Source organism: Amblyomma mixtum, chromosome 8, assembly GCF_055824585.1.
Source record: "Amblyomma mixtum isolate Tamu chromosome 8, ASM5582458v1, whole genome shotgun sequence".
In the NCBI taxonomy this organism is placed as follows: Eukaryota; Metazoa; Arthropoda; class Arachnida; order Ixodida; family Ixodidae; genus Amblyomma; species Amblyomma mixtum.
In genome coordinates, this window is record NC_143019.1 from 48,001,122 (window position 1) to 48,129,883 (window position 128,762).

A 128,762-nucleotide genomic window follows, 5' to 3' on the forward strand; every position below is an offset into this window, starting at 1 on the left:
ACATTGGAGACCACAGTCGGCAGCATATGCTTCGACTATGGAGGCGGCCTGCTGAAGGCGGTCCTCCATCTCCCCAAGGCTCCCCTCGGTGGTCCAGATTGTAATGTCGTCTGCGTAGAGTGCGTGTTTTATGCCATCCACCTGAGCCAGTCGGCCGGGCAGGTGCATCATGGCGATGTTGAAAAGGAGCGGTGATAACACCGCCCCCTGTGGTGTACCTCGTGTACCCATAGAGTACGGGCCGTATTCCTCGTCCTCGATCCGTAGGAGTGCCTGACGCGCAGAGAGGAAGTCTCTGACATAGGCGAAGACCTTCGCCCCGCAGTTAGTGGTGTTCAAGTTAGAGAGTATGGTGCCATGTTTAACATTGTCAAACGCCCCCTTAAGATCGAGGGCGAGAATGGCCTTGTCGTTTTGTTGCATGGCTGTGGGTCGTATTATGTCCCTGTGTAGTTGGAGTAGGACATCCTGTGCAGACATGTGTGGGCGGAACCCGAACATGCAAGTGTCTGCAAAGAGGCCCTTACCCTCCATGTATGGAGAGAGGCGATCCCGAACCATTGTCTCCATGAGCTTTCCCACACACGAGGTTAATGAGATGGGCCTCAAGTCCATAGGTTAAACGTTCTGTACAGAGCAAACCGGTCCCTTTTCCTATTTGCAACCTCACTGCATTTCCTTCTCATCTCTCTTTTTGTCTATTTTCTCCGAGGTAAACGGTGCCATTGTCGTATATTGTGCCCGTGGGCTGTGCGATGTCAGGGCACGTTAAAGATCCTCAGGAGGTCGAAATTAAATTTCCGGAGACCTCCACTACGGCACCTCTTTCTCTCTTTCTTCTGTCAATCCCTCCTTTATTCATTCCCTCGGCGCGGTTCAGGTGTCCACGGAGATGCGAGACAGATACTGCGCCGTTTCCTTTCCTGAAAAATCAATTTTTCACTTTTTTTCAGTCTCAATTTCCGTATTTTCTCTTGCCATTTCAAATTTTCGTCGTTCTTGTCTTTTTCCGCGACAATGCCTGCCTGTTGCACCGTCATCTGCACGAGGAGATCAGCAAAGTCTTCGGGAAAGACGTTTCATAAATTAGGGTTCATTGCATTGCAATGGGACGACACTAGCAGACGACAGGATATCGCTACGCATGCACGGCACGTACGGAGCCTCGTCTGCTCAGCTCTGTTTCGTCCTGCTGCGCTAGCATCACCAATGTTGCGCTTTATTGTGATGAATGTTCACGCGCTCTAAGGCCAAGTTATACTATCGATGGAGGTGATTTAAGAATTGATCGATGGAAACCTTCACCTTGGCAGCAGGCAGCCGTCTTTGCTGTGGCCACTTTACCTCAGTTGACTTCTAGCAGCGCTTGATGATGATGATGATGACGATGTCTTCAGGCTGCGTTCCTCTTTCTCGTCCGCCATTTCTCTCGTGCTGTGCACATCAAAAAGGACACACGCTGCAGCATTCGTCCTTATGATCAGTCGTTTCTATTGAGCTGTGAATCTCTAAATACGATGATGACTAGCCCGACAATTGTTTTGCGTTCTTCTTTTAGGTGCAGCTACAAACGCGATGGTGCTATGTAGTTAAGTTAAAAGGAGGTGAATAATGAGTGGCTCTTCGAGAGATGAGTATCAGGATTTCCGCCATCTGTTTGCTACTCGAACTTCGGTTTTAAGATGACCATAGCCTCATCGTCATTTCAGCTCCTTTACGCTCGGAATGCAAAAAACTAGTCAGAACAGTATTATATGCCCATACCACTTTACCGCTGCAAAGTGAAACCTGCATGTCCATTTTCCTCGGTTTTTCTCCGAAATTACAGGGTTCTCGAAGTTATGCTCACATTTCTTGTGTATAGCTTGCTCATTCCTTTGATGTAACAGCAGAAATCACACGAAAACGAAGCGAAATACTGAAGAAGTAAAAAACAGCGCTTCGACGACAGACACAGAAGAAAGAAGAAAGACAAGCGCCAACTAACAACTGAGGTTTATTGAAAAAAAACACAGGTATTAATATTCTCCAAAAAACAACCAGGACGCATGCTTCTCCGCAAACACTTCTAATCGTGGAAATCAAGATACATAATCTCACAGCCATGAAGAAGCACCGAGGCAGTGCTTACACACGCGTCACCATTTACGTGGATGTGATATGAGAAAAGTTGTCTGTAGGCATATGGATAAATTAACGAGGGAACTGTGTGATGCAACATCCACGTGAATGGTGACACGTGTGTAAGCACTGTCTCGGTGCTTCTTCATGGCTGTGAGATTATGTATCTTGATTTCCACGATTAGAAGTGTTTGCGGTGAAGCATACGTCCCGTTTTTTTTTTTTTTGGAGAGTATTAATACCTGTGTTTTTTTCCAATAAACGTCAGTTGTTAGTCAGCGCTTGTCCGGCTTCTTTCTTCTGTCTTGTCCGTCGCCGCTGCGCTGTTTTTGACTTCATCAGTACGCACCAACTCGCTCAATTTTCGGTTCTTCTGCAGCAAAATCCTGCGAACTAAAGTGCGGAAAACGCGACATCTTGCATTGAAGTACACAGCAGACAGCCGACTTCCGGGAAAGTCAGTCTAATTTCTGGTGGCTTCGCTCGTGCTCACCTCGGATAGCGAGACTGCGTCATCCAGCCACCTAATGGAGATCAGTGATGGCAAATGATGTCAAACGAATGCTTGAAAATTATTCCCACCATGAAAATCATTTTCCCTGGACTGCCGTCGCCATCTGCCGGGAAAAAGGAGCAAGGCTGGAGTTACAAAGTGAGCGAGCTGCGTGGTCCATACGCGGTCCATATGTGTTTTTCGTCGCATTATTTCCATGCGTTTTGCACTAAATCATGCTATGTATCCGTGCGGCTTTGGCTGAAAAAGCAGGGGTACCGAAACTGCACAACGCCTAGGCTTTCCTACAGCTAGTCCACTTACCTCACGACACCGAACTGCGGCCAAAGACATCAAGCCGCTGAAAACTGTGCTTTATAAAGTGGCCAGCCCCAGGGAACACTTCTCGTGGCTTACGGATGGTGGTGCTATCTGGAAGCCACCAATAAAAGCTATTGCCCATCGTTGCCATTATCATCTGAAAGGCGTTTCTTTTTTTTATACTTCTTTTACCACTTAATTTGTCTCTCGGGCCATTATGTGCATGAATTTTTGATACTGCCAAGTGAGCATGCGTATCCAAAAACGCATAGTTTGTAACTAAGACGCAGTTTACGTTAATGACCACAGGCGTCGCCACCATCCGTAAACCCCCCGAATCCCGAATTTTGGGCTATAAAGTTATCAGACCACTGTTTATTAATGCATAGATTTACATCGCCTACACAATGTCCATGGTGCGGTGGCTGTATTAACTCTATGGCGGTGACACCTCAACCCTAACACGTATCACATGGACATTTCTCTTTATTGTAAAACCCTCAAGAAGTACAAAAAAAAACTAAGAAAAATGTGAGAGGAAGCCCGCACCAAACCAGAGGTTATCGTAGGCGAAACCAATTGAAAACAAAAGGGGCTAATGCCAAGAGAAAGTTTAAAAAACAATTTAAAAAAAAGACACAGATGACAGCCTGGCGAAGGGCATGCATGTGCATAAATTTGTTATGTCTTGCAAGAATGCATGTAATACAACGTAAATGTAATAATACATAAGGCATGTAATACAACACCGCCATATGAAGCCGCGTAATCTGCGGGAGGTAAAGATGACCATCGCACGCCTGGACGGCCTGGCAACGCTCCTTGAGGTCGGCGGAAACCTCCCAAGGCTTGGACTGATGACCCATATACAAGTGTTCCATCTACCATCATAAACGTTTACTCAATCAATCAGTGGACCGTCTTTGGTCATTCATCATTCAATGTTTGTAACTGGTAAGATCGAACCCCATGTTCTAATCACAGTCTCCATCGTCTCCAAGGCGCAGCCACCATTATGTCTCGTCAGTTTCAGTCTTTATCATGATTTATGCTGAGACGTGCTGGACTTAGACCGGTGACTCCGGTGACTATAACGTACTACATTCATACCCCCTAGTCATAGATGGAGTTACAGAGCATCTTTTTCGTCACTTGGCTTGGCGTTCAAATAAAATGCGTATAAACGAATACGTTATTTTCGACGGTGATCTGAACTATTGTCCCTCTGCCTTTTATGACTTTAACAAACACTGAGAGAAAACCCTCTTTTAGCGCATGCCTCAATAGCAGCCAAGGCATAGTCAGTTTTCAGAAAGTATATTGAGGCAAAAAAATCTGAAATTGGAGAGGGTTTATGGGGGTTTAACGTCCCAAAGCGACTCAGGCTATATGAGGGACGCCTTAGTGGAGGGCTCCGGAAATTTCGACCGCCTGGGGATCTTTAACGTGCACGGACATCGCACAATACGCTAGCGTCTAGAATTTCGCCTCCATCGAGATTCGACCGCCACGGCCGGGATCAAACCCGGGTCTTGGATCAGCAGTCGAGCGAGCGCCATATATAGTTAACCGCTCAGCCACCGCGGCGGGCTTAATGAAAACGAAAATTGGAGGATAACGAGATAATATTTAACTCCGGCTGAAGAAAAAAATGCCATAGAATGGTTTGAGGAAAAAGTCACCGACCTACCGATTTCAATGGGAAAGATTGTCTGTCTGTCTGTCTGTCTGTTTGTCTGTCTGTCTGTCTGGTTTGGTTTGGTTTGGTTTGTGGGGTTTAACGTCCCAAAGCGACTAAGGCTATGAGAGACGCCGTAGTGGAGGGCTCCGGAAATTTCGACCACCTGGGGTTCTTTAACGTGCACTGACATCGCACAGTACACGGGCCTCTGTCTGTCTGTCTGTCTGTCTGTCTGTCTGTCTGTCTGTCTGTCTGTCTGTCTGTCTGTCTGTCTGTCTGTCTGTCTGTCTGTCTGTCTGTCTGTCTGTCTGTCTGTCTGTCTGTCTGTCTGTCTGTCAGTCAGTCTGTCTGTCTGTGTCTGTCTGTCTGTGGGACTTGTTACTTTAACTGGCTGTACCGATTTTTTAAAGCTGTGTCAAGCCTACACGAACCTAGTATTTCAGCAGACGACAGATAATAAAAAGTAGTTGTTTCAAACAGAGCCATTTATTGATCTTAACAGGCGGTGGTGGGGTGGGGGGTGAATAAGTTTTTAGGAAGGATGTCTGTAGAAGCGATATCCTCGTGTGCGGAGTGTCCAATTAAGGAAGTGGCAGTGGTCAACGCGGGTGCAGTGCCAGGGCTCCGATAGCTGCTGATATACAGCGGGCCCAGCTGATCGCTCAGGCTAGAGTCTAACAGAACAGCCATCAGGAGGTAGTAGGGTGGTTTGGGAAACTGAACCTCAAAAAGTGACTAATACCAAGAGTCATTTTTTCAGGGCTTACGGATGGCGACGTCATCTAGAAGCTTGCGATAAAAGCTGTTTCTCTAAGTCAGCATTGCCTTCTGAAAAGCTTTTATTTTTTGCTTCTTTTGCCTGTTAATGCACATTTCGGACTTCAATACCTATGGAATTTTGGTTATGCATCTGTTTCAATCATTTATTGCCAGGTGGTTGTGCGTTTATAAATTATCTCGACGTTTGCTACAATACAGTTTGCATTTTTGACCACAGGAGTCGCAACAGTCGGTAAACACCCGAATATTGGCTCGGTCAGAGAGCCGTTTTTGATACATCGACCCCATGGGCAGTTCTGCCATTGGTTTCCAACGCAAGGTGCCGGTTTTCTGGGGCCAGCGAGGTATTATTGCGGTCTTGTGCCGACCTTGCGTATTATAGTGGTCTTGTACCATGTCAAGGCTGTGACGCTGCCTAAATTGCCGAAAGTGGAAATTTCAGATGAAGGCTCAAAAAGCATAAGAATGTTTTCTAATGTTTTGGCGGAACACAACGCATCAGCAGGACACCCCATTGATTGGGACAAAGCATCTATCATTGCCACAGAGAACAACTTATCATCGCGCCTCCTTTTGGAATCGTTCCATATATATAGCACAAAGCTTAACAGAACACGTGGTAATCTGCCAGAAATCTGCAATCGCTCGCTATATATTGTTGTGTTGTTGTTGTGACTGAGCGAAGGATGAAAAGGAAATTGCACGGGCCTGCCTACTGGCTCAAGCCAAGCCACCACCGCTGCCACGTGCAAATAGAGGAGAGTTAAAAGATCAGAGGAAAGAGAAAAAGGAAAGAAAAGACGCGCGTCGCAGCAACAACTGCGTCCGCCGGGGCGGACGCTGCTGAACAAACAGATAAGCGGCCGAAGCCGCGCTCGCCGAAGCGGGCACAGATACTCCACCAAATTTTAGTCACTGTCGTTCCATGCAGCGCTCTCTATGATCAAGGGACCCGTACGGGCCCCGAATCGTGTTTCCTTTTGAAGAATTTGTTGGCGAGTGTATGTTTGTTATTCCCACCCAGTCATGCATTTAATTATAATTTCTAATTACCCGACAAGAAGTTAAGCTCCTGTGGGCAATTTTTTTTCCCCCTCTTTAGATGAAAAAAACTCCGAAATTCAGCGCTCTTCGTCTGCTCGAGCAGACGACGACACGCGGGCTGATCCGATTGGCTGCATGACAGTCAGGTGATAAATTTACGTCATCGCATAAACTTTATTTAAACTTCACCCAACAAACTCTACACTTATTCATAATTTTAAACACTTAAAAGACAAAAATTTAACTTCAGTATGTTATTTTGTTAACTTAACATAGATTTTGCAAAAAAAAATTGCCAAAAATATCAACGTTGTCTAAATTTAGAGTCGGATTGCATTTACGCAAGCACCATGTGCAGAGCCGGATTTGTCTCGGCTGCGCTACGGCTTCGTCTTCATTGCGTCCTCGCTTGACTTGTGAAGTCACGATGACGAACGCTGGAAAGAGACGCTGCGGCCACTGCAGCGAGCAGCTGTGTTCCGGCAGTCACTAGACGCCAGCTGACTATGGACGACGGACCGGTGGAGGGCCCGGGCCGCGGTCTTCAGAGGCCGCTCATCTACAACCGCCTGCTGCCGTACAGCGACCAGATCGACGATGAGGCGGCCAAGCTTCTCGCCGAGATCAAGACCACCTTAGCGCGTTCGGTGATGCTGCGCGAGGTGAAACCCGTCACCGTATCCTGGACTTGCCACCTAAACAAGTGCGTAGCTTTCATATTTCATCACTTATTCCTCATCCAGTCTGCATCTACCGCTCAAGTGGGGGTCGTCTGGCGGCGAAGCACCATTGAGAGCGGGATTTCAAATGGTTATACGACGCGCTAGGTCGCGTCGATTTTCGAAAGGTTAAGCTTGTAGCGCGCGCCCCTTGCACGGGCATCGAAAAAGACGAAGAGCCACTGCTTTTCAGGCACCTCCGAACACATTGTGAGGTCATGGAGTTCAGCCGCAACTTGTCAGCGCGCTACTTTGCCGTACGGGCGCTCGATTGTTCTCCGACAAATAATCGTGTTCGCGGTCATCTCGCCTTTGACCGACTCAAGCTCTAGGAGCTCAGACCAAGGTCCCACTCGTTTCTGAGGCTTTCAAAGTTTGCATTTCCGATCTCTGGACTCTTTTTGAAATGAATTAATACCGCCAGCTGTTAATGAGAACGCGCCCAGCTGTTTCTTCCTCGGTGATTTCCGCTTTACCTGGAAAGGTGCGGCCGGTGTGCCTTGAGGCGATCTAGTTATTTTTTTCGGTGCATTTTCTGGCTCTGCGTACAGCCCGCTCGAGGTATGCGTAGTGTTAAAATAACCTGCCGGCCTCATACTACGCAGCCCACGGCCAAAAACCCCGTGGACCTGCCACGCAGCGCTTTTTTTAGCTGTTAGCTGACCTTAGCTGCGTGTGTACTTTCGAAACCTCAGGTCGCCGCTCACGACCACGTGAGGCAAGCCGCTGGTGCTTCGCGCGCTGGACGAAACTACGAAAAGCGTGCTCCCCGCGGAACGCAATGCGGGGATTTTGACGCTTCCGCGGTGGCCGTGCGCCAACTAGCTGACGGCGGCGTTGCCTCGATCGCATTTGGCGCTTTGACGTTTGTGCACATGCTTCCTTTCAACCCGACTGCAGCACTATGTCCGGAGTTCTTAATCTCCTTCCACGCACGTCCTGGCAATCTCTCCGCTTTTCACCTTATCACAGGGGTGATGTGGCGAAGCCAACCTTTAGTGATGTCCTTTAGTGTGCATGCACTCACATTGCATCATACACCACAGATTCTTGGTATGACATGGCACTCACTGAGTATCACTAAGGATGTGCAAATATATTTGAACGCTCCTAATGCTCAATCTGATCTAGATGTGATCCTGTTTATTCGGTGGACTCTTTGCATTTGCTGTTTGGCTGTGAGACAAAGAATTCAAGGCATCAAATGATGCTAGTAATGGTGGAATCTTAGGCTTCTGAGATGAAAATGTAATGAGGATTGGTTTTACGGGGTTTGACATCCCAAAGCGTTTCTGGCTATGAGGCACGCCATAATGGATTGCTCCGCATAATTTCAACCACCTGGGGTTCTTTAACATGCACTCACATCAGACGCAACACATGCCTCTAGCATTTTGCCTCCATCAAAATGTGGCTGCCGTGGCCAGGATTGAACCTGCGTCTTTCGGGTCAACAGCCATGCTCTATAACCGCCGAGCCACCGTGGTGGCTGAAATAATACACAATATGGTGTGACCAAAACTGGAGAAATGAAGCTTCAAAAATGTGAGCGAACCTAGCACTAACACTGGCGCTGAGGAAATTGTAGGTGTAGGTTGTTAACTTGACAGTACAGACACTCTGAAACACGGAAAGCATTCGCAGCATATTTTAGGCATGCAGTTTAATGCCTTTCTTCTGGTTTAGGTTGCCTTCCATCAGGTTTAGGTTTAGTGCGGACGTGCTTTGCATGTAGTGTGAGGTGGCTCAAAGAGTAAGTGCAAACTTCCCCTGGCCATGACTGGCTGTTCCATGTTGCTACTGTCATCCTCACCTTAGTCAAGCTGGTTGGCAGCTATACCTGTATATACGGAAGTGTATCTTGGGCTTGTGGCATTTTCATTGTTTGTCATAGATGAAAACTCTTGCATTTACTTCCTGGCCACTAATAACGCTCTCCAGGTGGCTGGCAATGGGCACTGTGAAATATGTGCCATCTGCAGTCTTGTGATTGAAGTGCAATTAAACACTTAAGTGGAAGGCATGAAACAGTTATTACTGCAATTTCTGGCTTGTCAAAGGGACACTAAAGGGAAAATTAGTGGAAACCAGAAGCTATGCTATACTGAAAGATTACCCTTTGGGAATATCATCACTGTTTTCTCCATGCAAAAAGGGGTTCGAATCACTGAGAAAATTGCCGACCTCCCACATTTGCACCTCCACGCGAAACAGGTGGTGTCATGTCATATTTATGCCATGTAAACCTCCCACCTCTTTCTGAACCAGAGAAATGAACGAAATTAAAACTATTTGACTTACCAAATGAACAGCCGTTTTTTACGATATCTGCCAACAGATTGCCCCAGTGAAATGTTTGCAACTTGCACACTGAAGCTGTTTCTCTCAAGAGACATCTGGAGGCATTAATCTCTCAAGCTAACCGCTCTTAGTATCCCCCTTTTGTGCTGCTTTAAAAGAAGGTTGTCTGTTGCCTTGGGCAGCAATGCAGGAAAGCTATGCTTCTGTTCTTTGTCCTAGTCTTTGTTGTAAGCCTTATGTATAGCACTTGCACGCTTGATGATGATGCGGACTAAACATAGCTTGTCTCAGAAAGACACGGTGAATAGAGCAGTGTACTCAGGACGACAGTCGATTTAGAAGGGGTTGTTTATTGAAGAACCTATAATGCCATATAAGTGCCATGCATATGATATATTGTGCACATATTCTGAAAAAAAAAAAAAAAATTAAAAATGTCAGTTCACAGCTCTGCAGTAGGGTTGTAGAGTACAAAAAAATTTACTGTCAGGGTTTCAACTGTGAGATGGGGATGGCTCAACAGATAACATTTTCTCGAAACGACCAGGTGACAAAATAGCTGCACACTGTGCATGCCTCCTGCATTGCTCTTTTTGTTCTCTGCTGGTGCCCTGTACACCACTCTATGGTTTCGACTAAAGTATCCTTCAGTCCCAGGGGAGACTTCACATAGCAACTGAGGTTGGGGTTATTATTGGACGCTGAGTGAAATGTACTCTGGCAAAGTTCACTCCATGTACAAATCACTCAGTCCACGTGTAACACCTTCTGAAATAGCTTTTGAAACATCCTGGGCCTTGGCCCGGGGTGTACATTTCACGTGAGGCATTGCAAGGCACCTACTAATATAGTTTTGGAGCCTCAGACTACTCTGCTTGCTGGCGGAAACCTGTGCTGAGGGGGCTACACAGGGCTTTCTTTAGCTGTTAGCTGTCCTCAGCTGGGGGCTGTTGAAACGGAGGTATTCTGTGTAGCAACTGAGGCTGTAATTTTTTTTTTTAGTACTTTCAACTGAGCCCGCGTACATTTCACTTGAGCCACACGTTGCACCCACCGAAATAGCCCCTGAGGCTCCTGGCTGGCCGGGTACGCATTGCGTCTGAGGCGTTGGGTAGTGCCTCCTAATTATAGCTCTTGAGGCTCCCACTACGCAGGTTGCCAGGAACCCCCAGCTGAGGTGCACTACACAGTGCTTTCTTTAGCCGTCAGATGTCGTTAGTGACAGAGGGCTGTTGAAATGCTAGCGGGAGGCAGGCACGCAACCTCCGGACGAACCTCACTTCCTCCTCATGGGCTGGAGAAAGCGTCAAGAACGCGTTTCCACATGCTAGCGGCAGACGCTTCCCTGTCTGCGGTTTCCCTTGGCAGAGTGCCACCTGCCCCGCACATCCTTTACCTCTCTGCTGAGGCTGGCTTGTTTGAACATTACTTTGCAGCCTAGCTGCATTTCACAGCAGCACTTTGCTCGCACTACTATATGTACTTGTGTTCAGTTTGTTGAACTTCAGAACTCTTGTCTAATTCTTTTCCAGTTGAGTACAAAAAAGCCTTTGTCTACTGCGTGCAATTTTTTTTTATATAGCCATTTTATAATATCTGTATAATGTATATTGAAACTCTTTCTCAAATTTTTTTTTTAGCATTTTGGCCTCTTCTCGTGCGGCGTTCATTCATAGAATAAAATATTATCACCATTGGCTAGGAAATGCTTCTGTGGGGGGTCTAGCTCGAATTTACTGCAGTGTAGGTGGAATTGTAATGATCTATTGAGGGTTCCACTTTAGACTTTGTATTCATGGATGCTTTCCTGTGTTTAATTACAGATGTTATGTGTGTCTGAATTATTTTTCTTCAAACTAGGTTATGCAAATTATACCAAATCATTCAAATGTTGTTCTGCTTATTAGAAGCGTTCAGCTGTACATGCACTTTTGCCCATGTCCAACCTAAGTTTTAAAAAAACTTCTTCTTCTTCTTCAAAAAAAAAGTTAAGGAAGGGGTGCTTTGTGCGAAAGTAAAAGCAACTTTTTCTAAGAGACAATTTTTATTAGTAGTGGTTTATATTGTAGTGTTATTGGGCAGCTTATGTAGAAGCAACATTAATGACAATTTTAACTGTTAACAGTAATTGTCTAGTTAGTTGTAGAAGATTAAACAAAACACCAGTTGATGGATTATGTGAGGTGTGCTCATCTGCATGTGCAGATGGTATGACTTTGTCACACCAAAATTCCAGAAAAGTCATGTGTTCTAATATAGCAAATTTGGTATCACGTTGTTGGTGGTCCTGTGCAATGAGGCATAATTTTCATGTTATCATTGCCTTACCAGGTAAAATAATAAGTATACTTGTAAACACTGTGGGATACATAAAATTGCTCAATTCATTGTTTAGCATCAAATGAAATAGCATTTCATGCAGATATTGTTTGCAGTATGCAGTTTTCCCTCTGCCTATTGGAAAGATGGCTGGTATCAGCATACTGATGGTTGTTACCTACCGCAGTGGCTCAGGGTGCTTGGCTACTGAGCCATAGGACCTAGGTTCAATTCAAACGCTACCCATGATAATCTGGTGGCATGGTACTAGACTGGTGCGGGTAGCGTTCTTGCGATTATGCTTAACTTTGAACAATGAAAACTGCTAAGTGCAACTCAAAGAAATTTCACACGTTTAATGAAATTTTCATCTGCCACAAATGTGATGAATATGCATGTGTTTTATCAATTAAATGGGAAATTATTGAGCCACTAAAATACTCCATTTTGCCATTTTCTGGTCTATTTTAGAGCACCAGTTCTATAAAACTATCCACTGGAGCCAAAAACTACTTGGCACATACCGAGATCAGCATTTCATTAAAACGTTATAGAAGCTTTTTTTTATTGGTGTAGTAGTTTTTTCTAAGAAAACTTGATGCAAGCTGGCAAGTTGAATAATAGTATTGTTTTGAGCATTACATTTTTTGTTCACTGCAATCGTACCAGCAATTAACAATTACTATTAACAATGCATACCATTGTAATGTAAATACATTTATCTTTCTAACGAGAAAAAACTTGTTTTTCTATCTTGAGCGGGAGGACTACGGTGATCGTGGAAACGTTGTAAAAAATGGTCAGTGGTCGCGAAAGCGTGAGACGCTTCCTTGGGTAGCTGTGCTGTTTTTTTTTGTTTTTTTTTTATGGTGGACGTTGCCGTTGTTGTGTGGCTGCAAATGTAACTGATCTGCAGTCGGCACTTGTGTGCCCTATCTTTGCACAGAGAAATGAATGCCTTAGCCTTTCTTACTTTTCCGCTGCCATAAACTTAAGGTGGAATGTTTTGCGAACTTTTGAAATAGTATTGGTACTTTCCACACTACATTAGCTACGTCAAACAGGAAGCAGATTTTCTGAGAATAATTTCTTGACCCGTGTGAACCTGTTGTTCGTCTTTTATTCTGCCCCGTTTTCATACGCGCATGATTGTCTGTGTCTAATATTGTTTTGTTGCTTATCGTTTTCTTTACGTCCTCCTCACTTTCACCCTGGCAGTTACCTGAAGCTGTATGGGTACCACTTCAGCAAGGAAGACCATGTGCGACTCGTACACCTCCTCTTGGAACTCATTGTCATCCCAGACCTGGAGCTGGGCATTGTGCAGAAACTGGCGCATACTCTCAACCTGCTACTCAAGTGAGTTGCTCTCATGCCTTGTGCCAGGCCTGTGACATGGCTTCCTGATCTCAACCGCTCCCTTATCTCGCAGTATGCTGGGAAGACTAGGGTTTAGTGTGTGGTGGGGTGAAGTATCCCACGTGGGTGAAGTACAGTCTTTGTCAAAAGTAACCAGGCTGCATGGTTTGCTTCTAGCTCGTACAGTGGAGTCCTTGCAGCTTCCCTGAATCTGAAATGGTCATTAAAGGTAAGGACTGGGGGTCTTCTTACCTTCCAACTCGTTTTGATCTTTAGGAAAGCCACAAGGGCTCCACTATACAAGCTATAAGCAAACCATGCAGCCTGGTTACTTTTGACAAAGACTGTACCTCTGTGTAGCTTTGTTGCATCAGAATTGGGGGTGAACAATTTTTTTTTTGTTTTTTCACGTGTTGGGTGTGAAACGCTTGGAGGCACAGATTTGTAGCTTTTGTTGAGCAGAGTAGGTGAAACTGGGTGTACGTCAGACAGTTCAACCTTCCTGTCCACGGGTAATATTTCGCCTCACATAATGAAGGCTTCTGTTGGCAATGTCTAAGTGGTCACTTGGGGTGTAAAAACTTGATTCATTATATGCTTGAGCTGCACAGTATCTGGGCTGGGGTCCCTCGAACAAAAGCGTAGTTGTTACACCAGACTGTTATTTGCCAGTTTTCTCCATATAAGGCAAGGTGATTGTTTAGTTACCCACTCTAAGTTTTTTGTGCAGTGCCAGATGGTGCTGTGGTATTCGATGTGGACGTTTCATTTTCACACCTACTCTTTGCAGCAGTGTACACTGGCACTTTTTTTAATGTTGGTGAGAGTGTGTTTCTTTCACGGAGACCTCTGCATTGATGCGTTAGAGCCTGTTTTACAAAGCGTGTGGCAACCGGTGATGAATGTGACTGTATCACAGGAAGCGGGAGCTGCTTTCACGGGAGGACCTTTCCATCGACTGGAGGCCTCTGTACGAGCTCTATGAGCGCCTGCTCTACTCCCCTTATGAGCATCTCGGCATGCTTCTGCTGCCCGCGTGAGTCTTGTTTGTTGCTTGTTCTTTTCCTTTCTTACATGGAGCAGATCTTGACATTGTTTGCCTCTTAGAGCATGGAATCATAACTGAATGTGATATATTTTATGCTTACTTTACTGTAAGTTAGAGGAGTTAGGGGAAACAAAATGCAGCATGCCTTAATACAGCTGGGCATGCCCATATATGTGGCTGCTTCATTTACTTGGGGCCACGAAACTCTAGAACAATATGCTGCTTATCTTATCTTGTTCTGTGCAAACTTGCCTCGTTTCTCAGTTTTGTGCTGTGAGTAATGAGCTGAGCAGATAAGGAGCGATTAGTAGTTGCAGTCATAATGGGTCAACGTAACCTCACGTTGCTTGATTCGTTAGGTTAGTCCTTGTATATTCCTTTATTCCTTATCAGTGACATACTTTCCTGCATTGAGTCAAGGTATGAAAGCACCTAGTGGGTGTGGGTTTTGCACATGAAGGTGCTACTGTCTTAGAAGGGGACACTAGTTGTTGTGGCTTTGCTCACATTAGAGGTTCTGTCAGGTTATGCTTAGTTTGATTAAAGGAAAAGGGGGGCCTGGTTTGTGCGCAGGAACCTGGAGACGAACCTGAAGCAGCTGGTCCGCTGCTGCCGCACATACTTCACGGTTGAGTCGACCCAGGAGATGATGGATGAGTGGGAGCCCCTGATGTGCCCCTTTGACGTGACCATGCACAAGGCAATGGCTTACTTCGAGCTCTTTCTGCCTACCATGCTCCCACCGGAGCAGCACGATCGGGGATTCAGGTGCGTGCGCTAGATCAGGTTGTTTCTATTTCTTCACGTACACGCAAAGTGCAGACATTGAGGCATATAGTTGCCTCGTTAGATTTCAAACTCCTTCTAGGCTGTCCAAATAATATGTACAGTGAGATAGAGCTTGGATTTTTTATGCAAATGGGTATGCACACTAAACATATGTTTAGTTCCCCCCCCCCCCCCCCCCCCCCCAGCTCGGAGCTTACTTTCCCCCCGTACATTAGTACTGGTCTGCATCACAAATACCATACTTCAGTGCCACAGTACTCTTCTTCACATCTGATGTTGTCTTTTCTGTGGTAGGCTGCCGTAAACTGTCATTTCTTCGTTGAAACTGACTGTTGGAGGTTGCGAAAAGAAACGAGGGAGTCGGAATGCTCGTGTGTGCTTTGTGAATAATAAGTGCACTTGGGATTTGCTTGTTGAAGTGCCTGAATATCATATTTGGCGGTAGTAATGGCCTGCATTGTTTGCCATTGGATGTTTCACTGTTGGCTATAGTGTAAGCTAAATGCAGTACAGCTGAGTTGTGAGCCAGCTTGTATGTGATTAGAACCGCATAAATCAGAAACCTGGGCATGGGATGGAGGTGAGGTTGAGTTGTGTGTGTGCTTTCATCATTAAGATCAGGTGAAAGGAATGCACTTGAAGTGTGGCTGTTAGTGATGTACTATGCTAGCTCTTGGGTGTTGCTAAACCAGTGTCAGGACAGTGTACTTAGTATCAGAAAAAGTATATCACAATCTGAAAGCAGTGGCATTGTGTAATATTGCCCTTATCTTTTTATTTTGCTTTGCTTGCTTTGAGAAAAAAAAAAAAATGGAAATTCAGTGGCCGTTTTTCATGTGGCTTGCTTGGCATGTTTCTTGCAAAGTCTAATCACATTTGTTTCGTTACGTTTTGCAGGCTATGGTTTGACAAGTTTATTGGACTTTGGGAGAACAGCCACAACTCACCTGTTTGGGAAAATGTAAGCGGCACATTTTTCAGACAATCAGAATTTGATTTTTGCTCTCACTCAGCAACTCCTCAAGTTTTTTTATTTTGCCTTTTTACTTTGCAGAACCTAGTGTGGCTGTTTGCTAGACTCGCTCAAAACAATGTTGGTTACATTAACTGGGACCCTTACATTCCAACGGTGAGTTGTTTTCAATGTTGTTGCCTCTGCAAAACATTGTTTCCATAGATTGCAAACTGGTCACAATATATAAAGCAACGATTAATCACCATTTTTGCTGCAGAATTCCTTCTTTCATACGTGCTTTGGATTAAGTTGCATCTAGACAAAGCTTGCAACAAATCATGGCGTTAAAAGTCTGCACTCTGTGGCATGCTGATCTGCTTTGCTTGGCTGCAAGGTACCACTGGGGCCAAATACTCTCATTTGACAAGCAGCACTGCAGTTATTATAAGAATGACTAGAAATTAAAGGTCCTTATGGTTTGGTCCGCTCCGGTGCAGTTTTTTTTGTTGTGGTTTTGGTAATTCCTAGTTACTACAAGCTAGGTGTCAACCCTGTACTTGCAATAAGAGACTTTGAGGTGGTGTTAAGTTGATGGGAACTAGAATTAGAGGAGAGGCTGTTAGTGTTGCAGTCCCTGACTGTGGTGCGTCTCGGCTGCACAAGTGAACGTCTTGCACTCTCACCAGATGTTCACACGCCTGCTGCGGAGCTTCAACCTTCCAGCTGCTTCGGGCAAGGTCCAAGTGAACAGGCACAGCAACTCCTATGACAGCACGCCTGTGGTCTCCTGGATCAGCGCACTGCTGGTGAGGAGGGTGTCTTTGCCTGAGCACATGCTATCTGTGCAGAGTTATGCGCAAAGCATTTGGGGAGTGGTTCGCACTCTCCACTTTTAAGAGCTGTTTGTTCTGTGATGGTTGACAACTAGCAGAGTAGAGTAGAAATAGCAGAGTAGAAATCAGTGGAAAGATGGGTAAACTGGATTGTGCCTTCTGTCAAACACTGCAACTCTGGGAAGGTTATGAGTGGAGTAGGTGGTGGTCATATTGAACAGGACGATAGACTTGGCTGCATGCGAGACGTCAGTGCTTTTGTTGCATGCCTGCTCCATATTTGCTCAGTTTACTGCGAGTGAGGAAAAAAAGCAGCTTGATTGGGTCTCGAAAGACATTGGATTTGAATATGCAAATGAAATGAGTTGAAGCTATTTAAGCGAAGCAGGTTTTCTCAAGAAACTAAATTTTTGCCCACTGTGTTGCTTTATTTCTTGATACACCTCAGCCACCTTCTTATTTCTGAGAAGGTGGAGGTTTTGATCTGATTTTTTTTGGGAGGCTCAAAATCGTTGCCCAGCCAAGGATAGCTGCTGAGGCTACCCGACCTTCTTTAAAGATTCTACTAGTAGCCACTTATAAAATTCCTTTCCTATGTTATCGCTAGGTAATACAAACCAATGTTTTAGTCCCTCTACACCACCAATGATTGTAATACTTCTATAATTCAGCAAAAAGCAGTTCCCCTATACCTTGAGCTTGGTGAATGATGGCCTTAGTTTCCTGTGTGCTATAAAACCCATCACAGCACACAACACAACACAAATGCCGGCGCTTTATAGCATCGCCGGGCGCTATAAGAATACTATGTTTAGGCTGCAAAGAGAAAAATCCCACACCAGATTTTTCCTTTTACTTTAAACACAACAGCAAGGCTACTCAACAAATGTGTGTTCTGAGAATTGGGAAATGCATATTTGCTATGCTACTGTTTCTTAGCGAACTTGTGTAAGACAAGCTGTTAACAGTAGCTTATTACGTACATGTTCAAACTCTTAATACTGGGTGTATCAAGTGGTACGGCTCATTACAAACCTGTTTCATTGCACTTTGCTTTCCTAAGTGGAGAAGTTTAGGTGGTTGCTGTGAGGGCCACTTATAATTTGCCTGACTTTGTGATGTCGCGGCATTTTTCTGTGGCTCTCGCATTGTAGTGGCTAGCAGTTATGCATGAGGAGCCTGAGCATCTCTTAATAGTTCGATTATAGTAACGTCTTCGAATTAAGACTAATCGTGCCAGAAACGACTGAACTGAATTGCAGGAAATCAACTTTGCTTTTGTAGTATTCTAGTCTTGTGCAGGAATATTTGGCAAAAATGTGAGTGCTGGAACATCTTTGAAAAGCAGGGTGTGATCGCTGCACAGCTTCCAGGCAGGAATGTTGTCTCTACTCAGTTTAATTTTGCTGCAGCGTATGTTTGTTGATGCTTGGTGAGGTAAAGCTAGTGCACTTTTTTTGTTGTTGGATGCAGGGTGGAGGCAGCTGCTGCCAGACATACGTCAGCCACTTGTTCAAGGCCATCGAGTCCTTCTACCATCCCTCCAACAATGGCCGTTGGGTGGTGCGTTTCTTCATTTCATGCCGTGTCAAAGCGTGCAACTTGATAAACATGTGGCCTACCCACGTAGTCATGTATTGAGCCGCCGCGGTGGCTCAGTGGCTATGGTGCTCGGCTGCTGACCCAAAAGACGCGGGTTCGATCCCGGCCGCGGCGGCTAGAATTTTCTTTGGAGGAGAAATTCTAGAGGCCCGTGTACTGTGCGATGTCAGTGCACGTTAAAGAACCCCAGGTGGTCGAAATTTCCGGAGCCCTCCACTACGGCGTCTCTCATAGCCTTAGTCGCTTTGGGACGTTAAACCCCATAAACCAAACCAAACCAGTCATGTATTGTGGTTTTTGCAAAATATCGGTACAGCTCAACTGTCGAGATTCCCTGAAAGGGCTTCTCGTTACGGAAAGAAAATAACGGAGACGTGTCTTACTAATGAGGCATTGAAGTCAAAGTTTTGCCTGTACATTTTTAGCTGCGAAAGGACTATTCTGATTGGTAAACTTTGAGCAAGATCTTGCAATGTTTGTATGCTTGTTTATGAGTTTGTGCCAAGTGAAGTAAATAAACAGAAATAAATCAAATAAATATCTGTGACTGGGATTCGAACCCGCGGCGGCACAAATATATAAGCTTCGCTGGCCACTGCGCAAGAGCATTAAGCTATCGCTGCAGCTGAACACGTCACACCTCGTGTTAAACTGCAACACACTCTCAAGCAGTGCATTGCACAACATCGTCTTCCTCAACTAATGCTGCTATCGAAATAATATTTGTGCTTTGAGCTGTGTGGTGGTAGTGACAGAGATGTGCGCTGCATGCATTGGCGGGGACAGTGTTGTGGCAGAAACACTGCAGTAGAGCAGTATGCATTGGCATTGACAACATTGCTGCAGAAACGCGCCACTGGAACATAGGCCACTGGTGTGCAATGGGTAAATTGGCGTTGACGATAAAAAAAGCTTAAGGCATGCATAACTGGCTCCCTGGGTTAGTGAACACCTCAGTTGCACTGTCAGGTATGTGGTGGTGGTGTCCAGCAGTAAAAAGCTATGCTTTCGCACAATATTTCGTGCTTAGCCGTGCTAAACGACCAGCCATTTTTCTAGTTTTCTCATACTTTGTAATGCTGTACAGAATTTGCTTTTCTCCGGTAGTGCTTGTTAAAATGTAGAACATAGAAGTTGTATTTTGTGGCCCTTTGCATTCAGAGAAGTTTCATTGTGTCATTCTCTGTGCATGGCTCGGAACATTGGGAGTTGTTTGAACGACACCAGTCACTTTACTTTCTGGTGATTCCAAGTGTGCATCAAGGGCGTGCCCGCATGTTAGGGATCTACGGGGTTGCACCCTTATGCTGTGTGGTGTTTGTGCAGTGTTTTCTTTGGGTGTGATGTCAGGTTTGTTCGTAACTGTCCAGTGTTTCTGTTGCAGATGAAACTGCAGAGGATTCTGTACAAGTTGCCCGCCGAGGTGGTGCGAAGGATTCACAGGTACGCCTTTTGTAATGGCAAGTTTTCGCACTTGGCTGAGATGTGGGACAGTGGCTGGCACAAAACTGAGGTAACTTGAGACCTCTGGGAAGGATATTTGTTCAGAAATAGATTTGACTTAATTTGTGCTGCTGCTGATGATAAATTGGGAAGCCACACAAGCGGGGGTTGTGACGATGTTGCGTGAACCGTGCAGGGAGCGCCACAAGCCGCCCTCGTGGGAGCCAATCCCGCCAGAGTCGCACCGGCTGACGGACGCGGAGGTGACAACGTTTGTGGAGAGTGTGCAGCCCGTGGTCCTGCTCTCCATGTTTAGCAAGGGAGGCAGCTCGGGGGCTGCCGTCGCCCTGCAGGATCTTGCCCTCCTGCGGCCTGAGCTGGTCATCCCGCCCGTCATTGAAAGGTGCGTCTTGGGGTCATGCACCAAGCAGGCACATTTTGGTGATTGCTTTGTGTTTTCTTTTTTAAATGTGTGGTACGTATTTTTACAGCAACAACCTCTATCTCCCCCTCCCTTCAAGTAACACTTCATAGGCATGTAATCTGACTGTCTGTTGAGTTTGTTGTCAGCTGGTTGCCATTTATGATGTTCCTCCACCTGTGGCCCTAATGCTGATTTGCGACTTGGAATCGACAGGTTGACATGGAACTTTAGTGAGGCTGTCAGAGGCATTTGAGTGCCAGCAGGACACATTGCCAGGTGCAGCATCATTGTATTGGGGCTAAACTGTGTGTTCATGGGATGTTTACTTAATGTTGCTTATTACGCAGAAATGTATTGGCACCAACAAGTTGAAGGTTTTTTAAGGTATTTGTCAAAGTGTAAAACTTGCCTGTGTAAGCTCATGTTATGAATGGAAAAGACACATCACATTACACAGACACATTACGCGTGTACAAATTGTCATTCAAATGGAAGAAATGTACATGATCAAGGTGCCACCCTGACAAATGTGGTTAGGTAGAAGGTCAGCTATGCATGTAAACTTTGACATATACATAAGCTATGAAAATTCCATGTTGAGATGTCATGGGGGTCCTTTTGAGAACCTACATGATTTTCTTGCGTTGCAGGTCATCATTGTACACAGCACTGACATTTGTGCCACTGCAACTGCTTTCGTGTATTAAAAAATTTGTGTGTGCCTTATCTTCCACCTGAGGGACGGTTCTAAGTGTCGTGTCTTTTTCTTGTGTGTCCCATACTTCTAGTGTCAATCTGCACTCTTGAGCTTGTCCTCTATTAAAGGTGCACTGAAGAGCAATCTGAACTCTTCTTTTTGCCGCGGGAACTCGATCTACACGTTCCGAGCATTCTTAGAAACTTCGATTTATTGCCCTGTGTGGCCGATTTCCGCAATTATATCAAATTAACGTCCGGCTCCCGCCTTTTTTTTTTAATTCTCCCTCGTACGGCGGGCGGAGTCGACCAACGCGGGGAGTGCCTTTCACCCAGTCCCGTGGCGGCTTGCCGCTCTGCAATCGGCGGAGTAATACGTAGTAATCCGTAGAAGCAAGTAGTCCGCGCTTATTTTTATTTCTGCGGGCTTATTTTGCGGTTATATTATCTGCAAATGAAACTATTTATTCACGGAAACCTAAAAAACAAAATGAAGCGAAAGCAAAGCCTCCACGGAGCTAGCTGAAAGGCACTCCCCGCGTTGGTCGACTCCGCCCACCGTACGAGGCAGAATTAAAAAAAAAAGGCGGGAGCCGGGCGTTAATTCGATTTAATTAGGGAAATCGGCCACACAGGACTATAAGTCGCAGTTTCTAAGAATGCTCGGAACGTGTAGATTGAGTTCCCGCGGCAAAAAGACAAGTTCAGATTCCTCTTCAGTGCACCTTTAAGCGCCAACTAGCTGAACAACAATTTTGCAGTACTTCGAGAAAAGAGGGCACCATTTGATTCACTGGCCTGGTTGGGTGAGTTGGAAGTATAGGGCGTTATGCTTAGTGTCACGTGTGTCCCTTCTTTGCAGGTCCCCTTACAGTGCTCTCCAGCACATCCCTGCAGCATCCCTATTTTGTTGTCGCGCAGGTTGTACTCGTCGCTGGAGACGTTGACGGAGCCACACCGTCTGACGGCAGCCATGCACTGTGTGGTGGCTGTGGCACGCAGCCTGGTGAGGGGCGGCCGCTTCTTCGCTGAGGGCCCCTCCCACGTGATCCCCCTGCTCAACAGTTGCCTGCCCGGCATCGACCCCAACGACATTCGCAAGTGCATCGTGAGTGCCGCCCACTCGTCCATTCCCGCTCCACGCTTTTGTATCCATCGCGGTGGCTCAGTAGAGAGCTTTAGCTGAGCGGGGTTACTGTCCGCTCCGCTCGCAGTTCCCAGCGGAGCCACAGCGGAGCGTCACGCAAGAGTAGAGATTTAGCACAGCGCCTTCCCCGTCCGCTCCTAGTGGTGGTAACTGGACTTGCCAGAAAATGGTTATAAGTAAGCCTCTCTGATATATGCGTGAATAAATAAATGATAGCTGTTTACGTTTGCTGTATGCTTCCTGGTAACAACAGTGATTTGGTTTTAGCAGTGAAGCTTTCGTATTACAAAAAAAAATTAAATGTCTGCCACTGCGAGAGCCAAGCCAAGACCACGCAAGTCACCCCTCGCAACGTGCGCGTGTACGTACTTGTAGCGTTGTCTAGCGTGTGCATTCATCCTCTACGCGTGCGAGCGTCGATCGTGATCGAGTTACGTTCGCAAGTTATCCGACACCGCCTGCAATCTGTTCGCCATGCCAAAAAGTATCCGGCAAGACCCGCGCTGGCGGCCGCCATGTTGAATGTTTACGTTTGGTTCGGCTAGCGCGAGCCCAGAAGGCTTTGCGCGAGGCCCGCTCGTCGGCCCGCTCCGGACTCCGCTTGGCTCGCGCGCTCCCGCCTGAGCGCTTCGCGCATGCGCAGTAGCGCTCCCGCTAGCTCGCTGAGCGGAGCGAGCGCACAAACCCGCTCAGCTAAAACTCTCTAGTAGCTTTGGTGTTCAGCCGCTGACCCCAGGGTGGCAGCGGCTGCATTTCGATGGAGGCAAAATACAAAAGCGCTCATGTGCTGTGCATTGTCAGTGCACAGTGAAGAACCCCAGGGGTTCGAATTTAACGCAGAGCCGCCCTCCACTGCAGCATCTCTCATAGCCCATGTGTTGCTTCGGGACTTCAAAACTCCACATACCACCATAGTATCACCACACTTTTGTGTTGATGTAGTTAGCTTCTTTCAGTTTAAGTGTAAAATAAGCATTGAATGTCTGTTTAGCTAATTTAAGGATTCACAGAATAGCTGCGTATATTTTTTATCGCCATCTTTTTGACTGTGCTTATAATGCTGTTTGCAGTACTTGTGAGTCAATGTCTTAAAGCTTTCTGCACGTGCTGGCAATCCCAAAGTCCCTTCATTAAGCTGACCTATGTTTCTCTCTGGGTCAGCGCAAAATTCTTTGACACTCCTCAAAGGAACTTTTGCACATTTCATGGAGGTAAAAATAAAGGGTCAGCTCTAAGAAGTTTTTAAATTTGGTGAGGCTTGATTACTGTTGAAGATTGCTGCTATGCGTGGCCCTGTTAGGCTGAACTTATTTCTGCAGCAGCCGTACTTCTGTCCTTCTATGTCGCAAGATTGTCCTTTGGCGTTCTTCCCACTTTATCAGCGAGCTGATTCTGGGCTGCAGGCAACAAGCAGAGTGCAGTGGTCAGACACACCTTGTCGTCTTTCCTCATGCAGGTGACATTCCAGTTCATCTCCACATTTGCCACGCTCGTTCCACTAGTAGACTGCTCAAAAGCTGTGGGCCTCCGTACAGATCTCAGTGAAGTGGAGCAGGATGTCTGTCTAGCCACGGCGGGCTTTGAGGACTTCGTGCTTCAGCTGATGGGACGGTACGTGTACTAGCTCACCAATGCTGGGAAAATTGGTGAGCACTCATTCTTTTGTGAGCACATGTGCGCCAGTTCTCATAATAGCATTGTTGACAGAAGGTTGTCAGCTGAGGTGTCACGCTTTTCGGTTGGTCGAAATGGTCATGACGTCAGAGTGCGCGGATTCGAAGTAATGAGGTCACCCACGGATGCCTGACGCCCCCTTTTGGAGCAGACAACAACTAATAAAATAGTTGTTGTCTGCTCCGACAGGGGGCGCAAGGCGTCTGTGCGTGACCACATTACATACCTCATTACTGCGAACAGAGCCATGGATACAACCGAACTCATCGAAGCAGATGGAGAGTCGTTCTAAAGAAGCAGTCAAAGTCGGCAGTCAAAGTGTGTAGCTGTAATGTGTAGTCAAAGTGTGTAGTCAAATAAAGCACTAGTACAGCACAAACAGTCTTGCAGTCAGTGCCAAACAGTGCACCAGGAAAGGCTTTCACCTTGCAGCACTTTAGAGAGCCAAAGTGCCCTCTGAATTTTTTCTTTTTCTATTTTTTCATACCTTTTAAGCTTTTGTGTCCCAATTTTTGTTCTTCACAACTAACTTTTATGCAGTGGCATCTTTCTCTTTAATACCGTATTTACTCGCATAATGATCGCACTCGCGTAATGATCGCACCCCCGAATTTTGTTGGCAAAATTCAGTTTTTTTTTAATCCCCGCGTAATGATCGCACCCCGAACTTGCCGCGGCAATTTGTCGACGATGTCGAGTCTAGCCGACGATGATCGTACTTGCTTATCTGTCTGACAGATGGCACGTGCAGATTACCATCTTGCTCTATCAGCATCGCAGCGGCAGCCGCTTGCTGGTTGACCTGCGGTCACACGGGCAGTCTAAATGCGGTTATGCTTAACCGCGGATACCAAACTTAACTGCGATTATCTCGAATCACGGTTCACCATTGTCGCAAGTCTCGTCACCGTTCTGGGTTGCGGCGCAATGAACGAAGTGACGCGGTGATCCGGCTAAACTTTATTGTTCTCGTAAATAATAAGCGCTGGGATACGGGAACGTCAAAAATGAATCCTCCTTGAGGATCGTGGGCCTGTACCGAGTTGCTGGTAGGAGAAATAACTGCGATATAAGCTAGTTTTACGTTCGCAGCCGCGTAGCAGCTGCCGCCGTTGCCGCGCGAGTAACCGGATCTGCTTGACCAGCTCCGCTGCGAAGGCGTCGCTGAAATCGATCGTATATATTTCTTTTAATACAAAACAATGAGGTTATGAGTAAGGCAGCACCATAAGTAGAACATTCATTATAGCGTTGGTCAATTCAAAAGTGCCGTCCACTGTGGCTTCGATACGAAACAAGTTAGGCTTAGCGACGACTAGGGAGTACAGAGCGCCATCGTCCGCCGCGCTCGCGGACGGCACCATTGCGGTAAGCGCGCGGGATCCAGTGCTCCGAGCGTTACGAACATGTCACCTAAGTACATCAACGATGCGGCGAGGACCGCACATTTTTCGGCGTATCGGCAGTAAAATGCGTAGCTTGAGCGCCGCGGGACGTTGCTGTTGTGCGCTGTTGCCGCGCTATCGGACGAGATCGAAGGCCGCATAAAAGCGCCGTCGCGCAGCACTACACACACTGCCTATTTTGATGCGTTGCTCTTGGAACGTGATTTAGTGCGAAGGAAGTACGTTCTTGAAGTGGGCCAGCTCTTGCGCTTTTCGCACTCTACCTTCTCGGTTAACGACATAAGCCGAGATCGGTTCGCGATAACCGCTTTTAGCGGCGTAATCGCGGGTAGTGCGCCCGTGCGATAAGGGTTGTCTGCCTGCGACTTGTTTGCGTTTTCGGAGGTAAAAAATTTTTTGTAAAAATTTACCCCGCGTAATGATCGCACCCCTAAATTTGCGTCAATTTTAAAAAAAAAAAAAGTGCGATCATTATGCGAGTAAATACGGTATGTATTTATCGACAGTTACTTGAGGCTACCTTTTTTACCCGCTTCTAGCTGTTTATTAGTGAGTGGCAGTAGTCCGTAGGTGATGGTTGCATGCACGGATGAGTTTGATGTGAAACTTATCCCACCGGCTTCATCCTCTCTCTGTGTTTCTTTTGGCAGGTGCTTTTCGCTGATAGAGAATAGCAGCCTGGAGAGCCCAACCCGTCTTGACCGGGACACGGAGAAGATGAACACCGAGGAGAACATCCTGGAAGTGGGGCTTGCTTCCACCTTCAGCAGCATCCTCACCCAGAGCTCGCCCGAGATATACAAGGTGAGGCCGCAGGGGTGACCCAGCGCTGGAACCAGATTTCTCGGGAAGTGTCAAGCCAGCAGAGGTTAAGGATTTGAAGGATCAAACATCAAAGGATAAAACCACACACTTTCTCATTTTGATTGTTCGAAGCAAGTGCTTGGCCAACTTGTTCTTACGTGTGATATGCAAGAAAGCCCACTTGCAGAACTTCATGTGAGATCCAAGCTTAGAAGCGTCCGAACGTGAGGAAGCAAAGAAGACGCCTTTTGTGGTGTTGAACTGACACCTCATACTCTATCTTTGGATAATTCGCCCAGATATTTTCGTTTTCCCGCAATTAAGAGTTATGGAAGTCTGTGCAGTATTCAGTTGCTGCCGTATATTCAGAAATGTTAGATATAAACTTCTAGAAATCTAATACATATATAATATATAAAAAAAGTTCCGAATATCCGCAAAGTCCTAGTTTGTGGTCATTTTTTTTTTTTACTACTCTTTGTCTAGCCAACTCACAGGCTGAATCAAAAACCAAGTTATAATATTGCGTTTCTAAGTTAACTTCTGTTTCACGGGGTGCTTGTTTCTGTAGGCAGTGTTGAGGGCTGCCGTTCGTGACTCTGCATCAATGTTACAAAGTATGCCCACAACCTCTCTTTGCAGGCGGCTTTGAAGAAACTGCATTCCTTTGTATCTAGCCGAATCCTGGAGACACGAGTGTCTGGCCGCTACGTCGCTAACTTGTGCCGTTGCATGGCGCGGGTGAGTCTGTCTTGTCACTTCTGTTTAAGTGCACCACTGGGTATTAGAAGTGGTATCCAAACATAGCCTTCATAAGTTTCTTAATATCCTAAACATAACTTCCAGACGAGTGCGCCAATAATCAGTAGAAAGTAGTGATCAGAACTTAGCCTTCTCAAGTGCCTGACTATATTAGGCATTCCAAGGGGACAGAGTTTTGCTTTTGAAGTGAAAAAGATTATGTATTAGCATGCGTGAGAGCATTCATGATGTAAACTCATAATTGCTTTTGCTTGTAAAGTTGTTGTGTACATCTGTACTTCTTACCACTTTTCCCCACCACTTCTCGTCTTGAAATGCTTGTTTGTAAAATATGCTTCTTTGGTTGATCTGCATCACTGTGTGCCAGTGCACTTTGAAGCGTTCTGACAACGTAGTTGGCATTACTGACGGCAGAATTCTTCACGATCAATTTTGTGCTCATTTCTTGTCTTGCTCGTGTTGTCATTGTTCGAGAAAAAATTTTAAATATGAGGGTCTCTTTTCTTTGCCTTTGAAGCCGGCTGTGGATACAGGTGTTGTGTCTTTTCGCTTGCAATGCAGGTGAACCCGAGACTGGCCTTGGGCACGTTTGTGCCACACTTCACCAAGCTGGTCCTGGCACTGACTGTGTCCGAAGAGGTGGCCACAGAGGAGCTGCTGGACGATGAGCTTCTCTTTGCCCTTCTGCTACTTTCCGAGGTAGGTGGTAAAGCCTCTCTGTATGCATTTCGAAACTTTGTGGGACCCTCCCTCTCTTGGTCTGTAGCTTCTTAAGGAGCGACTGTTAAGCCTGAATTTCGCATCTGAATTCCAGTACCGTGGAACGCACATTCTTGCATGTTTCGTTTGCTCACACTCATGGGACTCAACATTTGGTGTGGTGCTGTGCAGTACTTTACTTTCACTAGAAAACGTCGCATTGGATTTGATGTTTCAGGTGATTGCACATGCAAATTTCTGGTTACTTAGTGGTTTGGGGATTCGCCTTGCATGCAGGAGGTGCTGGGTTCAGTTGCTCGCATGTCCCCAGTGCCGCCAGGTATCCACTGGTGACACAGTCCGTACAAGCTTTCCCTAACCTGGTGCTCAGCTTCTATGCTCTGAAATGCTTGAAAATGGGTCTTCGACCACACCTTGCATGACGATAATAGATTGTGTCATGATGATCATTGGGCAAAGCTGCCCTTACGTCATTACAATTCATCGTCACCATTATTGACATGCGTATTCTGTATTTGATCTTGAATGTGGCTTCGGGAGACCTTTACAACAATGCCAGGCTCTCGGAAAGAGCAAGGAGAGCACGCGGTGGCTCATAAAAGCACTGTTTCTGACTCTCACTGCTGGGGCAACATTTCTTAGCTTGTACCAGCTGCAATGTGGACTATGCTGCATGATGCGGCCCCTCTTCTTTGCTCTGTGCACCCTTTTTATGTGACAATGTTTGCCTCAACGGCAGCATTCAACACAGGAGCAGAAGTTTGAAGCCAGCTTATGGCCGTACAAGTTATTTTTTCACATAGTGCTCACAGCTGGGCTGGTTGGTTACACTGAACACAGTGATACATGGTACGCACACTAAGAAGTGGATTGAGGACAAGCTAGACACTGCTGATGCTGGAACACAGGACAATCGCCGCCGCGGTGGCTCAGTGGTTATGGTGCTCGGCTGCTGACCCGAAAGACGCGGGTTCGATCCCGGCCGCGGCGGCTAGAATTTCTTTGGAGGAGAAATTCTAGAGGCCCGTGTACTGTGCGATGTCAGTGCACGTTAAAGAACCCCAGGTGGTCGAAATTTCCGGAGCCCTCCACTACGGCGTCTCTCATAGCCTTAGTTGCTTTGGGACGTTACAAATGCCATAAACGAACGAACGAAACGAAATGGAACACAGGACAGTCTCCATGCCAGCATTCGTGGTGCTTTACTTGTCTTTAGACCTTGCCTCTTAGCAGTGCTACCATGCCTCACTGTGTTCATAAGATTCTTTTCTTGTTCAACTTTGGTGGACACACTCGAGTGAATCATCACGAATTCATGAGCAGGTAAGGTTTGCTGAACGAGTGTTGTAAATGCTGTTGTGTTCGGAAACATGAAGGAGTGTCTGCCTGAGTGTGAGTGCTGTCGCCAAAGGTGTTCTTGTTTCCCCTGTGCAGATGGTGCGCTGCAATGGGCAGGAGCTTCTGCCGCACCTGCCGTCCCTACAGGAGGTGCTGAAGCGCACCCTGCACCTGTCGTCGCGCCGAGGCTACCTGCTGGCGAGCAGCTTGCTGCGGAACATCCTGCGCGCGTGCAGCATGGTCTTCCCCCTCGACTACCGCATGACTGCACGGTCGTGGGAGGAGTGCGTGGACTTTGCCAACTACCTGCCCACCAGGGTACGTGCCCATGGGAGGGCGCTGCCAACTGGCCGGCAGCTGTGGGACTTCACTTTTTTAGGGTGCACAGCTTAAGGGTGGCTATTATCGGAGCTCGGGTGAATCCTTTACGCATAACAGAATTACAGGCATCATGCATGCCTGTAATTCTTTAGGATTCCTTATCAGAAAATTCCTTATCAGAATTACTTATCATGAAAAGGTAAGTAAGAGAAGGATGGCATTGCAATGCTAACTTTACATTTGACTTTGAACTGAATTTTTTTCATTTTTGTCAGGTGCTTGTTTAAAATTATGATGATTAAAGTACAGGGAGACATTTTTGTTGTTAAATGAAAAAAACATTGGTGTAGTTACCTCTATGCTGAAGAGTTTTTCTATTCCTTGACACTTCGATTATTTCTTAATTGGAGCTTTTGGTTGTTTGTGCACTTCTCAAACTTAGCTGGAGTTTTAGCTGGAGCTTAGCTGGAGTTTCAGCAGTGAAGAATAAGGTAACCAGTTAGAGCTTTATGTGCCTCACAGACATACCTAGGAGCCAGCATAACAGCGTTCACAAAGCTGCCAGTGCCATTGCAGGCCTGACGTTGCTTTCAACACACAGCACTAGGCGTTCTGACTCTTCAGAGTGGAAAGCCGCCGCGGTGGCTCAGCGGTTATGGTGCTCGGCTGCTGACCCAAAAGACGCGGGTTCGATCCCGGCCGCGGCGGCTAGAATTTCTTTGGAGGAGAAATTCTAGAGGCCCGTGTACTGTGCGATGTTGGTGCACATTAAAGAACCCCAGGTGGTCGAAATTTCCGGAGCCCTCCACTACGGCATCTCTCAGAGCCTGAGTCGCTTTGGGATGTTAAACCCCATAAACCAAACCATCTTCAGAGTTGAAAAAATCTGCGATGGTGTTCATTTGCAGGAGTGGGGTCAAGCGGGTGATCTGGACCACCTGAACATCAAGTGGCACGTGCCATCCAAGGAGGAGCTGGCGTGCGTGCAAGAGCTCCTCGAAACCTTCTTGTACCCAGAGCTGCAGGCACTCCTTCTCTGGAGTCGGGGAGAACGCAGCCTCTCCAGGTGTGTTGTGTCATGCTTCTGTAAAAGATAACTTATGGTCAGTTGAAAGTAATTATTGCACCATTGGCTTTTTAAAGCGTGGTTGTTCTGTAAAGGATAACTTATGGTCAGTTGAAAGTAATCATTGTGCCATTGGCTTTTTAAAGCCTGGTTGTTCGGGGACAAATAAATGAATCTGTAGCGGTTCTCATTTTGAAGCAACAGTTTTCGAGGGTATTAGTATTCCCAGTGTGCACACCTTTCGGTTGGAACAGTAGAATTGGGCATAGTAAAAGATTTGTGATCAGACATCCTTGCTGTGGACATCATGTTAATGTCATGTAGTCTTAACATATGTGCGCAATGTCTGTATTACGGAATAGAGTAAACTTTCTTAGAGTGAACTTTCTTAGAGTGAACTTTCTTAGAGTGAACTTAGAGTGAACTTTCTTAGAGTGAACTTAGAGTGAACTTTCTCAAAGATTGAGCGGGGTTAAACAGTTGCCTTCCTGCGGACTGAGAACACTTCTAGGTTGGTTCCATTGACAAGAGCAGGGCTGTTTTTATTCCCTGCCCGCTTGACATGGCTAGTAAAGAGTATCGATGCCAATTTTGAGTCTTAATGTAGAATTTGTGTGTGCAAACAAGCATGCAGAGTGCACCGGTTTTGACAGAGCACACCAGTGGGGACATTAGGTTTCACTTTTGCTAGCCAATGGATGCCATGCCACCAGGAAAAAGAACTAGTGCCGAAAGAGATTGCTTGAGAGTGTAATTCCAGATCCATCATGGAATGTTGCCCTGTTGTGGTGTTGGCTGGTTTCTTTACAGCTCTGTTGTTACTGACAGAGTGGCTGCGGTTTTTCCACTTCATTCTTCATTCACTTCTCTGCATGAGTTGGACTTTGGGTGATTCTAAAGCAAGCCTGGGTTGTCCATAAGTGCCCGAGGTTGGTTGTGTAATCAAACAGCCTGTGTGTTTCAGGGAGGAGGTTCAGCGGAGCCTCAACCTGGTCCTCGACTGCATCCTGGGAGCAGGGCTGGCACTCCCAATGTGGCCTGGGGAGTCCATCAACCTGTAAGCACTGCATTTCCCAATAATGGGTTTTTGACCTTCTCCGAAAAGGGATTTCTTGCGCCATAGTTTTTTTTGCGATGTCCTAACCACCTAACGTGTGCTGTCTTTGCTCTTGTGCAGACTGGGCTCAAAAGTGGATGTTCATCTCGAGTACAAGGTCCATTTGGGTGTGCCATGTGAGTTTTAAATCAGTGTCTAGGTTTTCGGAGGTTTTATGTTATTGTTATATAAACTAAAGAACAACGGTGTCTACAGAGCATATTAAATGTGCTACAAAGGAATAATTAACATGAGTGGCTTAGAGAAAATAACAGATGTCGCAAGGGCACTACGATCACGTGTTTTACTGCGGTCTATCTGTTTGCAAACTTACCTTGGGGATTTGAAGTGTCTTTGTCCAAGTAAATTGATTTAAGAGCACTTATTGAAAGCATGTGTAATGGTTTTTGGGCATCCCTAAAAAAAACCTACCTAGTACTTAAAACCAACTGCATAGCAGTACTGTATGACTTGGTAACATAACATGCCGCCCTGCTTTTCTTGGTACATACATCCTCATATGGGTCAGTGGTGGTCTGCAACTACAACTGATTGTTTCTTTTTCTTTTTGCTTTTACATTCCTAATAGTGTGTAAGTTATATGGTGATGCTGGTCTAAACTTGCATGCATATGCTAATGCCCACCATTTTTTTTACTGTGCAGCTGTGGACTTCAAGTCTGGTGAAAATGTGCGGCAAGTTGTGGCCACCATTATGCGCCAGGTGCTAGGTATGTGAACCCCCACACTGGTTCCCTGCACTGACAGTTGTCGTATTGAATTGAACCAAATTTTATGGAGCACGGTCATGATCCCCCTCTTTTTAATCTTTGCAGACCACACTCTGGAGACTCATGAGGACGACATCAAATCCCTCTGCTTGATCATAAAGGTATGGGTTAGCTAAGCACTGTATAGTGTACAGCTGGGCTATAGGCAATGTTGTATTGCAGATCTACCACGAACTCATCTTCTTCTGGGGGACCCCCAAAGATGACTTTGATACTCGATGGAAAGGGTTCAACATTATCAAGAAAGGCCTGGAGAACAGGGTACGTGTGTCATATGCATTGAACATTACGGAGCGATCAGTGAAGTGAGTGGCTTTTTTTTATAAGGTTCAGAATGATATTAATAGCTGCAGGCTTTTTTTTTTGTTTTCTGAACAGCAAAAGGCCAAACAGTGCATGCCTGTTGTCATGAACGATGCTTCTATGCTTGTCTCATTCAACAGCTCCTTGGTAAATATCAGTGGGCGAACGTTGGTCATGTGCATCACATTGGCGATCGCTTCCTGCTAGGGTGGCAATACTAATGCATAGTGTGAGGGTGTGTGGTGAAGTGTGAAGAAATGTGATCAGATTATGAGTTCTTGTTAATCCATTCTGCAGACCATTCACCCTGCATTTCCTTAGTATTTTCAGAATGTGTGCTGCAGCGAAGCGTGGGTTGTAGTCTTCCAAGTGCCAGGACTCAAATTTTTTTGTGATATAGAAGGTACATATCATATGCAGAGTGCATTATTGAGAGGTGGCACTATTGCTGTGAGGAGTCTTACCAGTACCGCACATAATGCAATGCCTTTCTTTGCACAGCTTGCCAGACACAAGCAACACATTCGAGCACTGCTGGTCGACAGGGCTCAGCTGCAACATGAGGTGAGTTGACAGATGCACATTAACAAGTTTGAACACACTGAATGAGAACTAGGTTCTCACTCAGGGTGTACAAACTCGGGTGTACAAACCTGAGTGAGAACTAGGTTCTCGCTCAGGTTGTCCTTGGAACCTTGAAGGGTTCTTGGAGCCTATCTGATTGCATGTTGCTTTTGGTAATGCATTTTAATAGCTGGCACTTGCAAAATGTGAAGAAAGACTAAAATGACTATAAACACGATTGCCTTTGCGGTGGAGACATCTGATCAATATACTCGCCTTATATAAGCTGGTGTTTATGGTTGCGTGATCAAAACATGTTTGCACTCTTTGTGTTTTATTCGTACAACATGTAATACATTGCTCTTTGCCTGTTCGCTCAAGCATTTATGCTTGTAGGCAGGCCGGGCAATCCATCTTATCCTTGTTACAGGAGTAAAGTGCTGAACTATATCGGCTGCTGTTCATTTAATACATTTCAAGCCTAGTTTGCGAAGCGGCAGAGTTGTTGCATGGATTCTCGGTACGCAATTTTTGCTGCAGAAAGTTCTCGCAGGGCGTCAAACACCTTTCTGTGGGGCACAAATGCAACCTATTAGGCGTTTGATGTTAGCAGAGCGCAGCTGCTAAGATGCTTCCAAGCTTCTATGCTTCTCTCTGTGTGGTTTTTTAAATGTGATGCCAGGTGGTGCAGTAGGAAGACCATCAACTTTTTAAATTTTCTTTCAGATGCGTGTTCTGAGCCATTACAAGAGCCTGTTCACGGATATGCACCGGAACCTGATGTTTGACCTGTCGCGCCTATCCACCAGCCACTATAGTGAGGCAAGTTATCGTGTTCAAGGCATATCGCCAAGCACATCAGGAAGGAAGTGTTTTGACTCTACAGTTCTATGGTGTTAAGGTTGTGCTGGTCTGCAGTTGTTTAGGACCTTTCCTTCCGAACCATTATGATAGTATGTCTTGTTAAATATCTGTGCTGTTCTCCGGTTGCTTTAGTTTCGCCTTAGATCAGGGGTCCTCAAACTAGATGCCCCAGAATCCTTGAGTTTCTTGGAGTGCTTTTTGAGTTCTCTAAGCACCTGAATCTGTGAACTTCAACCCCACCTACACCTTTTTTTTTTTTAATTTAATTTTGGACTTAACATACTGGGATTGCATACCAGTGACTGCTTTCATCCAGAGCCAGTCATTATTAATCAAATTTAGGCATTTTTTTGATGAGCTGCATGTCTGCGTGCTCATTTTTGTGTGCTTAATAGGCCGGAAGGGATGGTAACCAAGACAGGTTCCGCCGTACCTTTTGAAAGCTGTTGACATTCCCTAAGGCTTAAAAAATTGAGGACCCCTTGTGTTAGCCAAAATGGCCTTCTTTTAGTTTATACGTTTTAAATTCATGTTTTAGACCTTAATGCTACTAACAACCATTACTAATGAGATGCACTATGGTCAGAGTTGCCGCTGCACTATTAATAAACCCCAAACTGCTACTACTGCTGTTGCCTGTGCAGGTGCGGATACAGGCGCAGGAAGTGCTGGGAAACTGTGTGAACAGTTATTCAGGCTCACACGGTCTCCTGCTTGAGGGCCTGACGCAGCTGCTGACCCCAGAGCGCACCGATGTGACCCACGAACAGTTCAAGGGCGCCCTCTACACTCTGCTGGGCAAGAAACAGCGCACCATGCTCGTGCTGTGCGACTGGCCCTTCCTGGGGCAGCTGTGGCCCGCTCTGGTCGGGGCGCGGCACTCCGAGAAGCCCTCCATCATCTGGCTCCTGGAGCACATCCTCGAGACCCTGCAGAAGCACCTCGAGACCATGCAGATTGCACTGAAGGTACGCTGCGTCAGCTTTGTGTCTTCGAGGAGCACTGCTGGTCTTGGTCCAGTGAACAAATCACGAAAACGATGAAACTTTATTTCTTCATAGTTTTAATAAAGGTGAGGTATTACTGCATTCGATGTAGGGTAAGAGTGCGGGCTAGTTGGTGATCCATAGCATATAAATAACAGCGCAAACCACTTCATTGTTTGTCCTCCGTCGTTCTTCATCGTGTGTCCTGGTGGTTTGCGACAGCGCTTGTGTGTCCCTGTTCTTCGTCGTGTGTCCTGCTGGTTTGCGCTGTTATTTATGTGCATTCGGTGAACTTCATATCTGATAGCTTACAGAGGAGGAGAAAAACTTGTTAGGAACTTGAGGTTGACCCTAGGGGATAAGAAGACGTTGTTTCGGGATGAACTTGGTGGCTCGCGCGAGGTCCTGACATTAGACAGCCAAGTCCGAGATGAGCAGCGTGGCCTCCCACTGCTGAAAAGCACAGAGTTGCAGCTCTGGTTTAGGGAAATCAGCAGAGCAAGCCCATAGGAGGTGGGCTCTTATTGGCACGCTGACCGCAGAGGGCGCAGTCAAGGCTATAGCTGCCAGGAAACTTGGTGACACACTGGGCCGGCATAGGGAGAGAGAGCGTTTGAAGCCTTTAAAGGGCTGTTTCAGATTTTTAATGAGAGTTTCGATGTGGCGGAAACTGGAGTCGTTGTAGTCGGTAATGCATAATGATGGCATGGTACCTGACCAACTGGTCCTTCGCAGAAAATACCGCGTGGGAGTCAGCCAATAACACTGCTTGATGGGTGAGACCTCGAACAGCGTCGTGTGCGGCCCTGTTTCCCGGTGCGTTTACAGTGTGAGTGAGGATCCATATGATGGAGATGGCGCAGCTCTTGGTAGGGACTGTTTGAAGGATGGTAAAGACGAAAGCGAAGATGGCTTAGTGGTCTGATGCACTGGCTGCTTACAGAAAACTCTGAACATTTATCGCACGATGGGGCAAATTAGCTTGACACCAGCACTTCATGTGACTACTTGCTCTGCTTTTTTTTTTTATTATCAAAAAATTTTAACGGTGTTTAAATCACTCAGATGACGTCACGTCAAGCGTTGTTGCTGTAGTTTGAGGTGGGGGAAATTTTGCATTTTGCTTTCATGCATCCATTCCTGTGGGTCTTGGTAATTTAATTTACCTTGTTTGTGGGGCTTCAAGGAATTCTTTTATGCAAACTAGCTATGCAAAATACCTTGGTGTCCTCATACACTTTTCGTTAATTGTATATTCTGTGGTTCACATAGAATGCCAAATCCTACTGGTAGCTGTGAAAAAAAACTTTGTCTGGAGAATTTCGGAAGAGAAGACCGTAATGTGGAGAATCTGAGAGATTGAGAGTTTCTTTTTGAGAAATTTGAGAGTGGGAAACCGCGCTTGATTGAGTGTTCCTGTCGCTTTCTTCTTGCAGGTGCCGGAATCTTGCTTGAAGAGCGCTGAACAACTCTCGCCCTCTGCTACCCTCGACGAGATGGCCGCAGCTGTTGAAGCTGAGGAGCGGTGCAACAACGCTGCCCTGAAGTAATAACCACAGGCCATTTGTGTGATAACTCTGATTGGCACATCACTTTTAATGCTTTGCAATGTAGCGTGCTTTTGCACCAAATGAACAGTATATCGTAACTGAGGAGAATCCGTCTTCCAGACTAGAATGAATTATTAGTTTTCTAAGCTTGCGTTTAAAAAAATCTAACACTTTAACCATCTTTTTGAGGGCTGTTTACTCATGGTTCACTAAGTTTCTCCATTTAGCTCTGATTGTCGCGAGTGATTTGCGGATATTGTTTTTCTCTGGCATTGGTACAGAAATTAGTAATTTATTTGGCAGTTTCATTATTGAGGCCGATAATCGGTTTGAGACCACAGGTTTAGAAACCTTGTCAGTTTACTAAACTTCAAGTAATGGTTCTGAATCTTTCTTTCTGCATAGTCCCTAACAAAACTTAAAAATTGTGGGAACTTAGAGCCTAGGCATGCAATCTGTAATTGAAATACACAGGCCAGAACCCTGACTCTTCATGCATGTCATGCTTTTTTGCAGGGAGTATGAAAACCTTGTGTGCAAGCTGGTATCTCAGGTGGAAAGTGGCAGCCTGTAAGTATTCACCCATGTGTTGGCAATTGCCGTGCTTTCCATATTGAAAGGAGACAACTCCGCTCAGATTATCTTAGCGAAAATGAATTGTGTGGCTTTTTCCGGGTATGTCTGTTGTTTGTCTAGCAGTGAAAGACATAATTATTGCCAAGAAAATTTTATCAAAAAATTTTCCTGCCGCTCGACTGAGACTTGTTACGTCTACACCGAAACGGACCCCGTGATCACCGTTACGAAGCAGATGGAGGCATAGCATAACCTCTGAGATCCTCGCAAAAAGAAACTGTGTTGATACACTGCGGTTTTTCTGGGAAATTTGGGGGTGATGGCAGCTCATTTGTTTAATTTATGGGGAGGCTTTTTCTAGTTTATAAAAGCACCATTTTCAGTGCAAGTAGCATCTTTACTGTTAGAATGCAGTAGTTTACTGGGGTAGCCATCGATGATGTCCACCTTAAAAAAAAATGAACTTTGCCTTGGATACTTTACAGTTAAGTAAAACCTGGAATTGCATGTCTGCACAGATCAAAATTTTCAGTTTCTAAACATGTATGGCTGAGCAGTTTGGGTTATTATAACGTTATAGTTATAAATAAAGCTGCAAAGTAGAACACTGCTTGTCCTTTTGGCTATCCAACAATTCAGAATATTATAGCATTTATTCCATTGTTTTAGACAACTAATGGTGAAACCAGTTATTCAATGCATGGTTCAGTTTTATATTTCAGTGTTGCTGCAATGTGCAGTGAATGGATCTGCGAAGAAAATTATCATATCGTTTGGTATGTGAGGAATTCAAGTGATGGCATTGAGAGCTATTTGTGGTACGAAGCAAGAACTGTTAGCTCTTGAATCAGTCGCCAACAAAAAGTAAAGCACAAGGCTTACAAAACAAGGGCCTGTGTTAGGATTGCTTGCATCATTAGAAAGCTTGTTATTTGTGGTTGGGAAATGTATGCGTTGTTTACACTTGTGGGGCCAATGATGTTTAATGTTTTGAAGAAAATAGCGCCAGAGCAAGCAAACCACGAAAAGACAAGGACGAGACACAAAGCGCTTTGTGTCTCGTCCTTGTCTTTTCGTGGTTTGCTTGCTCTGGCGCTATTTTCTTCGAATCAAGTATGCACCAACTCGCCCAAGAAGAAGTGCTGATGTTTAATGTGTTCTTTCTCTTCCTTCCATAGCTGGTACGTAAGGAGCACACAGCTGAGACTGTTGTTGTTTTGTTTTTTTGTACGATAACGTGATATGCGAGCAGTAATTTTCGTACTTAATATATCGTCAGTTTGGTTTGACTTTATTGCTGCATAGTTTTTTTAAGCACTGACTGTGTTGCATGTATTATGACGTAGAAAACTGCAGAAAGTGGACTTTTTTACCCTTGATTGATTTGCTGCAACAAAGCGACAGTGTAATATACTGAGACGTAATGTTGACTGACTGTTAGCTCCATTATAGAACTTGGTTTCTGTTGTTTCTATCTGTTTTTGGAATTTTGCTTTTTGTTGGGACAAAGTGTGACAAGTTTTCTACCCCTCACCTTGTAACGGCTTTTACCTGCCAGCAGTTTTGTTTTGGAAAGTAAGTAAATGTGGGGACCCTGAATAAACGTCCGATAGTCAGTCCGTGCTGAAGGTGAAACCTTGCTTTACTGTCTCTTTCCCACAACCTAAATAAATTTTGCCTTTTTTTTCTTACGCAGGCTACTCCTCTTAATGTGAACGCTCAGTTATAGTGAATGTGATCACCGTGTCAGTTGAGTCAATTATTAGGGATCTCACCGACATTGATGTAAAGCTGCCTGAGCTTATTGCCATTGTTCCAAGTGGAAGTGTATTGCTGGTTTGTTGCCATGTAATGGAAAATTTTGTTGCTGATTCAAGTGAATGTCTTGCATGGCAGAAAGTGAAGCAGGAGTGGTGATGTGTGTTCGTGTGTTGCAGTCACTGGCGTCACTACCACATGGCCCTGGTGATGGTGAAGTTACTCATCCGCACCGACGTGCCCCTGCCCACACCTGCAGTGCGCATGCTGGTCCATCACCTGGTGCACGACACGCTCAACGTGCGCAAGGTGAGTATCAATCATGTCTGGTTAAGGTCTTAGGTTTCGGGTGTTTAACGTCCCCAAAGCGACTCGGTCCATGAGGGACGCCATAGTTAGTGAAGGGCTCCAGAAATTTCGACCACCTGGGGTTCTTTAACGTGCAGATGGCCTTGCACAGTACACGGGCCTCTAGAATTTCGCCTCCATTGAAATTCGGCCGCCGCGGCTGGCATCGAACCCGCGTCTTTCGGGTCAGCAGCTGAGTGCCATAACCACTGAGCCACAGCAGTGGCTTCGTGCTTCTTTGTCCTGTTCTTTGTGCTCTTGGGGTATGTGGTGTGGCAGACCCAGTGTGGGGCAGGCATGAGCTGCCCCTCACATTGTTATTCATTACTATAGCTGGCGTGGTAAGATAAAGAGCAACACAGAAAAACGAACAAAACAAAAAAACATTATCATAGGTCGCAAGGTGCAGTGTTATTATGCTAACCAATTATAGCCGCGAAGAAAATAAACATTCTTGTGCTAATATTGTCGACTTGTGTTAGCTTCTCATTTAGGCAACAAAAAAAAAGAAGCTGTAATGTAAACTTTCTCCTTGTCGTTGAGGAATAGTGTCTGCGGGTCACGAATGTTGGTGGAGCTTCGCAGCAGGTACAGGCTGCATCTGACTGTAGCTGCTGGAATTCGTGTCACTGTACTGTTGCAGCAAAACGTGATGCAATAACAGGTGCTAGAACACTGCCTCTGCGGTTGTGTGCTTTCTCATCCGCTCTGTGTACTGTTGCGGCTGCTGTGGAGGAATGGATTGGCTTGCTTACTTCTGACTTTTCCCCCCACCTGAAAATGCAGGTGGCCATTCTGGGAGTGGGCACGGTGCTCAAGCAGCTCAAGCGGGAACACATCAAGCAGGAGTTGTCCGAGATTGACCAGGAGTCCCTCGAGCTGAGCCCAACGCTGGCCGCCCTGGTCGAGCGAGCGGGAGGGAAGCGTCCGGCCAACCTCTGGCTCCAATACAACAGTGCACGGCGGCCCGACACCCGGGAGCAGTGGCAGAAGCAGCACTTTGTGCACAAGACCCACATCGGCTTCTACCGGCTGCCCAAGCCATTCCTGATCTATGCCCCCGACGAACAGCAACCCTCGCTTGACCGCACCATCGAGGAGATGTCCCCGGTGAGTGCGGTGGTTTTCCTGCTTGCTTTCCTGTTTTTCTTTTAAAGTGGCAGAGACACCAACTTTTTCTTTTGTGTGTTTGCTTTGTAGTAATGCGGCAGGCATTAGTAAGCTTTGACCACCGGGCGAAATTCGCCAATACCATAATTTTTTTCCCTCATGCAGTTTCAGTTCCGTGGTTTGTCGTCACAAGTAGGTATCTGGTCACACGAGGCATACAAAAACTTGCTGCAATTGCTGTTTTTCCATTTTAATTTCGCTTTTAATGTTCACATTAGCCAGTTGCAGAAGACTGAATGACAGTGAGTGAACAAGCAGCTATTATATTGCAGTTTTGGTATGCCTCACTTGATCACATGCTTATTTGTGACACCACAGCCACCCTTCAACTGCTGAAAGGAAAAAAAAAGAGGAAAAAAAATGCAGTTGTGAATTATTTACTGAATGTAGGGGAACTTTTCTTGGTGATCCACATTTACTAATGTCTTGTGCACCGTGCTAAAGCAGAAACTTTGCTATGAAAAATTTGGTCTCTTCGCCTTTAATTTCTGCCATACTTTAGTTACTGTCATGATGAATTCACATTTTCCCCATAAAAATTTATGAAGATTTAGAGGGTGCAGTCATTATGCAGGGTAATAAACATTCTGGCACATAATCACGGGGTATTTCATTTGTACTAGTGTGTTCCTTATGCAAGCACCATATTTACTTCAATGTAGCGTTAATGTTTTTTTTTCTCATAATAAAAGTGAAAGTTATCCCTCACGTTACTACTGAACCACTATGCACTGTAACAATATTATTGAGAAACAGCCATTTTTTCTATTTCGCACTGATAAAACATTCCTCTAATTGCAAACGGAGTCATGCTACAAAAGGGTAAATGTGGTATTTGCTCTGCAGCAAAACAGTTTTTGTAAGGTCTCCTACCTTTAAATGATGCTGCTTGTGCCAGGCTTCGTTCAGTACCACACTTTACATGCAGCTTTGTGTTCTGTTCCTATCGTAACTGCAATATGCCATACGGGAGTATACATGAGCTTTGAGCTTTTTGAACATCGCATGACTCTAGCTTTTTGAACTTCATTTTAGATCTGAGTCACCCTTGCACTATTGTAATTCATCATCATCGATTTTAGATCTTACAGGTGTGTGCTCAGCAGGCTATTTCTTTTGTGCACTTCCATCGGTTTCAAGAGAAGTAACGTGTGTGGGTTTATGTGATCAGCTGCGTTTACATAAACATGATTTTCATTTCTGTTTTGTCCTGTGTTTTTTTTAATGGTGATAAAATGGATCAGTACCTACTTGTCTTTACTCACAAGTAGGTACTGATCCATGGAGTGCAGAATGGTTTATTTTTTCTTGAGGCATTGTCATGATTTTGTCAAAGGAAGCAAGCCGAGGCTCCAGTCAGCCTACACAACAAGGGCATTTGTGACTCTCTTCACTGTTTCTCTTTCAGTCTGAAGCGGCCATCTTTGAGGCCTTCAGTTCAGAAACATTTGTGGAGCAGCTTGCAAAGTACCTTTCGCTGGAAGAACGCAAAGGTCACGACCGCTTTGACGCCAAGAGGTTCTACATGTTCAAGGTTTGTTCGCTTGATCCATCTTCAGTCATTTTCCTTGGCAAAGCTTTCAATGTAAGAAAGGTAGTAGTGGCTAACACTGAGGCTTTCTTAATAGTACTCTCTTGTTTCAATGCCTACTGAATGGTGCCCTGCTCCATTTGACCCCTATGCTACCTAAGAACACCACTTCTGTGTCCTTGCACCTTCTAATTTCTTCACTCTCTGTTACAATTGGGGCATCTGTACGAGATGAGTGAGACTGACATAAGTGCATTTTTCTGACAGCTTGAATGTCTGATAAAAGGAAGAAGCTTGGTTTGAAGAATGTGGATAATTTTGTGCAACTGTTTTAAATGGTTGACTTATAAAAAATTCAGTATTCAAGTGATGATCTGTATTTAATGGCTTTGAGGCCCCACGGTCTGGATCGAACCCTCACCCTTCAGTGTCAGCACTGGAATGTTCACAAGAGGCAATACAGTTTGCATTGAATGAAATCATTAACGCAGAACTCTTATCACGGCACGGGGGGAAGCAGCCTGAACTTTGCCTGGTGGCTCTAGCGAGTGATCAGCCTGACTTCTTACATTGCAGGGTTTGTTCCGCAACTACGGCACCGCGTTTCTGCCGCTCTTCGAGAAGCTGTTCCTCTCCAAGATTTCCAGCAATCAGGAGAGCAACCAACGCTGTGCTCTAGAAGTACTCGCAGGCATAATGCGGGGCAGCAAGCACTGGGTCTTCGACAAGGTATGCATACGTTTACTGGCAAGCACGTTTTAGAGGCTGAGAGCGAGTGGATGAGAGGGAGGGAGCATTTATTTTTCAGTATACTTGGCAGTGTGAGTGAGTTGGTGAGAAGTACTGAGGATCGGGTGGAGTGATGAGGTGGAACAATTGACATGGATAAATATGGCTGCAGTTGGGGCTAGCAGGGCTTACGAGGTGGTCACTGATTGGAGGTCTTTGTCCCGTAGTGGACTTGAACTAGATGATGATGACAAATAGAGGAGAAAGGTGAAAAAAAATTCAGGGGTCACTTTGGCTCTCTAAAGTGCTGCAAGGCCTTTCACAGTGCTCCTTCCCTGGCGACTGTTTTGGCATTGACTGCGAGACTACTAGTGCTACTAGTTTGTGCTCTACTAGTGCTTTATTTGACTACACATTACAACTACACACTCTGACTGCCGACTTTGACCGCTTCTTTAGCACGACTCTCTATCTGCTTCGATGAGTTCGGTTGTATGCATGGCTCTGTTTGCAGTAACGAGGTATGTAATGTGGTCACCCACAGATGCCTTACGCCCCCTGTCGGAGCGGACAACAACTATTTTATTAGTTGTCGTGTGCTCCAAAAGGGGGCATCAGGCATCCGTGGGTGACCTCATTACTTCGAATCCGCGCACTCTGATGTCATAACAATTTCGAACAATCGAAAAGCGTGACACCTCTGCTGACAACCTTTTGTCGACAACGATGAGGCACTAAAGGCTTTCGCCTTAATAGAGGAATGGGAATTTCACTGGTTGTGCAGAGTGAAAGGCTGTCTGTTACGTGAGCAGTACAAGTGTCCTGATTCCTTATGCACTTCCTTTTTTTTAACTTACCTGAGGATATTGCATAAGGACAGTGAGCGTTAAGGTGGAATTTTCCTGCGGAAAGAATTGAAGGAAGGGTTCTTTTTTTAACTGCAAGGTATTCAGAGGGCAGCAGTCTCACAAGCTGTTCTCTATTTGTCTTTTTACATCAGATGGAGGTAGTGTTTTATGATTTCCTCTTTGTATTAGCTGTTAGGGCTTCCCTTTGCATTTGGAGGCAGAGTATCACAAAACATATAGGAAAAATCTCAATTGCATTCTGAACTGCTGTGACTCAACCATAGAGAGGAAACTTCTTGAAAAGGGCTGAGATGAGCTGGTCTGTTCGTCTTGAGTAAAATTACAGCGCACTCATCTGTCGTCTCCTTACTTTTCCTGTTTGTTAGGGCTGTTGCCCACTCTTTACTCAAAAACGTTTTCTAGCTATAAATACATGTCGCCCAAGGCTACAGTGTTAGCAATAGGTGATATAAAGAATGTCTGTGCTCAACACCGGGTACTTGTAAACAAGCACTGCCTTTTCCTAAAATGCTGAACATAATGCAGAAAATAATGATTTTTTTTGCCTTTATTACTGTGGCCCATGTTATGGAAGTTTTTTACACTATGGCTTACCTCTGCTTAGTAGGGAAAATCTGAAATAAGACGGTATAGAGAAGTGATAAGAAAAAAAGGAAAATGCGAGCTTAGTTTCCATGTTGTGATGAAACAAAAATTTTTTGCATGGGTTTGGGTGTGTATCACTCCAGGATGTCAAACCCGCACATATTGTTACTATTAGTTCCACTTCCAAAGTCTTCTTTTAAGTGTGCAGAAATCAACTAGCTCAACAACAAGTTCTCAGGTTTATTTTTAGTAGTAAACCTGTAATGGTGAATAGGATCTAGACGCTTCATCTATTGCTCTGTTTCACAGCATGGAATGACGGCAGCTTTTGTGGTGTTCTCCAGATGCAGGCATTGCGGGCTGTGGCCGAACCTGCAATACGACAGGGCATGACCACCATCATGCCGGAAACTTTGCCGGACTGGGGAACCTGCATGGCCACTATCTCGGTAAGAGCAAATGTATTTGCACGTTGTTTCTTTTTTCCCCCATTTGGTAGCATGCCGAAAAGTCTATGGCAGCATTTGCGGAAACTTTTCCAGCTTGGTAGACACACAGGCACACAGTTATAGGGACAGTTTAGAACTAACTTTGCTCATGACTAAATGTCTTCTCTTACTGAGAGAGGTTTTACTGAAGACCCTTTTTTGGTATCTGAACGCATCAGTTTCCAAAATGAAAAAAAAAAAAAAAAGCCTCATTGTTTTTTTACAGCTTATCAGTCAGTCAGGTGGGACCATGCATCTGTGATGAATGATCATTAGGGAACTTTTATAGAGGCTTAATTTGTGGATTTATTCATGAAACACACCTGCGTTCTTTATAACTTGCTTCCTACATTCTCATCCCCCTTTCTAAATGTACATTGTGGTACACTTTTAAAAAAATAATAGAAAAATAATCCCACAACAGTGCTACTGAAATGCAGTGTGAAAAAGAATACTGAAAGAAGTCAGCTTTAAGCAGCGGAGCTCTTCCTAGTTCAGTTGCTCAATTATGAATTGCTTGGAATGCGAGGATGCCGACCTTGTTGTGTCTGAACACCGCAGGAGAGCCGGGATCCCAACAAGTACCACTGGTTCTTTGAACTGCTGGCTGAACCTCCGAAGATCGAAGAGGGCTCGTTCCTGCAGTCGAGTCGCCTGTACGTGCTGCTGGGGGGCCTCGCTCAGCAGGAGTGGCGAGTCTGCGAACTGCTGGAGCAGATGCTCGAGGGCCTCAAGCCACGCCTCCCCCACAGCTACCAGAACGTGCGTGACAAGATTGGCGGGTGAGCCTCAGTTCTTCTGGCATGTTATGTCATGCTATTTTCGGGCGAAGAACAGTTGCCACGCATGTGTAACTCGACAGTCAGAGAAAGCTAGCTCTGGTGATGAATGCACCATTTGCCGCGTAGCACAGTATTGCCCTATGTGCTGAGAGGTGCGTACGGTGCAAGCACTAGTCTCCACCACTGTGCACAGAGGGCGCCACAGGTCCGTTATACGGAAAATGGTGCCACTGCTCTTTGCTCCTCATTGCTTCTCTACGTTACGCCAATGACTTCGCAGGACTGGGAAACGCTCCCTTAACAGCTATCGCTGTGAATTATCAAAGTGGATGTGAAACGATCTCTAAGAGGGTTTTTTTGCACTATACTTACTGAAAACATTTGTAGCTGGGCTCGTCCAAATGAGAATAGATCCCATTTCTCTTTGAACTGGCTCATTGATAACAATGAGTTTCACTTATTGTCCCAGCACTTAAGCTTTATTTTGTTGGACTGTTTAAGAAGAAGCTTGAAGCTCATGACACTTTCAGCTGAATATTAATAAAATGGAAATGAAAAGGTTTTTGAATTTATGTGGTTCGTTGCACTATAGCTACAGATGAGTTCATTCGAGTCGTGGCTGATCTTAATTTGTAGCAGTTCTCTCGGAAGGTTCTGCTTTAGCTGATTCCGGCTATGACTGTCGGTAAGCTTCATTCCAGCATGTTGCCCTGTACTTTGCCAGATCCTGTAGCAGAAGCTCAGAGCTAACTGAGCTACCAGAGTTCACGAGAACTTTCTGGTAGCAGTGATGAAAAGGTCCACTTGTTGTCTAATGATAAAATTAACTTGCTAAGCCTGCATGTCCTGAGAACACTTTAAGGAAACTAAAAGTTAAACTGAAATTCTGCTTCACATTAAGTTCACTTTAAGTGTGAAGGAGGATTATTAATTCTGACTTCAAGAGGATGCTGGAATCAAACATAATAGTAGCGACTAAATTTTTTGTGTGTACAACCTTTAAGGGGGGACCCTAGTCTTAGAAAAAAAATTTTTATTAATGAAGTCAGTTATGAAATTTTCAGGCCACACGTATTTTTGTGTGCTGATTTTAGATATGTCATTTAATTTCGTGTAAAACAATTCCTTGAGCACTTGTGCAATTTTTATGCAAGTATTTTGGGAAAAGTTTTGCAGAAAATTTGCTGCAGGAAACTCGCTGAAATGCATGCCATTGGGTTCTCTTGACACCAAGGAATGCAATAAGGGTAAGGTTATCATCCTGGCTATCATAGAACTTGAGTTATAGAGTTTTGAAGTTGTCGCTTCAGAAATGAGAAGAAAAGTGTGTATTCTTGTTTGTGAAGTGGCAGCTTCAGTACCCTATAACTCAAGTTCTATGATAGCCAGGTTGATAATTTTACCCTTATTGCATTCCTTGGTGTCAAGAGAGCCCAATGGCATGCATTTCAGCGAGTTCCCTGCAGCAAATTTTCTTCAAAACTCTCCGCAAAATACTTGCATAAAATGTGCATAAGTGCTCAAAGAATTGTTTTACATGAAATCAAATGACATATCTAGAATCAGCGCACAAAAATACATGTGCCCTGAAAATTTCATAGCTATGACTAAATTAATAAAATTTTCTTTTCAAGACCAGTGTCCCCCCTTAAGTGCGAAGAAGGATTATTAATTCTGACTTCAAGAGGATGCTGGAATCAAACATAATAGTAGCGACTAAATTTTTTGTGTGTACAACCTTTAAGGAAGTGTAAGGGCCACCTTTCCCTCTTGTTTGAATTGACTTTACGCTTCTGACAGCACTGTACATTTTGCTTGATTTTGAAAATTCTAAGGTAGCTAATTATGCTGTGGAGACCAGCGTTAACATTGTGTTGTTAATTAGGGGTAAAAATATAGCTTGCAGTGGGACTAGAGAGAGAGAGGAGGAACAGTAGGAACACTTTTATTTAACCATTGATATATTGAGCGTTCACTGCGTACGCTTGATGTCTCACTTGACAGCTGCCATTGTGCTTTGTGAGTGGCTGGGGTGCCACTGCCAGCCACTCGCTTCATTCGCGCTTTCTTGTTGCAGGTTGCTGTGCAACATCTTCCTGTACGACGTGCAGCTGCCCATGTTCCAAGATTCGCTCACCTTGGTGCCGCGGAGGCCGCGCTTCATCGACTATCTGATGTCTCACCTGACCCCCCTTCTTGAAGCAGCCAATGACCAGCAGTCCGATGCAGCGCCAGCCAACAACGCGACCAACAACCACAGGAACAGCGACGAGGCTCCACAGAATGGCTCTGTGACCCCTGAACGCAAGGCCGCCTCTCGCCTACTTCAGACAGGTGTGTAACATGTTCCAACTGCATGGAGCTAAGGTGTAAATGAGAACCTCCAGCACTGTTATTTTGTTTGTTATGGCAGTCGTTGGTGGGCAGCTATTCTTAGTTGAATTCAATGGTATCAGCTTTTAAGTGTTGCGTTGTAAAGGTTAGGCTGCTCTAAAGATACCTGTGGCTCATTATTTTACCTTGGCACAGCTGACAATGTTTCAATGATTTTGTTGTCAGGAATGGTTAAAAAAATGACACATAGTTTCCTTGTGTTATATATGAATTGTCTGCAGTGTATTTGCAGATATGAATGGTCTGCTGTGTTTATGCAGCTAAACCTTAACACTGAATTTCATTGTCCAGATTTTTATGCTTCAGCACTGCAGATGATCATGCAAGTTCTTGAAAAGTTCTTTTTGGATAGTTAACTCAGCGTTAAGGTTTCGCGAACAAAATCCTGCAAGAAACTGGTCGTAATTGCGTGATCGAGACTGCCAGTCGTCTTATGCATCACGACAAGTGTAAGGCCTGGTAGTGCACATCACCATGTGGTCAAATGCGAACCATCAGTGTGGGCTGAACCAAAGTGCTTTTAGTTGTTGTCAGATGATGCCACACATTGTAATAATTCATCAGCGTTATGCTGTCATTTTATTCTGAGTGTTCAAGGAAGCAACTCCGTCACACTGACGACTCCAAAACTGCCTTCGTTAGTAGAGGTCGTGTCCATTTTCACATCTGTGGGTGCCTCCATTGCCTCTACGAGTAACGCGTTACAAGAAATATAAATTGCCCAAACATTAGTCACAGCACTGGAAAAATTGGAATGCATCTTTTCTTTTTACACATTGCATATCCATGTATCTGTGTCCATATCCATGGACAGTGTGGATGAGATTGAGGACTTTCCGCAATGGACCACCACCCGTCCCAGCTTCTGGTCTTTTTTTTTCTTTTTTCCTGGTCGGCAACTTTGGGCTTTCTCTGAGGCTGCATTATTGCTGGTTCAGTGACCACTGATGGAAAACTGCCACTCTTCATTTTCGTGAAGCTAGGTTACCAGAAAATGCATTACTAACACTTCTAATGCTGTTGTAGTTGTATAATTTGGGTAGTTGCTAGTTCCTTTCATGCTACGCTCATTGAGACACCATGAATGATTCGTAATAAGCCTACTGGCTTTGTGACAACATATTGGTTCCAACACTGCGGTTCCTGTTCTTGTACAGTATGCGAGCCTTGCTTGTGCGTTTTAGACAGGAATAGCTAACAGCAGCTAGCAAGTTCATTTGTCTCTTGTCTTTGAGGTTTGTGTTGATTTTTTGGGGGAGCTGTTGGTGTAGCTTTGATGACCGCTCACCAATTCCGCTGTTCACCAGCTATGGAGGATTGCAGGATTGGAGGGCAGTCTGTGTGGCCGTGTTTGAGGGCGGGTGTTTTGTGCGTCTTGTGGCAGTCTGCAAGTGGATCCTGGCCAGTGTGTCCCAGTCCCCGAGTGCAGCGCCCCCGGAAATCTTCAGGGTGGTCCCCGTGGTGAGCACCTTGGCATCGTGCCTTTTCTGCTGTGCTGCCGACATTAGTGTGCTCCTGTCCTCCTGTCTTATAAGCATATACTTGAACTTTCCTCGTGTTAATAAGAGACACACTGTGGGTGGAAGAAATTCCTATTCCTCGGGCACTGTGTTCTTTTGTGTGACATTTTTAACTCCAAGTCACTCCAAGGAAATAAGTAAGTCACCTGCTGCTTAACAAACTCCAGTCAAACCAAAAGAAATAGAGAGAGAAAGCTGTAAAATCAAATTGTACTCAGAACTAAAGTTAGATGGAGTTGCCCTCAGTGGCTCTCAAAGTGCAAACTATGTGTTGCCTGCGTGACTTTTGTAAGCAGTTCCATCAAAAGGAGCACGCGAATTTCCGCTTGCCCGTTGAAAGCGAGAACAATCAACCGCTTGACTTCGTTAGAGCATGTCAGCATTTTTGAACCAAAGATGAGCCCGTAAGAGCTGCGCACTGGGAACCAGGAGGTCAAGATGAAGTGTGCAGAGTGTTTGTTTCAACTTTTACAGCTGTGCCAGATGCAGAGTGACCAGACGGACGAGGAGCTGCAGAAGGACTGCGCAGTGGCACTCGCCTTGCTGGGCAACGCATTGCTGCCTCCAGAGAGCATCCGGGCAGCTCTGGCTACCATAGGCGAGGTATGACCGCAGTGGCTCTTCAGCGTACCAGAGCCGAGTTTCTTTAGTAAGACAGCTGCGCCACGGTGGTGGTGATAGTTCAGCAATGAAGTTTGCTTTGCATTACTTTGCTGCAAGAAGTGCCGCCGTCTTGTTTCTGTGCGATGCAGGTGGTGCAGAGCCCGCACTGGCACTCGCGGGCTGCCAGCTGCAACCTGCTGCAGTTCCTGGTGTTCACCAACCTGTTCACCATGCAGAGCTGCCAGGAGTGGCGAGACACCGTTGTAGGCCACACCCTGGCCCTGCTCAAAGACGAGCGCCTCGAGGTGCGTATGTCGGGAACGCGGATCATGGCAGGAGAAGGATTGTTAGCTTGCGTAGTGTAGGGGACCCCCAGCAATATTGAAAACACTTCCTTTGGAAACGTACGTCATTGTAAAATCGAGGGGAGTTTTGTAAAGGAAATCTTTGCTCACTCCTTCGCCCTGTAGAGGAAATCACTGTCCAGTCCTTTCCTTCCCTCACTTAGTGCAAGAAGTTTCAAGAAGTTTTTGAGTTTTTTTTTTCATGCGATCTTGCTGGGAGGTTTCATCGTTCGTATAGATGCTTGTCTAGACTGATGCCGCCACTTTCTGCATTAGTTTTCCTTTCTGGAGGAGTGCCAGTGCTAAGTGCCCTGTGAACAAAATAAGCTGCAAATCGCAATCTCTTGCTGAGTTTTCTTTGAAAATGAGTCGGGGAGAAGTTTGCTTATGAGGAGGACCTTGTTGATGTTGCCGCCGAAGGGTCCCACATCTTTGTATCGGGAAGCATCAAGAAGGAAACTAAGCTCAGTGAAAATAACCTGCGCTCTTACCTCACAACATAAATGTTAGAAATAAAATGACAAAGACTTTGACAGTTAAGATTCAGTAGACAAAGTAGTTGTCTCTTTTTGTATTGCTCGATTGGTGCCGAACAGACAGGATATGGTAGAAGAGTGCTGCTGGAATGAAATGAATGCTCACTCACTCCCCATCTTTTCATGCTTGTTTTTTTATGTTATGCTCGCTGTTTTTATGATATGAAGATGCCTGTAACATGTGCAGGTGTTACAGGGCTTTTTTTATTTTATTATTTTTATGGGTGGGCAGATCTGTGAATGTGAGGTTGGGTGTGGAATGATTGTTTTTCCAGGTTCGTGAGACGGCAGGTGAGACCCTTGGCGGCCTGCTCCACTGCGAGTTCCTCAAGGTCACGGATGAGCTTCTGGTTAGTGATTGCAGTGGTTTCCTCTGTCTGGCTTGCTACGATTTCTGACTGCATACTATTTGGTTTTTGCTAAAGTTACAGTTAGGAGCTGCATGCTACAGTTTTCGTTCATGGCACCTGTTATGGCAACAAGCTTGTTATACACAGTGGTGTAGGCTGAGACAATATTATCGTTGCTTTTTTTAAAGGGTCATAGTTTTTTACTAAAGACATCGCGGTGTTGAGTTTTGCTGTGGAATGTGTGAAATTGTTGTTTTTTTTTTACTCATTAGTTACTTGTGGATAAGCCACCATGAGATTGCTGCTGTTTTAAGACTTTTTATGTAGATGGGAGACCTTACAGTGTTGACCAGGTACCATATTTGAGTAAGAAAAGTATGAAATGTTCAGAAAAGGTTTGTCTTTGTTTGTCATTGTTATCTAGCATACAGCACTTGCTATGTTATGACAGTTATCTCAGTGCACCTCACTATGTAGCTTAATGTGCTCTACAATTTTGAGGAGAAAAAAAATGAAATGGCCATGTAAGATTGGAATATTTTTTCATACTTGAAGCAAGGTTGATGCAAGATTGAAGTAAAGAAATGCACTGATCGGCTGGAGTAGTGCTATAAGGTACCTAGGAAAATGTTCAGGGCAGATTTTTTTCTTTATCTGAATGATAGTTTTCTTTCATGAGTAAGCTGCACTAAGTGAACTGCAGATTTTCACACACTTGACATTTTTCTTTTTACTTTTTTTTTTTTTTTCACCGATTGTGCTGACTGATAACATTGAGTTCCACTTTGTGCCGTGAAGTTCTCTCTAAGGCAGGTGTTTTGTGCGAAGGAATATAGCATGTACTATACTCAGGCATCGTGTTTTCAAGCTGCACTTGTGGGCTAGCCCGCAGTTGTGTGCAGTGCAGTCTGCATTTGCACATTGTACGTGTAGTTTGTACACATTGTACATTGTATGTGTAGTTTGTACACATTGTACATGTAGCGTGCTGTGGTATGTGTGCTCATGCAGGCAGTGTTCAAGGCCCAGTGCATGCACAAGAAGCGGAAGAAGCGTGCTGGTGGCGGTGCCCGAACACCATTGGAGCCCTGCGACATCATCGTACGGCATGCGGGCATCCTGGGCTTGTGCGCGTGCATCAACGCCTACCCCTACGACGTGCCACCCTTCATGCCTGAGGTCCTTGTCCTCCTCGGAGATCACCTGAATGAGCCACAGCCGATCCCGGTAACTCTCTCTCTCTTCTTCGCTCTTTCCTCTTCACTGTGCTTTGAGGTTTTGCACCGCACGCTGATGACATGAGAAACGAATGGATGAATGAAGTCGTTTGTTAACTTTCTCAACGTTCCCAGCATTTTCTTTCTTATAGGTAGTACGTAGTTCATCTGCCTCAATTGCTACTAATTGTCATTCTCTCAGATTGGAAGTTTGATACCAAATATGCGGGTTATCTTGGATGTGAGTGCATAAACCATTACATTGCTGCTGTTTTAAGGCTTTTTATGTTGGTGAGAGACCTTACAGTGTTGTCTGGGTACCATGTTTGAGTAAGAAAAGTATGTAATGTTCAGAAAAGGTTTGTCTCTGTTTGTCATTGTTATCTAGCATGCAACACTTGCTATGTTATGACGGTTATCTCACTGCACCTCACTATGTAGCTTAATGTGCTCTGCAAATTCAGGAGAAAAAAATTGAAATGGTCATGTAAGATTGGAATGTTTTTTCATACTTGAAGCAAAATTGATACAAGATTGAAGTAAAGAAATGCACTGATGGGCTGGAATAGCACTATAAAGTGCATAGGAAAATGTTCAGGACATATTTTTTTCTTTATCTGAATACTAGTTATACCATTGTTTTCGTTTTCTTTCATTAGTAAGCTATCTTATCTTATCTTGTCTTGGATGTGAGTGCCATTTAGTCAACAGTACTTAGCATTAGTTGCAAAGGATTGGAAATGCCAGGATCCCGTAAGATACCAGGGACGTACAGTTTGGTACCAAAGTTCCTAGTTTTGAATTTAGAATAAAGATTACAGTAGGTTTGGTTGGTTGGTTTGGTTTATGGGGTTTAACATCCCAAAGCGACTGAGGCTATGAGAGACGCTGTAGTGGAGGGCTCCGGAAATTTCGACCACCTGGGGTTCTTTAGCGTGCACTGACATCGCACAGTACACAGTAGGACACAACTTTATAAACCTGCAGTTGTCAACACTGAGTTACGGTCCGCGGCATCCCGTATTATTCCGCTAGCCAATCACAACAGCAAATGAAATCGGCTTTTTAACAAGCCAGGTACCAAAGTTCTACAGTGGAACCTCGATTATACGTCCCCCGGTCATGCGATGACCCGCATTTTACGACGAATTTGTGCGGTCCCGGCAAAACCCCCATAGAGACAATGCATTAAAAACCTCGGTTATACGACGCAAATTTTAGAAGAACCCCGCTTCGTACGACGGCTGGCTCGTACCGTCCGTCGAAAAAGGCTGTCAGCAAACGCAGGCCGGGATGTACCGTATTTTCGCGATTCTAAGCACCCCCCCCCCCCCCTATTTTCGGAAAAAAATTTCTGAAAAAAAAAAAACTGCATGCGAATCTAAGCACCCCCGTTTTTGCGCGGAAGAGAGCGTTGCCGAGGCCGCCAAGTGCACTTGCTCTCTTTTTCGTCGAGCCTGTGCAGTCGGAGTCCCAAGGAGGCGCGGCCTGCGTGTTGTCGTTGCGACTGAGAGAAGGATGAAAAGGAAAGCGCACGGGCCCGCCTACTGGCGTGAGCCAAGCCACCACCGCTGCCGAGGAGAGTTAAAAGATCAGAGGAAAGATAAAGAGAAAAGATAAGACGCGCGTCCCAGCAACAGATGCGTCTGCAGGAGCCGACGCTGATGAAAAAACAGATAAGCGGGCGAGGCCGCGCTCGCCCAAGCGAGGACAGCGGCGTCCACGGCGCTTTTTGTAATGGAAGTAATGGATGCTTGTGCCCCACGATAAAACTTCCGAAGTGGACAACGATGCAGAGGTTTGCGCTCCCATTCCTAGTTACGCGGACGTGTTGCAGAGCGTCGACAACATCCGGCGCTTTGCTTGCGCGCGCAACGATGTTGGCGGCCTACTGCCAGACGTGGCAGCCCTTGAAAGAAAGTTGATGCGCCGAGGTTGGGCAAAGGTGCAAAAAAAAAAAAAATTACCGATTTTTTAAACGGTAATAAAGATTTTTTTGCAAATCTGTTTCAAACAAATGCTGGGTTTTGTCTTTTTTAATCTGATTGGCGTACTTGCCGCGGGCTTGAAGCCGGTCAACAGTTTTCGGCGCAAGGCCGAGCGCCACTGGCCGCATTCTTTGATTTTCGATTATACGACACCCGGATTATACGACGGTTTCGCGCGGTCCCCTGAACGTCGTATAATCGAGGTTCCACTGTAGTTAATTTTTTTTCTCATGATTAGCTTTTGGTTTAGGTAACAAGGGAAGTTTTAACAACGGAATAATTATTTGTCATGGAGGAATTTTGCGTGGCGGCACTGATTGAGGCCGGAGCTTCACTGCTGGCTTAAAGGTGCACTGAAGAGGAGCCTGAACTCGTCGTTTTGCCGCGGGAATGCGATTTACACGTTCCCAGCATTCTTGGAAACTTCGACTTATTGCCCTGTGCGGCCGATTTCCCTAGTTAAATCGGATTAACGTCTGGCTCCCGCCTTTTTTTTTTTTTAATTCCCGCATACGGTGGGAGGAGTCAACCAACAACGCATGGAGTGCCTTTCAGGCAGTCACGTGGCGACTTTGCTTTCGCTTTTATTTAGTTTATTTTAGGTTTCCGCGAATAAATAGGTCTAGTCAGAGACTACATAGCTGCAAATTAGGCCCGCGGAAATAAAAACACGCATGGACTCTTTGCTTTCACCGATCACTACGTATCACTCTGCCGATGGCAGAGTGTCCCACCATTTGCAGGGAATTAAAAAAAAAAAAAGGCGGGAGCCTGACAGTAGGGAAATCGGCCACACAGGGCAATAATTCGAGGTTTCCAAGAACGCTCGGAACGTGTAGATTAAGCTGGAACGTGTAGATTAAGTTCAGCGGTAAAAATACGAGCTCAGATTTCTCTTCAGTGCACATTTACGTTGTATCCGACTATAGTAGTGATAGCCTTGAGCTGTGAAAGAATGTGAACGTTAGAATCGGAAACATAGCGCTGGAGAGCCGGGGATGTGCACTTATCACTGCCTCTTTCTTTCTTCTCGCAAAAGGCCACCATCAAAAAGACGCTGTCGAACTTCCGCCGAACTCACCACGATAACTGGCGCGACCACAAGGTCAAATTCACGGACGACCAGCTGGCGGTGATCACAGACTTGCTGGTCTCTCCCAGCTACTACGCCTAGATGCCCGGCTACTCAGTGCCTCTCAAAGCCGGCCGCATCTCGGCGCTGTATTAATTTGTGTATATGCCAAGCGACTCTTTTTTTTATTGCCAGGCCCGGGAACAAGCGGTGGGTGATTGTGTGACGAGCTGTGAGGAAGAAGAGTGTGTTCTATACTGTGCCTCATATAGCAATTTTTTTCACGGGTGCATTATTTTGTGGGCACCTACAGTACGCAAATAAGTAAATAAATTACCTGTCAAGAGACTCTACAAGGGGTGTGGAAACGAATCAGTGTGAGTAGCATTTTGGTTTTCCCCTTGGGGAAATGTGTATTGTGGTACTGTTATACAAACGTGAATAAAGAGTTGTTTTTATAAAAGCCACATTTGTGCATGGATCAGAGTTGTGCAACTTTTGTGACATCGGTATAGACTACAAAAAAAAAACAGGTTGTGCCATTGTGTGTGTGGTAAGATAAGTGCATCTAAAGAGGACTTTTAGGGCATGAGACTGAATAAATATGAAGGGACTGGCAAAGATAGTGTGCTGTATGTTTTTCACAAAAGAAGGAATTTTGACGGTGATGCTCAAATTTATGGTACAAAATACGTTGTGAAATGTGTTGCCGCAAGGCTAACAGTCATGTGCAGTTTGCATGACAAATTCTGGGTGGATGCGTTGTGCACTTAGCATTATCCCACAATTATCCCCGCGTAATTGTGCTGTGTAGAGCCTTTTTGATGCGTTTTTCTTAGGACCAGTGAAAAACGATGCAAGAGCTTGGAAACCACCCGAATGATTAAAGGCAGCATACATTTAATTGTGGAACTGCTTCTTTTAGTATGACTGTATTAATGTTAATATGACTCTAATAAAGGCTTCCACAAACACTCTCGTAATCTGGCTTTTGCCCATAGCCAAGTGCATGGCAGCTGTGATCTCTTTGGTTGATCTTGAAGTGGCTAGTCGTGAAGCTTTATATGTTGTTCTCGAAATCACAGAGCCAGTCACTGACACACTGCCCAGTTTGACCAATTCTTTACATGTGAACTTTCACAAGATAGTGGACTTAAGTAAACTACCCCCTTGACAAAAAGCATAAAATCATTTTTTTGTGGTTTTGAATAAAAATTTCACCAGGTTGCTTTTCCTGTGTTATTAGGCTGGCATTTCATGATTTGTAGTATGGTACTGGACGGCTAGCTTGTGTCACATGTCAGTTTGCTGAACTGCACAGGTTGTAAAAAGGCCCATATTCTAATACCAGTCTCTCGAGGGGAAACTTGAATATTGGCCTGGAGGTCCGTGCTGCAGACAATATTTCCTTCGAACAGCTAGATTGAGCCCATTAGACCACATGTTGGGCAATATGGGCTCCGACGCTGACTTGAGATAGCAACCTGGACCAGGGTTGGAAAATAAATTTTTTTCTCTCTCTCTCTTTCACATGTTATGAAATTTTTGAACGATGACTTGTGAAGTGGTAGGGCTGAAAAGTAAGTTCCAGAGTTTGGTTTTCTGTTCTGTAACTGCACATTTGCTGCTGTGTATCATGATGAGTTTCGTTGTTGGAAAGCACAAACCACACAACACTAAGAAGTATCAGTAATGAAAGTTCTTCTCCACTGCCATGAACCACATTATAAATGGGCACCACTTATACGTTTCTGATCATGTAAAGCAATGAGTGCACTTTTCTGTGCTTGTAATCAACTACTGTTTCAGCGCATGCAACGCAGTAGTGTGATGTGGAGGTCTGTTCAGTATGGAGTACTTTCTGTCTAATACGTACATGAAGTTCCATTGGTGGACCAATTGCACATGTTGCAGCAGCAAGCCTCTCAGCTTCACAACTTAATCCAGCTACCCAGACCTGTGAATAATGAAATTTTTTCTCCCACTTCTGTCTCTCCCCCCCGTGATGTCTTCAAAATTCATGTCTTGATGTCATATCAATAACCAAAATTATGATGTCACTTAAATTGGCACGGAAGTTGCTGCTAGTGACAAAAGATGACTGATGGTCGAATATAACTGACACACAGTGCTGACAGTCTTGCCAGTGTGTTCACAATGGATCACACCAATGGATTACATAACAGCTGTGGATTGCCATATCGACTTCCAAACCTGCACTGCATTAGGTGAAAGGAACAAGCAGCCGCTCCCAGCATTGCGAGGTTGCTGCCCCTAAGCCGAAAAAAAAATATACCAATTAAGTGGTTTCAACTGGTTCCAGCTGTGCTTTTAGAAATTCGCCTTTTTTGACTGACATGTAACGGACGTCGACACCCCTGAAACTCCGAAGCTCTGAAACGGTGAGGAGGAAAGATATTTTCACCCTACGCTGGTCATGCTACGCTAAAGCTGCACTGCAGTGCCCAGAAGCTAACGCGTAGGTTGGGATCTTAGGAAAGACCCTTTTCGAAGCCTCGAAGTCGGCTTTTCTGCTCAGCAAAGCCTTCATGGCGGCGTGGCCATATACTCAGCATTGCATTTAATTTTGCTGAGCTTTCTTTGTTTTATTTTTATAGCATTCGGTGGGTACTTGTTACAGTCACGCGGAATTTGAGCGCTACGCTGCGTGGAAGAGCGCGGTCACAGCTATAATATAGAAGTTCGCAATATGCAGGGAAGTTTACTTCGCCCGTTTTGGCCGAGACTACATTGGTTGAGCGACTGAGTTTCGGACTTTTTCCGGTCTTTGAGAGCCCCCAACAAAGCACTAAATGCATGAATGCTACCTTGAAATGTTTTGCCTTCTGTTTTCTTTTTTAAGAGCGCGCTAACCGCTACATGACTCGTAACTCGTATCATGAGTATGTTAAAAAAACTTCTGGTTTGTGAGTCATCAAGGCAGAATAATAGTTATGCGAATATAATGACAACACACAATCGGTAGTGGTGAGAAACACGCTAGAGTTATCGCTTGAAAACTTTTCGATTGCCGCTGTTAACGCCGACATCCGCAGGGAGTCGCAGCAATCGAATCAAAATGGCCACGTGCGACCGGTAGGTGACATTAGCTTCCTTCGCAACCGTAATTTTTGTATAAATATCGACCAGGTACTGCATTGTTCGTGCTACGGCTCTTGCTAAGAACACTCTGAGTCTCGCAGGCACTCCCCAGCTTGTCTAGATCATCGTGAGCAAGCCTGCTCACGCGAGAGCTGCGGTTTAATACCGGCTTATTTTACACGTTATCATAACGCCACCTGACATCAGCTCCCCCTGCTCCCAGGTCCGGCAGCGGTGATTGTACTACGCTGCCGTGGCGTGCCGGCAAGCTAGAGCTTGATAAAGCACCCGGGCTCTTACATGTGCATGAAGTCCGACCCCAAAGCCAATAACGAGACGAATTTCACAGTGGTTTTGCAGTGCCTGCCCTGGCTTGTCGCTTTTGGTTTAGCGTCATCAATGCTATGGTTTTCCTTGTTTCCAGGAGAAGAGCCATGCTAAGGCTCGCTGTACTTTTCGTCGTGCTGGGACACGTCTCGCTGGTCGACAGGGGGAATTTCAAGACTTGCAACGACAGTGGTTTCTGCAAGTAAGTACGACGTTTCTTTTATTTTTGTTATTTTGCTTCGTCGCAAACACCACCCCCGTCGACGCAACTCGCCGGAGATCTCCAGCTCGGTGCGCACCTCGTGGATACATGTCATTATTCTGTGGTTTAGAGCTGAGTAATGAAGAATATTGCTTGCGAACTCGAGAAGTGGCGCTTGCGCATTTTACAGCCGAGGTTTACGTGTCGCGTCGGGAACGGGTTTACAACACATGGCTGTTAGCTCCTAGTTGATAAGCGCTGTGAGGCGCGCTCTCTGTTGAGCTTTCGGGCGTGTTCCAGACATCACATTCCAAGTTGCCCCTGAAGAAAATTGCATTGTTGTAACTGGCATGATTTTAGTAGTTATGACTAAGGGTAGGGGGAAAAAAAAGCGCTTGTTTCTTAATAAGTTCTATTTTAACGAGAAAAAAGTTGGTTATTGAATATTCCGCGAAAACTTAGTGAGGGCTGCAGCCAGAAAATAACTGAAAAGCTTTAAATGTAAAGCTTTAACAGAAAAGTACCAACTTAGCTGTAGTTTTTTCGCAAAGATTGCAGCAATGCAAGAGATCAGTCTTCAGAGGACAAAAAAATGGCAGTGAATTTTTCCTTTGCAGCACTGACATTTGTCACACTATCAGCTCATCAACACATGAGTAGACTGCGTGAGGCTATATTGTCTGTAAAGTTATTTTCTTAACGAATGCTTTGAACGCGCATTACTGTTGTGTAAGTCCGATATTCCCTTGTGTGGTATACCAGTGGCTGGATTGCCTTGGTGCATCTCTTGGGCTCCACAAAGCTGCATGGTTTTGGTTATATTGAGTTTAAGTGAGGAAATTTCATTTTCAGTTCGTCATGTGGCACACTCCACAACCATGGAGTTATTATTTGAAGGCTTGATACCTGCCTAAAGGAAGGCATGGGTACAATAGGTACATTCTTTCGATGTCATGGCTTCCTTGAGCATTGCTATAGAAAGCTTCGGCATTGGTGCTGGTTGATAACGGCCTGTAAAAAGCATGTAGCTACTGTCGTTAAAAGGAGTGGTAGTTTTGTTCTTGCACGATATGAAACATTTATGATGAGTCATGCCTCTCTTTTGCAGACGTAACCGCAACACCAAACCTGGCGAGTCCCCGTACAATGTACAGCTGCCCACCGTCAAGTCCACATCGCCAAGTCGAGTGGAGGCCGAAGTGATCAATAGCAAGAATGGCGTCGTGCTGAAGCTGGAGCTCATCGCCCTTGAAGAAGGGGTCCTCCGGATGCGGCTCAATGAAGCGACATCGGCCGTTGCTCGCTTCGAGCCAAAGGAGGCACTTCTTGATAGCATCCAGGAATCCGAGTAAATTTATTTTCTTTTTGGTTTTTGGGGATGTCAGTGGACATTTTCTGTCAAGGTGTGTGTAAAGTGAGGTAGAGACTGATCATTGCTTCTAAGACCGGCTAGGTAGAAGACTTTCTGAGTGCTTGTTGAACTCTAAATGTAGATGTTGTTAATGTCAAATTATTGAAACGTTGAAACATATCTTAGGCATGTTCTTAGTCCTTATTTTGTGCTTTTCTGTAGTGAAGTGCGTGTGAGTGCGCTGCTTCATTCATGCATTGATTACTTGTGTAGTCATGCAGGATATTAGTTTAAATGCGATTTGTCCATATTATACAGTATTTACATATACCATTTACCCAATTCTGACATGCCGCCGCGGTGGCTTACTGGTTATGGTGCTCGGCTGCTGGCCCGAAAGACGCGGGTTCGATCCCGACCACGGCGGTTGAATTTCTTTGGAGGAGAAATTCGAGGCCCATGTACTGTGCGATGTCAGTGCACGTTAAAGAACCCCAGGGGGTCGAAATTTCCGGAGCCCTCCACTACGGCGTCTCTCATAGCCTTAGTCGCTTTGGGACGTTAAACCCCATAAACCAACCTATTGACACGTTGAAACATATCTTAGTCATGTTCTTAGCCCTTCTTTTGTGCTTTCCTGTAGTGAAGTGAAGTAAGTGTTAGTGCGCTGCTTCATTCATGCATTGATTACTTGTGTAGTCATGCAGGATATTGAGTTCAGATGTGATTGGTCCGTTTTATACAGTATTTACATATACCATTTGTTCTGACATGCATTTTTTTCATGAAATTCAGAGCTCGAAAAGGCACATGCATTACGGTCGGATACGAAAGCCAGAACCCTGTTAAAAATAGGTGCATTATAAATCAGCTGCATGTAATGGACCAGATGCACATTATAAATCGAGTGTGCTTTAGCAATCTGGTGTACCTTAGAAAATGGGGGTGTGTTGGAATTGGATGCTGCTGTTCAATTTCATCAGCAACTGGTGCAGGTTGTTCTAGAAGGGGTTGTTCTAGGTGGGCGGATGAGATTAAGAAGTTTGCGGGGATACAGTGGCGGCAACTGACAAAGGACAGGGTTAATTGGAGAGACATGGGAGAGGCCTTTGCCCTGCAGGGGGTGCAGTCAGGCTGATTATGATGATGATGATGATGATGATGATGATGCACATACAAAAAGATGTGTATGCATCTTGGGCTTGTTTACAGTGATGTTGATAATTTCCCAGTTTTCTTTGCTAATGGTCTCACATTTGCTTTATTCCAAGTGCAGTAGGCCAAGAGTGAAGGTGGACTATTCGGATATGAGTGTATTTAAAATGTTAAAGGACTGTCATTCTGTTTGAAAAATTCAGGCCTGCAATTTAAAAGCAGAAGGAATTGAAGCCTAATTTGCCACTTGAAGGATCACCATCATTGCATTTTTTTTTTTGTCAGATATTTGAATCATTGTATAACAACATAGTCTGAATGCCATCATTTAAGCTGTTGCTCCTGCTGCGAGTAGTATATCATTATAATGTACTGGAATCGATTTTTTTTTTCTTGTTTGAAGAGCACTTGGTGAACAGCAAATGCAGCACTTTGGGTTTTTAAAACTTACTGTCAGCAGAAAGGTGCACTGTGACTTGTTGCTTTTTTTTTTGTCGGCGTTCTACTGACTGTTTTTTTTTTCTTTTCTTGGGGAGGGGGGGGGGGACTGGAAAGACCTGATAGTAGCGAGTGCTTATTGTGGGGGGGCTGGTTTCTGTGCTTGGTGCAGTCTGAAGCTGGAAGGCAAGGACGACAGCTCCTTCACGGTGACCTTTGGGAAGCACCGGGCTGTGGTGCGCGCAACCCCTCTTGTGGTGGAACTCTACTCCAATGGGCAGCTTGTCATGGTGGCCAACGCACGAGGGCTTCTGCGCTTCGAGCATTACAGGCCACGGGACACCCCGTAAGCAGACAGCCAGTTTTCGTCGTGACTTTTGTTTTTTTGCTCTGTGCTTGTTACATATATATTTCACTCTGTCATGGCAGCTGAAGCAGTTCGAACCCCTTCTAGGAGCGTTAGCTCTAACTTATCACATTTGAAGATTTCTTGGGGTCTGCTACCACCCTGAGTTCACAGCGCCATCTGTGGCAGCAGCTAGAAAACACATCTCTCATCTCATTCATATCAGTTTTAGTAAACCAAACAGCTGACGCTAGTTACTTCAATGTCTTCCAGACGGTGATAGCCTTCTTGAAAACGAATGAAGATGTAGGCTTGATTTAGGCCATTGTGGCCTTAAATCAGTGCTTAAACAAAAATGTTTGTGCTCTTTTTCATTACTTGTGTGTTGAATGACTTCAGAAAAAGGCAATCTGGTGCTGCTCACAGTACGGCTTCTTATTCTGTGTTTGTTGTTTTCTGATAATATTAAATTATTGGAATTGTACCCCAGTAATGAGCTTTAGAAGGTTTTTGACGTGATGGTTAACATGCCCATACTAAAAAAGCGCTGCAAAAGTTCAAGCATATGTCAGTTTCCGGCCTTGTTCCGAGGCCTATCTAAACCTGAACCCTCCTTGATGTAGCTTATGGGTTTCGTGGGTATTCTTAAATTATGAAGTGAATGTAATATTATTGATAATAACCTTAAATATTAAATAACATTAGATATTAAAAATTAAATGTGATAGTATTAAAGTAATTATATTAATATTTTTGACATTAATATAATTTTAATATTAATAGTAAAGAAAGACCTGTAGTTCTGTGAAGCAATATGTTGATTGCCAGCAATGGTAGCCAGTCTGCTTTCGTTACTTCAAGCCTCACACTTCTTTTATGCATGGTCGTTTTAGCTTTTCACCGTACGTATAATAGGGTTCTGCTATTTATAATCGTGATTACCAGCACTTTAAGCCACATAGGGTTGTGTTCTTGTGAGCCCAGTCGGAAAGGTGTAATATGCCAAGAAAATTGATGGTGCAGCTGTTATAAAGACTTTGAGAAAGAGCATGCCATTTTCCGTGCTTTCTAATAATCATTGTTTAGGGAGACAAGCCATGCTATTGGTCTTGTGTTGTGCCTAAATTTGATGAGCTGTAAAATCCTCAGTGGTAGCTTATTTAGGAGTGTAGCAAAATAGTGATGAACAGCTGGGTATGGAAGCTGCTGCAGAAGTTAGCAATTTCGTGACTACGTGTTAGACCTCCTAAAATGAACTATCCAAGAGGTACCATTAGGCATTTACGATGTTCACTGAGAAAAGAAGCCATTACTAATAGAAGCTTGCACTTATCTCTGCTATTGTTGCAGTGCTGGAAGGGCACGACACAGTGAGATTTTTTTTTTTTTTTGCTGAGGTGGGCTAAGCAATAAATTCAGCTATTTGCCAGCTGTATTGAACATAATGATTAGCATGCCCTACAATATTGAATGTCCCTCAGTCCTTTGTACTGAAAGGTCTTGGAGTAGAAATGAAGAGGTCACTCTTTCTGACTTATCATGTCGGTGACTGTGGTAGGATTTGGGGACCTTGTGGCAAATGCTAAATGCATGAGTAATGAACAAAAAATTCACCATTAGTCCAATAATATCAGGATTCTTCTTTTCTGAATTGTGAATGGTGTTTCCAGTTTTGTTTGTTACCTTATTAGTGCCATTGGGCTACTCCGAAAATGTAGCAGAGTAGGTATGCAGCATTTTTTTTTCCCTGACAGGATTCCTCGGAAAGTTTTGTGAAATGTCTAACCAACGCCTTCGGAGTTGAAAGCAGAGTACATAATACTCCATGCTGAGCACATTGTGTTCCATGCTGAGTCTCATGATAAGTGCATGCTATCCAGGATGGAAAACTTTTAGCTGTCACAGCTGAAGTTGCCCTTAATGTTTTGTAAGGTGCAACCTGTGTGTGTGTGTCTCACATGCATACGAATGGCAAAAATTGCTCCGAAAATGATTCCAGCAATCAAATGCCATCACTGGTGTATATCTGTACCTCAGTCTTATCATTGTAATAAGAAAACTTTCAGTTTAGAACTGTAAATTGCTTTAAGAAGTATGAGGCAGTTGACTAATGGAAAAGGATTATTTTTCCTGCCAATATGAGCCACGTCAAACCACACACCCGTTCTTGTAAAAACTCACAGAACATAAAGGAGGCCTTTCAGCAAAAGGTAAAACACACTGCATGGTTTGTTTGATTGTTCGACAGTATTCAGCATGCAAAAATATGGTACGTAGGTGCACCGTGTTCCGTTTGCCGGCACTTGAAGCAAATGGGACCACATGAGTCTCGCTGTCCTACAAACAGTTAAACTTTCTATCAAATCTTGCGGCAAACCTTGGTTACAAATTTGATGCCAGAACATCTTTTAGAACCCATTTCGCACATGCCAAGCTGGCCTCAAGATAGCCTAATAGTCATTTATCTGTTGCATGGCAAAATAATCATACCAACTGCATTTTTGAATGAAAAACTGGGCTAAGCTGGTTTCTTAGAATTTTTATGAACTACCTGCTGTCCACCCATCCATTTCAGTTAGAATCTGTGGAGGTTAATCCTGTCGACGCAGGTCCATACGTGGTGGACTTAGACATGATTGTTCCTGAAGGTTTTTTTGCATCCTTTGGTTTGGTACTTCTGAGTGCTTGTCTAGTTTGCACTCTCAGTCTAATTTCTGGGTGTTCAAAAACTGACAGCACAAGTACTTTTGTGCACTTTCTCAGGAGTGTACACACTTTGCTTGTAACGCACGTGTCTTTTTGTCCTTTAGCCAAGATGCTGGAGGAGCTGGCGGAGACGCCCAGAATGAGGTGAGCTCTTGTTTTGCGGGCATTGCCTAAATTCTAGACATGCCTTCAGTGCTGCAACTAGCATTCTAAATCTGCTTATACAGTTATCTTCATGCATATTGTATGTGCACGCACCGCTTCTTGAGTGTTCAATTTTTGCAACTTTCCCAAAGCTTTGTGAAAATGCAAATCACGCTGTGCTTCTCACCGCAAGTGCGCATCGTCTTCACGCTGAATTGTGCATGATGTTGCATGCCCTTCCTATTCTCTTTTTTGCCTCTGCATGTTGCCACGCTCATTTTGTGCCCTCTGTTACCCCTTTTTTTCTTCCCCTTTCTCTTTCAATTTCTTTCACAAAACAAAAAAAAAAATCTTTTAGGAATCTGAGCCTGTAAGTTCAGCCCATGCCTTGTATCGAAAAGTGCGGCACGCAATATTGAGCTTGCCACGACAGGTTAAGACTGTGCTCGGAAGGCTTCGGGCTTACATTCAGAATCATGAAGGCCCCACGGTAAGCAAGTGCGGGGTTTTTCAGTTGGATTGCTGTGGAGGTTCTTTCTTCCTGTATTTTTTTGTTTGTTTTCTCTATCTAGTAACACATGGTTGTGGAATCGTGAGAATGCTTGTTGCAGCTCTTGATTGTGTATCTGTAATAGAATGCTACGCACACACAATGTTATATAGGCCTCGTGAAATAAAGGGGCTGTGCTCTTGGAAATATAATATTTGGGCGTATGATGTTCGAGAAAGTGCTCCTGTTTGCTACAAGACGGATGCTTCAAGACCCTTTGTGGTGGTCTTGGGTGTTATATTTGATGCCAGCAGATACCAGAAATGGTGAAAGGAATTTATGGGCAAGCATGCTTTCTGTCAATATTGGTAGGTCATGTAGAGCACTAGGATAGATTAGAAAAAATTTGAGGAGTCACATGTAGACATGTTCCATAACAGTCAGGCTGCCAGCCCAAGCTGAAATATGTTCCGTATTTTTTCTTCGAGAAGCGTAATGTTTGGCGCGGTTTCAGACCCGCTGGTTTTGAACCCGCTGGACCTCTTGCATTTCACAGAAGCAGAAACATGCTGGCATGAGTAAATGCCCTTCACAGCGGCCGAAATCAAATCCGCAGACTTTTCCTTGGCAGCTGAACGACCTAGCCACCGGACTGGAAGTCCAGCAAACTCTCGTTGATTCAAGTGTCCAGTTTATTCAAACTGATGCTTTCTTAAAAAGGGTGCCTTTAGTTTTGAAAAATTTTTGATCTTAGTTTTAATTATAGAGTCAACTGTATGACCAAAAGTAATTGTGTTAAAATATGGTCCTCACTAGTTAGCTAACTGTGACAAAGCATGCTGACATTCACCGGAAGCTGGACCACGTAAATGAAAGTTGTGAGCAGTTCCAGGAGGCAGGTAGCTTGGCTGGGTGGAGAACTACTGTGTGCGTGCGTTCCATTCTACCTCAAAAGCATTCAGGGTAAATTTTCTTTTCATTCAGTTGTGCTTTTCAGCTGACCTCTATGTACTCACTGTGCGTTGCATTTGAAAATGGAAATTGGTTGTATATGCCCTTTGGCTGACGCATTCAAGGCATGTCCAATAAGTTTTGCTTTCTTGGCTGTGATGGTTTTAATGTGATTGAATGGTGTTGTGTTCAAACGAAAGTGTCGAATGTCCTCTTTCCCAACACTCCTTCTTGATAAATAGTCCCTGCCAGCGGCAGTTTACTTTTGGCACTTGTGTACCAGTCTCTGTATGCCTTAAAAAAAAAATTTGAGACAGCTATTGACAACACCAGCAGTACGCTGTATTGGTGACCTTTTCATCGGCCATGTACCCTTGTGATGTTTATTCATCATGGGAAAGAGCCAGAAGTCTTGTGGCAAGCCGGAAGCCTGGGGCTGTAATGTGTGTGTAATGAAAGTATGTTGGGACTAGTGCAGACTGTATTGAAAAGTGATGTGCTCGTGGAAATGAGGACATCCCAAACCTTCGTTTAAACATCACCCTTTGAATCTGTTGCTTGATCCAAGAGTTGGAGCTCAGGGAGGCACAACTTGTCGAACACCCCTTGTATTAGCATGTGTAGCGAGAATTTTGCGAGTACTTTGTTGACATTGCAAGGATGGGAAAAAAAAGAGTGCAAAGTGCTAGAATTCCATTTGCAGTGAGATTTTTTTTTTCATTGCACCATGCCAGTGTATACTTCTGTTCAGTGTGAAGAGAAAAGTTGAGTGCAAGCACAGTATGTGTCATGCTTAGACGGAACATGAGGAGTGGTTAAACCGGCTCTTAACACTAAGAAAAGCAGGTTTTACCGCGAAGCAGGAGTATGGCTTCGGGCTTTTCTTGAGTTCTCTGTGCCCTCTTTTTCGCTTTTCGGTGAAACGTACTTTTCTCGAGTTAAAAGCTGGCTTAACTATTTCTCATGTTCCCTTTAACTCTGACATATGCTGTGCTATTTGGTTCGTTGTTACATAGATCTAATTGGTGCTAAAAGTTTAATTGTTTTTACTTCAGGTTTAAACTCTAACGTGAGCCTCACTTGCTTGTGAGAAAGCTGCTTAGAGACCATTTGAGTACTCGGGGACCAACTCTCCTTTCTAATGTGCTCTAATGTGCAACTAATGTGCTCTCCTGTTTGCGATGCCAACTAGCCTGTTATTATACACTTTCAAGAGCTTGTGTTATATTCTACTGGTGGGATCAGTATTATGTGCAGAAATAAAAAAAAAGGAAAAGTCACTTCTTAAGCATGGCAAATATGTTGTGCCACTTTCGGTTATTTGTTATTCTTGAATGCATGTTCTGCAGTGCTATGCCGTGTGTAAGTCCAGCTAAGCTTTTTGAGTGAGAATAGTCTAGAAACAGCTCACCTTTTATGATAGAGAGACATGTGAGTGCTTGGATTGCAGGTCCTCAACTGTATTCTAGAATTGGCACATAGTCAAACCTCTTTCATAAAGCTCTTTCTTGTGCAGGTTTAATCATTGGACATTCAAGTTATGATCCCCGCATAGATACCATCATTGTCTAGAGTAGAACAAAAGATTTTTGCACTTGCTTGACATCAGCTAAGTCAACTGAAATAGCCTATACAGGGTGTTTTTTTTTTAGGTCCAAAATTTAAAAAAAAAAGGTAAATTGCTTTAGATTTATTTTAGCACTGGGGCTATACTGGCGGCTACGGTGGGCGCGAGGCAAGAGTAAAACTGCTTAATTAGTTTGCTGATTAACTAAATATGTTAATTAACTTTTCTAATTTTTGTTTTAGGGGATATGTTGTATTCGCACAATTGGAGATCGTCCTCTAAACAGTCCAACCGAGAAAAAACAATTTTAATTAAAAATTTTTCACGCACGTTACGAGGCGCGAAAAATTCACCCTGGTAGGCATCTTCACACCGTAACGCAGTGGCGGGAGCGCCTCTGACGTAGTTCCCTCCGCCCTGCGCTTTGCGTCACGCGTCCCAGACTGGCGGCCTGCGCTATCGCTGCTTATCCCGCTTCGCTCCGCGGCCTCACGGAATGCCGCGCTGGAACAAAAACGCATTGACACAAAGTGCAGGGCGGAGCGAGCTACGTCACAGGCGCTCAAAGACGCTGTGTTACAGTGTGAAGCTGCCTACCAGGGTGACTTTTTCTCGCTTCGTTACGCGCGCAAAAAATTTTTTCATGAAAATCTTTTTTCTTGGCTGGACTGTTTGGAAGACGATCTCCAATTCTGCTAATACAACATATCCCCTAAAATAAAAATTATAAAAGTTAATTAACGTATTCAGTTAATCAGTGAACTAATTAAAGTAGTTTGCCTCTCACCTGGTGTCCGCCGTAGCCCTCAGTATAGCCCCAGGGTTAAAAAAAACACCCGGTATATCCACATTAGTGCACCTTCATGCCACTCATGTAATGTGTTGAAGAAAAGTGTTGTCGTGACTTCTTTCACTAGTCATGTGTGCTGTTCTCTCTCCTTTGCTCAGTGTTTGTTGAGAAAATGTCTAATTCTGCTATTATGTGGGCACTTTTGAGCCTCTCGGGTTGGTTAGTATTAAACTCTGTGTGTATCCAGCTTTGTTATACAGCATAGAGAGTTTGTCGTAGTAGAGCCCAGTCTTGCCTGACAAAATGGCTTCTGAAGTGTGATGAAAATTCTCGCTCTGGATTGACGAGCTGCCTCTGCTACCCCCGTGCCCAAGAAAGAGTGAAATGCGTACTGATAAACTTTCAGACTTCTTGCTCGCGCTTTGAATATAGGTGGCAGTATTCTCATCTGAGGTGTTCTTGCTTACTAGTTTTACATAACATGCTCATTCATTTGCTACATCTTCAACTACAGTGCATAAAATAGAGTAGTATGTAGAATGGTTGTGATAGTTTCCAGTGAATTCCCTTTATATATATTGTTGCCTCCTACTTTTCAGGATGACGAAGAATTTTTTGATGTTAGTATTTCTTGTTTTCTTGTTTTACTCATTCTTTGTACAACTGTTTCATTACTTGGAGTGACGTTTTGATGACTTTTTATGCATTGTATGCAAGGAGAGATGACCACCACGAGTTTTGTTAGAGATTTCCTTTGTGCGGAGTTCTCGATTGTCCCGAATTTACGCTACTTGGTTATTGGGGCATTTAATGGTAATTTTTAACGCATGCACAGTCTTAAATGAATGGCTGTTGGGAGATGCCAAGAGACAGTACTAAGCTAATTCTGCAGGCTGTTCACGACATGTACAGCTTTGACCAAAAGTCTTCGGGCCACAGAGTTTGCCCTTCAGGCAATTAGTGGGGCACCTATGACAGGTTCCATAAAGCGAGAGGAGTGAGTAGAGGAATTTCCCTCCATAGATTTTGAGCTGCAGTGCTCCTGCAAAGTCTCCCACTACACGGCTGGAAGCCTTTCGATCAGGGCTACACTCATACTGATGTGGTTGTCCCTTTTGTACAAGCATTTGTACAGAACATTTACATTTGCTGCTTGTGTTTTTGCACTTGCTTTCTGTAAAGACAAGTGTAGATGCACTAAAGCAAGAGAATACAGGAAAATGCTGCCCTCTGGTGTGGTGCAGCATTGCCAACAGGCATTCAAATAATCAAAACGCAGTGGCGGGTCAAAGGTTTCCAAGTGGCTCGTATCACTATCATGGCCACACCAATCTGGTGCACAGGAGGCTTGTATTGTGCTCCCAGTGGTGCACCCCTTTGGAACTTTAAGTGCTGTTGTGTGTCTGTCTCCTTGCACATGTAGGAACTTGCTTTGTGGTGTAGTACCGAATTCTGTCATCAGATGGTGCTTCAGGGAGGTAGTGCACTAGCCAAACTGCCTTTAAACCTCTTGCAAAAATGTTCTTCTGCTCATGCTGGAGTTGTTTAAATGGACCCCGTGCATACAGTGCTGAATTTACTTCTCTGTACAGCCAGACTTCAACATGGGGGTGCATGCCGTTCTTGATATATACTTGCTAGTTGTGAAGTTTTTTTCTTTCCACTTTTGACAGCCATGGTTGCAGTTCCCAAAATGTTCGTTCCTTGAAGATTTATCTTGTGGAAACACTTAAATTATATCATTCGGCGTCCTTGAAAATGTTCTGTCACACTCATATATAGCCTGCAATGCTCAGTACATGGTTAGCGCGTGCCTCAGTGGGCAGCGTGTTCTCAGCAGTTCTCGCAAGTCACTCATTTAGCTGCCATTAGAATAAGTAGGGCTACTTGCAGCTCCCTCCGTAATTTGGTGCTGCGTAGTATTAATAGCGTACAATCAGTTTCTCACAAGTGCAAATGCAAATTACACAATTGAGTGTGGCAGTCCCGTACTGCTTTGCCAATGGAAGCACCACTTCATAGGGTTTGCACTGCTGGTGCTGCATGTGGTACGTGGCATGACAAATAGCCATGGCCCCTGTGAATGTGTAGCATGTATTTGTGCATGTTAACAAAAGGCACAGCACTTGGTGTACACTTCGTAGGTGAATGGTTTCACTTAGGGCTTGCTTCTGTGTCATGTATCTGAGACTTCAATCTGCTTTCCTTTCCTCCCCAGGATTCAGCTGAATATGATGACTACGTTAGTATGCCAGAACTTTCTTTTCCTGCTTGTTAGTTAAGTGCAGTAGCTGACTGTGAAAGTTCGTTGGTTAGTCGGTTAACTTGCTTCTGATTGTTCTTTTACTACAAGCAGTACACTGCATCTCGAAAGCTCTCTCTGTGCACGTAAAGTGTAGACATGATGTTTTTGCAAGGATCCTACTAGTTATGGCTGCAGTGTGCTGCTACTTCCTGTATTGTATTTGCAATTTAGTGTTGTCCTATGTGAGGTGAACCAAAATTCACTGTCACTGGTGCACCAACTACATATTTACCTTGAATATAAGTTTCTCCCGTCTGAAGTAGCCAAACCGCAATGGCTTTTTGTGTGCAAAATATGGTTTGGCAGTTTGGCAGACTTCTAATTGGTTCTTGATTTATGTTTTTTATTTGCATCTTTTTTTTTTTTACGTAAAAAGTTGCTTTTTAAATCTTGTAATCCTTAATCCTTGTAATTCTTAGTAATTCGGAATCATTGCTGCTGTTACAGTTCCAGTAAGCTGTTATACTGTCGTCAGAAGACCTACAGTTTATATGTCTGTGAAAACCTTTTTTCCTCTCACCTCTGGTATGCACAGTGCACAACATTACTTGATAAATCTTTTCTGTGATTACTGCGATGTGCCACTGAGACCTTTGTTCTGATAGCCTTTCAGTGACTTTTTGCCAACACTTTACAATATTGTGCAGGCGGCCGGTATTTCATACTATTGAGGTGCGCATTGCTAGGCAGGTGACATTTTATGTTGGTAATTGCAAGTGCCTGAAACTGATGCTGTCACATGCGGGGGAGAGTATGCATGTGTTGAGGGCAGGTGAGACATATGGTGTGAATAATTCTGCAAAAGGGCAGGAAAAGTAAAGAATCTGAGGCTTGTGAAGAATGTTAAATTGATTTGAGATAGAGTTGATTAGAGAGGTTGTTAAGTTGAGAGAGGTGAGTTGTAAAGTGGATAAATGCCTGTGCGATATTGACTGTCAAACTGTTGTAGTTGCATCTTAAGGCCAGCTGTTGTTTATATGTGTCATTACGCATTTTGGCTTGCTTGGCAGTTATTGGGACTGTTAGAAGAAATCCTGACAGCTTGTAGCATGGATAAGCTCCACGACTCTGCCCAACGCACCAACGCACTAAGTGATCCTGAAATACATAGTAGTAGCTCTTACAAAAACCCCTTTATAATGCCACCTGTTACTGACATGGTATTTTAGCTTAAATTTATGTGATACGCATTAAAAGGACCCCCAGTACAAAATAATTAAATTTTTTTGTTACTTATTAGCACTGTGTAATCATGCTGTTTGGGCACTATTATTGCGCAAGTTTGCAAAAAGCACCCCTTACAGTGTAGCTTCTGATAATGTAGAATAAAAGTAAGTGGTTGCTGGACTCAGTGCTTGAAACCTGAACTTTCTTATTACCACTGTTTTCAGGAACTACTGTCATCTCGCCAGATTTAATGCAATTTAATTTTATTCTTATCTAGGGCTACTAACAGTGCAACATAATTTGAGTGCTGTGTCAGGTAGCATTGGTAGATGTAATCTGTCTCTAGGATAGCAGTGTACTGCTGCAGGCATTGTACAGTGGGAACTGTAGATGTTTGTTTGATTAATGTTGACCAGCAAACTAGCGCAAAACCTAGACTTGTTTTTTAGCATTTTACTTGCATTAAAATTTGAACCAATGCTTTGCTCCGGTTTCATTTTGACTCTTATTGTGCCCAATTAAAACAAATGGGTCAGTGGTGTCATAGAGGCTTATGCAATAAATTTGATGTGGTACCGTCTGAAGGGTGTGACAACTAACTGCTGTGGTTAATCTTTCCATTAACTTCTATTAACTTTCATGCACCCCTTCGTAACAAAATTTCTGTCCCTCACTTCTAGGATGACGACGATCACTCAGCCGTAAGTTTTTAATTTGTCCCGACTTCACACTTAACTCACAGTGAACACATGTTTAACATGGAAAGAGTCAATTTTTATTGGCAGGTTCCTGTTATGAGAGCGCATGACAGTGACCGACCAGATGAGATGCTTGACCAGGCACCTGAAGCAGAAATTACGCACTCTCATAATAAGCAAGAGCAATCTGATGGGCATGCCGACAAGGCAGCTGATGAGCATACCGATGAAAACGCCAAGAAACACGGGGATGATCAGGCTGACAAAGGCACTGCGGAACAGTCTGTGGAGGCTACTGACAATAAAGGCGACGAAGAGGTGAGGCACAGTTGTCGATGGGTGCACGCAGAACTTGCGCAGAATCTATGCGTGCAGTCTTTCCTCTTAGTCAACTATGAACTGTGAGCAATTTCTTGTGGCATAATTCATTTTTGCCTCGAAAGGTACTGTTGGCATTAAAGTACCCTTGCTGCTGAAGGAATGAACTAGCTTTCAGTATTGGCCTTAGTGCCAGTATAAAGAACTAACAACCGTACACCCCTCATCTTAAGCGTATGGAATGCGACTTTGGAAGAGATTTAGCGAAATTTCGTGAGGTCGGTTGGTGGCACTGTGTAATTTCGCACACTCAGAATTCAACTGCATATTATACTGTATTTACTCTCGTAATAGACCCACTTACAAAATGACCCCCACCCATCCTTCGTTTGTCGGTATTTTTTTTTTTTTTTGAGCGTTAGCTTTTCTTCGTGCGTTCCTCAGTTTCACGCCATCCACAGGGCAGACCTCGGCAGCACGCCAAGGTGCTACATGCGGACAACATCATGGACAACAGCGTGTTTATCTTTTGACGAGAGCGCTAAGACTCTGTGTGCCCTTGACAGTAGCGCTAGCAGCAATGGCTTGATTGGCACCCACCTGTACCAGTGTATGCTTAAAAAGCCTAATGAGCAACGGATGCTCTAAAGCATCCTCTACACTGAAATGCTATGGAGGAAGTGGTACCTTCAAGGGGCTGCGAAACACTGCTTGGGGGGGTACCGACTATACTTCAGGTGGGCTGTTTATGTCGCACAGATGCTGACTTAAAAAGAATTACAGGAATCGATGCACAGGAACGGGAGTTATTCAGTGAAGAAATTTCAAAATACAAGCAAACAAAACGCTGTCGATTTTGGCGGGGCTTCCCACTCCTATCTCGCTCTCCCAATGACGGCACCTGGCGCAACCAATCAAAACAGCCAGCCAGAGCACGTCGCGGAAGTTTGTACTCCATGGTTGCCTGCTCTCTAACTCGTTCTTGCTGAGACTGGCAGCGTCGTTTCCATGCCAGAGCACCCCTGGTGGTGTATTTTTATTTTACTTGCTTTGCAGGGCATTTATCTAAGACAAACAAGTTGTTTTTGTTGATCTAATATAAAACGCAGACAGGTGACAAAATGTCTCTATTTATTCACACAATTTGCAGTATATTTACTGTTTGTCCGATCATCAAGCTCGCGCCAGGTGATGTCTTATCCGCTGCTAAAAACCCGCCACTGTGTGGCGACACCATCAGAGCCATGAAGTTGTTTTTGGGAGGACATTAAAATATTAAAAAACGGAATGTATGCGATATTACCGACGCTAATAGCACCATTATAACTCACTGTATGCGATCAACGGGCAAAACAGTTGACTAAAATTGTGTTTCTGGGCCCCTTTCAGACACTCAAGGGACTTGGCGATTTCAAGATCGGGAGCGAAAATTCCTAGCCTCTCTCATAGCACAGCTAATGCTTAAACATTCGCGTAATGCACGTGTAGCCTTGGGACAGGTTTTTTTTTTTAACCTCTAAAAAAAAAACGTACACCTGACCTTCAGTGCCGGTGTTTAGCGTGTTCGCTTTATCTCGCCGCGATTGGCCGGTGCTGTTGACTATCACGAAGTCGTCCGATTACGCTGTGATACAGCAAGCATGTTAAACGCTGACAACACGAACGCTGCTGACTGTGTGCTCTTGTTAGCCCGTTGTGTCGTAAGACGGTGCGGGCAGGGCACTTTTTTCTTATTTATTTTTAAGCCCACACTAATATCTGTGTGCTCTTGTTAACGGGCGGACAAATGGGGTAGTGGGTGGGCGGGTAGGCGCGTGATATGAAATTTCGGCTTCCGCAAAAAAATTATTCTAAACTTTTTTTTTCCCGCGTAATGGACCCTCCCTCCACATTAACGTCAACTTTTCTGGATAAGATGTGGGTTCATTACACGAGTAAATATGGTATCTCTCGGGCTGCATGCAAAGACAGTGCCGAAATAAAACATTGTTTTACTAGCATTGTGTTCCACACACATTTGGTGACTAGTGTTGCTGATGTCATGCGAATTTCTGAGCTGCACATTATACGACTTGTTTTTGGCGTGTACTGTTTGGAAAAATGGATGCAGACACTACACTATAGGGGAACTGTCATTGTGCTATTGTAAGGATTTTCTTCGAGAATACTCAAATGGAGGGTTTCTCGGCATATGGCCACAGACATCGGGTGCCCCCCTGCTCCCACCAACCTCATCGCTGTGTACTGCTCCCCGGAAGACAGGTCGCCAAAAGTGTCGACAGCCAGCATCAGTTCATCCCGCAGGAGCTCTGTGGATCATTTAGGGCCCTCGCTGAACATCGTGCCCCCAGTGCAGAGCTGCATGTAGCAGAGGTCAGCTTGTATCATCTCATGATGGATTGCCACCTGATGTGGGTTGCACCCAGAAGTAGAATGCTTCCTCTACCAAAGTGTTTTTGAAGGTCCCTCAGACTGCATTGCTTTCCTATCTGCTAATCATCATCACCATCTGACAATGCTCAGCTCTCATGATCAGAATTAGTAGCCACGCTCACGAGCAATGGCAGGGAAACCATGACCTTGACTTCATATTGCCTTCCGCCAGCACTCCCTGCATTTTAATATTGCATGCCAACTTGTAGAAATACATGTTGCTTATGCTTTCCTAAACAGCTATTTGCTCTTCCTTAATTTTCTTGACAAGTCCCTCCTTCTTCTGCTGGCCTGCTGGCACTGCATGACTGATTGTTGTTGTAGCCGTCACACCGCTGATTGCAGTGGAAAGTTCTTTTTCTCCTTGTTTTTTTTTTTTGGCAACTATATTCTGGCTGTGCGTGTGTGTGCTGGCAGGCTGAGAAAGAAGACAAGCCCCAAGAGGATGCCGACATGGAAGGTGCTTGGGAGGAGACTTTCAAGGGACACAAAGACAGCAAGAAGCACGGTACGGACCTGTTCTCTTAGATGCTGGGCCACCTTTTATTTGGTGGTGCAGGATAAAACAACCTATATCCTGGCTGGGAAAGAACTGAACCTGATATGCTTAGGAGCACAGCTTCACTGTCATCAAGACCCATTGTGTACTTGATGCCTTGATCATAGTGTCTCTGTGCCGTCTGAAAAGCTCATCTACATTCCATGTCCTCCACCAACAACACCATTTCATACATAGCAGTCTGCACTGCGGAGGCTGTGGAAGTGGTGCGCCTGCAAAAGCATATTACTCCGTCACATATCATTTGTTCTTCTCTAAACCTAAGCAAGTGTTACGACGGAAACAAAGAGCGGCATAAAACAAAGTGCGAACAATGGGAATCTCGGTTGAAACTGTGAGGCATTCGGTGTTCGGCCCCTCTGGCTATAATTTTCACTGAGTGTGAACTACTCTTTGCGCACAAAAGAAGTCTGAGCTATTCTGCCCTACCAGCCACATATTGAACAGCCACATGTCATTTTTACTTGAAGTCTGTCTGAGTCGCTGGGCGAAAATGTATCGGGAGGTAGAACGAAGTCCAGGAGGTTGCCGATCACTGCACTTAATATATCTTGCAATGAAATATGCATGTGTTTGCTTTGGTTGTATAGTGAACTACTTTCTGGGCGTGGACTTAGCCTGAGCGAACAGGTGTGCTAGCTTTGGCGGCATTGACTGCTATGTATGAAATGGAGTATAGCTCTTCTGAATGCAGCACATAGGTATTTGCAGTCGATCGAAAAGTTGATGGTTCAGATCCTGGTCGGACCAGCTGTGCATATTTTTATTCATGAGGGCCTTCTGAGGGTTGCACACATCTTCACAACTTTGGCATCTTTGTGTCAAGACTGCATGTCGCACATTTTTTATTTCTCTTGTGACAGGTCCTATGTCTGTGGGTATGGACTTCACGTTTGAGGGCTTTGATCACGTCTACGGGCTCCCCGAGCACGCCGACTCCTTTGCCCTTCGCTCCACGGTGTAAGTGCCGCATCACTCTGGGTTCTGTTAAGGCGGTTTTTTTCTCTTTATTCACCAGATTTAGTGTATGTGATTAACGTAATTTATTGTGCTGCTTATCCCAAAATGAAAGGAGAAATCTCAGGATCATGTGTGCTGTTTTGTAAATCAAATTAGAATTCATTCCAGTGATTTGTTATGGTTGGGGAAATTTTTCGCCCTCGTGGAGAGACTAATTTGTTGGGGACAGATTGCAGGAAAAGAGTGAGTAATAGGTTTGATATGTTGACATGCTGTGTGAAAACTTTTACTTTTTTTTTTTTTTACTACACGTGAATTGCAGTGACAAAAAATGAAGTTGCATGTGCACTCTTTGTCTCTTGAGGCAAAAGTGAATTTCGGAGCAGACTTGCAGTAGTGCCTAGGGACATGGTAGTAATGACAGTGTAGACCCTTTCTGCTTTCTTTATATACGTATGAGGTGAATGTTTTGGTTCTCATAAAATACTGTCACGTCTATTGCAGTGGCTCATCAGATCCAGTCCGGATGTACAACTTGGACGTGTTTGAGTACGAGGTTGACAACGTCATGGCCCTGTATGGCAGCGTTCCTCTCATGCTGGCTCACAGGTTTGTTCACTTGCAGTTTGCGTGTGCTAGTCGCTACGGGAGTGAGTTTGCCAGATTTTGCAAAGAGTCAGGCCTCGAAGACAGCACATTTTACTGCTCTCTTCTTAGGGAAATAAAAGGTCATGGGTATTGATGGATATTGGCGTGCCTACCACTCGTTTGGTTTTTTTGGTCTTTGCCTAATTGTTGGATTGGCTGTGCCGTACAGTTCTTTAGGGGAAAGCTAATAGCTCTATGAAATACTTTTCTCAATGAAAAGTATTCATTTTTGCATGTACCTACCTCCTGTCAAATACTTTTTTTTTTTTGGCAATGAGAATTGTGATCACATTGGACATTGGCCATGAAGCTGTGCATTGGGTTTGGCAAGCATGACTGAAGTCATAATCGAGTTTGATGTTTGTAGTGAATCAAGGACAGTGGGATTGCTGTGGCTGAATGCTGCTGAGACATGGGTGGACATCGAGCCAAGCTCCAAGCAGGTTAGTACGGCTTCAAGAAATGTTTTCTTCGCTAAAACAGCATAATAAGTTGCGTGCCACTGTGACCTAGCATGTAAAATTGGTTCCATCTGGGAAACGAGTTTTTAACACTGTTTATTATCAGTGCTGCAGTAAGCATGTTCATGTTGTGTACTGCATGGTGCAACATTGTTGATTTAAAATGTAGCGGATTATCTCCCGCAACTTCTTGAAAGTGCAGTGTAAAAATTGGGCTTCGTGCCTCTGGTTTATGCTCACTGGAGCAGCAGGTGTGAATTAAGGATAGCCATGTCGCATTATTTACACAACAGAAGCACTGCATGCAAATTCGCTCACTGCAGCTGCTCAGTTAGTCTGTACTAGGTGGACTTAAGGTGCATTGTAAACCAAACCTAACGATAAACTATCCTATAATGGAGCTTTGTATACGGCCAATACCACAGTGAACTTCAGGCGCCTTCTGCTTTGCTGATTTAGCTCTCTGAGATAAGTTATTGTTATCTCTTGCAGGAAAGAAGCCTTGGCATGGTAAACTCATCCAGACGGATGTTTCTTTTCTAATCTTTCAGAGCTGTTTTTTCTGTGAGAATTGCACTAATAGAAACAGCAGGAATGCAGTTGATTAATTATGCTTCCACATCATGAAACGAGTGGAGTGGCTGTGTGGTATTTACCACTGCAACCATGAACTGCAGATTGATTCGTCTTCTCTGAGCCTTGTTTCATACCCAGCACAGAAGCTGCAAGTGTTTGCTGTCGCAGACCATCTTCTGTTTCACACTTACCCATGTCACAAGTAGTCTTATAATTGGTTGCATGGAAGCCTGTCTTGAAAAAATGGTGGCCATCTTTTCCGTTAGGTGATGCTTTAAATGACAAGTTATGCACCAGTAGCGTTTGGACATTGGTTCCATGCAGAAAAATGCAGTGATAGTGTATCGGGCAATTGTGCTCTCTTCCCATTTGACATCTTGCTGCTAGTAGTACTAACAGTTTTCACCCAACTCGCTGCTCCGCGCTTTTTAAAGCTTTAAATGAATTGCTCTGTGTTGTCTTGTGCTTCAGGGTGTGCTGTCATCGGTAGTGGACTTTGTGAAGCGCAGTCCGCCGCCCAACCACCGGGAAACCCACTGGTTCTCCGAGAACGGTCTCATCGACACCTTCTTCCTGATGGGACCTGGTCCCAAGGACGTCATGCGCCAGTATCGCTCCCTCACTGGCACCACACCACTGCCACCGGTGAGAAAGGCTGTGGCTAAATGCTTTTCGTGCTCTTGTGGTCCGCTCAAGCATAGAAAATAGCGTACCTTTTTGCTGGACCTTTCTCCTGGAAAGAAGATAGCAGGGTAACAGCTGTGTTCTCGAAATTGTGTTCTGTGTCCTCTTCTGATGGCGCCCTTGTGGGCACCTGGCATGTACAGAGGGCAAAACACATGCCTAGAACAACCAAACTCTGTGTTCCGGAGCTCTCAAAGCCGCTGCAACCAAGAAGGCAAAAAAATTACGATGAAATTCTATGAGTTTAACAGCCCATGTTTACATCCAGACCATTTTTAACCAAATCTAATCGCTAGTTATCGCGTGTTACGCCCGAAACACGCTCAGAGCGTGTTCTAGACATGCGTTTTGCCCTCTGTACAGGGCCTTCTTCTTTCTGCAGCTGTGTGGAGGCAACTGCTTTGAAGAGCAGGGCTCTTGATGATGAACTGGATGCCCCCTGCTAAGTCACTGGTCATTAAGAGGCTCGTCAGTCAAGAGGCTTGTGAGCTAAGCCACAAAAAAATGTTGCAAATTGTGCTAAGGTGATAATCTTGCGGTCTCAAAATGAAAAACATTGTTGGAGGCAATGAATTCAATAACTTTGCGTCCATGGCACCTGGTAGTTTTTTAATAGAGAAGGTAGTTATTGTGGCTTTTGAAATGACCTGACTGGATGTTGCAGGTCGCAAAGGCTGCGCTAATGTGATTGATTATTCTACAATGATTATTATCCTGTCGCTGAAACTCTCATATTTGCACAGGCCTGCTGTTGTAGTTTGCCTTGTCTTAAGTCCTGGGTGTTATGTGTAGCATGTGCGAGTGTGTACATACATATTTGCCATTTTGTGGTGATTTTCGCTGCTTGTGCATTATTTTTGTCCCTTCTTTCCCTCTTCTCCATCACTGATCTTGGTTGTCACCTTGCATGCAGCTCTTCTCAGTGGCGTATCATCAGAGCCGCTGGAATTACAACGACCAAGATGACGTACGTAGCGTGGATGCCGGTTTCGATGAACACAACCTCCCGTATGACGCACTGTGGCTGGACATTGAGCACACGGACGGCAAGAAGTACTTCACCTGGGACCCATTCAAGGTGATGGGGGCCTCTAACTGTATCAGCTTCAGCATAATCATACTCAGGGATATTGGTCTGTCATTAAGAATAGCATGTGTTGTCATTTTGGTACTCCAATGTTGTCTCTAATGCACAGCATACATAAGGCTACAGTACATTGTGCTGTCTCTCTTGCAAAACCTGTGGGGGTACAGGTTTCTGCCTAATGCTTCTGCATACTTTGAGGACTCTGTGGCTATGGATGCTGAACACAAAATAACAATTAAAATTTATTGAATGTTAACAATTTTATCAAGACTGTGCTTTTTCCTGCGCCAGTGTGTTCCGAGTTAAATACATTAGAACCCTGTCTGGCTTTTTTTTTTTCCTCAAATACCTAAAGTGTCTGTTTCACAGTGGTGCACAGCCGCAGAGCATAAAGTTGACTCTAGCATGCATTTTGGAGAAGAAAATACATTGGCAAAAAAAGTCCCCCCCCCCCTTCTACCCCCTTCTCTGCATTTTATTTTTAATTTGATCACCTTATAACCTATGAGAGCTTTGTGCTTAAATGTGGTAGAATCGGCCGCCGCGGTGGCTCAGTGGCTATGGTGCTCGGCTGCTGGCCCAAAAGACGCGGGTTCGATCCCGGCCGCGGCGGCTAGAATTTCTTTGGAGGAGAAATTCGAGAGGCCCGTGTGCTGTGCGATGTCAGTGCACGTTAAAGAACCCCAGGTGGTCGAAATTTCCGGAGCCCTTCACTACGGCGTCCCTCATAGCCTTAGTCGCTTTGGGACGTTAAACCCCACAAAACCAAAACCAAATGTGGTAGAATCAATCCCTCCATCCTGCTGATGGTCCTTCTCTTTCGTGTTCCAGTTCTCTCAGCCCGAGCAGATGATCCGCAACCTGACTGCCAAGGGCCGCCGCATGATCACCATCATTGACCCGCACATCAAACGCGAGTCGGGCTACCACATCCACTCGGAGGCCACGGAGCACGGCTACTACGTGAAGAACAAGGATGGCGGCGACTTTGAGGGCTGGTGCTGGCCGGGCTCTTCGTCCTACCTGGACTTCCTCAACCCAGAGGTGAGCCAACTGGCTCATGACGCCAAGACAGCTTTTTGTGTCTAGATCCCTGAGGCTAGGCCTGACTGCCATTCACCTCCAAATGGTGATCAGAGTTGTTTTTGTGTGTGTGTTATTGACGTCATGAGTTTGAGCTGAATGTTGGGGGAAAAAAATTTCCATTTGTAAAGGCGGTTTTAACAAGATAACATTAAAGCGTACATTCTTCAGTAACCCAGGTGGTGTGAGAAATTTTCATTGGGTCGGAGATGATGTAACGTCACAACCACATGACCTAGCTTAGGTATTTCAAACGCCCCACAGTGATCACAAAGTACAACAGTGATGACGTTGCTACACAATTCGTCATTGGTTTACAGGGTTGTGATGTCTTTCCACTACCATCACGTAGTGCCTCTGACAAAAGAAAAGGAGTTGTACTGAAAAAATTGGTCGAGTCAGGACTCGAACCCTTGCCCCTTGGGTTGAGAGCCGGGCGCACTCCCCCGTGACATCAGAGGAGCTCGGGTTGAAGATCATAAAAGGAGCCCTTTTGTGAGCGCCTTGCACCGCAGAGTACGCTACAGAGCAGGCAGCAAGATCTATTTAAGGAAAGTGACAATTAGAGTCGCCAGTTCTTGTCGCCTGTGCGTACGAGCAACCGAAGTCCGTTTGACAAGTCGTAGTGGCGCTGACATACGGCGTAAACCGGAACTATGAGCGCGCGATGGTGTACGCCACATCGCCAAGAGATGGCGCGCGAAATCCCCGCACGCCACTGATTGCAACAGATTGTGCATGTCCACCTATCACAACGGAACTGGCCAGTAAATCATAATCATAATCATTGCTATCGCTCTGAGTTCTTTTTGGGTGTTACCAATGCGTTCACAATTTCTGTCAGTAACGAGTGCATCTTTTGCTGCCAAACGTCAACATGGCCACAAATACCCAAACAATCAGTTTTTACTGAGAGCAGAAATTGGGTGGAGTTGCCCTCAGTGTGTTGGCTGACCCTTGATGCCACAATGGATAGGCAGCAGCTTGGCGTGCAGTCAAGTGGCTTCCCTTTGATTTTGGATACTTCTCTGGAAGGTCAGCTAGCCGTTTTGCGTTCCTCCTACAGGTGCGCCAATGGTGGGCCAGCAAGTTTGCCCTGGACCAATACAAGGGCTCGACGGAACACCTGTACACCTGGAACGACATGAACGAGCCGTCGGTGTTCAACGGTCCCGAGGTCACCATGCACAAGGACTGCGTGCACACGGGCGGCTGGGAGCACCGCGACATTCACAACATGTACGGCATGTTCCTGGTGAGTGTGTTTCGCTGTGACTACATTTGTTGAAGAAGATGATAGTGGTTTCTTTATCTCCAGGCCTAGCATCTAAAGAGAAAGAGAGAGAGATACAGAGAGGGAGAAAGGCAGGGATGTTAAACAGAAAGGTTTCCGGTTGGCTACCCTGCGCTGGGGAAGGGAATGAGGGGATTAAAAAAGGAAGAGAGAAGTAACGAGAGACAGAATCATGTTCTATCAATCAAGGCAGTCTCTCGGAAAAAAACAAAACAGTGCCGTGTGAGCCTTGATGGCAGTCTACTGTTGTGGCCACGGACCGAGGATCTTGGCCTCTGTGAAAGGGCAAGGATCAAGGCTGTCCAGAGCACAACGCAGCTTATGTCTTTCGTTAACGAAGACAGGGCACTCGCACAAGAGATGATGCTGGTTGTCGTTGTTTGGGGGAACCGAATGGAGCACATATGTAAGTTCATATCGAATGTAGACGACGACTTTGCTGGTTCTGTTGCACGTGGGAGAAGTAAATGCCTCAAGATCAGAAGTGAAGCTAGCATGTTAAGGGGGGACACTGGTCTTGAAAAGAAAATTTTATTAATTTAGTCATAGTTATGAAACTTTCAGGGCACATGTATTTTTGTGCACTGATTCTAGATATGTCATTTAATTTCATGTAAAACAATTCCATGAGCACTTATGCAATTTTTATGCAAGTATTTTGCGGAGAGTTTTCAAGAAAATTTGCTGCAGGAAACTTGCTGAAATGTATGCCATTGGGTTCTCTTGACACCAAGGAATACAATAAGGGTAAAATTATCATCCTGGCTCTCATAGAACTTGAGTAATAGGGTACTGAAGCTGCCACTTCACACACAGGAATACACATTTTCCTTCTCATTTCTGAAGCGACAACTTCAAAACTCTATAACTTAAGTTCTATGATAGGCAGGAAGACAATTTCACCCTTATTGTATTCCTTGGTGTCAAGAGAACCCAATGGCATACATTTCAGCGAGTTTCCCGCAGCAAATTTTCTTCAAAACTCTCCGCAAAATACTAGCATAAAAATTGCATAAGTGCACAAGGAATTGCTTTACATGAAATTAAATGATATATTCGGAATCAGCACACAAAAATACAAATTCCCTGAAGATTTCGTAACTGTGACTTCATTAATAAAAATTTTTTTTTCAAGACCAGTGTCCCCCTTTAAGGTTGTGATTAGTTACGTCAACGGACATAATTTTATTTGCAGTTGTGAACCGAATGCATTCCGAATGAAATGCAAATTTGCAGCTAAAACAATTGCTGACAGTTCTCTTGTTGTTCTTTTTTCTTCTTTTTTTGATGAGGAATGTCACGGCGTGAATAACTGGGCTGACTGGTGGGAATCCAGTTCAACCTTTGTGCAGTGATGTAATATTTGTTGTTGAAAACGTTAACCCTTCGCCCCCCCCAGAAAAAAAAAAACTATTCCGTGTCCTAAGGCAACAATATTCATGTTCTGGCCCAGCCCACACATTTGTGAGGATTTAGCAAATGAACCTGTCTAGCTAGTTCGGAAAAATTCTCGAAAATGGACTTTTCATTGCTTCATCAAAGGGTTGCATATTTGAGGCTTTCCAGATGGTGTTCAGAGACTCTTCCACATTGAAAGAAGCGTGTTTGTTTTGCTTGACCATGAGAAGGAAGCTGCTTTACATTTTTTCATACGAAAGCATGACTCTAACTTGATGCATAATTCATCTCTGCTAGCAGGGGTGGCAGTTCAATCAATAAAAGACCAAGCCACGCATTTATGTGGCGCATTTTACCGATTAAGGATTGAAATTTTTCATGTTTTGATGTTAGATATTATGCCAAACTACCTTAAAGAGCAAAAATTGAGCAAAGAAATCTGAGCTTCCCGGTTAGTTCGTTTATGGGCCAGAAAGGGATAAATTGCAAGCTTTATATGGTCGGTGTTCATTTTAAAGGGCCTAAATATTTGAAAGGTTATGAAGGCACTTGCCGTATTTACTCACGGAATTTGTGCCCTCGCGTCATTTGCACACCCCTAATTTGTAGCGTCACCTTTATTCTGTTTATTACCTTGTTATCTGATTTATTAGCTGCTGCCGGCTGCATTGAGTGGAACTAAATGCCAGTGCTTGTTTTCAGCCAATGTCTACTTATATGGGCCACCTGCTTCGCTCTGGCCACAAGCTGAGACCATTCATCCTGTCGCGGTCCTTCTTCGTTGGCTCGCAGCGCTACGGTAAGTAATCAGATTGTGTCTTAGTTTTGAATCATTTCCCATCTAAGGCTAGGTTTGTCTGCAGTCTCTGATGGAGCATTGTTTAATGACAACATGGTCAATGCAGTTTGTGGCCATAGCTGTTGTACAGTCAAACCTCGATGTAATAAGCACAGATATTACGAATTATTGGCTGTATCGAACTGTTTACTAATATTGTTAACAAACACATGCACTTTTTACTTTATATATCGAACACAATTGGCCAGGAAATGGGCTTTTCGAACTCAAGTGCCAAGCAGTGCTTGGATGGCAGGCTTCACCGCACTGCATAAGTGACTGGTGGCGGTGCGGCAAGCAACCGCGCAAAGGTTTGCACTTTTATCTCGCACTCACAAACAGCGGCATGGAAGATACAGCGGTTTGTTAGGTTGTAGTCGGGCAGTCAGCTCGTGTTCACGCCTCTCGAACCAATTGAGTGAGACCAAGCGGCTTTGTCTTCGTCAGTGCGAAGCTTGGAGGCAGGCAGGCATGCAGCATTCATTCTATGTCATAAGGGTGTGTCATCCGCAGTGTTGTATGGAGTTGTTGTATGGAGTTGTTGTATGGAGTTGTTGTATGGAGTTGTTGTATGGAGTTGTTGTATGGAGTTGTTGTATGGAGTTGTTGTATGGAGTTGTTGTATGGAGTTGTTGTATGGAGTTGTTGTATGGAGTTGTGGATGGGCAGAAGAAGTAGAGGACTTGACTTTTTCTGGCCTTTTTTTTTTTGTGCAGAATAATCATTATTAAGAGTTTTTGTAAGGGTAATCTACCAGTCTAGCATGGCATTTTGTTTCCTTAACTGCATCTATTTGTCATCACTTTAGCTGCTGGTGAGGTGTAGCTGGACATTTCCCCCCTTCCCTGACATCCTTTCTGCCCGGCCACTGACCTCTCTGTCCTCGGTGTTGAGCGGCAGGTTGTGCCCTTGTCTTGCAGGTGCGGTGTGGACTGGTGACAATGATGCCGACTGGAAGCACCTGCGCATAACGGTGCCCATGCTCCTCTCGCTCAGCGTGGCCGGCATCTCGTTTTGTGGTGCGGACGTGGGCGGTTTCTTCAATAATCCTGACAGCGAGCTCTCTGTTCGCTGGTACCAGGTGCGCTGTTCCCTGGTGGTCTTTCACAAACTTTGCACAGCGTAATACTGTTCTTTTCCTTTTGTTCAACTCAGTTAATGTGTGCAGCAGATCCCAGTGGGGTGTAGCTTTGCTCAAAGTAGTGTTGAAGGTTTAGCGAGCGCAGCGCCTCTAATGGAAGGAACGTGGCGCGCCGCGTCTAAAGAAGGAACACAGTGCGCCGCGTCTACTGCCTACAGGACGAATCAGGTTGGGTAATCTATCTTTCGCCTCGCTTATGACGTCACACCACCTGTTAGACCACAGCGCACCTAGTGGGAGAAGCGCAAAACGCCCGGCGTGGCTACGAGCCATGCTACGCTGAAGAGCCGGCTTGGTAGCCCAGCTCTCGCACTGGTATGACGTCAGTAGTCACGTGGTGTAAAGCGTAACTACCAGACCACTCTACGCTGAAGGCTCTAAACCTGGTGTAGTATTGCTTTCGCAATAAAAAATAAAAGAAACACACCATTCTGATCCAACAAACGTTGAATCAGAATTGCGAAATGGAACGGAATCATTACTGGAACGAGGAACTTGGCAGCTGGGTGTTAGCTGTGTGTGGCTGCAAAGGTGTCAGGTACAACAGACGTAGTTATGGGTATTGGCACAGGAGGGCACTAGGTTATTGACAGTGCAGGGAAGGCAGACAGGGCAGAAGGACAGAGAAACAAAGGTTTTTGGCATGGCAGTGCTACAGCATGTTCCTTCTCTGCAACACTGTCTGGCAGGCTGGCGCCTACCAGCCGTTCTTCCGGGCACACTCGCACATCCACACCAAGCGGCGGGAGCCCTGGAGCTTTGGGCCAGACACCCTGGAGCTGGTGCGGGGTGCCCTCAAGCAGCGCTATGCCCTGCTCCCACTGTGGTACACCCTGTTCTTTGAGAACGAGCGCACGGGTGTGCCTCCCCTGCGGCCCCTCTGGATGGAGTTCCCTCAGGACAAGGCGGGCTTTGCGGTTGACGACGAACACCTCATCGGTGCGTGCCACTTAACACCTTCCTGACCATTGCACAGCGAGTGTTAAAGTAGTTAACTGTTGGCCGCAGCTCAGTAGGTTCATAAAAGAGCAAGTCACCAGCTGCAGTAACTGCCACACTCCTGACAAGCAGCGCAGGTAATCGGCCCAATATTGGATATGCATGGTTTCACTCTGGTTCTTTGTTGGACGGCATTTGCCAATACATGAGCAATATTGGGCCAATTAGCTGTGCTGCTGGGAACTCGACTGGCTGCTAGTGGAATGTAAAAGGGGTAAGCAGCTCGGTAAATCTTAAGTTTGGCAAATCTTAAATTTGGCAAATCTTAAGTTTGGCAAATCTTAAGTTTGGCAAATCTTAAGTTTGGCAAATCTTAAGTTTGGCAAATCTTAAGTTTGGCAAATCTTAAGTTTGGCAAATCTTAAGTTTGGCAAATCTTAAGTTTGGCAAATCTTAAGTTTGGCAAATCTTAAGTTTGGCAAATCTTAAGTTTGGCAAATCTTAAGTTTGGCAAATCTTAAGTTTGGCAAATCTTAAGTTTGGCAAATCTTAAGTTTGGCAAATCTTAAGTTTGGCAAATCTTAAGTTTGGCAAATCTTAAGTTTGGTTAGCCGTGCTAATTTCAGTGGGTCTGCTGCTGCATTGGAGCTACAAAGGTAAAATCTGAAGCTGTACCTAGTGTAGTGAAATTGATTTTGCTCTCTTGTGCAGGCAGTGTACGCATTTTTTTTTCTTTTATGAACACCGTTGGTCACCCAAACATTTGAATTGACCACCATGCAAAAGTATGAATTCTGCATGCTTTTGCTGTCTGTGAACGCAGTGCGAACTGTGCCCCACTGCATGGCATCCATTGTGACCTGGCATGGTCATTTCAGTAATAGCCTTGAGACTGCCACACTGGGTCGCGTACCATGTTTGGAAACTTTGAGAAACTTTGAGGAACTTTGAGGTGCTGCAAGTGAAATAACTGTAGAAGATTAAGAATGGGATGGAGCGCATATGACAGGTTCTCTGAGATCATTAATGGCGGTTTACCAGTAATTCCTGAAGAGAAAAGTATACGACAGCTGTAGCTTACCAGTAGTTACCTGTGGTACTAACGAATAGGATTCAACTTAAATTGAGGGCAACACAGCGAGCTATGGAAAGGAAAATGATAGATGTAACATTAAGAGATAGGAAGGGGGTAGAATGGGTGAGGGATCGAACATGGGTTAATGACATCCCAGTCGAAATCAAGAGGAAGAAATGAGCTTGGGCTGGGCATGTAATGCGAAGGCAAGATCACCGATGGTCCTTAAGGGGGGGACACTGGTCTTAGACCTATTTTCTTTATTTTTAGTCCAATCCTAATGAAACTGTACCATCTTGCTCAGTTTTTTACACTTATTTCAACAATGAAATTACCTTCGTCATAAATTAGTCAGTTCCCAAGATCATTAATTTTAATTAGTCATTCACTAGTACCTCATTGCAAAAAATGCTCAATAAAAAATCATTTTTAATCCATGGCTACATAGTATGGTGAGTAAAGAGCGCAATAACCAAAACCATTTTTCCATTTTACCCTAATTAGTAATTTTACAGCACTTGGAATATCAGCGTTCAAGGTGTGAATGTAATGCATCGATAAACTTTGCGAAATTATAAATTTTCGAAGTGCAGTTGAACAAATCTGCTTCAATTATTGCACACACTGTGCCTTCAGCTTCCCTTAGCAAACTATATGGCATTGTAGGAGGGGGTTGTGGCTGAGCAGAACCTAGGTCGCTTTGCAACGTTCAGCCAAGGTGCAGTCCAAGCGTTCGGGCTGCGAGCGAGCATCACACCTCAGGATCGTAGTCTTCTTTCACTACCACAGTTCACCACAGTGAGCGAGCGCGGCTGCTACACTACAGCATCTATATCTGTCCTTGATGTTGAGATATTGACATACTAAGACAGCCAGACATTCAGAATTTTCATGCCATTAAATTGCCTGCTCCTGCATAAATCCAGTCCACATGATTATCTGAATTTAATATTATGGTCAAAATGCTGATTTCTTAATGGAAAAAATTGCTACAGCTGGAAAATAATAGCTGGAGATTGCACAAATGTCACTTCTTGAAAACAACAATTTTTTGGTCTCAAAGACCAATGTCCCCCCTTAAGGGTAACAGACTGGATTCCAAGGGAAGGGAAGCGTAGCAGAGGGTGCCAGAAAGTTAGATGGGCAGATGAGATTAAGAAGTTTGCAGGGCTATGACGGCCGCAGCTGGCAAAGGACAGGGTTGATTGGAGAGACATGGGAGAGGCCTTTGCCGTGCAGTGGGCGTAGTCCAACTGATCATTATGATTGTTAAGATCGTTACAATCAAGTAGACCGTATTGCCAAACTTCTCTTTAGCTTAGTGTCTGGTGAGCCGGAATGGCTGAAACCCCAGTGAACAAGGCACACTCAATAGAGGTTAAGGATCACTTGACTTTTGCATTGCTTTACAGATTAGCACAGGTGGTGCTCACCAGCAATTGCTTGCTATACCCGGTCTTGAGTCCCACCCACCCCCGTTTGGCAACGTACCATATTTACACGAGTTTAACGCGTTTTTTTTTTTTTTTTCTCCTCAGATCACCTGTTTTAGAATACATCTCGCTCTATAATTGGAACCTAGGTACAATTTTTTTTATTTGCTAAGCGACTTTCACCACAAGACTCGCGAGCTGCGAGGAGAAACCAACTTTTCGATGACCTTGGGACTAGCGGCGCACATGTCAAAGTGAAAGTGGCTATGAACGTGGAAAGAAGGCAGCATAATTAATATTTCATTTTTGTGTTGCCTCAAACTCTCCACTCATGTTGTATTCATGTTCATGTAATGTATGTGTAAATATGGTGTGTAGCCTATGAGTGGCAGCCGTGAGACCCTGGGGTTGCGAAAAAAAGTGGTAACTATTTCACAACGTTTTGCTTCCTCCAATCTGCTTCCAGGAAACTCCTTGCTGGTACATCCTGTCGTTGAAGCTGGAGCATCGAAAGTCAGCGTCTATTTCCCTGGCGAGAATGAGGCAAGCATCTTGCTGTTTCCTTAAAACATAAAATGCGCAAAAAGAGTTTGTAATGTAGTTAAGTACAGGAAATGTTATAATGTGGTGTAATTGTAATGTAGTGTGACACCGTTTTCTTGCCTCCACATTATAAATTCATTTTTTGCATTTAGGGCAGTTTACTGACTTTAGCGCTTTCGCGCTGCCTTTTCATTGGCCGAGTTAGTGTTTACGGCAGTTTACTTGGTTCAGAAGGTGTTGTATTGCCTTTTATGCTACTGAGTCAGTGGTTACTGTTTACATGAAGAATCATCTTAACTCAGCCCTAAAATACAGCATACAATTTTTGGCAATTGTAGCATTTGTGCTAGTAATCGTACATTTTTGGGACGCACATGTGTTCACAAAGTTACTACCGCTTCTCTTGTTTTTTGTAGGACATTGGTTATGCATGCGATAACCTCTAGAAATGTTGTTTAAAGACATATTTAGATGATTTTTAAAATATGTTCGTTTCCTTCTGATATTCGTGAAGACTTAGTTACCTATATCATGCAGATCAAATTAACACAATGCCAGTGGAACTTCTGGTTTGATAATTTTCAATTTTTATTGCATGTTTTATGAGAGCTGCATAGTTCTGACTCATTAAAAAGTTGTTTATTTCGAGTACAATGCTTGTACATTTCTTTCTTGTGTGTTATTGTGCAAGCTCATGTGGATAAATACTAGTCAGCCTAAAGTGCTGCGTGGGAGTTCTGACTGCACTGACCCTGCTGTAAAATTTTGAAAGCCATGCTATGTCTGCCATTTTCTTTGTTGGTGCTTCATTCACTGTAATGTCCTTGCTTCATCCACTCAGGTCTGGTATGACGTCGAAACCTGGGAGAAGTTTGAAGGCCTGAACACCGTCTCGATCCCTGTCACACTGAGCAAGGTTTGTTATACTGCACTGAATTTTTTATGCTACATATTGATTATTACATTCAGCTTAGCATGTTTGTGAAAAAATGCAGTACTAGAAGTAGGACCAGCAGGTGTAGTCTAAATTTGTTCATGCAGGTAGTATACTGTGTATTTACCAATGCTCTTCTTTTTTGTTATTATTAATGCAATAGTGTTGAAGGTGTCATTGGGGAAAAAATATCATCGGCCATAAAATTCGCCCATTGGCTGGAGCCAATGGAATGGAATTGTCAGCAGAGCAGACAGTTCCCATTGGGTGGAGGGGAGTGACGTCAGCAGAGCAGACAGTTCCCATTGGGTGGAGGGGAGTGACGTCAGCAGAGCAGACAGTTCCCATTGGGTGGAGGGGAGTGACGTCAGCAGAGCAGACAGTTCCCATTGGGTGGAGGGGAGTGACATCAGCAGAGCAGACAGTTCCCATTGGGTGGAGGGGAGTGACGTCAGCAGAGCAGACAGTTCCCATTGGGTGGAGGGGAGTGACGTCAGCAGAGCAGACAGTTCCCATTGGGTGGAGGGGAGTGACGTCAGCAGAGCAGACAGTTCCCATTGGGTGGAGGGGAGTGACGTCAGCAGAGCAGACAGTTCCCATTGGGTGGAGGGGAGTGACGTCAGCAGAGCAGACAGTTCCCATTGGGTGGAGGGGAGTGACATCAGCAGAGCAGACAGTTCCCATTGTGTGGAGGGGAGTGACGTCAGCAGAGCAGACAGTTCCCATTGGGTGGAGGGGAGTGACGTCAGCAGAGCAGACAGTTCCCATTGGGTGGAGGGGAGTGACGTCAGCAGAGCAGACAGTTCCCATTGGGTGGAGGGGAGTGACGTCAGCAGAGCAGACAGTTCCCATTGGGTGGAGGGGAGTGACGTCAGCAGAGCAGACAGTTCCCATTGGGTGGAGGGGAGTGACGTCAGCAGAGCAGACAGTTCCCATTGTGTGGAGGGGAGTGACGTCAGCAGAGCAGACAGTTCCCATTGGGTGGAGGGGAGTGACGTCAGCAGAGCAGACAGTTCCCATTGGGTGGAGGGGAGTGACGTCAGCAGAGCAGACAGTTCCCATTGGGTGGAGGGGAGTGACGTCAGCAGAGCAGACAGTTCCCATTGGGTGGAGGGGAGTGACGTCAGCAGAGCAGACAGTTCCCATTGGGTGGAGGGGAGTGACGTCAGCAGATCAGACAATTCCTATTGGCTGGAGGGGGGGATGACATCACCAGAGCAGACAATTCCCATTGTCTGGAGCGAGGTGACGTCACCAGAGCAGATACCTATTAGTTGGAAGGAAGCACGTAACATGGCTTTCAGTAAAGGCATCAACAGCTTCTAATGCTATTGCATTGCCAACACATAAGGTAATTAGGTGTCCCTGTGAACTTTTTCCTTTTCAATGCATTTTTTAAATTTTGAACTTGTTTACTTTGCTGCCAAAATAAAAAAAGAAAGCCTCTATCCCGCAGTGTAACACTTATTGTCCTATGTGCAATTCATACTAGTAAAAATGTGGCAGACACTTTCGTTAGTAACAGGGGCAAGTATACAACTTTCTCCTTTGGGAATGCACAGAATGACAGGTTAAAGATGCACGTGCAAGCACTCGTGTTCTCACTCTGTCTTTCTCTTCCCCCCCACCATGCCAGATCCCAGTGTACCAGAGGGGAGGCACGATTATCCCGAAGAAGGAGCGCATTCGTCGGTGCTCTGCCCTGACGAAAGACGACCCATACACTCTGCAGGTGGCGCTCCCGAAAGGCGTAAGTGTAATGACTTTGCCCAGTTGTCTAGGTAGTAATGTATTGGTGGTCAGCGGTTGAGGTGACTTGTCTGCGCCAGGAAGAGGCCAAAGGCACCCAGTTCAGTGGTGGCTGTGTACATGGCGTCATCACATTCACTGTCCCATATGAGAACAGCATACATTTTGCTTACCTTTACATAAGTCATCATTTTTGTGCACAGGGGAAACCAGCAGAGGGAACATTGTATGTCGACGATGGTTCCAGCTTCGACTACAAGAAGGGAGACTTGCTATACCTGAAGTTCCGCTTTGCAGATAACACTTTGACATCTGAGTAAGTGTTCTTTTTATATATATATATATTTTCAAAAGTGCTATGTTTCATTATTTCCTTCATCTTGTGTCTGCCTTTTCCTCTTAAGTGGATTCCGATCTGTGTTTGGCTACTCTATGGCACGAAACATAGACGACGATGACCGCAGTTGCATTGATAAGGTAGCCGCTGCTGTTGCTATCTGAGAAGGAGGGGTGGATTGGAAGCATGCTTCTTCCCCAAGCGCCGTGGGTTAGCACACCTGTCGTTGCCTTGGGAAACAGACTCTCTTCACGTTCAATTCTACAAGGTCTCCGCCATAAATTCGCCGAGCTTCAAGCTTGGAGCAGAGCCGGCGCGCATCGGCTATCCATGCGGTGCTGAAATCTTATACCAACTACAGAGCGGCGGCAAAATTCATGAGAGAGAGAGAGAGAGTAAACTTTATTTGTTGAGTAACCTGCAATTCTGATATCTGCATAAGCTGTAATCCGTGCAAGGCATTGACTGATGGCCCTCGTTTTTCTGAGTTTAGAGCTTCTTGATTGCAGGAGTGTCATGAGCAGGTCTGCTTCATGCTCCCGCCATTCTCGGTGCCAAGTATGCTCGCGCCCGTATCCTCGACAGTAGTTTCTAAGCCGTCCTTCACACAGCACTCGGCGTTAATGTACCCCCGTCGACGTTTTACTTCTAGCTAGCCTATTCTATGTTAGTTTCAGTCGAAATAAATATATAGAGAGCAGTCACTCCTTACCTTCTTCCTGGCACACAGGCGCGACGGCGGTTTGCGGGCTATAGCGCTGCGTCTGCGGAGTGGGATGAAAGTGTCTCTCATAACGAGGTTCATTTCAAAAAATTACTTGTCCTTTATTACCGAATGTGTTCTATACCTGACATCTGTTACATAAGAAGTGCTCTTAATGGGAGAGATTGTCTGTTACATCTGTGTCTCATAACGTGGTTCAACTGCTTCAGATTCTGAGGAATATGGCCAAAACCTTCTGGAAGGCCAGCGGCCACTTTATGATATGGAAGCATCCCTGAGGCACTCGTATTTCTTTCTTTCAATCTCATGCCACGCTTTGTTGCTTCTGTAGCATCAGGAGTTCGCGTCGTGGCATTTGAATTAAAGGTGCACTGGTAGCCAGTTTCTTTATGCGAGCGGACAGGCTGGCTCTTCACATCATAGAAGGGCAGGTAGCAAGTGGTAATTGTTGTTTCTAATAATTAATAGCTAATTAGATAATTAATCTTTTAAAAATGAAGTATGTGTATACAAATGTATAACGTCCAGGCATTTATTATAAGTTTTAACGCATGCTGTGCTGGTCCTGGCCCTTGATGAAATCCTCAGAATAAAGGAAGAGCAGCTTCAAATAAAGGAGCTTTAGGAACTTTCTGAGCTTGACTGTGTTCAAGTGGAAACTGTAGGCTCATTTGCTGGACATTTTTTTTGCAGGATCCTGGAAGGTCCAGGGAATTTCAAGACAAAGGCATGGCTGGAGCGCGTGGTGATAGCTGGCTATCCCACGCAACCATCTGAAGTCCAGCTCGTTACAAGTAAGGACCGCTGTCAGAGTTCATGTTTTTCAGCGTAAAGGGAGACTGGTCAAAAAATGCGCACATGATGCAAGCACCATCTTACTAAAGATTTTTTAAAAATGCAGGATAACTTAGAGGGTAATAAACACTACATGGCAGTGCAAGAGAACACACAAAACCAAGACATCTGATTGCATAGGACGTAGCACGTGTAATTATGATTGCTTAAGAAAGGCCAGGTCTTCTTTTTTTAGAACATCTGCCGTTTGATTCACTACCATTTTTTTTTAACCTTGTGCAGCTTTTGACAGTCCCTTGTTCTAGGTATTGTTAGTTTGTTTGTCTAGTTCCACGACCAAAGCTTCTAGTGGTAAGTTTGGGAATTCTCAACTTGTGGCGCTTTCGGTGATTAGGGCATCAGTTGTCTGGTGAGAGCATCTCTGTGCTCAATTTGTAGTATTCGAACAAAACCAGTGCGGCAGGAGCTGACCTGAAGGGTTTCGGAAATTGTGATGAGGGATAGCGCTTGGAATTGCGACTAAGATGTCACTTTAGGAAATTGCAAATACTGTGTAGTTTAGAACTTTCATGCTTTGCCTTGCAAATATGTCAGTGGACTTTGCTTGCGTTCTAGATTTAGATTGTTCAGAGTGAAAAAAACTGTTGTTTGCGAAATGATTCTTGCTTCAAGGCCGCCGTTATAGGTTCCCAAATTTGACACCCATAGGCCACGCAGAAGTGCCTAGTTTTGGTGATTTACTATTTCAGGAAAAAAAACTCCATTTTCCAATAAGGGCAGCAAAGAAATTTTCTTTTAGAAATTAGCTCGAGAATTATTTCTGTTATCCATCAAAAAATGTTGCACAGAAAAACACGGAGGACGGACAGGACAAGAGCGCTCTTGTCCTGTCCATTCTCCTTGTGTTTTCCGCGTTTTTCTGTGCGCCTTTTTTTTGATGGATCGTTACCAACTATCCCAACTTTCTGCTTTACTCAACTCTATTTCTGTTACACATGGCACAGAGCTATTAAAATTACGGCTGTCTTGTAGGGCTGCGAACTTCTGTTGCGAACTTCTGTTGCGAACTTCTGTTGCGAACTTCTGTTGCAAACTTCTGTTGCAAACTTCTATTGCTGGCCTTGTACAACTGGAAGTTGTGGGTTCCTACGTGGACACAGGCCACCACCCACCGCGGGTTCGAGCTTCGTGCGAGCCAAGGGCCCCGATCAGCCGTCACCACACACACACTGGGACACCGATGCGGCGCACTCAACCTCCGCAGGGAGGAGAGCGATTCGCCGCAAAGAAATAGGCCTCCAAGTTCACAAAGGAGACGTTTATTCACATCGTCCTCCAGCTGATACACACACACTCAATAGTCACCCCGTCCCGGGGGCGCGCGAGGAGCAAGGCTCCGCTGCGCGCACGAAGCGACTCGAGTAATGCGCACCGCTAGCACGCCGCTGCAGGAGAATGTCCCCGCGGCAGTGCTGTGATCTCTCTCTCGTGTCGACCGTTGGGCCGGTTGCGAGAGAGAGTGGGCATTCAACGCAAGGTACGCCTGTCTGAGGTCGCTGGACCCCGCTGGACAGGCTCGAGCCGCTGCAGGTCAGAGGACACGTGCGGGCGAGCTCGAGTAAGCACTGGTCCGAGCGGCCAAGCCGGCACGGACAAACAGTAACGTACGCACCTTACGCTGTCTCGGAGGGATCTCTCTCTCTGGGCCCCGCTCGGACGGTCGCGCGGTGCGCGGCCGCCCAGAGCGGGCCCCCGGATTCCCGCCAAAAGGCGCCAATGGCAAAAGCCGTTGGGGAGCCGGGGCGGAGCTGTGGCCAAATGGCAGTGATTAGTCACCTAGCCGCCTCTCCACCGCCTGAGGCGGGAGGAAGGGAAAGAGGAGAAACAACGCAGGAAGCCGGCACAGCCGCGCAAAGGCAACGGCGGAAAGACAGGATTCCCACATCCCCCTCTCCTTAAATGCCCTCCTACCCATCGGCAAAGCACGCGGCCAAAATAAAGAAATCAATACACAAAAAAAATAAGCTACACTTCAGTTCCAAAATAAAGAAATGAATACACAAAAAAAAAAACTAGCTACACTTCAGTTCCAGCCAGAACAATGTAAAAAAAACAAAGGGAAAACATGGCAAACAACACTTGCATACGCTTCAGTAAATCAAAACAGCTTGCAGATTATATACACGGTACACAAGAAGATGTGAATTCAACTGTACAGCTATGTTACAGGTGGATGCCAGCCTCAAAGTTCGATGGCGCGGCCCAGTGGGCCGGTTGGCGACTCACCGCTCGCAGACTTCAAGTTGAACGGGTTGGGGGGGGCCGACGACTGATGGTGGTCTTCTTTCCGTTGATGTAGGGTGCGTTGATGACGACGGGGCCGCGGCAGAGCACTGACCTCGCGCCCTTGGACACGACATCACGTTCGGGCACAAGAAAGTTAGTGCACCCCTTTCACGCCGGCTGAAACAGGCGAGGACGTTCGGCGGCGTCCAGATGTGTAACCTTGTCCACAGCGAGGGGTCCTTCTCATCCTCGCGCTCACGCAGAAGGACACAACGGCACAACTCACAGGCGTCGCCTTGGCTCATGGTTACGCGCGCACACAGTCACAGCCACAACCACGCATACACCCGCAAGTGCGCGGACGCTGGTCGGCGACAACGATCCCCTCATCAGAAGCGTCCAGAGGCGCCGCGGCGAGGGTCAAAGGGTGCACTTTCCGCCCCCCCATCGCCCCAAACGCCCCGCCAACTTCCCCTCCATACGGGCCGCACAAAACTCGCACCGCGACACACGGCTCCTTAACGAGCCAACCACCCACAGTCGGGCCGGAAATGAGAAAAGGCTCGCTGTACAAACGACACCTAATCCAATCTATTCCTTCTAGAAGATAAGAGCAAGCACGAGCGGGCTGAAGTTTGCCTATGTACATCTCGGTACGTTAGAACGAAAACAGATGTACAAGCGGGGAAACGAAAGTGGCTAGAAGCTGACTCAAACAAAACAAATAAATAAATAGATAAACACACAAGGCTGGAACTGAGCATGCTGCAAAAACAACAAAAAAAATAACACACCGTGCTTCACCTGGGTAGGGCCTGACGAGAAAGCTCGCCAGCTAGCTGAGGCTGCGTGCCTTCGGTTGCGGAAAAGTCCGCCGTCCGGCATCAATCACACCGGTGACCGTCGCCTCAGATTGTACCGGTGCTCCGTACGCTTGCGTTCCGCAGCACCAGTTGTGCCTTTGCGCTTGCCTTTGATACCAATGGGTACCGGCGCAAGCTCGTCAGACCGTGACGCGTAGGCCTTCAGGTCTATGAACCCCTGCTTGCTCCTGGGGAAAGGCCCCATCAAATCGCAGGTGGCCATCTGCCACGGACGCACACTGTCAATCGGTTTCATCATTCCAGGCGGCTTGCCGCCCCGTGACTTCACCGCTTGACAGACATGGCAGGAACGGCAATAGCGGAAAATGTCACGCTTCATGCCAGGCCACGTCACCGAATGACTCAGTTTTGCAAAAACTTTGGAGCCACTCAGATGACCGGCCAGTGGTTCGTCATTAGAGAATCGCAAAAGTGCGCCTCTTAGACTTTTGGGGATAACCACCTAGAACGGGTCGATGGACTCGTCATCGGTGGCTATGTACTTCAGCACGAGCCCGTCATTGTCCAGCAAATATGACTCCCCGGGGTTCGCCGCGACACACGCTGGCTTCTGCCCCCCTGCGCCCGCTACAATACAAGTAGCGTCACGGCGCTCCGTCTCCCTGAGACCGTCGCTCACCTCGCGACAAAAGGGGTCATTTTGCTGGGCTTTCAGTAGCTCTTACGGCTGAAAACGATTCCAGTCATCCCAGAGGGGAGCATGGTCTCGTCCCCACTCAGGTTTGCAGCCAAAATTTTCGTTCGCGTCGGCACCTCCGAGGCGCTCACGAAGAGCTTTGCCTCTCGTCCGCTTTGCGAAGCGCTGCTCGCCTGGTTAGCGGAATGGGTTAACCCGTTTGCGGGTTCCCCCTCCTTGCCGCCCGGCGGCTCGTCCGCTGTTTCGCCCCCTCCGCCTACAGGCGTCAAGGCGCCGCTGGCGAGTGGGGCACGGGATAGCGCGTCAGCTACCACGTTTGTGCTCCCCTTTCGACACTGCACGGAAAAGTCGTAATGCTGTATCAGGAGAGCCCAGCGCGCCAGCCGACCCGCAGGCTCGCGGAGCCGCATCAGCCAACTAAGCGCACTGCACCCCTGCCTCAGTGGAGGCTTGGGTGGGCTGCACGAACGAGGGAGGCAAGGCTCCTAGTTCGATGAGCGGCGTGGTTTCCACAGGGAACCGGGCCAGCGCCTCGCCGTTCCCAGAGCAGAATTGACTGCTCGCGGGGCACGGCTGCTGCTGTTCGAAACTGCCGGTTGCGGCAGCGTGACACGAACTGCTTTCGCACTGGGCGGAAAGCATGCACAGCTGAGGCATGTGACCAGCGGATGCACCGCAGGGTGCTTCCGATACAGCTCCAATGGGAGCCACGTGGTCAACATTTTTGGTTGTGTCACCGTAAACCCCAATGGGGGCCGCGGCCAACCACGGTGTCTAGCTATTCGTAGGAACAGCAGCCAGCGGATAAAACGACGCTACAACTCCGTAGGGAGCCGACATGTAGCTGCCGAATGCCCCGCTGGGGGTGTTAGACATGGTGCGCAAGCGTGATCGTCAAGGCGACCTGCTCGGCTAATGTGCCATCAAAGGCGTAAGCGCCAATGACTTAGCACGTTGGGCGCCAGTTGTGGGTTCCTACGTGGACACAGGCCACCACCCACCGCGGGTTCGAGCTTCGTGCGAGCCAAGGGCCCCGATCAGCCGTCACCACACACACACTGGGACACCGATGCGGCGCACTCAACCTCCGCAGGGAGGAGAGCGATTCGCCGCAAAGAAATAGGCCTCCAAGTTCACAAAGGAGACGTTTATTCACATCGTCCTCCAGCTGATACACACACACTCAATAGTCACCCCGTCCCGGGGGCGCGCGAGGAGCAAGGCTCCGCTGCGCGCACGAAGCGACTCGAGTAATGCGCACCGCTAGCACGCCGCTGCAGGAGAATGTCCCCGCGGCAGTGCTGTGATCTCTCTCTCGTGTCGACCGTTGGGCCGGTTGCGAGAGAGAGTGGGCATTCAACGCAAGGTACGCCTGTCTGAGGTCGCTGGACCCCGCTGGACAGGCTCGAGCCGCTGCAGGTCAGAGGACACGTGCGGGCGAGCTCGAGTAAGCACTGGTCCGAGCGGCCAAGCCGGCACGGACAAACAGTAACGTACGCACCTTACGCTGTCTCGGAGGGATCTCTCTCTCTGGGCCCCGCTCGGACGGTCGCGCGGTGCGCGGCCGCCCAGAGCGGGCCCCCGGATTCCCGCCAAAAGGCGCCAATGGCAAAAGCCGTTGGGGAGCCGGGGCGGAGCTGTGGCCAAATGGCAGTGATTAGTCACCTAGCCGCCTCTCCACCGCCTGAGGCGGGAGGAAGGGAAAGAGGAGAAACAACGCAGGAAGCCGGCACAGCCGCGCAAAGGCAACGGCGGAAAGACAGGATTCCCACAAAGTCATTTCTATTTTTCCACAAATGCACTTGAAATACAGGAGTGTATATCTTGAAATGGTGTTTTTCCCCAGGCAAAGGAACGCAGAGCCTGCAGTTCACTTACGAAGAGAAGGAGCAACTCCTGAGGGTGCGCAAGCCGGGAGTCAACATTGCCGAGCAGTGGACGCTTAAGATCCTCTCATAGCCTCCTCTGCAACCCTCCCGTGTGCGCATGCAGTGGACGTGCTGTGTCCTCTACCCAATCACGAAATGCCTCGTTCCTGGAATGGTCTTTCCCTGTGTTTTCAGTTTTGATTTGTTTTTCTCGACATGCTTGCCTTCTTTTAGAGAACAACATCTCAGTGTTTTATGCCGCCATTCCTTTTCATGTGTATCTTATGGGAAAGAAAAACCCCCAAGAGCCAGATGACAGGGACACACTTAGCTTATACACACACACACACTGGCCCATATGTAAATAAACACCGCCGTGACATGAGGGTTTTACTAGGCTGCAAATTTTTCAGCAATGAAATGAGTGTATGACGTATTAGTGTGTTGTGAATGGCTTTTTACAGCACGGCACTCTGTGTACCAAGGCCAAAATGTGGTGGCTGTCCTGTTTTCCGTTTTTTTCTAGGCCTTTTTTTCCGGTTTTGCCCTTACGCTGTGCGTTATGGAACTTAGTTTTTAAAAGTTCAATAAAAAACACCGTGATTTTGCAATTGCTTCATGGTCTGTTTTAGACAGTGCAACTTGCTTGACTTTCAGGCTGTTGCTACAAAAGCCAACAGCAATTTGCAGCTATTACAATGCTACTGCTATGCTGGCTTAGGTTCAATAGTTTCCTCAAACAGAGTTGCACCGCAATTTTCTGTGCTGGAAGTAGGTTGGTTGATGTAGTAGAGTTCACTTGGAGCAAGCAGATAATCTTACTTCTGTAAGCAGTTATCATTACATTTTGACTGAATATTTGCTTTGCCATATACGTTACAGTGCAACAAGTGGATTGTCCTGCATAATCTAGCAATACAGAGTTGTCCTGGTTAAGTGGGCCATATATACTTTCAAAAAGAAAACTCTTAGTACATTGGGGAAACTGATTGAATGAATCACTCATCCATTTTTTGCAAATAAACTTGTCTTTTGAGGGAAGGGCCCATGTTATGAAAGTTTGATGGATAAAAAGTTTCTGGTGTGCTGAGATGGTGCAGTGCTTTCAAGCTTTCAAAAATGATGTCAGATGTTGAGGTAAACTTTGTGCCTGTGTTCTGCCATGTACTATTGGCTGCAAAATTAATCTGAACACAAATGTTGCTTTAGATTTTCTGTCAAGGAACAACAACGCTATAACCAGGAAGCCCTGCTGTGGTGGCTCAGTGGTTACAGCACTCAGCTGCTGACCCGAAAGATGCGGGTTCGATCCCGGCCGTGGCGGCCTAATTTCGATGGAGGTGAAATTTTTGAGGCCCATTTACTGTACGATGTCAGTGCACGTTAAAGAACTCCAGGTGGTCAAAATTTCCGGATCCCTTCACTACGGCATCTCTCATAGCCTGAGTCGCTTTGGGACGTTAAACCCCAATAAACCGATAAACCAATAAACCAAACAAAAGTGTCACAAAAGAAAAAGTAACAAAATTAAATTACAAAGGTGGTTTTTAATAAACGCAACAAGCTCCGCCTTATATTTCAATCGATTTTTTTTTCTTAGTCATTGCCAGCAAGCACAAAGACCACATCATCAGCATATCGATGACCTCATGAACATTGCTGATGACCCCGACTCGCCAGTCAACAAAGAGTGGCTTCCAGAGCAATCGCGTGCCTACCTACCTACTTGCTGCTACTAGAGTCTACTTCCAGTTTTGTAGGCTTTCAAAACTCGGTTCACTGTCGAAAGTGCTCTTCGGATATTCGCCACATTTCTTCTCCGGGGAATTTCTTGGCGGTACAAAGCGATCACTCCGATCCTGTCGGTGTCCAACGCTCGTGGCATGATTATCTTGTCAAGCTGAAAAGACTCAAGCCATGTTCAAGCCGGTAGCTTAGCTGCTACGCCGTAGGAGTAGCGGTGCTGCACGCGCATGTGCAGCACCACTTCCAATCATCATTCTTATTTCTTGAGCTAGCTTTTCTCTTTTTCGATCCAGACCTAGGAAACAGCGGTGATCAGGCTCGCACTTAACGCAATTCAGTTCTCTTCTGCACGCAGTCATCGTGACAGTCATCGTGCCGTATTTCACTTGCTTGGCATAATGACAAGGAAACCTTATCATCCGCCAGTCGCGCCTGGCACCCGGAACACACGCGGTGCGATAGCGCCAGTCCGAATATGATTCTAGCGCTACGGCGGCGTCGACTGAAAGCGCCGTTTTGCCTAGCGACAGCCAAGGCATATCGCAGTTGGACAACTAGCGGGCCCGCGCTAGGTTGCGCTGATTGTACGGAAGGCCAAGCTTTCCGCTGTTCGCGTTTCTTTTCATCGCGATAGTACATGCTGTCACTTCAGATGAGATCGCAGATAAAAAATTGTTATGCTGCAAAACAAATGAAGTCGACGTAGTGACATTAATGCCCCTTGGCAGAATGACAAAGGTATTACATGTTAATTTGGCGCTAAGTGAAACAAACACATGAAATTGGTTTGGTTTATTGGCAGCGCTAGGGTGCTTGCCTGCTTACTGCTTAAAGCATCGAATGCGCTGTATGGCAAGATTGGTTTATTGGTTGGTCGGTTTATTGGGGTTTAACGTCACAAAGCGACTCGGGCTATGAGGGACACCGTAGTGAAGGGCTCCGGAAATTTCAACCACCTGGGGTTCTTTAACGTGCACTGACATCGCACAGCACACGGGCCTCTAGAATTTCGTCTTCATCGAAATTCAGCCGTCGCGGCCAGGATCGAACCCGCGTCTTTCGAGTCAGTAGCCGAGCGCCTTAACCACTGAGCAACCGCGGCAGGTGGCAAGGTTTTCGTTGTGGGTGCTGAAACTATGTTGGTGGTGCTAGACACGGATCCTGAAGTGCGCATGTGTGAAACTGGTATAGTCAGTTTGTTTTATCTATTATTTTACTCTCATTAACTTGGCATGCAGTAGTTGACAAGAGAGTTCACAGTTGGTAATGCATATCTGTGGGAACAGTGCAGGTAATTAACAGGACAGAACGAAGAAGACGGCGCCAGTGTGTGTGTCCTTCTTCGTTCTGTCCTGTTACCTGCGCTGTTCCTACAGATATGCAGTAGTTACTTGAGCACTTCGCCAGGACCCGTGCCCATATGCCTTTTGTCGCAGAGGCCTCGGGGCATCGTACACCGAATAGCTTGGCACAGAAGCAGTGCTTATTGTCATTTCATCATCGTACCGCGCCGCACGGACACAGGGTCGTTATTTACGACGTCTTTGTGCTGCTGCACCTTCAATTGTGTTTCGCGGTGCGAGCCGCGCGTGGTTTATTTGCCGCGCCGCCATCTGTCAACCTTGGAAGGACAGCAGCTGCCGTGAGCAAAGCCGCATGCTGCGAGCCTCGTAGTCGCGCGCGTGGTCACCGTCCGCGGGGAACTTCTCCGAGCAACGCATCGCTGCCTCCGCGCCGCGCACGAGTCAGCCGAGCATGTTGTTTTGTCTCGTCGCGAGCGCGCGCACTGCGCCGGTTGCCTCGGGACTTGCTGCACTGCACCGCGATCGAAGCAGACTTGGGCGCTCTTCGAGAAGATGCCCCCGGTCACGGTGCCCAAGTGCTTGCGGGTGAGTGTTGCGTGTCATCAGTGTGTGCGTGCAGCTTCTGCATGAGCGAGATGCAGGAGATTGGCCCAGCTTCTGCAAATGGTAATCTTGGAGTCGCGCTTCGCGCCACTTGTTGATGCCGCCGCTGTCGGTGCGATGGCCGCAGGAGCCACGTGAACATTAAACGTCTGTTGCGCAAAGCCCCCCAACCCGGGAAAAGAAATTGTGTTCTCATCGAGATGCTATTTCCGTCGAACTCTGCGTGAAATTCAATTTGAGCTGAAGCTTGACGCTCTAGCCAGCACACATGCCTTGCTGCGTGTATTTGCGGCATTCTATACTTAAGCATATCTTTTCTCTGCCACTTCCCCCCCCCCCCCCCCCCCCCCTCGGTTTACGAAATTTAAGAGAACGAAGGGAGGCGCGTGAGTTGGACCGGAATTCGCACTGTTGATGGTCTATTCTGCACCGCGATCGACTTTATGCAAGAAACCCTAATGCTGGACACCGTTCCGTGTACGTACAGCCCTGCTACGAATCAATATAATCAATACAATAGTCCTTCAATTCAATACCAACCATTCTCCCGCGTAGAGCCGGATTTCATATCCTGCGATTTGGCTTACGTACTACAAGTGTAAGCGTTCATTCAAGAGGGAAAAAAAAGGACAAAAAGGGAACTTAATTACCATCGGAAACAAGCGGGGAAAGAAGGGGATATGGAATGATGCGTGTTTCTGATTCGGAAACGCGCTGAAGTCATTAGATCCATTTGAAATCAGCGCCGCGGGCGCGCGAGTCTTGTTGCAAACTAGATCCTTGTCATCATTACAGTCGCGAAAGTCAACTGCTTACTCGGTCATGTGTGCTAATTGCTTAGGTACCAAAACGTCCCCAATACATGGCACATAAATTCAATTTCTCGCAATCATGTCAACCAATATCAAGGAAACAGGGCCATCTTAAGGCTACAGGTGGCGCGACTATCGTAAATGTTTACTTTGCGGTTCATTTTCACCAAGGAGGCTATATTAAAGTTTTAATATAACCTCCTTGATTTTCAATTTGTGTGTTGGCTAAATACACCAAAGAAACTCTATGAAATGCACTACTTCATGCTTGTGTGCTGCGATTCAACGACGAATAAAATATCTCATGTTTGTGGCTTCAACCCCCCCCCCCCCCCTTTTTTTTTCTGTGGCGTGTTGTTGAGCGCTCGCGGCGGCAGTTTTTGCGGCGCGCAACGCTAACGGCACCTGGTGGCGAGAAGTGTCACTTTCTCAATGCCTCTGGGCGCCGGCGATCGCTGGCGTAGCGTCAGTAGCGTTGTCTGAAGGTGGGCTCCGCCGCATGTCAGACGTGAGAGGAAGAAGACGAACTCGCTCGAGCAGCCGGGCCGGGCGACGTGTTGGATGGTGCGCGATGTGCTGATGCGGAAGACGTGCAGCGGCGGGACTCAGGATGCCTTACGAATACAAGCGACGCAGTGGGAAAGTCACTGTCGTCTACCGAGTGAGTCTCCTTCACGCTGCCTGTTCCCCGTTTAGCGCCTGCGAAAACCTAAACTTGAGCTAAGCGACGCGCCTAATCGCGTTGCTGCCGAGCCAGTGACGTTTCATGGCCTATGAGTGTGCTATCCGGAACGTTACGCGAGCGCTACGCATGCAAATGAGCCTTCTCAAGACGGCAATGCTTCCGGGCGCGCCTTTTTACTGGCAGTCACGCCTCGCTGGATGCAGTGCCAAAAGTGACGGGCCTGAGCTGTCGCCCTATTTTTGTAGCCTGCGGTCGTCTCGGTGTCCGAGTATACGGTCGTCTGGAGACCGCCTAATTATGCTCTTGCGAAGGTAGCACCTACGAGGAGCTCATATTTTAGCGGTTACAGTTAGGGGGAGAACGAGCTATGTTTTTCGCGCCCAGCGTGCTGACATGCATAGTTAACAACTTGCAGATCTTTTGAAAATGTGTCTGCCTTGCAGATAAACGCGACAACGAAAGTTTTCTGCCTGCGACCCCCCTTCCTCCTTTTTTTTTCAGTCACTTTTGTAGTTTACTGAAGCCGCTGCTGTGGGCTGTCGCACGTGTTATTACGTTGCCTTAATTGATGTCCAGATCTTGGAGAAATGAGAGACATCATAAATTTGGAGTGTTAAAAACGGCCCTATATTAGGTGCAGTATTGCAGTGCATTTGCGAGCCGTAGAGCGCGGCGGGGGAAAGCGGCCGAAATGAGAGTAGGAAAATCGAGGTTAGTGAGGCGGCCCGTGACAACTTCGAAACAATGGGCAGCCAAGGTTGCACAAGATGTCAACCAAAGACGACTTTTCGGCGAGTAATTTCGAAGAAGGCGTTATGGGAGTGGTTGAATGTGGAAGGGTGCGGTCTTATAAACAATGCATTTCTTTCGTTGGACGTAGCGTGGAGGTCACTGGGACTGCCCGGGACTGGGGGAAGGGAGAGGGAGTCCCTTTCTCGCGCCAAGCCTGCCCATAATCTCAGTTAGTTGGTTGGTTGGTTTATGGGGTTTAACGTCCCAAAGCGACTAAGGCTATGAGAGACGCCGTAGTGGAGGGCTCCGGAAATTTCGACCACCTGGGGTTCTTTAACGTGCACTGACATCGCACAGTACACGGGCCTCGAATTTCTCCTCCAAAGAAATTCAGCCGCCACGACCGGAATCGAACCCGCGTCCTTCGGGCCAGCAGCCGAGCACCATAGCCACTGTGCCACCGCGGCGGCCTAATCTCAGTTAGTGGAAACAAGCTAACTAGAGGCAGCCTTCGGGAGAGCCGTAAAGAGACAAATTGTGCTAATTTGTGCTTGCGGGTGATCTTTGTGCATGCTTTTTGCCTACCGTATGCCCGCGTTTCGTTCGTGACGTCGCCGCTCTTTTACGGCCGCTTCTTCGGTGCGTGTAGTTATGCATCTTCGTGACCAGTGGCTACGAGCTGATGGGCGTGCCTAGAACGGGCAGACAGGTGCTTGCGTCGTTCGGGCCTGCCGCAGTTGACGTGTCCTTATTTATAGCGGCGCATTAAATCACCGTTTGCTTCCTCGGAATGCAAGCGTTGCCGCGTAGCGAACATAGCTGCTTAGCAAGTGTAGCAAGCTAGCCTTCGCTTCTTCGCGACGTGCAAACATCCAGTCTGCTGGGCGCGCGCCTGTCTCGCAAGCCTTGGAAGCCTCTTCTTCATTCACCGCTGGCAGTATGGTGGTGCGTTGCAACGGCTCCCGCTAAGTTCCCGCCATCATAATGCGCCTGCATGCGACGCTTGTACGGGTCGGCACGCGCGCGCCTTTCTCACACGCAACAGCTCATACGCATGCCTGCCTTCGAAGAGCGGATGTTGGGAAAATGACAGCCTGCATGCACGCTCGAGCGAGCGCAGAGGCGAGGGAGATGAAACGGAGAAAGCGGGTGAGGAGGGGGCGCCGGAAGGACGTACGCAGACGAATTTGTGTCAAGTGGCATGCAGGGAAGCAGTTTTATTGTTGCATGGTCTGTGACGCGTGGCTTGTAAACAGGCAGTTTGGCCGACGGTTTCTGGTTTGGTTAAGCGTGTGATGAGCTGTTAAAACTGCACGCCTAGTGCTGCGTTCGGCGGGAGTTCGCTGCTCTGTACGGATGAGAACGTGAGTGCGATTTATCGCGCGAAGAGTGTATACAAGGCTTTGCTGAAAAGCCGCGCTTTGGATAGCAGATATGACTTCTCACTGATATTCTTAGCGGAATGCTCCTTCCACCGGCAACCGTGTTTATTGCCCTGATAACGATACGCCTCAAGTGGCCCCAGTGGTCGTCGAAAAGGTCTCGCCGCTCCCTTCGTCGGCAGCTGTGCTTCGTCCGCACTGTGCAGCTGTGTATGCAGCACACGGCGGCACGCTTTTCGAAACCGCGTCGCGTTTTTGTTTTCATCCGTCGTCGTCGCATGTGTGCAATGCCTTGGCGCAGCTGCAACCAGTTCCACAGGTGCTGACCTGCATAACACCGGGTCGACTGCTTGCTTAGCGTCGATACGAGTTGTGCACGGGAAAGCATGATGCTGTCTTGCTGCGCGCATTTGTGTCTTACCGTCTATTTCTAGGCTCATCGTCTGTAGTACACCGCAAACCTTATGGACTTTGTCAGGATGTACAGACCGTTAAGTTTGCGTTCCAAGGCGTGTAACATGGAAATCGCCCCTCGAAAGTGAATAAACTGTCGTCCTTACCATCTAGTGCACTCTAGACATGAATAAGTCTATAGTGGGGTAAAAAGGGAGTAAACCGTCCTATAGAGCATTCCCTTTTATGGGCAGGGTACATTCTGCACACGAATACGCCTATACGGGAATAAAAAGGGAGTATAAGCTCTCCTCTATCACAAAGCCTTTTATAAAAGGGAGTTGGAAGACAGCTTACACCTTTTTTTACTCCTTTCTGTTTAGAGTGCACGCTGCCCAAACCATAGGGTGATTTCCATCACTAAAGATACGGAATACTTTCAGTTGCAAACGGAAACAAATTCCCTCGTCAAAAACATGCGAAGTATATCCTCTAAATGCTGACCTCAGTACCTCCGGTGCCGCGTTTAAAAGCCTCCTCCCATTACTAACTGCATCAAGTTACTATGTTTTGCCTGTGGGAATATGACTCCGTTGCCAAGAGTAAGCATTACGTATATTTAGTGATCGAAATCTGCTCCGGGACTTGGGGCAGCATACTCTGACCCTAAAAGAAAGTGCGCTAGAGCACTCTCTTTTTACTCTATTTACTCCCATATACAGGCTTAATCCGTACACAGGCTGTAGTTCCAGCGATGCAACATGAGCCTAGTAGCGATCGCAGTGGTCTTTACTTTGGAAAAAAAATATACGCGAACATCTGGACCTAATATTCTCATAACGTGCGGAGAAAAACGTTGTCCCACAAAACTTACTTTGCAGTTAGCCTTCACAATATCCCGTCCTGAATAAACCACGCATGGCTGCCGCGGTGGCTCAGTGGTTACGGCGCTCGGCTGCTGACCCGAAAGACGCGGGTTCGACCCCGGCCGCGGCGGTCGAATTTCGATGGAGGCGAAATTCTAGAGGCTTGCGTACTGTGCGATGTCTGTGCACGTTAAAAGGACCTCAGGTGGTCGAAATTTCCGGAGCCCTTCACTACGGCGTCCCTCATAGCCTGAGTCGCTTTGGGACGTTAAACCCCCGTAAACCTAAACCTGAATGAGCCATGCATTGGTATGAAAAGTCAGAGCGTTTAGTGACACTTGCCACGTACACAATTGGCCTGAACAGCTAGGGAATTGTCCAGCAGCCTACGAGGTGCAACGGAGTCGATTTTCATGCAGACACGCATACACTGTAACGGCAGATACTTCACAACTGCTGGCCATTCTGATCCTCGCTTAAGTCCTTGTGGTCTTATCACCTTTACGAAGCTGGTCACTGCTTCGTACCAGTCTATTCACGCACCTGCATTTAACGCATGGCCTTGTAATCATTTTATGTGAAGTGCACCGTTGTACCGTTTGGCTTGCTTCCAGCGGTTTTAATGCGTTTAGAAATTGAACACCTCAACCTGTATCGGCATTGTTGTCGATGGGGATAGAAATCATTGATTTTTACATTAATTTAAATCGGGCAGAACAGTTTCAATGAGTTGTCGGCAAGTCAGCCCTGATTGAATGATGTCAAGCTATAACGTATCATCGTCTAATTCGACGCGAACAGGATAAACGAAACGCGAACACAAGAAAACTAAGAAACCAAGATACTAAGAAACTTTAGGCGAGCAAACACTCGCCGAGTTTTCGCTTGTTTGTAGGTTTCTAAAGAAAGCCAATGTTTTAAATCTAATATAATGTAACATCTATACACTTAATATAACATCATCTAACCTTGTGTTTGGCGCATGGTAGCCACAGTTGCTTATGCGCCATAAAACTCCTTATAACTAACTAACATCATCTTCAGCCTGACTACGCCCACTGCAGGACAAAGGCCTCTCCCATATCTCTTTAATTAACCCTGTCCTTTGCAAGCCGCGGCCACCCTATCCCCGCGAACTTCTTAATCTCATCCGCCCACCTAACTTTCTGGCGCCCCCTGCTACGCTTGCCTTCTCTTGGAATCCATTCCGCTACTCCTAAGGGCCATCTTTTATCTTGTCTTCGCATTACTTGGCCCGCTCAAGCCCATTACAACTCGGACCGATTAATTTGGAACACGCTGTATATGAATCGACCATCCCTCTTCTGAACCATTTCTGTTTCATTAATGCTACAGTGTTAGTGATTGGGTCCCACCTAACAGCGGCAGTAATCTCACATAGTGAGAGCAAATACTTTGATTTGTCAGGAAAAAAAAAAGTATGGTGGTGGTATGACCACTAGCCCTTCCCTGTATGTCCCGTTTACTGGGCAAGAGTAAACAATGCGGCAGATACACTGAAGCGATTTGAGCGCCGCGTCGCGGTCGCGCGCCGAGCTCGCAGGATGTTCGCTGCCAGCGCAGCAGCTATGGCCCACTTTTTTTTTTCTCGTCTGCGAGGCCAGCGTGACTCAGACGGTGGAGAGTGCAAGAGAAAGAGGGCGCTCGCGTGCCCGCCTCTGGATCATCAGACGTGACGCAAAAAGATAAAAAAAACCCCAAAAAACTAGCCGCACGGGGCGCGGGATAAAACGGCCTGCTCCGGTCTGCCCTGTACTCTGTCAACTTCGTCTTGTATTACTTTTTCTCTTGCTCTACTTTTCTATTGTGACACTTGCGTGTCGTGAGCGGTCGTGGGCAGGCGACGGTGGGTGAGTGAGCGTCCCTTGTCGATCGTCGGAGTTAACCTTGTAAAGTTCGGCGTGTCATCTGTGTGCAAATATGAATAATTTTCGTTTTTGTTCGCTAACTAATACGAATTTTTGGCGTAACTCAAGGAATGCCCTTCTTCAATATGTTTATCAGAGCAATGTTAGCGTGCCAACTGCCAGAAATACAGGAGTACTGCTGATCAAAAAATAAATTCATGCAAAAGCTATTCCTAACTGCAAAACAGCTTAAAAACGGGTGGCGACACTTAAGCTCCGGGTTAAAGGACTATATACGCCTAATTTTTGCTTGCGTGTTTTCTTCTTTCAAATGATGCGTTAGACATTAACATACATAGATAACCGCGTGATATTCGCTTATGACCTCTAAATAATTTATTATTTAATTTCTTCTTGATATGCTTTTAGGTTTCGGTTTCATCAACCGAGCGATAGCTTTGATGTGTAGTTAATCTTTGGGTCACGCGAGAAAGAAAAAAACATGCAATATAAACGCTGATACTCCAACATTATACCAGCCTTCTTCAGGCGCTGGAATGACAAGCGACGTATCAGCGCTTATATTGCTGTTTTTTTCGTGCCACGCGTGACCTACAGGTCAACTACATGTCACAGCCATCGTTCGGTTAATGAAACCGAAACGAAACGGCATCAAGAAGAAATTCCATTACAAATTATTTAGTGGTCGTCAGCTAATATGCGGTGATCCATGTATGTAACTGTCTAACGCATCATTTGAAAGAAGTAAACACGCAAGCAAAAATTCGGTGTCTATTATAGTCCTTTATGTCTCGATGTCGTTAGTGGGTCCCTTCAGTGGTCCTCTTTGCTTAACACTTTCCAGACACGGTCACTGTTCTTTCTTTCATCATCTTAGAGATCCCTCCAGCGCAAGTATACTTTTTCTCTGTCGCCTAGGTTCTGCCTGCATGTCCATAAATGCGGAATTGGTCATTCTATACTTAACGTTCATAAATCGCGGCTGGTCCTCATTCCACTAAACTGGCACAGTGCTACAGCGGTTAAGCGATGCGGCACTGCCCTGGAAGGGCTGTTTTAACACAGCCACCGGTGAGGCTTCCCAGACTCAAATTTCTCTTCCCGGCCAACTTCTCGCGACCACTCATTAAACTTCCACCTTCCACGGTAGATAGGTTATGATTACGTCATAAGGAGACATATCCTATATAAGTAGCAGGTGGGCTACCTGCTACCTAAGATATGTCACCTTAAGACGTAATAACGGTGGACGGGCGCGTTAGGCTTCCGCGTTAAAATTCCGATGGCCATAATGCTGCATTGGCAAGTGATGGCGCCGTTTTGAAATTTTCAGATTTATTGTATCCGCCACGTATTTGCGCAGTTTCATCATTATTAGGCGTCCAGAAATCAACATTAACTATATACAGATTTGATTATGCTGTAATTTTTTCTTCACAATTAAGTCCCCCAGTTTTTTTCTCGCAATTGATGAGGAAATTTAGGCAGTTCATCACTTTTATACGACTTTTTTAGTGCCTGGTCATTACGTGTTTAATTGTTGTTAGCCGTTACGTGAGTAAATAAGGACCCCTCAACGTGTAATACTATACTTCGAAGTCACCACGGTAAATACAGTTATCGGGTCATTTTTTTTTTTTTTACAGTTCCCGGTGCGAGATACGTCTCGTGCATAAAGGCGTAAAAAAAAAGGCAGATATATCTAGAAAAACGAAAATGATTTTTATGGCTTTCATTTCATGATTGATGAATAACGTTTATTTCATCTTTTGTCGTACAAAAACCGCTGCTGATAAAAAAAAAAAACGGCTCATTGTGGCTGCTTGACAGGCTTCCTAATCCGTATAAGTCGACGACGTCAGCAGCGACTGTTCATGGGTTATGCAAATATGGCTACTAAATTACAGAAGGAAAGAATGTACTACAATGCAAAACAAGGGAAGAAATCATTAAAAGTTGGAGATAGGCGCTGTTCAACAGAGCTGCAGATACAACCTAATGGATGAACACTTCTCGAAGGAAAAGATGTGCACGAGTTTCCAAAAATGAAGACACTCGAATTTTTCTCTGCCAGAATTTCAGCTCGTAGTCTCTACGGAATTAGCAGTTGTCATGCTACTCGCTTATTTCTCTGTATATATGCGTTTATGTGGGTCTACTGACGTGAACGTCAAGTAAGGTACGTACATTTGGTCATAAGCAGTGCTTGAACGTTCTTTGTTCGATTAAGCCTTATTTCTTTCACAAATTTGTCGATTTAGTTACCTGCTCACTTCTAAAAATCCCAGGAAGCCGTAATTGCAGCAGTGAGAGTGTATGTATGATCGAGTGTGTGATCGAGTGTGTGATCGAGTGAGTGATCGAGTGAGTGATCGAGTGAGTGATCTAGCGCGTGATCTAGCGCGTGATCTAGCGCGTGATCTAGCGCGTGATCTAGCGCGTGATCTAGCGAGTGGTCGAGCGGGTGGTCGAGCGGGTGATCGAGCGGGTGATCGAGCGGGTGATCGAGCGGGTGATCATGCGAGTGATGTAAAGTCACGTACCGCCGTAGATTCGCATATTTCGTATAATTTCATGCACCGGCCATTATCTCTTTAGTCGAATGGCTCCCCCGTGTCCTGGGAAGTCTTCTTGTCTGCGGCAGTCTGTCGGGCCTCGAAGACGGGGTGACACACAGCGCGCATTGCGCGTTTTGCTGCGCATCAGCCTTCCCTTTGTGCAGCCTGCTCCCCATTGTGATCGGACCATGACGGATTGTATACTTCTCCGGCGAGTCGGCAGCAGCTGGGCGCGTCAATGTGCTGCAAAACACGGCGGGTTGTTCCCTCGAGCCTATCGTCTGTCTCGGCCGAAAGCCGGCTTCACGCACCTCTTCCTCCTCGACGGGCATTGTTTAAAGGCAGCTGCACGCGGTAGACCGTTTCGTGTTGCACAAAGTCTTGTTTTGCCGCCGCGGTGGCTCAGTGGTTATGGTACTCGGCTGCTGACCCGAAGGACGCGGGTCCGATCCCGGCCGCGGCGGTTGAATTTCTTTGGGGGAGAAATTCTAGAGGCCCGTGTACTGTGCGATGTCAGTGCACGTTAAAGAACCCCAGGTGGTCGAAATTTCCGGAGCCCTCCACTACGGCGTCTCTCATAGCCTCAGTCGCTCTGGGACGTTAAACCCCATAAACCAAACCAAAGCAAAGTCTTGTTTGTTCTTCACGTTTTCATCTCGTGTTCGTGTTTTGGTCTCCGGAGGCTTGCTTCCCGCTTGTGAGCGCGCTCATGTCAAGTGACTATACCGCTAGGCTGCCTTTATTTTGGTTTCATTGCCTTGAGCGATTAACGGGTGCTCTACAGCGTGGTCAGCCGGCCTTTTTTTTCTCTATTTATTAATGCGAGAACATTATACAACTCTCTCGCGTCAGCAAAACGTGTCCGCAATTTCGTCCGCACGATTACGTCGTTCTCTTAAGATAAATGTGTGAAAGTGTGATTGGGACAGATACCGCGTGATAAAATGTTGCCGTGGGAAAAATTTGGTTGTTGAGGTGCAATTAGTTAATTAAATGCGAAAAAGTGCACTTAGACGTCAAAATAGCCATGAACGTCGATATAGTACACGGACGTCAGAACAGCCACGGACGTCGATATAGTATGTTAACGTTTTGCTTTCGCATTGCTCCAGTGCGGGTCGCCGCAGTGATCTCAGTTTTTTGTTTCTTTTTCATTTTTTCCCCCAATCTCTTTTAAAAGCACAGTCCTTATTCCCTCCATCTCTAATTCCTTTCTCACCGGAGGACGTTTAATGCTTTAGATCTTTTTTTCAAAACTTTGAGGTTGGGTTGCAATAAACAATCGCTGCTTTGCGGATTCTGTACTCGGTATTTTGGTTGACAGTGCGATCCCTTCTAGTTGATATATTGCGCGTGCGTGCGCAGTGAGGCAACAACTGAAAGCAGGAGACGCCAGTTTGTAACGCGCGAAATAGAAGTAGTGCCCTAGAGCAAAATAATGGCGGCGGAAGCAAATTATACAGTGGCAGTTGTAGAAGGGACGTTGACGTCCGCGCGGATGCTGACTAGGTGTAGGTTGGCCTTTGAGAGACCTCCAATAGCTCCCTGCTATCCTTTGATTTAATATCACGACAGCATCCCGAGTACCGCCGTCGCTCGTGTCAACCGCACGGCGACCCGTGAGAGTGCCGTATAGTCCATGATGTAAAAAATAGCGCACAGGGAACACAAGGGACGGAAAGTAAACGACGCAGACAAGCGCTTGTCTGCGTCGTTTAGTTTCCGTCCCTTGTGTTCCCTGTGCGCTATTTTTTACATCATGAACGTTATCCAACTTGCCCAACTTTCCGCTTTGCCGTATAGTCGCTCGTTCCTTTGCATAGGTCAGGGGCCCAAAGTGAGTCTCGCAGCATATTTGATCGTAACCTGGCAAGTTTTTTTTTTATTACTTTTCATCTAGAACGAAGATCAGGTTCTGATTACATTTTTCTGGTCAACCCCTTTCCAAGGGAACCATATTCAAGTAACACTTGTTGCTGGGCTAGTTCCATATTCTAAATTCCATACTCCACAGTTCCATATTCCAAGGGCATAACGACAGCAGCACAAGTGTGGGGTGCTGGGGGCGTTTCCTTAATGAGTAGCAGTTTTAAGAGACGACGGGCTCGATGGATACGGGCTGCTTGGGAGCTGCCGTTCTTATACTCGCGTGGACGCCTCTCAATATTGCCACGTATCATTGTAGTGTTTGTTTGTTCACGCTCAAGGCTGCAGGAAAGGGTTGTTATCACTTTTGTTCGTGACGCGAGAAGCGACCAGACTAACCTCGATTGATCGCAGCAATGAAAGGCTGCATCTAGGTTTTTCTAGATTACTGTAGACGATCTTGTCCTGTTATCTGGAAGTTTCCTTGCCGGCTCTAAATTGAGCGATGCCGCGAGCGGCGGGCATTCGTAGTTCGACGACTGAGGAGCACGTTTGTTGCTTACGGTGCCGCCGAGTGATTCAGTTCTTTGAGGGCGCAAGTCAGCCCAAACAAAGAGCTTCGTTTCCAAGTCTTGTTGGTGTCGCATTGACCGCTGGACTGCCGTCACTATAACGTGACAATATCCTCTCGAGACCCGAAAATGGAAAATTAGTCCATTTCCATTTCCAAATTTTTCCATTTGAAAATGTTACAAAAATTGCTGTTTTTTTTTATCTCTCACATCCTGTGCCGAGAGCGCGATTGTTTACGTGGGTATAATAAAAAAATAAAATTAGAACAATTACACTTTCTCATGAACGCGTTTGACCAGCGCAGCGTTTGCATGCCGTTTCGTCACCCTGGCGTCCGCAACCTCCCCCCGAAGCTTCATTTCACCTACTCTGACCTCTTCATCAATACGGTCAGCTTGGTCGCATGTAGTTCAACCAATCAGATGCATCCAATAGTCACGTGGTCTATAGAGAGCGGGGAGTGCATTTGGGTGCTCCCGTTGCGCCCAACGAACTTTTTTGATCTGTTATAATCTCCGCCTCCTTTGGTGCGCTTTCACTCTCTCCACGACCTCCTCCTCTGATATTTCCTCCTCACCTTCTTGCAGGCTTTGCCCGTTGCGCTCCGCGAACCTCTATTCGCCTGTGAAGTGCAGGGGAAAAGGATAAGGATAAGCGTAGGGGAAGAACAGAAAATATTGACCTGTGAGCTTTGCCCCACACCTCACGCGGTCTTCTGATCTAGTGCCGCGACAGCACTTGTTATAACTACCTCAATTCCGGCGTGCCTCCTCGACCGCGAGCGTGTCAGTCGCGCTTCACTGCGTCAGAAACATAGGTGGCCCGATGCCTGTCTCAGCGCTGAATCAGCGTGTCTGATGGTTGTCTGATAACTCTTCTTTTCATCGATAGGTGCTCCTCCCCCCCCCCCCCCCCTCCCTCCCTAGTATGACGTCGAGTGCCCGCATGCCTTCTCGCGCTTGTATATTGCGAACAGCTCGCCCTACTGGGGGAATCTTGAAGGTCGGCCGCTTCGGGACGGAGGGGGAAACAGGTTTTCCACTGTGTGCATCGATTTGCCGTTTCCACTGTTCATTTTTTTTTTATTTTACGGAGGAAGCGGTAACGGCCCAAAGCAAATCTTTCTGTTGTGCTTTAGTTTGGATAAGTACGTGTGAATACGACTAAAGTTTCTCCAAACACGAAGGTGAACATGGCTTTCTGATACATCGTATAGGGAGTTCCTGTGGATGTTCGAGTAGGAATTAGCCGATGGACTGGTGGTTGATGAAATTTGAACCGCTAATTTGTTCGGCGGCCTAATCATCTGCTAGAGTGAATGCTGTGCCGAAGAGAGAATTAGGGCGACAGGACAAGCACCCGCGCAATTTCCTCCTTGAAGGCAGTGACACGAACGCCATTCTTCGTCATGGCTACCCACTGTACCAAGGCTTTGGGCAGCCGTCAAAGAAGCTTGCGTGTCCGATTCCGGAGGTGAGCCGGAGTTTCTATACTTCACGGTAAACTGTAGCCACGTGTTCGCTCTGGAACAAGTTAGAGAACGATGCTTCGGTTGTTTAATGGCACACAGCTTGGCAGACGCTGCCCAGGACCCGCGCTGTTTCGGAGTGGGGTCGGTTTGTTTGACGCCGAGCACCGGTGGGGTTAACGACCGCTGTTCAGGCGTGGACCTGGCTGTGGTTTAGGCTGTCCACGGTGTCGTGTCCACCGCTGCTTCGCCAGAAGATTGATTGCGCATTGTCTATTTCATACGTGGAGAGGCAGGTGTGCGGCAGGAAAGGGGTAACCAGTGGTGTGGTGGCGCGTATGGCGCGGTTTTCGACCAATCAGAATCGTTTTGCATTGTGCCGCAAACGGCTTCCGCTTCACGCTTTAGTACGGTCACCGGTAGTGCGTTGTATTCACTTGTTCACCATGGAGGCATGCGAATCGCGCGTGTTGCCCCAGCGCCGGCATCTACAGTCTTCGGGTCCTCCGGAAAGCAAGAGGCCTTGTCACGACCACAACGGGGCCAACTCTGCCTGCCCGGAGCCTGCGCCCGGTCCGCCAAGCGTGAGATGAGGCAGAGTTGCCATTGCACGAAGTTTCCACAAAGCTATTTTCGATGCCGCTACTATCAGAAGGCTGACTTTTCTAGAACACATAACACGAATTTTGAGTTGTACGAATTTAGCAGTAGCTAAGAAAAACGCGGGTTTATTTTTGTTCTCTTTTCGACACGGAACCCACTTGAGCTATGCAAAGTTCATATCTTTCCTATTTCATATAGGCTTCCAGAACAAGTCCGATAGTCAGGTTTATGGCGTTCATTGAACTTTCAGCAGTTCTTAGCACATTTCGGGTACAAAAGCGAATCGGGGACGAGTATTTCACAAGCTTGAGGGCCCCTATGAAGAGGAACACGTGTTTCTTTGCAATCTTCCTTGTAGAATGACCTGCGTGAGGTAGCTCAAAGATGAGTAGGCCAAACCAGTTTCCACGTGGTAGCTCTAAACCATAGCCTGCTGCAAAGCATTGAACGTTAACCTGCATTCGTTTTAATTTAATTGCTAAATGATAGTTGCCCATTGTTTTTCACTTCTGAATACTCCAGTGCAAAAATGGCGAAACCTCACATTAATGCTGTACCGATTTTATTTATCGATTAATTTTTGTGATGTAATCATGTAAAAAAATGCAGCCACTTAAGCTCCACCTTAAGGGTATAACGCGACAGCGTTAATGGTTAATGGTCATATACAGGGTGTTCCATATTTATCTGTCTGGGTTGTAAAAAAATATCCTGCGCAAACTACTTGCCTGTTTGTGCGCAAGCACAGACCGTAAGGTAGCTTATTATAGTCTGCGTTTTTCGGTAAATAATTTAAACGCCGGAACTTGCCTGGACGTCCTGGAATCTGCGAAAAACTGCAGTCAAGGGAGTGACACTCTCATAGAGCCAATGGGGACGTTTTTTTTCGGAGGCGATGGTGGCGGCACCTGGGAGAGGCGGTAAACGCATCAAAAATCCAATATGGCGGCCCGCGTTTAGGCGGCTGGTTGTGGCCGGTTGCTCGCGCTACAGTGCACTGTACTCGCGCGTTACTGGTGCTGGCGGCCGCTAGCTCGATCGAAGCTTTGTAAATACTGGCAATTAACTGCTCCCGCGCTGCATTCAAGCTTGATTTCCTAAAGTACTTACGGAATCTGCTCACTCGCTATTGTATTTCGATGTGTCTGTTGATGTAGCATGGTGCATGTTGGCGAGCGGCGCGACTGCTTAGCAGCTGCGCTCGCTCGAGAACGAAAAGCGTAAATGGTTTTGTACAAAGAACAATTTATTAAAAGAACGACAGCAGTGACAATCGATGTTCAAAAAGTGATTTTAGGCTTCAGTGACATTGCAGTATCAGTAACAGGCATCCTAAAAATCAAAATATAAAAACGCCATAATGTAAACCTAGAAGACATGAGAGCACAGAGAATATATAGGGGATAAAGAAAAAGTATCAAGGTAGGTATACCGTATACATAATGAAATGCTACATGACTGAATATAGGTTTGTACGCGACTTTGTAAGAGATTCAGGTAAATAGTAGGGAAGTAAAACATCTGACATGTATTGAAACGCATCAGTCTGTGGCTATGAATAAACACACCCAGAGAAAGGCAGCGAAAATTTTCAACCTTTGACTCGTACAGAAGAAATCACAGTGCGCTAGGCTAGGGACAACATAATATGCTGCAGTGCTAGTGCTTAGTATAAAGACTCCAAGAAAAGCTCACTGTGTGACTCGACATGACGCCAATGACGCTGCTGCAGTGCGAATGTCGCCGACGTCGCCGTTTTCGCTTGCGCGGCTGACCGGGCGTCGTCTGCTTGTCGCCTGCTGCCGCGTTACCCGCGTCGTCATCTTCGCAACTAATTTCTTTGATATCTTATTTTTAATACCTATGGCTGGTTATAATTTAGTTCATAAGCATGTTTTTATTATTGATAGTGGTCGAGAAATTTCACTTTTATTAGGCTTAACTGCAGCCACGTTTACCGCCGATACCAGGATCGCTGCAATCGTTTCAACCGTGGCGCCACCCTCGGCGCGGACGCGCAACATGCCACAGCCCTGCTGCAGTCGTCTGCGCGGAGAATTTTGTCTAGGTGAGCACAGCGACAGATTTGACAGACTGCGCCATCTGGGATATTGTGAGATCTACCCCAGCTCCGAGCAGGGATATTGGTTGCCTCGCAGTTCGCCAGATGGCGCAGCATCTCAAATCGGCTATCCCATTCGCCTCGATGGAAATGCTCCGCGCAGACGACTCCACTTTTTCACCGATTACAGGAAGTCAAGTCAAGTTCCGGTGTTGAATTATTTATCGAAAGACGCAGACTGTCACAAGCGACTCTGTGCTTTGTGCTTGAGCAGAAATAGACCAGTGGTTTGCGCAGGATAATTTTTTACAACCCGGACAGATAAATACGGAACACCCTGTATGTGGAACTGGTGATTCTCGACTTTGCCACCGGTAGAGCTTGTGCGGTCCATGTTGCTCATCCCGAGCAACCTCTAACGACCAGTCATTAATTTAACTACCATCTGCCACGGTGGGCAGTTTGCTCACTATCCGATGGGCAGGTTGTGATGACGTCACAAGACCACGTGACCTAGGTAGCCCACCTCGGTTATTTCTCCGGGGAATTTTCGCTCACAACGCCGACGAGGACGCCAGATTTTCTGAAGAACTCGAGCCTTAACGCTATCCTGTTAAACGAAGATTCGATGGAGCTATCTGATGCATCGTGGGACATTGGCGACGACCGTTTACACACGATGCCCGGGGAGAAATAAATGCAGTCGCTGGAGGCACGAAAGCTGCTTGGTGAGATAAAAAATACACACCTCAAGTCAATACTCGCCGTAGACGTGATCTTGTTTACAGCGGTATTCACACTGATCAGTAAGCTAACCAACTGATCAGTTGTTTACGAATTAGCAGGTCATCTGCATGAATTTTAGTTTAAATGGTGGTGGTCGACCTCTCGGCGGTGACATTTACGTGCTTTATCAGTTTTTCATAGTCTTTGCTCTGCATGCGACTGTATGTGGCCTGCTGTAATGGATGCAACGACGTGCTAGAGGCCATGTAGCTGTGACCAGTGCCCGTGGAAAAAGGCTGCGAACAATCTGGGGTCCAGTCATACTCCTTGCGAGCAGTTGTGCGCTAACCCATACCTCGCGGTTCTGAGCTGCATTGATAATTATGAAAGAGTTTCGCATTTGTTTTCTGTAGAGTCGTGTATGTGTTAGTTTTTCTGTATAGTTGCGGGATGTATTTTGCGGGATGTGGTTAAAGCATAATAATGTGCCGTGTAAAGTGGCGGGGTGAAATAAAACGAGGGTGCTAAAACAATTTTTCCCACGTCGAGTCGGGCATCCGAAAAAAAAAAAATACGCTGCGCAGATGGTACAAAGATGTTCAGTTATGAGTTCAGACCCAGTTCATTCGAATGTCGACATGCTGGAAAAAGAGATGCCATGTACCCTCAGGCCTCCAAATCTAGCGCGTGTCCAGAAATTCGAAGCAACTTATACTTAAGCAGCACCTCAAGATTTCGCGTCGTTAACGCTGGCTTCACTGCACGACGAGACGCATTGTGGCGGACGCCAACTTTCAGGCGTAAGAAGGTGCTGAGTAGTAAAGCCAGCTTGCCGGTAACCGTCGCCTGCCGAGCTACGACGTCATTTAGTGTCACGTGACTAGCGTTGCATATCGCCGCCGCTCCCTCTGTAGTAAACCGCGAAGAGGAAAGTGGCATGCTGCCGCGCCCAAGAATGCGTTCGGCCGGTCTTTGAAGGCCCTGAATACAATTGACGGAAGTGAAAAAGAAATCGACTGGAATGGTTTATCCAGCGATGGTTTGGGGACCCCTCTCTTATCTGATGGCACCTTATAATGTGTTCCTAGTGTGCAGAATTTGTATTCACCTTTTGCGCGGTGGCTGGAGACTCGTTTGCATGCCTGTGTAAACGCTTAGCGTGCGCCAGCCGTGTCGTTTCAACTGCAGTTGTCGTTTCGACCGTGTCGTTTCAACTGCAGTTGTCGTTTCGACCGTGTCGTTGCGACCGTGTCGTTTCGACCGTGTCGTTGCGACCGTGTCGTTTCGACCGTGTCGTTTCGACTGTCGTTTCGACTTGAAAGCCGCCTCGTGCTGTTGTCATCGCGGACAGCAGCAGGAAGCTCATACAATGGCATCGCTCAGAATTGAGAGGTGTGTCTTGTACGCGCGTAGGTTACGGTGCCGGCCGTACGATTAGAACGAACGCTTTGAGCGTTCGTTCTTTTAAAGGACGACACGGGCGTTTGTGAGGAAACAGCAGTTCTTGGAAGTGGCTGGGTGCATATCGTGCGCCAAGGGGGACCTAGCCGAGAAAGACAGGTCTATACGCAATCGAGATGACGTGAACGCCGTTACGCAAGCCGTTCGTCTCTGGCCGTGATGTTCGACGATGGCGTGCAAGCTTCGACGAGAAACCACCCAGTCTTTGTGCTGAAATTATTTCCTCTTCGTTTTTCGTTATCTTTGTAGAGCGACCGACTGTTATCTGCGCTGTCAGGAGAGCAGTATCTACCTTGAATTACTCGGCATTGCACTACCGTTTCGCAGAAAGCACAGTATCTCTGGTTTGTTGCGCTGTAAGCTCCGTAATTCGAGAAACTAGCATATGGTTGTTGCAGGTGATGAAATGAGTGCTCACGGTGGCATATCATACATCGCGCATTTTTTTTTCTGAATGGTTCCCTGCAGTGACGATGAAGTCCTCATTCTATGCCGTTTCCGGTACCATGTCGTTTTTTTTTTTTAATTAGTTACGAGGAAAGGAAAGGCGCAGTAACCGCCTCACTCTTAAGTGGTCACCTCAACCGCCACCTGAAACCTCGACCTCAGCCGAGATATGGGGCTCAAGAACCCCGGTTGGTGATGGTCTAAATTATTCGGAAGCCCGCCATTAGAGAGTGAAAAAAGAGTTTGCGACAAGTTGCTGTGTGGGGAGCTCACCGCACTGTTCGAGGAGAGGCAAGGGTTCCGGTTTCGAACCTTATTCGCAGTTTTGAGGTACATATGCACACATTTAATTACTCGGTCGACCGACCATCCAGTTGGTAGCCGGTGAGGAAACCCCTCACCCCCTTCATCGCGGGCTGCTTCCTCTCTCTCTTGCCCAAGTGGAAAGGAGGAAACGCGGCGCTGCGTCGTGCAAGGACGGCCGCAGCAGGCGACGCACGACCGGGTCCCGTCAAGGTTGTCCTCTTTTCGTTATTCTTTTCCGCTCGCTTATCTTGTGTTTTTCACGTAGCTCCCCCTCCCTCCCCACCGCTCGTGCCTTGCGCTGTTCCGCCGCGTCTCCGCTGCTTTTCTTTCTTTCTCTCACCCCGTTAGGGTGACTCGCTCGAAGGGGCACGACGCTGGAAGAAGGTTCGAGAGGGTAGCTTAGCGCTGGCGGATGTTAAATATTTGCGGCCGTTTTATGTTTCCGTCGTCGGGAATTGATAGTTGTGCGAGAAAGCGCTACACTTTGAACCCCCTTCCTGTAACTGCGCGCTTTACGGGTCGCTCTGGCTTCGTTCGTAGTGGGGAGTCTCGAGCGCTTTTGTTCGACGCTCGCTTCCTCGGCGCTGCTCCGACTGCCGGAACGAGAAAGTGGGTGTGGCACTCACACGTGGTGCTCCTGAAGCGGCGTCTTTACGCGCCGCTTTGGCGCCAGCCACGTGGTTGTGCCACTCTGAAGCGCTTGCAAGAATATTATTAAACGATGTACATACACGAACTTGACTCGTTTCTTATTCGTGATTTTTAACCCTTTGAGACGTTATGTACAGTCTTTGTCAAAAGTAACCAGGCTGCATGGTTTTCTTTTCATTCGTATAAAAGAGCCCTCACAGCTTCCCTAAAGATCGAAAAGTTCTTTGAAGGTGAGAACAGGGGTTATTCTTACCGTACAGAGATTTAGAGCTTGAGGGCTGGCATAATAGCTTTACTATACGACTGAGAAGAAAAACGTGCAGCCTGGTTACTTTTGACAAAGACTGTACATAATTGTGTACGAAACAAACTGGCAGCTTTAGCTGAGAGTGGGATGTACCTGGCAGTGATTCCTTTGTTTCAGGCGAATTTTTCGTCCTTCACCTCGCAAATAAGATGGCTTTGTTTTTTTATGCCGTATAGTCAACGCAGTAAATATTTTGCGGAACAGTGAGCGGGGTAGTCGTATGTCTACCACTTTTGTGCTGACACACTTTGCCATCAGTAGTTGCATGTAACATGATTTTTTTTTCGCAATTTCAAGCGTTATGTGTACTTCCGAAATGGAAATTATTTTCACGATCTTTCGCGTGCTTACTTGATAAGTCGCCTAATTTCAGTATTGCTATTGTCATCAGTTAATGACTCTCTACATGAGATCTTGCACACTCCTGCAAAAAATTCAACCGCTAGTATTTTGAGCTGGAAAACTAACAAACTAATTAACAAAAAAATGACGCGTCAAAGGGTTAAAAAGATAAGATGTGTTAATCAGCCTGGTTGCGTCTAATGCGCGACAAAGCCTTGTCCAGCCAGCCTTAGATGCAGTCATGGGATTGAATTTCGGCCATGGTTGAAATGCAAAAATGTCGTTGTGTTGTGCGGAGGCAGGGCATATTAAAACACTGGGCGGTAGAAATTAATTCTGAGGCCTCCACTACGGCGTCCCTTGTATCCAATATCTAGCTTCGGTATTGTATACGTTAAACCTCACACATCACCGCCATTATATTCATATTAACTCTTCTTTCCACTTCATATTAACCACTTCTTTCCCACCGCAGATCAATAGCCTCATTGTGTCTTTTTCATAAAATTTACCACAACAGCTCTCTCAATCCTAAGTTACTGTCAAGACCATGTTACATATCAGCACGCGTTGATCACCGTCATAAAGTTGGAATCTCATCTTGTCACACCAAATGTTTTCATGACTCATTCATACCCCGAACTTCTGTCAGCTGGAATCACCTTCCCCACGACATCGTAGGTATTTCTGGTAATATTACATTTCGTAAAGTCCTTAATGTTTCTTTCTGAGTATGTGTCGTTTATTACTGTATAAAAATTGCCTTTCACTGTCTACTTGCTGTTTTAATGTATCCCCACTGCATTCTAATCTCATTGCCTTCCTGTGTTTTCACTTTGTCATGTATTCCTAGTTTATTTTGTTTGCTCTCCTTGTTGTTGCTGTTTAGGCTGAATTTTTTATGTATTCCCTCTGTAATGCCTTCGGGCCCTGAGGGTACAATAAATAAATAAATAAATAAATAAATAAATAAATAACCTGCTCCAGCTAGGGGCACCCATCTCCGCAGACTTCCTTAAAGAACATGGTGACGGCACTCTAAAACTTCCTGATGTCATTTCCCACCTGGCTCTGGCGCTTCCGGCTGCACTTGCCCTCTCTTGGAAGTTATAAAAATTGTCTATAGACAGTCTATAGACTTCTTATTGACTCTTTTGACTTCCCATAGATATTGCTTTTCGTCTATTCATAGTCTATGGACTGTCTATACACAATTATACTAAAAGTGTATGGCCGTAGATCTATAGATTGTCTATAGACTGTCTATGACATTTGTATTGCCTATAGACTTGTTTTCTAGGATTTTTCTATAGACTAGACAGTCCATAGACTTTATAGACAGAAGTCTATAGACTGTCTAAAACTTTTTTTGTAAGGGAGTGGATCCACTCCGTAATCAATAGCGGCAAAGCTTCAGAGCAGCACACCTCACCCCTCGTGGAATAAGCTGTGTACAACTCATCCACAACATAACTAGCCTTCCCCAGTCATTGCCGTTATAGCCTGCGAATGTCTCAAGAGGCGGGCGCCAGACTTCGATGTGGATTGAATGTTTTCTTAGTAATCGTTCGCAGTATGTTCAAGCTAACGGCGACAACTCCCAGCCCTCTGAGGTGCATTCTGGTGTGCCTCAATGTTCTGTACTTGGGCCACTTTATTCCTTATAAATGACCTTCACTAAGGACGGCGAACTGGGCTAGTTTTTAGGGATTGATACTGCAGTTATAAACCAGCTCGAAATACACGGACACCGAGGTTGAAGACAAATGCAGCGCTGACTCGCAGTTGAGTTCAGCTACTCGACACGGTCAATTTTACAACACCGAGATATGCGCATGTGGGGGCGTAAACCTCCGCCGTAATCTCCGCCGTGGTTTTTCCAGCGCTCCAGGTTTACGCCCCCTTCCCGCAGTCGCATATGTCTAGATAGATTAGTGTGTCTAGTTGTAGTTAGTCAGCGCGGTGTTTGCCTTCATCTCTGGTTTCCGTGTTCTTCGCGCTGTTTTAACCTGAAAATGATTTTCCCTCTACTGTAAACCCTAATATTAATCTTTTTGATGGTGACTGTTATCTTTCGGGAAATAAATAATATATGTGTTGACGTTATTGTTCAGCAAAATGACCTAATTCCAATTGAGAATCGGTTTAGCGCATTGCTAATGGAACTAAATATTAATAAATGCGAATTCATGCGTGTGGGCCTTACAGGTTCCAGTCCTTTGACTTATTACTTAAATTGCACTGATCTGGAATCCTTTAGTTGCTATAAACACCTAAGTGTTTATATTACAACTAACTTATCCTGGACTGTTCACGTTAATCACATTATTAACAATGCTAATGGAATATTAGGGTACCTCCGCCGTGATTTCACAAGCGCTCCAAGCTCCCTAAAACTGTTGGTTATTAAGATAGTAACATTACCGAAATTGGAGTAGGCCTCATCAATATGACACCATACCTATGCTAAATTAACCAGTTCTCTGAAATTTGTTTAGAATAATTCCACTAGTTTTATTCTTTATAGTCACAAGTAGTGTATTGAGAATGAAATATAGCCTTGAACTTCTGTCATTGTCGTTCGGCCGTAAAATTTCGCGCTTAACTTTATTTCATAAAACTTTTCTGACATCCTGTACTGCAGGGCGATCCTTGAACCGCTCTAACGTTCACATGGCATTTATCCCATTCACAAAGTCGGTCGGAAGTCTTTTTTTTTTTCAGTCTATTCCTCTTGCATCTCATAAATGGAACCGCCTTCCAGTAGAAATTGTTGATAGCTATCGTTTTCGCAGCTCATTAACTTGCATTCTGTATCCAGGAGAGTCGTGTTTGTATCAGCAGTGCTTTAAAAAGAGTTAGTTAGTCTTTAATTATTACAGGGGAGAGCGTTTATATAAAAGTTTGCTGCTTTTTTTCATTGTTTTGTTCTGTTTGTAACCACCCCTTCTATAGTGCCTCTGACACCGAGGGTAAATAAAAATAAATAAAGGCATTGTAATAAGTCCCGCAGTTTGGTTAAATATAGACATCTCGCCGTCATTTGCGAGGGTTAGGCACGTTGGCTGCTGGGTGCATGCATATGAGAAGAATGCATGGAAGCACGCATCAGTGATCTGAATACAGTCGCCGCTTCCGCGCTGTCATTGAACGTGAAACAGTGACACGTGTCCAAAGAAGCAATGTTTTTGTTTCATCCCATAACCCGTTATAAATCGTTCTGATGCGACCGCGTGGCGCCGGAACGGGTCGTTTCCTCCCGTAACCATGGCAACAGAGGCCCTTGAACGAAGCCACGACTACACTGCAATGTCAACGGGTCATTTAGCAATTGAACAAAGCTCCGGAGCACAACAGAGGTTCAACGTCCTTTCCACGTGGTGTGGTATTGATTTCTCTCTTGGGAAGCCGCCAAGATGCAGAATCGACTTGGACGTTCTCTCCACTCCGTTCTGCCCGCAGTGTCGATCGTAGATATGAAAAGCGCGGAGTACTGAAGTGCGTCACTTCTCTGAGAATAATCAGGTTTTCTAATAGAGTCTGGACCTCCTATGCAGGTACAGCGCTGGAAGGCTGATGCAGCGTTGCACAGCTTGAATTCGATGCTTTCTTGTGTGAAATATATGCTTTATCTTTCTCAGTACAGCGGTATTTTTTGTCACATCTTTGGTTCTGCGAATAGTATAATGCCTTAATATTGTATATTGTTTATATGACGCTTGCAGCTCCAAGTATGGCGGATAATTGAACCCGAACAAGCGTGCTCTTGCCAAAGAGAATGCAATACTAGGTTACAAAGAGAATATGTGTGAACACAAGACACGAACATTTGCCCGCCTAGATTACTTTCTTTATATTTATTAATTGGTTTTTTTGAGGGAAGGAAATGGCGCAGTATCTGTCTCACATATATCGGCGGACACCTGAACCGCGCCATAAGGGAAGGGAGGAAGGCAGGACTGAAAGAAGAAAGAGAGAAAGAGGTGCCGTAGTGGAGGTCTCCGGAATAGTTTCGACCACCTGGGGATCGTTAACATGCACTGACATCGCACATTACTGTGATATGTTCTGCCGGCATTGTTTTTTATGTGACCGTTTTGCTGTGAAAGCGATTTGTTGAGGATTGTGCACATATTAGTCATTACAGCTCGACTACTGCGCATGGAGCGCTATTTTGCGCGGCAAACAACATCGGACAAGTTCGGTCACATGGCGAGATCTGTATATTATTTCCGAGAAGGATGCTTCCCAGCACATATAGACCCGCCGCTTCCCGGAATTCTTCTTTCTCTGTCCGTGTTCCCAAACGACGCACTCCCCATCGCATGGATGCCTCGTAAAAGCTGCCGAGCCATAAATCGTTTTCGCATGCCCCCAT

The 128,762-nt window shown here is 45.9% G+C and overlaps 2 protein-coding genes across 4 annotated transcripts; both read left to right on the forward strand.

The window, feature by feature from the left end:
* The first annotated feature begins 6,831 nt into the window (after positions 1-6,831).
* On the forward strand, positions 6,832-56,153 carry LOC149332330 (proteasome activator complex subunit 4A-like). Its single transcript, XM_089557217.1, has 40 exons — positions 6,832-7,143; positions 12,998-13,138; positions 14,058-14,174; positions 14,760-14,954; positions 15,873-15,936; positions 16,030-16,104; positions 16,617-16,736; positions 18,237-18,326; positions 19,750-19,808; positions 20,005-20,211; positions 21,850-22,036; positions 23,532-23,686; positions 25,806-25,959; positions 26,602-26,700; positions 27,283-27,420; positions 28,876-29,097; positions 30,009-30,166; positions 31,131-31,223; positions 31,344-31,399; positions 31,927-31,992; positions 32,098-32,153; positions 32,215-32,313; positions 32,857-32,919; positions 33,646-33,741; positions 34,428-34,751; positions 36,206-36,315; positions 36,836-36,889; positions 38,833-38,962; positions 39,788-40,111; positions 41,580-41,705; positions 42,279-42,431; positions 44,230-44,334; positions 44,935-45,155; positions 47,233-47,489; positions 48,934-49,010; positions 49,544-49,672; positions 49,822-49,977; positions 50,828-50,902; positions 51,914-52,129; positions 55,147-56,153. The coding sequence occupies exons 1-40, from the start codon at positions 6,947-6,949 to the stop codon at positions 55,279-55,281; spliced, it is 5,499 nt and encodes a 1,832-aa protein (XP_089413343.1). The 5' UTR covers positions 6,832-6,946; the 3' UTR covers positions 55,282-56,153.
* A 2,099-nt stretch (positions 56,154-58,252) lies between these two features.
* Positions 58,253-101,213, forward strand: GCS2alpha (glucosidase 2 subunit alpha). 3 transcript variants are annotated; one of them, XM_089557220.1, is made up of 24 exons: positions 58,253-58,275; positions 58,706-58,810; positions 59,919-60,158; positions 61,927-62,100; positions 64,911-64,950; positions 72,901-72,921; positions 73,006-73,236; positions 76,087-76,177; positions 77,092-77,188; positions 77,693-77,797; positions 78,204-78,279; positions 79,345-79,518; positions 80,471-80,635; positions 81,476-81,688; positions 82,794-82,982; positions 85,122-85,218; positions 86,178-86,338; positions 87,088-87,337; positions 90,312-90,388; positions 91,230-91,304; positions 92,959-93,072; positions 93,275-93,387; positions 94,826-94,926; positions 100,581-101,213. In XM_089557220.1, exons 1-24 carry the CDS (start codon positions 58,259-58,261, stop codon positions 100,691-100,693), a joined length of 3,039 nt encoding a protein of 1,012 aa, XP_089413346.1. In that variant the 5' UTR covers positions 58,253-58,258; the 3' UTR covers positions 100,694-101,213. The 3 variants fall into 3 exon arrangements, with proteins under 3 accessions (XP_089413346.1, XP_089413344.1, XP_089413345.1); XM_089557218.1 differs by lacking the exon at positions 72,901-72,921 and having other exon boundaries at positions 58,256-58,275; XM_089557219.1 differs by lacking the exons at positions 72,901-72,921; positions 73,006-73,236 and having other exon boundaries at positions 58,256-58,275.
* Positions 101,214-128,762: the final 27,549 nt, after the last annotated feature.

Excerpts from the sequence above, each read along its gene's own strand:
- LOC149332330 (XM_089557217.1), top strand. The coding sequence starts at position 6,947 with ATGGACGACGGACCGGTGGAGGGCCCGGGCCGCGGTCTTCAGAGGCCG. Across the intron at positions 20,212-21,849 it reads ATCCCGCCCGTCATTGAAAG|GTTGTACTCGTCGCTGGAGA; the intron begins GTGCGTCTTGGG and ends GTTGTCGCGCAG. Across the intron at positions 49,978-50,827 it reads TCAAAGACGAGCGCCTCGAG|GTTCGTGAGACGGCAGGTGA; the intron begins GTGCGTATGTCG and ends TTGTTTTTCCAG.
- GCS2alpha (XM_089557220.1), top strand. Across the intron at positions 82,983-85,121 it reads ACATGTACGGCATGTTCCTG|CCAATGTCTACTTATATGGG; the intron begins GTGAGTGTGTTT and ends GCTTGTTTTCAG. Across the intron at positions 90,389-91,229 it reads ATTTCCCTGGCGAGAATGAG|GTCTGGTATGACGTCGAAAC; the intron begins GCAAGCATCTTG and ends TCATCCACTCAG.